Consider the following 120,256-nt stretch of genomic DNA (forward strand, 5'->3'; position numbering starts at 1 on the left):
ATATCGGCATCATAGAAATATGTCTGTTCTATATCTCACCCAGAATGTATTTCAGCAGGGAAAGTACAGTCGCACCATTAGTCTGAACAGTAATTATATGGTGCTCTTTAAGAACCCTAGAGATAAATTACAAATAGACATACTAGCGCGTCAAATCTTCCCATCAGCAAAGGCAAGTTTCCTGGAGAGTTTTGAAGATGCGACCAAAGAAGCTCACGGATATTTATTAGTCGATCTTACTCCTAGCTGCCCAGAACATTATAGATTAAGGACAGGGGTACTACCTCACGAGTGGCCGGTGGTATATGTACCTAAAACAAAGTAAGTCAGAATGTCTGCACGCTTAAAAGGAACGCCTTTGCTCAGGGCTCTTTACCAGGCCACTCCTCAGAAGCGTAAAGATATTTTAGCTCATTGCTCACCGGATTTCCTTAAAACTTTATGTGAGATTGCTCTGAACATTCTAAAAGGAAATATTAAACTAACACCTTCTCAACACCAGAAATTGAAAAAGCAGCGGAAAATCATCAGACTGTTGGCCGATAAACGAACCGGATTAAAACGTAAACAGCTGGTTCTTAAAAGTCAAGGAGGAGGGTTTATTCTTCCCATCCTCGCTGCTCTTACTCCTCTGATTGGGAACTTGGTGGGCGGAATCCTCAACAGATAAAAGAAAAAGCAATGGCTCTTAAAACATCTCAAAAGATGTTTCTCATCTCACCTCATCAGTTTAAACGAATGAACCCCTCAGAGACTTCAATCAGAGAAACTGCGGAGGAGGATCTGGATTCTCAAATGAGAGCGATTTTGAATGAATCAGGGCTCACTCCATATGAGAAAATTAAGAAATATGATTCTTTGTTACAAAGATATCTATCTTTAATTAAGCAAGGACAATTAGAAGAGCCTCAGTTATCTGTGACTGTGCAGCGTGCCAAGGATGATCTTGTGCCTGAACCTACAAACCGTGAAGATTCTATTGATTCTATTTCTAAACAACCTGAATTGGATGAAACTGCGAATGAAGTTGTAAAAGCCCTTCCTGAAAGAGATCGTAAAAATGCTGAATTCATTTTGAAAAAGCTGGCCAAGAGTAACAGCGGATGGACATCCAGAGCAGAGTTTGTTTATAACGGAAATGTTGCCAAAGGCTCTCATTTAGTTGATTTACTGAAAAACCTTCTGCTCCCATTTAAAAGAAAATCCCAAAGCACCCCGCCTGCAGGATGGACCGATTTCCTTTCCACACTAGATGAACTAAATTTTCCGGTGTCGTCTGTAAATAACCCGCAAGCTCGTGAACAATATCTGCGTGTCAAGACAGACGGTGTGAAAATCCCTTCAAGAAAAGAAAAAAAGATTATCCTATCCCCTAAATTTGATTTTGGGGATGAGATCACGGATGTCAAAAGTACACGCAAAAAGAAATTTATCTTATCCCCTAAATTTCAGCTAGAAAATGAGATCAGAAACAGACAAAGTACGCGCAAAAGAACAAAACCATCACGATGGATTGCTTTTACTCCATAAACTCTCTGACAACAATTTTTTCAATAAAATATTTTATTGAAAAGTTTTTCAGGTGTACAGTCTCTTGTTTTTTTTTTTTTTTTTTAATACAATATTAGAAAATCATGTTAACAATCGTGACAATCTTTAAACATTTGCAAAGAACATGTTCCGTGGTTAAAAGAACAAAACTTTAGTTTTTTTACAGAACGCTGATATATTTTCACAAAATCTGAAACCATCATATCATTTTTTATCACATCACCGGGGTATGAGTCTAGTACTTGTTGGATTGATAATCCGCGTGCTCTATTACATAAGTAATAAGCACAATGATGACCACAAACAGCAGAAAGAGTGTCTTGAAGTTGATTATTATGATATATTATTTCTGAAGATCTATCTTTCAAAAATTTTACAATACTTTTAGGGTAGAAGTTAAATTCAGGGCTAAAGCCATAGGAGTCGAAAAACGTGGCGATTCCATTCCCTTCCAAAGTCAGAGCCAGCCAGTGTTCTCCCGGCATATGAGCAGGATGCGTGTTCACAATAAAATATGAGGGCCCTGTGTACTCGTGTGAGAGCAAAGGCAGTTGATCGCATGCCCAGACTCCGCAAAATCGTTTCCCCAACAGAGGATGTAGCAGACTCTCAAGTTGATGATTATTCATGATTAATAATAATCCACCAAGACCTGTCTTTTCGAATTGATCTCCAGAATGCTATCATAACAGGTATACACTACGAGCGTCGTTGTATGCGGTAATGGGACTCTGAACCGAATCTCTAACCTTAAGTTACCGTTAGAAACGGGTGAAAGAGCGTCAGCATCTTCAGTGGCATTTAAATTGAAGACAAATAAAGAATATCCGTTATTATAATCGTGCGATGCTCAATGGGAGGTCTTTAAGATGACGGCCTGTTGCGGAGAATATGTTGTAAAATTCTCTGACCGATATTCCGTGGTTGAATTGGGGCTGGAAAGCTTTGCCCGGGATCTGTCTACCCTCCTGACACAGAGCCAAGTACTCAACGTCCATGTGTTTAAAATGAAAAGGGGACAGGTCTCTTCTTCCTGTGAACGCCTCGTGATGAACCATTCCCAAAACTATGTACTTTGGTATTGCTCCCAAAAATAGATTCTCCTGAGTGCATATTCTTGAGTTTTCAGGGATAGAATATGTTTTAACATTAACTCTGGAAAGCGGGTACAACGCATTTCCTCGCATTAAAGCAGACTCGTGTCCTAAACGGACCGCGGGAGAAACAGACACTTTTTTCACAAAAAGTGAAGCGCCCAAAATTTTCAATCGAAAAGTTGAGTCACGGGCTCCCATCAAACAAAATGCATCGCTGGCTCTCGTTAATTTAATCCTTAAATCCACGGAATTAAGCAGCAGCCTCTCACAGAAAAATATATCAGCATGGAGTGCTCCCAACAAGTGTACTTCTCTGGATTCAGCGGTGAAGGAGGCCCGTTTGTTCAAACCATGATTAGGCCCTTTTGTAGTAACTATAGAATCTATGGCTCCAGCTGTATCTTTGTAAAAAAGACCTGCGCTAAATTGACTTTTTAGAGTGTCTTCGGAGAAGTTAAGTAAAGTTTCGATCACTGCTCTATAAGGATGGGTGGAGCTTGACTGAGATATAAGCCGGTCTCCCAGTGTGATGTCGCATTGGGAAAATATTGTGTTAAGAGGATAATTAATTAATCCCACAGCCGCGTCACTAGCCAGGTCACTGTTATCAGCATTAACGATCTTAAGGCGTACATGGAGGAGGGTATCGTTTAAATCCAGATATTTCTCGCCTCCCGGAATCATAAACTCAATAGGTCCGCTGTCTGTAAGAGCTGACAATGGTAAGATTTCAGTGTAGACCTTGTCCTCTATAGATAGCTGGGTCATAGGGGCAGAAAATAAATCCAACTCAGCTAGAGTACATTCCGGTGATTTGTGATGCAAAAGAGCCATGTTTTATTGAAATATATCTTTGCTACGAGCAGAGTTCCTCGCTTTAGCCCTCCTTTTTCCGTTTGACTTCTTTCGCTTTAGTGCTCTACGTATTTGTAAGTTTCGCACACGCTCTCCCGGTGGGCGCGTCCTTGGTCGTCTTGACAGAACCATAATTCCTGAACCTTCTTGACCCTCTTTAGAACCAGTTATTTTATTCATTGCTTTGCCTATGACATCCGAAGCAATGTTGGTGGCTGCTCGTTTTAAGTGGGGTTTTGCCAGGGCAAAACCTGATTTAACCAGAGGCGATACAAAACGGAATAATTTTGAAAATATTGACCCTATGCCTCTTCCATACTGTACAGCGGCTCCCTGGAAGCGATCCCCCCCACCGACCTGATTATGGTAATAATGTACGAACCGGTGAGGATCATCTCTCAGATTTATCCGAGTCATGTTACTGCAGGTTTATACAATCCTTCTGCTGAGGTAAATACTCTCTTTCAGACTGCAGAGGTGAGCTGGTATGAATGATAACCTTGTCATCATCCGTTTTTTATACAATTGTTTCTGATCAGAGTTCATAGAATTATTATCTCAGGCTTCCTCGTGACCTCACAGGTCGAAAATGCAATTTCGCGATTGCCTTTCCGTAGGTAAAATTTATCGGAACGTTCTGGTCTGATTTCAGTTCTATTTTAATCGATTCGAGATGTTTTCGAGCGACAGGAAGATAGTCGGGTGGATTAAAAGTTTGAGTGATTATATCACCAAATTTTCCCTCCACTCGAAGTATGCGTAGCAGAGGTGCGTAACTATCCCCCACCATTTGGTGTTCAACCACGTCGCTGTAGCAATAAATCATGTAAAACCCTGCCTGCATGTCAATTGGATGAGAAACAAATTTATCAAAAGTTAACCATCTTCCAGGTTGTACTCCGAGCATGTAAGCAATTGGAGAATGAAAACGTAATTGATATTGCCCTCCTGCTTTAAAGGATATTTTATTTACAATTGTGTAAATCGGTTCAAAGGAAACATCAGCTTTTATTTCTCTAAGAATAGGTTCGATTTCTCCAATCAGGTGAAGGACGTTTTTGTAGTATCCGGGTGTAATATTTTGCCGAAACGACTTTTTCACTTTTTTGTCTCTCCATTCAAAGTAAGCAGAATCTTCTGGGACATTATGCCAGGTGTGAGGATAAGAAATCTCTGTCAAGGCAACTTGCCAGGAACCTTCTAAATTAATATGCTGAGCTAAATTCACACGAAAACTTGAAATGGTATTATCCTTAAAAACGCTTAGACCAGCGTTTGAGGGTAAAGTAACGTAGAACCCTTCATCCTCCATCGAGCGCTCCATGGCAGGTTGTGTCAGGTTGTGTCAGGCTAAGTTTAACTGCAGGTGCCTTTTATACATTTTGAAGGTCAGCCAGTCTGATCCAACTGTTAAATTTCTGAGGCCAATTTTTCCACTGCACAAAAACCTGTTTAACCCCTCTAACGGTGCGTCGGTTTAATATCTTTTCCACTTGGTACATCTTGTCTTTACACAGTTTCACTTTCTGAAGCTCCTCCTCATAAAAAGAACCTTGAATAGGTTCGTTATCTAGATCTTTGAGTTTGTACACAGGAGGAGATCGAAGTATGGTATCAGTCACTGTAAATACTTCATCCGTAAAACTCTGTTCATATTTTTTATCAAAAACGCCGCGTAGTTTTGATAATCGGACCAGATCCCCGGGTTTAAGCTTAGGTTTGGAATTCTTGCGACGTTTGCTTGAGGATGTACCATACAGGTTCTGAAATATTTGAAAGGCATTTTCTGAATTAACTTCCATAGGGGTTGTTTTAATACTTGTATGGTAGCTGTGGTTGTAGCTTTTCACCAAGTCTTGCAAAACATCGACATAACGACGGGTATTATTAGCGGTAAAATATCTCCACATTCTTGTTTTTAATGTGCGGTTAAACCTCTCAATCACAGAGGCTTTCGTTTCGCTCGCGGTGGCAAAATGCTCAATACCGTGCTTCTTCATTAAAGCTTTAAATTTTTTGTTAAAAAATTCTTTACCCGCATCTGTTTGCAATTTTTTAGGAATCTGACTGTCTTTGAAAATGGATTCAAAGGCTTTTACCACTTCGTCAGCGGTCTTCCTTTTTAAAACTCGTACGTATGCTCTTTTAGAAAATATGTCGATGACTGTTAATAAATAATTATAACCATCATTTTCCTCAGCCAAAGCTTGCATGTCACAAAGGTCTGCTTGAAACTGTTTTAAAGGCCTCGTGACAAAAACTCTATTTCTTGGGAAATTTATGCGTGCAGGTTTATGCAAAGTATAAGTGTCTTGTTCCGATAAAAAATCTTGTACTTTTTCCACTTTAACCTTCTTTCCCGTTTCATCTTGCAGAGCTCGTTTCAGTCTATCTATTCCTCCTAAACTACCGGGATGTGAAGGAGTGTAATATACTTTTTTCATTAACCTTTTCTCAGCCATCCTTCTGTCACCTGCTTTGGTGAGGTTGTTAAATAATGAGGAAACAAGATCATGGTATAAAGGATTTATTTATTCTTCCTTCAACAGTAAGAAACCATAAGCAATACATTTATTTAATAGAAATTAAATGCTAACCTATAATACGAGTATAAAAATAAATTTAATACTAGTCAATCAGTAATAAAACACAAGTAAACGATCATGCATAAAATACTTAAACTAAATCTATAAAACTAGAAAAAAACCACAAGTAAAGGATAATGAATAACATACTTAAACATGCTAAATAAGATTTAAAAAAGGATAATACATGTACAGATTAAATACTTAAACTAAATCTATAGAACTAGAAAAATACAAGTCAGCACAAAAAGAGATTACTTTTCACTCTGAGTGTAACACTCTGAAACAGAACGAAGCTGGCCGAGGTTTTCATCACTGGTCATGTTTTGATACATGTCAGTGATTGCAGCCTGGATTCCGTATCCCGATTTCAGTTCGTGTAAAACTGTCTCTGCAATCATCTTCACTTTTGTATCCTCGACTTGTATGTTACGCTGCTTCAGGAGTTTCTGGACAGCCGGTATGAATCGTGGAGTCAGGAGTCGCTGTGTGATGCGATGAAAATGTAATTGGTAATAATCTTCCTCCGGTATTTCCAGGCACTGATGCTGCCTTTGACTTGGATGATCGATTTTACAGCCGTAGCAGGTTTCCTTGACATACTTCACACAAATTAAACTGAGTAGATGCAGTAAGGCTGTTTTCACACCAGCAATCAGTGAGCTCGGTAACCATCCGTCAATTTCATCCCCCACCTGCATTGGAGAAGGATCGGAGTAATCGGCAGCGGGTTTTCCAGAATCCTCTGCCATAGGTGCAGGATCTCCAGAGTCCTCTGCTGCTGCTGCTGCTGCTGCTGCTGCTGGAAGGGCACCCTCTTCAGGTATGGTACACGGTATCAGAAAACGTGAAGGAGAGGGTGCAGCGGATGATGCCGATGAGGAAGAGTACAAAACAGGAGAAGGCGGATAATATGGGTCCATGTTGTAGCTTCCAGGAGACGGAGGACTGAAGAGGGTCTCTGTCGAATAACTGGGCTCGCCCCAGCTGGATCCCCATAGTCCATAGCTCCTTACTTCTTCCATTCTAAAGGTTTGGTGTCAAATGTCCCTGCAGCCCTCTCATTATATAGGGTGGTGGGGTGGGTCCTCAGAAGAGGGTTGGGCCAAAAGAGGACGGTTGGGGAGAAAATGTCAGAGTTTTCTTTACTGACAAAATATCGAGCCAGCAGCGAGATTTTCGGAACAGTTCAGAAATCCGATCCCCGACTTCCGTCATTTTCTCAGACCAGGCATCAAATGGGAGAGCCAGCATGGTTCTGAATACACCACACTCCACGTTGAAAGCCTCCAACACAAACAGGTCTGGGGAATTCAAACTCTCCCCCCTCCGTCTACCTGCCCATAAGAACCGGCGGCCAAATTCAGTAGTTTTCGATTCCCACACTGCGCTGAAGAGAATTTCTCCCTTTCCAATTTCAGTATCGGTAGGGAAACATTGTAGTCTGGTTTTCTTTACAGGTTGAGGGTCACACTCATCTTGTCTTGTATTTTGCTCCAAGGCCAATTCCATATCTTCATTGGCGCGAGGAATTGCGAGCCTTAGCACTGCCCAGTCATTATAGGTAAGCCTGCATGTATTGGTGAAAGCTCCTCATCCTTATCCAGCTGGTACAGGTGAAGCTCTCCGGTCTCATAATGGAAAACATAACCCCATGACCCCCATAGACCATGAGGTTTTAAAGACCAGTCTGCCTTGAGTGATCCAAGTTCTGGGCTCTGCACACGACACAAATAAAATGTCGATTTCTTAGGGGCATCCGGTCCAGCCCTTGAGTTGTAGATGGATATTGGGGTCTCGCATAGAAGAGATGTTCCTCCTGTCGGTATTTCTCTTTTATCCACAGTGTTTGAGGTAAATGCTTCAGGCGATGAAGGTGGGCTCAGAGGTTTATCCATCACAGGGCGCAAATGTGGTATCACTGCTATTGGGATCTTGTATACAACAACAGCAGGACCTTGTTCAGCAAGCAAGTATTTATTCGTCAACGGCGTTAACCTCATCATTTTAGCGAATGTCTCCGGGCTAGGTAACTTCGAATCCGTATCAGATGTTGCAGAGGAGGTAGGTCCATTTTTCTCAACAGCAGTATGAACTCGTTTAGTTCCATTCATTGTAAAGTTCTTGAACAACTGTTACAAGTAGAGTGCTGGATTTTTCTGACATTACTTATAGTAGAAACACTAAAGGCCGAACCCCCTGTCTCTACTTCTATTGGTTCATTCAAACTCATAGAGGTTGGGAAGAGTTCACCAAAAAAAAAAAAAAAAAAAAAAAAAAAAAAAAAAAAAGGGGGGGGGATGGGCGGGAATTTGACACCATAATTGGGGGAGGGGCGTTCATACACCGGAAGGGGGGAGGGGGGGTAATACACCGGAAGTGGGGGAGGGGCGGTAATACACCGGAAATTAAAATGATTAGGGTCATTAATCACTCTCGATTAAATTTTGGCATAAGGCTGCCTATATTACTCTCTACCAGACTTTTAGTACGAGGGAGAATCCTTAATGGTCACAATCTCAATAATGAAATTTCCACAACTTTCAAAATAATTTTCACCCACTCTTTAATTGCAAAGCCAACAAGTACAAAACACAGTGGAACTTTAGCAAATCAGAAAAAGGAAATAAAGAGCAAAAACAGATGAACTCTGTTTAATTATTTAAATAATAAGTAAACTTTTTGGATGTAATAAATTTACAAGGAGAAAGAAAGAAAGAAAGAAAGAGGCTTATACTACATGGAAAGCCCCAAGTTGATCCATTTGTTTTTTTGTGTGGAAAACAAGGTATAATCTAATTTTCTCCAATGTGTGTAGATGTGGCTCCAATAATCCAAAGAGAGTTCTTACACGCCCTCTAAGCCTAACATGATTCTATGTGTACATGACATCTGGAATCTTAACTCATTCTTTGTCCTTATCAGGACTTGAATACCTTTATATTCCACTGCTGTGTGGAATATAAAGGTATTCATATTCCTGGGGAGACAGCTCAACTTTATCCCTGCCCTGTGTCCAAAATACACAGGGTTTGCTGAGCCAAGAGATAACTGTTATTGAAGATGCTATTTTATGAAAAAAAGCTATGTTCATATTCATTCTGATTGCTTAAAAAGAAGCACAACCTCCCAAAATACATGCAAATTTTGGCAATTAAACAAAGATTGCCTTTTTGTAGTGATTCTAAAAAATGTTAAATAACTCATCTTACCACAGTCTCCCCTACAGCCCATGCAGCTTAGATCAATTTACCAAAATTACAAGCTTTCCATGATTACATGATTAGACACAGAAAGAAAAATGTTCAATCGAAGTCTGTAGGATGAAAAACCTCATTGCTGAAGTCATATCCATTTAGTTTTAAATGTTTCTTTGCATTGTCAATTTTAGAGTTTGACTTCTAAAACCTTCTCATGGACTGGTTTTGAAAACTACTAAAGGGCATGGAGTTAAGACAGCTGTTCCTTTTCAGTTCAATGGAGTCCTATGTTTCATCACTGCAAATAAATTGGGAAAACTAAAAATATGCTGGTTTTTACTTCTTTTAACTTCCCCCCTTCCTTGTAAAGCTTGAGTCTTCAGCATAGAATAAATCAGAAGTTTATAGATTATTTACTTCATACTAACAAAAATCATAAAACCCCAAAGTCATAGAAAAAGCATCTAATTGTCAAATCTGGCCTTATTCGTCACACGTGTCCCTGATCTGGAGTAACATCATCCTAATGAATGAAGAATGAACTGTTCTGATTATCCAGTAGGAATAGCACTTAGTTTTAAAACATGATAGGAAAGTTTTTTCTTAAAACACACACACACACACCCATATATATATATATTCTCAAATAAGCTGACTTCTGCCTTTAAACCCCAACTTTCTCAATGCCTCATTGCTGTGGAGACTCACAGATCTGAGGCACCTGAAGTTTCCCTTTTGTGATCCCCTGTTAATTTTCAATCAAGGTTTATATACAACATAACAGATGAGTACCTCCTCAGTTGCACTGAAATATTATCCCACTGTTAATTATTTTAATGAAGGGGGGAATCTGACAGATCCCAGTGAATTCGACACTCTTTGAACTCAAACTGCTGCAGCTTCATCATCAGGAAACAGTTCAGCTTCTCTCCCTTAACAAAGATGGTTCCCACCTGCAGAGAAAAGGAGCAACAGAGGAAATCAGTGAGCGTTTCCAGCCTCTCTCCATCAGCCGTCGGTTAGTGATGAACCACAACCAGTAGAAAGAGCAGCAAGGACTTCTTTCCTGCTCAGAGAGCAGCTTCCTTTTTACTCAGATCTTGACATGCCCCAGTGAACACACCGAGCTTCAAGCTCATATGGCTGCACACACTTTTTGTCGTAAGTGTGTTTCCTCTGCAGCTTTCACCCAGGTTGATAAATATGGAGGCAGTCTCTGAACACATCTGGATGGAACTAAGATCTGGTGAGACGAGATCTGATGATCTATGGTTTGATGAATGAGCACCACTGTCACTATATATGTTGGAAGGTTGATTATTTCCAAGAAAGATGAACACAAAAACAGTTAATTTCACATCAACATAAACAGAGGCACACAACAAGCTACAAACATCAGGCTGGCTGATTGTTGTATATTGTTATTCCACTCAGGAAGTCTTTCACTATTCTCCTCTCACTGAGAAGCAGCAGCTCTGCTGGAAACACTGGATGTTTGACCTGATACTAGCAGGGTTTAGTTCATTACTGCTGAGAGCTGAACTCACTCCAGCCATCTACTGACCTCAGAACCTTTACAAGACCCTTCAGCTGCTGAACATCTGACTCCTTCAGGTTGTTGTAGCTCAGGTCCAGTTCTGTCAGATGGGAGGGGTTGGACTTAAGAGCCGAGACCAGAGAAGCACAGCTGATCTCTGACAAACTGCAGCCGTTCAGTCTGAATGAAGGATAAAAAGCGAGATGAAGCCATCGGGATACCGGTTAAAAAAAGTCCAACAGAACCAGTTCACTGATCATAACGACATGCTGCTCCTTCAGCATGGACCAGCCTACTTCAGCTCTTAAACTCTGTCAGCTCCACCAGCCACTCCATCATCAGCAGACGCTTTGCTTCTGCAGCCAAATTATTCAAGTTTTACTTCAAACAATCAAGTCAAAAGCAATTTTGGAGGAAATATAAAAAAAATGTAGATTAATATGGACAAATTCAACTATTTCCACAGCCATAAAAGCATGACATTTTGGAGAACATTTCAAGTAAAACTGACTTTAAGAGCTGAAACACACAGAACTAGAACCTAGTGGAAAATACATTGGAGGATTTTAGTCATTAAAATCATTCAGATTCTTATAAATGTTGACGCGTCAATCAGGGATGTCATAACAGATTACAGGAACTGAAATTCACTTTTCTGAATTTGATCAAATTACCTTTGACCTGCTTCACATGGGGGGGATTTATACACACTGTCCTGTTCTGACCTCAACTCAGTTACACAAAGGGACTAAATGAAACACTAAGTCTAAGTCCAAAAACTAATCTGCAAAATATATATATTTATTAGAATAGAAGATATGAGCTTTGTTTTTCAGCTGAATTACATAAAAGTATTCATAGAAATATGAACTGAACTACTCTTGTACCTCAACATCTGTATTTTGCAGAGAGGAGTCTGTAGAAAACCACTGAGTTCCTTCACTCCAGCATCTTTCAGGTCTTTGTTCTCACTCAGGTCCAGTTCTGTCAGGTAGGAGGGGTTGGACTTCAGAGCTGAGACCAGAGAGGCACAGCCGATTTCTGACAGCCTGCACTCCTTCAATCTGAATCAAGAAAAAAAAAAAACAACAAAAAAACATGAGCTGTTTGTCCGAACAAATAATTTCAGATTTCAGGGAACGTAAAAGTCACAGAAACATGATGAGTTGCATGGAGGCAGGTTGTTTCCACAATGACAGTAACCTACTCAGTGGAAACGAGTGATTTGTTTGCATGATCAACAGCAATAATGATGACTCACTCATTGCTTCACATATAAATATATGAGTGAGAACAGAACTAATTCTGTCTGTTATATTGTCAACATGTCACAAGCCAATAAGAAATATTCTTTTTCCAACTTTTATTCTGCAACCTGAGGCTAAATTTGATTCTTTGTCAAGTAATGCTGTTAAAACCTATAAAGAATCTGTTTCATGTTCAATTTCCTCTCAATCTCAGAAACGCAGATGGAGGGAGCAATTTAATCTGTAGCCCTTCTTAAATTTATGTGCTTTTTCATATTGGGTGTGACACACAATTTAGTCCCCTTAGAAATTAAGTTATCCATAGGATGTGTTCCCTGGTTTAACTTAGAGCTGCATATGTTAAAGCAGGATAATAAAAATGGTGCTCTACATATCTGGAAGAGTCCTGCTTAAAATAGTCTGCTAGTGTATAAGAAGACTCTCGTCAGGCTAGAACATTATATTTTTGAGGAGATTTCCATTCACTTCCTCCCCAGAGATGTTAGTCATCATTGCTCTAAAGCAACAATATTGCTCTAAAGGGTTGCAGTCCTTCAGTTGAACCAGACTCTTCTTCTTTACCACTCAATCTAGCTTCTTCCTCAAAAACTCCGCAGCCCAAATCTTCCCTGAAATTTCTCACATTTTTTTCTGCTTCTGTGTTCTCAGCCTCAATTGTTTATATTTTGACTTGCTTCAGAAATATCAACTCTATTTTGAACATTTTTTCCTTACGTCAGTTTTTGTATTTTGCAGACAGGAGTCTGTAGAAAACCACACAGCTCCTTCACTCCAGCATCTTTCAGGTCGTAGTTCTTGCTCAGCTCCAGTTCTGTCGGAGGGGAGGGTTTGGACTTCAGAGCTGAGGCCAGAGAAGCACAGCTGATCTCTGACAACCGGCACCACTTCAATCTGAGTAAAGAAAACATTTTGTGAGCGGAGGCCAACAAGATCAAGGTTAAAACTTAAATATGGACACTTCAAAAAATACAGGAAATTAGTTTCACCTAATGTAAAAGTGACAAAAGTGTGATGAACTGATGTGCATCCCATATATATACATATATATTTCTGATGCCTTTGTTTTCTTAATCAGTATTTCATTACATTATGCTCTTTATGAATTCATCATATAATAATAATTTCTACCCTAACAAAAGTGTGAATAAGTAAAATATAAAGTTCAATATTTTAAAGACTGAATTAATATATGAAGAGATATGATTAAAATAAGAATCACGGTTTCAGTGAATGAGTTTATTGAATAAATAGATGAAACGAACCTTAGACTCGTCACTTTAGTGAATTTACTCTCCAGGATCTCACACAGATGCTTCATTCCAGAGTCTTTCAGTTCAGAGAACCTACTTATTTCCAGATCAATCAGGTGGGAGGGGGTGGACTTCAGAGCTGAGGCCACAACTTCACATTCAGTCTCTGAGAGATCAGAGCTACCAAGTCTGTGATTAGAGAAGAAAGTCAGTTCTGATTAAATCAGACAATCTAGATTATAAACAGACCAAAATGTGATCTCAATCACATCGTCTGAATATCATTTTATTATGATTGCCACAACAGAATCTCTGCTGTTCGTGATTAAACTCTTGGAAGACAGCATTCAGAGAACCCTAGCCTCAACACCGCTCTCCAGCTCACAGCTGATCTGCTGTCTGGATATACGTTCCCCCCTCAGGATCACCCCATCTTCGCCCACTGTAAGATCTGCCTCCTTTCCACCTGCATATTGCTCTCACATCCAGGATACTTATCAGTTACTCAACGTTTCCCCACCAGTGCAAATCTCTGACCGGTCCTCACCTCCTGCCATCAGTTCTCCTGTCATTCCTGCTGCTACAAAATAAACTTCATACTTATCCTTAACTGTGTCTGTACTTCTAATTGACATCTGCACCAGACTCAGGCATAACAAACAAGACACTCAAGCATTTTTCTCAAAACGTTTCACTCCACCTTAACGCAACTATAACATTGGAGTCCGGGAGCATCAAGCCAATGAATTAGCACTGGCTCGAAGGCACAGAACAAACCATCCTTGTTTGGACAGACCACAAAAACCTAGTTTATCTACAGTCTGCTAAACACCTAAACCCTAGACAGGCCCCCTGGACATTGTTCTTTTCTCACTTCAACCTCACTGTCACCATCACCCTGGCCAATATGTGTTAGCAGAATGAAAACTCACCGAGCCTTTTTGCAGTTCTTCACAGCTGGAACCAGTCTCAGTTTTCCCCCCTCTGATGTGTTGTACTTCTCCAGGTCCAACTCATCAACAACATTCTCTGACATCTGCATCTTGTACGCCAGAGCTGAGCACTGGCTCTCTGAAAGCTTCTTCCCTGACTCCAAGAGCTGTTGGATCTCCTCAAAAAGTGACAGGTCATTCATCTCTGTCAGACACCGGAAGATGTTGATGCTTCTCTCTGGAGAGATATCATCAGTGTTCATCTGCTTCAGATTTTTGACGATTCTCTGAATGATTTCAGGGTTGTTTTCTATCTTCCTCAGCAGCTCTCCAAGGAGTCTCTGGTTTGATTCCACAGAAAGGCCATGAAGAAAGCGAACAAACGCGTCTAGTTGGCCGTTTTTACTCCTGAGGGATTTCTCCATGACCTTCTTCAGGAACTCATCCAAAGATGAGTAATTATGGTTTTCTCTTAGGAAGCTCTCCATCACCTCTGTATTCCTAATGGCGAAACAGTGAACCATGTAGACTGCAGCCAGAAACTCCTGGATGCTTGAATGAACAAAGGAGTAGACTGAAGTTTTGCCCAAACCTCTCACCTCTTGAATTTTCTCAGTGAACACTCCTGAGAACGACAAGGCATCTTTGATGTTAATGTCACACTCTTTGAGGTCTGATTTATTGAAGATAAATTTCTCTTTCAGCAGCTGCTCCAAAGCCAGTCTTCCCAGAGACCCAACCATCTTCTGCCTGATGTACGCACTTTCAGCTCCATCGCCGTATTTTTGCTTCTGGGCGTCTTTCTGCATGACCAGAAACTTAATGTACAGCTCACTTAAAGTTTTTGGCAGCTCTGCTCCCTCTCTGAACTTTAGCTCATTCTCCAGAACATCTGCCGTGATCCAGCAGACCACTGGGATGTGACACATGCTGTTGAGATTTCGCGATGTCTTCATGTGGGAGATGATTCTGCTTGCCTTCTGCACATCTTTGAATCTCTTCCTGAAGTACTGCTCCTTCTGTGTGTCAGTGAACCCTCTAACCTCTGTCACCATGTCAATAAACTCATCTGGGATCTGATTGGCTGCTGCAGGTTGTGTGGTTATCCAGATGAGAGCAGAGGGAAGCAGATTCCCCCTGATGAGGTTTGTCAGCAGAACATCCACCGAAGTGGACTCTGTAACATTGGTCAGGATTTGTGTGTACTGGAAGTCCAGAGGAAGGCGATTCTCATCCAGACCATCAAAGATGAACAAAACTTTTAAGTGTTCAAAGTTGGACACTTCTTTGCTTTTAGAAAAGAAGAGATTGATAAGTTCCACCAAGCTTAACGTTTTCTCTTTCAAGGCATTCAGCTCTCCGAAAGTGAATGGGAATACGAAGTGAATATCCTGGTTGGTTTTGTCTTCAGCCCAATCCAGAATAAACTTCTGTGTTAAGACCGTTTTCCCAATTCCAGACACACCCGTTGTCATCACTGTTCTGATTGGTTCCTCTCTTCCAGGAGGGAGTTTGAAAATGTCTTCTTGTCTTATTGTTGATCCATGTTTCCTGGATAATTTTTGAATCTGTCTGACTCCATTTTCATCGTTGACCTCTCCAATCAATCCCTCTGTGATGTACAGTTCTGTGGAGATCTGATTCTGAAAGGTTTGATTTCGAGCTTCAACAATGTCTTCACGAAGATATAGCAGCGTCTTCTTTAGAGACTCTTTAAGGTCACTTTGACACCGACCAACAATATCTGAATGAAGAGACAAACAGAAAACAGGATACACTGTATTTATTTATATATGCATATATAAATAAGGAATACAAACTATTACTGATCCTGTCAGAGGGGTGTCTATATGCAAGGTCATATGGACAGATTCAAATGCAAAATATATTCACAGTAAATGAGTTATTATGGTTGTAAGCCTGTGGAAGTGAGCAGATGGCCTAGTCAAGGGATGGCCGTTCTGCTCCTGTGGAGCAATTTGTTGTTCTTTTTATTCTGCTAACACATATTGGCCAGAAAAAGCAGAAGATGCTGGAGTAAAGCTAGTGAGGTTCTGGTTGAAAAATCTTACTGCTGCTTAGAGAAAAATCTTTATATTTTCCAATCCTCAGTGGACACTATGGGCAATATTATAACTCCTAAACCTCAAGTCCTACACTGAAAATCTTAATGGGACCTTAAACTTTAGAGGATTCTGCAACAGTTTTGCTTTGACTAGGCCCACTTCTGCCTAGATTTTTTTTTTGCTATAACATAGTTTTGATTATGTCATCAGGAACAAATTGATCCCCCATTATAAGGTGGATCAACTTGAAACGTGGTACATAATATCTATGGACCAAGCTGCTGAAGCAATATGGAAAGAATTTAAAGACTTTTGAAAATTGTCCAAGCTACGCAATACCAAACATTTCAGTAATCAATCAATCAAATGTTATTTGAATAGTATATCACAGCAACAAGGCATTTTAAAGTGCTTTACATCATAACAAATGCATTAACACAAAGTCATGCAACACTGAATCAGCAATCAAAACATTACAGTAAGTCAAGTGCCATTGTTAAATTTGTAGTTGATTACATTTCAAATACAACTCTAAACAGGTGGGTTTAGAGTTGAGATTCAAAGGAAGTCACTGTTTCAGATGTTTGTAATAAGTGTAAAATTGTAATAAGAGTAAAATTAATTTCAAAAGCTTCTAACAAGCTCCACTGTAAAAAGCTCCACCGTTCTGGAGCTCCAGAAAATATTAGGAAAATATAATAATCATGTTATGAGTGAATGATGTGATAAACATTGAATTACTTTCTCTGTCTGCTTTCTGAGTCCAGGTATTGGTGACAGAATAAAGACAGATGTATCAGACAGTTACACCTCTGTTTGTCATATCATTTCATCATAACTTTGTTTTTGTGCAGAGTTCTGGACTCCATCTGAGTTCATTTTTTATAAAGCCTTTTATATTCAGGTTTTGCAAAGATTCCAAGTGTTTCCCACAATGCTTCACTGAGCGGAAAGAGATTAAAAAAAACATAGATATAGACTGAGAGGCTATGGTTCATCACACAAGCTGTAGTTTGTCAGTTTAGATTTTCACCATTTTATGGTTGATACAGAAATAACCTTCTAAGAACTGCAAAAAAAAGTTTCCTGATTATATTAAGATATTAATATATAAAGACGACCAAATATGTTTGTCTTCTCTCTTTGACAGTTTCCATCAGTTACCAGCAGTTTCAGTTTAAAATATCCTCATCACTTACCCGAGTCCTGTTGGCCTTCCTGCTGCTCTTCTACTTGGGGTTTCTCAGTCTTATCCCTGAAAATACATTATTCATTTATGTTTCAGGTTTTATTTACAAAATCTATTGTCTTTCACTTGTGATCATTCAGAAAGGAGTTCAATGTTTGCCTCATCAGACCAGGATCCAGTTTCTCCTGGTCTCCAGCTGCCTTTTTTGCAAACTCCAGAGGGACAGCCTGAGCCTTTGATTAAGGAGTGGCTTTTGTCTGGCCACTGGACCATACAGGCCTGATTGATGGTTTGCTGCATAGATGGTTTTCCTTATGGAAGGTTCTCTTCGTTCCACCAAGGAATGGTGGAGCTGTAACAGAGTGACCATTTGGTCCTTATTCACCTCCCTGACTAACCCCCTTCTCCACCAATAACTCTAATTAGATGCTGGACACTTTTAGAAAGAGTGGTGGTGGTGAGTGAGCCATCATGTTTTGGTGAAATGTTTTAGGATTTTTCCCTAGATTTTTACTACAAGATGATCTTGGACGTCTACAGGCCATTGGTTCACTTGCTTGCTAGGAAGTGGAGCAAATTAATTCCTGCACTGATTCTGTTTTTCAAACTAAACAGAAGTCCTGTTTTAAGAACAGGACTGAAAGTCTCCGTGTTGGTCTTGGGCCTAAACATGTTTCAGAGTTGCTGGTCAGATAGGGACCATGTACACCAGGCATCTTCGAATAAAGGCCTCAGTGGCCAGTGTTTGGGAGGCCAATTTAATGCCATATTTATCAAGTGACAGACTACGCAGTTTTTGCTTCAGAGATTCTGGTCCAGTAGGACCAGAATCCTACTGGACCAGTAGGATTCCCTTCCACAGACATCCTAGTGGGAATTTATCACACATGGAAGCATGTATATTTTCTGTTTCAAAGAAAATAGACTCAAGCAGAGAAACTTGTGGTACTTCATCTATAATCTTGGAGCTAAAAGTACTGGAACTTGCAAAACAAGTATGATCTAAAGCAGGCTGGTGCTGTTTCTTTGATGTCCCCTACTCCTCATACTTTAAATTCAATTCAATTATTCATTGAACTCCAAACCAATTAGGCTTTAATTTATATGAGGGATTGGGTACCAATGTTGATGAGGCAGCATGGATAAACTTGATCTGAATCTGGACTTTAGAAGAACGTGTAGAACTTACGTTTTATTGTCGAAGAGATGTTCACCAGACTCTTGACCTAGAAAATGGGAAGACAACAGTAGAAAGTGTCCAGCTTTTACTATAGAATTAAAAAAAAACAGTGGCCAATAGAAACCTTGTGAACTCACCCGCAATAGAAGATGACTGTAGTTCAGACCACAGTTGTGGATCGATGGTTTGAAGATAATGAATCATCTCTTTGTAGGCATTGGTTTCCTTTTCCATTACAATGTCAACTAAGCAGGTGGCCATGTTTACTCTGGTGTGGTTTTGAAAGATTGCCTCCTCATCAGATGACTTCAAGATGTTTGCCCTCTTGAGATTCTCTATGAGTTGTGTCAAGGTTTCTATAGATACCTTCCTCACAAAGTTACTAAGCATCCTGTTGAGCTCTTTCTCTGTAGGCAGAAATACAAATCACTGCAGTTCCTTGATGGAAACTTTGTGATGCAGTAAAGGTCGGATTTTGGAATCTAGCTGTACCTTCATTTGTAGATGATGGAGTAATCTGGTCCTCTACTTCAGGTGTAACTTTGTCTGTTGATAAGAAGAATAAATGTTTAGCAGGTACTTGTTCTGACATTTCAGAACAAATTCTTGAAAGAGTTCTTTTGCTCCATCAAACAGACCTTTATTATTTTCAATCTTCTTCAGGATCTTCTTCGTGACCTCCCTGGTGTTTGGGTGGTACGTCTTAACCATGACATCTACTGTGTCCATTATGTCTGCACCATCAAGCTCAGATCTTTTGATGGGTTTGAAGCCATCCTTGGACTCATCTGCTATGCAAAGGTACCACTGGAATAACTTCAACTCCTTCTTGTTCAGGTCTTCCAAAATATCCAGAAGCCAAATTTTAAACACCTGCCATTTTAGGAAAAGATTCCCTGTTAGGATATCAGTGAATAAAATCTTCGAGCTCATTCATTATGACAGAAGTTAATGACATTCCTATTTGTAGGCAATGAAGGAAAAAGTATAATTACATGTCCTTCATATGGAATGATCTTCTTGAAAATCTTTTCTGCCACCTCCTTGGTGTTTGTGCTGTACATCTGAAACATCCGATTTACTGTGTCCAATCTGTCTGCATGTTCCAGACTGCTCTTCACGATAGGTTTGAAGTCAACATCAGACTCGTGTAAAGTGTAAAGGTACCAGTGGAAGTACTTCAACTCTCTGCTATCCAGATCTTCCAGACGTTCCTTCAACCATAGCTTCATATCATTTAAAAATAAATGAGGTTAGTTAGATAAATTTCATCAACAAAACAGCCAAAAGCAATTAGGACTCCAGAATTGGTGGGTCCAGGGTCACAGCTTCAGGTTCTTTGCATGACTATGTCTGATGTTTTTTTTAAAGCAATGTATAAAACACATTGTAAAGAACAAGTGAAGAAAATCTATTCTCAAATAACCTGAGCATAGCTACTAAACTTATAGGAGTCAGTCAAAACTTAGGCTACCTAGTGGCATTAAGTTCATAGACAAAGATGTGGACTTACAGCATCAGCATCATCGTTGTCTCCAGGAGATTTCTGCTGCCAGATATTCTTCATGTCCTTCAAGGGTCTATGAGTCATAAGATAATATTAAATTTGCTGAAGGTAAATTTTTTATGGAAATATCTATTACAGAAGATAGCGAACATCCAGGCCTGGTGGCATGAGTGGGCATTGGGGGGCATTGGGGGACATTGTCCACCCACAGAGTCAGATGTGCTCCCCTGGACTGGAAGGTATTTCTTTCATCTTTACCTCGGAGTGGCCAACTTTCTATCATTCCTATCTTGATTTAATTTAGACATTTGATGTAGAAAAACTTGTAGAACTTACATTTTATTGTCAAAGAGATGTTCACCAGATTCCTGACCTAGAAAATGGGAAAACAACAGCAGAAAGTGTTCAACTTTAACTATAGGATTAATTTTTTTTTTTAAAAACAGTGGCCAATAGAAACCTTGTGAACTGACCCGCAATAGAAGATGACTGTAGTTCAGACCACAGTTGTGGATCGATGGTTTGAAGATGATGAATCATATCCTTGTAGGCATTGGTTTCCTTTTCCATTACAATGTTAACTAAACAGGTGGCCATGTTTACTCTGGTGTGGTTTTGAAAGATTGCCTCCTCATCAGATGACTTCAAGATGTTTGCCCTCTTGAGATTCTCTATGAGTTGTTTCAAGGTTTCTTTTGCTACCTTCCTCACAAAATCCAGAAGCATCATGTTGAGCTCGTTCTCTGTAGGCAGGAACACAAAAAAATCACTGCAGTTCCTTGATGGAAACTTTGTGATGCAGTAAAGGTCGGATTTTGGAATCTAGCTGTACCTTCATTTGTAGATGATGGAGTAATCTGGTCCTCTACTTCAGGTGTAACTTTGTCTGTTGATAAGAAGAATAAATGTTTAGCAGGTACTTGTTCTGACGTTTCAGAACAAATTCTTGAAAGAGTTCTTTTGCTCCATCAAACAGACCTTTATTATTTTCAATCTTCTTCAGGATCTTCTTCGTGACCTCCCTGGTGTTTGGGTGGTACGTCTCAATCATCAGATCTACTGTGTCCATTATGTCTGCAGATCTTTTGATGGGTTTGAAGCCATCCTTGGACTCATCTGCAGTGTGAAGGTACCACTGGAATAACTTCAACTCCTTCTTGTTCAGGTCTTCCAAAATATCCAGAAGCCAAATTTTAATCACCTGCCATTTTAGGAAAAGATTCCCTGTTAGGATATCAGTGAATAAAATCTTCGAGCTCATTCATTATGACAGAAGTTAATGACATTCCTATTTGTAGGCAATGAAGGAAAAAGTATAATTACATGTCCTTCATATGGAATGATCTTCTTGAAAATCTTTTCTGCCACCTCCTTGGTGTTTGTGCTGTACATCTGAAACATCCGATTTACTGTGTCCAATCTGTCTGCATGTTCCAGACTGCTCTTCACGATAGGTTTGAAGTCAACATCAGACTCGTGTAAAGTGTAAAGGTACCAGTGGAAGTACTTCAACTCTCTGCTATCCAGATCTTCCAGACGTTCCTTCAACCATAGCTTCATATCATTTAAAAATAAATGAGGTTAGTTAGATAAATTTCATCAACAAAACAGCCAAAAGCAATTAGGACTCCAGAATTGGTGGGTCCAGGGTCACAGCTTCAGGTTCTTTGCATGACTATGTCTGATGTTTTTTTTAAAGCAATGTATAAAACACATTGTAAAGAACAAGTGAAGAAAATCTATTCTCAAATAACCTGAGCATAGCTACTAAACTTATAGGAGTCAGTCAAAACTTAGGCTACCTAGTGGCATTAAGTTCATAGACAAAGATGTGGACTTACAGCATCAGCATCATCGCTGTCTCCAGGAGATTTCTGCTGCCAGATATTCTTCATGTCCTTCAAGGGTCTATGAGTCATAAGATAATATTAAATTTGCTGAAGGTAAATTTTTTATGGAAATATCTATTACAGAAGATAGCGAACATCCAGGCCTGGTGGCATGAGTGGGCATTGGGGGGCATTGGGGGACATTGTCCACCCACAGAGTCAGATGTGCTCCCCTGGACTGGAAGGTATTTCTTTCATCTTTACCTCGGAGTGGCCAACTTTCTATCATTCCTATCTTGATTTAATTTAGACATTTGATGTAGAAAAACTTGTAGAACTTACATTTTATTGTCAAAGAGATGTTCACCAGATTCTTGACCTAGAAAATGGGAAAACAACAGCAGAAAGTGTTCAACTTTAACTATAGGATTAATTTTTTTTTAAAAACAGTGGCCAATAGAAACCTTGTGAACTGACCCGCAATAGAAGATGACTGTAGTTCAGACCACAGTTGTGGATCGATGGTTTGAAGATGATGAATCATATCCTTGTAGGCATTGGTTTCCTTTTCCATTACAATGTTAACTAAACAGGTGGCCATGTTTACTCTGGTGTGGTTTTGAAAGATTGCCTCCTCATCAGATGACTTCAAGATGTTTGCCCTCTTGAGATTCTCTATGAGTTGTTTCAAGGTTTCTTTTGCTACCTTCCTCACAAAATCCAGAAGCATCATGTTGAGCTCGTTCTCTGTAGGCAGGAACACAAAAAAATCACTGCAGTTCCTTGATGGAAACTTTGTGATGCAGTAAAGGTCGGATTTTGGAATCTAGCTGTACCTTCATTTGTAGATGATGGAGTAATCTGCTACACACTAAAAAGTGTTTGTGTCTGTAATTCATTTACATTAATCTCACTTAATTCATTTGGTTCATTGATAACAACTTACTTTTTTTGTTCAATTAATTTAAGAGAAGCAAATCTAACTAACTTAAATAAATTCACTTAATTAAATTATTTAAATAAGTTAATTTAATTAAATAAATTAACTTATTTATTAACTTTTAACTTACACAGTAAAAAGTTATTTAAAATAACTTTTTACTGTGACTTTACTTGAAACAATAGACTTCAATGCCAGTTTCATATCCTATGTCTGACCAACTCTATTCATTAAGTTTATCCAACTCAACTTACTAAATTTTTATAACTTAATTCATTAAGTGTGTTTAACATGACAAGATTAGTCACTCTTACTCAAATTATTTATTTTTCTCTAATAAATTCAAATCTCTATGACAGAAAGTCAACTCAAACTCACAATACAATTACAATAAAACTTCAATTTAAATAATTAAATGTATGTTTTAACATGTTATTTTAGTTTTTTAAAGATCCTGTACACTTAATAAAGAAAATAGCTCATCCAACTTAATTTATTATATCAGTTTATCTTAGTAAATAAGACGGGGAGAATATGTAGTACAGGTCATTAGCCTGGAATTCAACTTGCAATGGTTGCACCATCATAGCACCACAGTCACTAAACGATCTGTGGTGAAGCTTGTGTTATGACATCGGGCGTAGGATACAAATGTGCTGTTGAACTGAATTGTTTAAGTTATTTTTAGAGTTCACTTCTTTGAGTGCACTCTCAAAAGTGTATTTGAAAGTGTCATGACGCAAACTTGATCCTGAACAGATCCTGTACCAATCGTGGTTTTGTGGTGGCGCAGAGATAAAGCACACCGCACATAAGGAGACCTTGGTCCTCGACGAGGTCGTCATAAGTTCTGATGATCTTGATCTTCTCTTTCTGTCATCACCCAATTTCCTCTCTAACTACTCTCAAATAAAGGCTGTCTGAGTCAACAAACCCTTGTAAAAAGACATTGGTTATTAGTTTCCTTCTTTATTTGAAGTAAACTAAATGATTTGATTAAGACTGACTTAAATTTGCCATTTTAAACTCACTAAATGAATTCAATTAAAAACAACTGAGTAGGATGAACTGGACGAATAATGAGTTGGTGATCATAATATATTGAGTTGGATAAACCTGGTAAATTGAGTTGGATAGACATAATTTGAGTTGGTTAAACTTAAAAATAAACTTAAGTAGACATGCTTTGCAGAAACTTCTTCTGATGTTTCAAATTTTTTCTAACAAACCTTTATTGACCGCCCAGGTGTTTGTTGGGTATGGTTCAGTCATCGGGTGTGCTGTGTCCCGTCCGTCTGCTCCCTGCAGCGTGTCGTTTTTGGTGAGTATGGAGCTACCTTCTGCAGTGTGAAGGTAGCCCTTCTGTCCCGGGTCCAGTTCTTCCGGATGCTTCTGCCGTTGCTTGTTCTTTAAAAACAGAGAACTGGAATTAGACAAATGTCATCAACAAGCCAGTTAGTGGTTTTTGTGACTCCAGAGTTGGTGGATTAAGGATCACAGCGTCAGGATTCCAACCAGAACTAAGTCTGATGTTATTTTAAAGAAGAGTACATAATGTACCCTTAAACACGAGTGAGGAATTGTTTTTTCAAAGAACCTGCCCATAACCAAGGGGTGCTGTTTATAAAGTTACACGTAAAAAATGTAAAAAAGTCAAAAATGTAGATTAATATGTATGTTTATTTAGCCCAAAAAATGATTGTGCATTTTTCAGTCATATTTTTACTGTGTTATTCATACATTTATTAATGACCTTGTTACAGGGGCATTAATAAATATTTAGCTTGTAACTCACAAGCTAAATGTAGTTTAAACATTTAAACACCAAACATTTATTTTTCTACGCATTTCTTTTACAAATTAAGCATTTCATTTCCTAAAAAAAATATTTGTTTCCCAAACTAAATATTTAGCTTGGACAGATGGGGTTTATTCGATCCCTCGAGCTTTTTACCCTGTGCAGTCTGTCAGGGTTGCGTCAAACTCAAGTATTACAAGGTCTTTTTTGTGTGATTTCAGAAATTGTCTGTCGGAACACACTCCCTCCCCAGCTGTCTGATCGTGACATATGTTGCGCTCTGCCTGAGCATTGCTCTAAGGGGAGGGTTAAATATTTACCGGTAGATTGGTAGATAAATATTTAGTTTATATGCAAATCCATTTGTTCCTCCCACAGTCCAAAAACATGACTGTCAGGTAAATTGGTCTCTCCAAATTCTCCCTAGGTGTGAGTGTGTGTGTGAATGGTTGTGTATCCTGTATGTCTCTGTGTTGCCCTGCGACAGACTGGTGACCTGTCCAGGGTGACCCCACCTCTCACCCAGAACGTTAGCTGAGGATAGACACCAGCAACCCTCCCGACCCCATTAGGGACAAGGGTGAACAGAAAATGGATGGATGGATGGATGCAAATCCATTTGCAGGAAAGCGGAAATGGGATATGAAAAAAAAGAAGCTTGATCTTGTGGACCTCTTTAAACTCCTTTAACTGGTCAGACTAAATTGCTTCAGTCTTTGCTGAAGGAATTATTTTATCATTGATTCTTTTTCTTTTTTTTCCCACTCGACATTTACAACTCATAGGCACAGCCAATGTTGGAAACATACGCAATTAATTAATTTGAAAAATGAACAATGTGAAAAAATGCACATTAATTTTTGCAAAATAAAAAATATAGTTGAACTAAATATTGTATTTTGAGCTGTGCATTTCCTTTGTACACTTATTTGGCTTTCAAATTAAATATTCAGGAGCTTGGAGTTATGACAATCATAAATGTATGACTAACATGGTGTAAAAAATTAACACCCTTTTTTTCTCTTATGACAGCTAAATAACCAAATTATTGCTGTAAATGTTTTACTGTGTAACTTTTGAAACTGAACCCTGTAGCAACAAGATGATGAATGGTGACTTACATTATCACTGTCTGCAGTCTGGGACCTGAATTCCCTCCTTTCCTCGATGGCTCTTCTGTGAAAAGATAATACTAACTTTGGTGAAGGATCATTTTAAAGGAAATGTTATCTGCTACCAAAGATGAGCTGATATCATATATGCTGAAATCATGTTCCAGCCTTTAGGTAGACCAGTTTAAAACATTTTTATTGAATCATTCAGAAAAGATTTAATGTCTGGTTAGATTTTACCACAGCTTCCATGAACCCATCTGAATACTTCATTACAAACATCAAAGGTCTGACTGGAAGAACCAGAATATTTAGAGTTAACTCCAGGAGTACATTAAAACTCCTGAAATCATGAAATGTCGCTTTAGTCATGCTGAATTCAGAGTGCAGAAGAATCATTCTCTGTCCTCTTAATAAACTGACCAACCACACAGTTGTAACATCAGCTTCAGCTGAGTCATTACACCTTTATAAGTTGTGAGAATAGACATAAAAACAAAACAGTAAAAGTTTCTGCCAGACAGAGGAGCCTGCAGACTCTGAACGGACACAGATGGATTCGTTTTTCCATGGTGACAGGAGATGTTGTGTATAAAATAATCCCATCTTACTCTTCAAAAGATGACCCCCTAGTGTCATTTTCTCTCTGAGGTCCAGGTTCTGGTCTATGTTGATGTGTCATAACGTCTTCAGGTCGATGAGTAAATTATGAGACAACCAAACAGGAAATGCTTTCAGATGAATATTTACATTCTCACATCCATTAGTTGTCTTATGCTTGGCAGGTAATGGGTTGTTGGGGGCAACATGTCCAGGAGGCAACCCCAAACTCCCCCCTCCCTAGCGACATTCATCATCTCATTCAGGAGGATACTAAGGTGTTTCCAGGTCAGAAAGGTTCTACAGACCTTCCAGCAAGGTCTGGTTTTTATTATTATTTCCTTTATTTAACCAAGTAAAACCCCACTGAGATCCAGATTTCACTTTCTAGAAGGACCTGGGCAGAAATCATGAACACAATAACCTGGTTACACAAAAAGAGCCAACAGATCAGAAGAACCAGAAAACCAGGAGATTTTTCAATTCCTCTCTGAATATCGATGTCTGAGTTCATTCCTATGAAGGAAGTTCATTTCGGACGTTTGCATATACAGCATCTCAGTGTTTTGATCCTGATTCATGTTTCTTGACCAAAGGCAAGGGTTGGAATGTACACTGACCACTAAGAGTTTTGTTTTTTGGCTCAGCGTTTTCTGTACCAAAACAACAACAGTACTGGCAACACTGCCTTGTGGGATCAACCTGCTCTTCCGGATCTGTTTCATCCAAAATGATGATTTTCCACTGCAAGTTGTAGCACCGGACCCCTCACGCCAACCTCGGATTCTGGGCCTAACAGAACAGTGTCCATGTGTTTTAAAAGGACTGAACCCCGAAAGGACAGGTGGGACAAAATTGGGTCTAAAAAACAAAAGTTATTCAAAATCAATGTTGCACATTTGCTCACGGCTTGGCGCACCATAGAACAGGTGGGTCGAAGGAGCACTAATTGAAATAAACAAACTGCCTATGTTCAATTCAGTTGAGAAAATAGAAAAAATAATGACACTCTGTTACAAACAAAACCGCTGCCATGATTAAGACTGGTTTGGAGAGAACTTACAGAAAATCCAAACAGTTTTTAAAGCATGGTGAGCAGTCCATACAAGGCATCTCTCCAGGTTCTGCTGGTTTTTTTGTTCTGAAAAAAATCCCAAAACAAACAAACAAAACATGACAAAAACATATGAAAAAGATTATGTAGTTTAAAACTGACATGTTTTGAAGGAACTAAATGATGGTCATCCCAACAAGGAGGAGAAGGTGACCAGTTTAGAAGATTGTGAGTCAGTATGATCTGGTTGGATTTCACTGCAGATTCCTAAATTCTTTCTGGAAACATCTGTTTCTAAAACTTTCTGCACATTTATGCTTTGCAGTATTTACATATTTATTTATTTGTTTATTTGAAACAGACTAAATTCATGTTGGAGGTTCAATCTCCAACATTATGGGAGATGCAATTAGTGCCTGTTTATATTTAAATCATAAATTGTACTCTGAAAGTGGCTTGGACAACTGCGTTATTCATCCAATGATATTTGTTTATGGTGGAGGGCCACACAACAAAGAGCTATATGGGACCAGATTCCTTGAGTGTTGTTCCAGGTCCTAATCTGGAGATTCACTATCTGATGATGCGTAAAAGAGAAAAACAACTCATGGGTGTTGTTCAGTAGATTCTGTAGTGTTTTGGCCACAGCAGCTCCTGTATACACTGTTGCCTGGTTACTCGAGGCTCAGCTCTTCTCTTCATACAGACAGAATGAACCAGTTCAGCCATAGAAAAAAAAAAACTTTCTGAAACATAGTCATGTTCTCCCAAAGATAAAAGAAAACAACTCAAAGCTTAGCACAAGTTTCGTGGCCGGTGAGTTTTATGAATAGGGAAAAATGTTCTGTATGTTTTGTCAGCACACAAGCATACAACAAATACTCAGAAAATATAGAGAAACTAGCTAGTTAGCTTCTGTCAGTCACGTCTGCTAATTCTTAAAGATTTAATCAGTAAGGTGACTATTGCTCTGTGTCCCGAATCAGACATTCCTTTAGGACAAAAAAAGAAAACAAACTGCTGAGTTTTGATAAAGCAATGGAAATGGACAGAACTATTTCCAGATAAAAAATTAACAAAGGTCACGGAAGCATGCATGAGCTTTTAGTTCTTTTCTTTTCTCTCTCGTGTGAAAAGTATTTTTGTGTTGAGTTCAGTTAAAGCATTTTTGAAAAGTTAAATTAAAAATTAGTTAAGAAAGTGTGTCAGAGGTGATGACGCTCCCCAAAAATCCTGTGGTTCTCCATAAAGATCACAGAGCAGGGGAACCACCAATATTGAAAGGCACCACATAACCAGTGGTTACAGGAGCACTAGTTGAAAAAAAACCAAGCTGCTTACATTAAATTCATTTGGGAAATTGAGAGATTTACTCAGTAATAAAAGAAGTCACCATGATACAGACTGGCTTGCGGGTTTGGAGAAAACTTACGAAAAATCCCAACACCAATCAGGACAGAAGTTCTTAGAGGAGCGTTTGCTTGCTTCAGGGACTGCAGAGTGTTTCTCTCTGGAAAGAATATGATAAGAACACATGAAAAAAATGGTGTAGTTCTAAAAGGAAATAAGTGAGGGCCATCGCAACATTGAGGAGAGGGTAACAAGTTTAACATCTTGTAAATGAGTCAGCATGAAAAGATGTATTGGTTGAATTTTTCCACAGATTCCAAAACTACTCTTGATCCAAGCATGTCTGACAAGCCTGGATACACTTGTTGGTATCCAGGCAGAAATTGTGATTGCTCCACAGTCACCACATGACCCTCCAACACAGACTAACTAAAACACGTCATCAGAGGGTGATGTGTAGCTAAACTGGGACCAGAGACAAACCAGTGCCAACATTTTCTTCACACCAGTTTATTCTGCTTCCATACAGTTGTTCTGTTTGTCTGTGCTATCCGGAAATCCGTCCTACCTTGTGGTAATGTGCATGCACACATCAATGCTACGTCACATACTGCTTACTCAGCAGATTTCTTGTAAATACGTCCTACCTGTGGAAGTATGGTTTCATGTGTTTTATTTAATCGAAGATTATAGTAAGCTTTATTTAATTTATTTTATACCTGACTTTCATTAAGCTCCTGTATCACTTCATGGTTTTGGTTTACATGACAGGCAGCTTGTAAATATATTTATAAATGGCTTTAGTTTGCTGTCTGCAAAGTTGCTACTACCGTAAACAAGTCATTGTTTGGGGATTAATTTTGACCCTAAATATTTTAGTTCAGTTACACTCTTTTTTTATTATTAAACTTTGCTAAATAGATGTTAGTAGCAATACTATGAAGGATTGAAGCTGTGATAGTGGTGTAATATTAGTAAACATGAATCATATCTTATCATTTCAGGAACACAGTGACCTGCGCAGTTCGGTGGACACATTGTGGCTGCTGCTGGTAACAGACAAACAACGTATTAATGCACAAAAAAGAATTGCAGTAATCTGTTGTCTGTGGTGAATTTAATTCCAATAAAGACGTGTTTCCCCTTGTCTAATACTGTTTAATTCTTACAAACAACGTTGTATTTTTAAAAGGTAGGATATTCTAATGAAAGGATTAGTGCATACATCTACAGCTTTTCATTTTAAACAGGTAGAATATTCAGATAAATGAAGTGATATTCTTGTGGCTTCGTCATAGATATAAATTGTTCCAAAGCTAAGCTAACCATAACTCCTAAGCTTCCACTTCAGTCCCGTCACTCAAATAATGTTGTCCAATATATTTAACATTAACACAACCTGCTATAGTTTTCTGTTTGTAAACATGACGGTAGCAGTTTTGGACCAGTAGCACTAACTGATAGACTTAACTATCTATCCATGCTACAGTAGGAAAATCTGACAAGGTAGCACTGATACTCAGAACACCTCGTCTGGCATAAAATCATCTGGTTTAATCCTGGCCCTGTTAGCAGGGCTAGAGAAAAGATCAAGCTTGTTCTGGAGAATGGTTCAAACTTGAATGTTCAGTTCCATTTTGGAGAAACATTTTCACCTTTGCTCTGCCTGGTTAAGGTCTAACACAAAACACATTGAGTTTTGACAATGAGAAAGCACTGCTTTCTAGAACATGGATCGTATGAACTCCTGCACAGGTTCTGTTTCAGAGTTGCTGGTCAGAAAGGAACCAAGGTCTCCTCAAGGTCTCCAAATACTGACCTTGAGTGCCAGTTTCCTGCAACTTTGAAATGTGTTTCAGAGGCTGATTTAACGCCATCCAGATCAAGTGACTGAAAAAGCAGTTTCTATTTCAAAGGTCCTCCTCAAGTAGTAATGGATATCGACCTAACTGGTTGAATTGATCAGGATTTTTGGATTTAAAAAAAGGATTGGTATCATAGGCACAACAGTGAAAATTTATCTCACATGGAAACGAATGTATAATCAAGAAAAAAATTGCTCAAGCACAGACCACTGTGGTTCTCTACAAGTAATCCTGGTGCTTGGAACTCCTGGAATCTGGCAGGGAAATACAATCTAAACCAGCCTGGTGCTGTTCCTTTGATTCATCTCTGCTCCTTATACTTGAAATAGAATTCCTTAAACTCCAAACCAATTGGGCTTTAGTTCATACACTATATTGCCAAAGTATTTGCTCGCCCAAATTATCGGCGTGAGATGTTCCAATCACTTTCATGGCCACAGGTGTATAAAATTAAGCACATAAGCATGCAGACTGTTTTTACAAACATTTGTGAAAGGATGACTAGCTCTGAGCGCCTGCACGGTGGCACAGTCGGTAGAGCTGTTGCCTTGCAGCAAGGAGGTCCTGGGTTCGATTCCCGGCCCGGGGTCTTTCTGCATGGAGTTTGCATGTTCTCCCTGTGCATGGTGGGTTCTCTCCGGGTTCTCCGGCTTCCTCCCACAGTCCAAAAACATAACTGTCAGGTTAATTGGTCTCTAAATTCTCCCTAGGTGTGTGTGTGTGTGTGTGTGAATGGTTGTTTGTCTTGTATGTCTCTGTGTTGCCCTGCAACAGACTGGTGACCTGTCCAGGGTGACCCCGCCTCTTGCCCGGAACGCTAGCTGAGGATAGGCACCAGCAACCCTCCCGACCCCATTAGGGACTAAGGGTGTATAGAAAATGGATGGATGGCTAGCTCTGAGGAGCTCAGTGAATTCCAGCATGGAACTGTGATAGTATTATGGTGTGAGGTTGTTTTTCAGACGCTGGGCTTGGCCACTTAGTTCCAGTGAAAGAAAATCTGAATGTTTCCGCATACCAAGACATTTTGGACAATTCCATGTTCCCAACTTGTAGCAGGCCCCTTCCTCTTCCATCATGACAGAGGACCATAGAACAAAGGAAGGTCCATAAAGACAAAGATGGCAGAGTCTGGTGTGGATGAACTTGACTGGCCTGCATTTAACCCGTCAGAACACAATTGAGATGAATTAGAGAGAGACTCCCTGCGACAGACTGGCGACCTGTCCAGGGTGAACCCCGCCTCTCGCCCGGGACGCAGCTGGAGATAGGCACCAGCAACCCTCTCGACCTCATTAGGGACGAAGGGTGTTCAGAAAATGGATGGATGGATAGAGAGAGACTGAGAGCCAGGTCTTCTCGTCCAATGTCAGAATTTGACCTCACAAATGTGCTTCTGGAAGAATGGTCAGAAAACCCCATCAACACTCCTACACCTGGTGAACAGCCTTCCCAGAAGAGTTGAAGCTGTTCTAGCTGCAAAGGACAGACTAACATCATATTGAACCCTATGGATTAGGAATGGGATGTCACTTAAACTCAAATGTGAGTCAAGTCACGTGAGCAAATACTTTTGGTAACATAGTATATGAATGACTGGGTAATAATATTAGATGGTCAGCTGAGAACAGGTAATCTAAATCTTGATTTAAGAAGAACTTGTTGAACTTACATTTTACTAGAGGAGCAATGTTCATCAGACTCTTGACCTGGAGAAAGTTAAAACATCATGAAATGGTGTTTAGCTTTAGCCATAGTAGTAAAGAAAAGAGAAACAGCTGTCATTAGAAAGTTGTGGACTGACCTGGGTTAGAAGGTGACTCTACATCAGACAACAGTTGTGGATGTTTGGTTTGAAGATGATCAATCAGCTTTTGGGAGTTTCCATTTTCCTTCACTATGTCAACTAAGCAGGTGACCATGTTCAATCTGGTGCGGTTTTTAAAGATTTCATCCTTATCCGATGACGTCAAGATCTTTTCCCTCATGAGATCCTTTATGAGTTGTGTCAAGGTTTCTATAGATACCTTACTCTCAAAGTTACTAAGCATCGTGTTGAGCTCTTTCTCTGTAGGCAGAAATACAAATCACTGCAGTTCCTTGATGGAAACTTTGTGAAGCCATAAAGGTCAGATTATGGAAGCCATTAAAACATGTACATGCTAGTCGTACCTTCACTTGGAGTAGATGAATTAATCTGCTCCTCAATTTCAGGTGGAACTTCATCTGTTGGGAATCAAAATAAATGTTTAGCAGGAAATTATTCTTCAAATGTTTCAGGTTTTTCTCTCCATCAGACAGACCTATATTGATTTCAATCTTCTTCAGGATCTTCTTCGTGACCTCCCTGGTTTTTGGGTGGTACGTCTTAACCATAACATCTACTGTGTCTAGTCTGTCTGCACCAACCAGCTTGAATCTTTTGATGGGTTTGAACCCATCCTTGGACTCATGTAAATTGCGAAGGTACCACTGGAATGACGTCAGCTGCTTATTGTTCAGGTCTTCCAAAATATCCAGAAGCCAAGTTTTAAATTCCTGCCATGCAAAAAAAAAGATTAATTATTAGTATCATACCAGTCAAGAAAATCTTCTCTGAACTCATTCTCCCTCTGATGAGAGAAGTTAAGGAGCTTCCTGTGTGTAGGGAATAAAGGTAAATGTAATTACATGTCCTTCATATGGAATGATCTTCTTGAAAATCTTGTCTGCCACCTCCTTGGTGATTGTGGTGTACATCTGAAACATCAGATCTACTGTATCCAGTCTCTTTGCATCTTCCAGACGGCTCTTCTTGATAGGTTTGAAACCATCCTTAGACTCATCTGAAGTGCAAAGATACCATTTGAAGTACTTAAACTCTTTGCTGTCCAGATCATCCAGACGGTCCTTCAACAATTCCTTTATAAAACAGATAAGGGAAGATAGACAAATGTCATCAACAAGGCAGCTCACAGATGTTAGGACTCTAGTATTGATGGGTCACAGATTCAGGTTTTTTGTCTGACTATGTCTGATGTTATCTTACGGCAGTGTACAAAATATCTTCTTACAGACAAAAAACCTAATCGGCGCATCCCTGCTACCTACTTCTATATTTTATAAAGGTGGAATATCCAAATGAAGGGATTTGGTGCAACAAAAAGTCTTACCCACATATTTACCAGGTAGGATATTCTGATGAAAGGGTTTTAGTAAATTCAACCTCTTTATTTTATCAGGGTAGAATACTGGAATATAATAATTTGGTGCATCTATATGTACTAGATGTACATATTAAACATGTACACTACTGTCATTAAGGATTTTAGAGCAGTTACACACATAGCTCTTTTAGATGGGTACAATGTTCTGGTGGTTTTAGAAAAGTTTTTATTATTCATCTAATTTTCTTTCAGATGCTAAACCTGCAACTTCAGTCCTGTCACATAAAGATTAACTTCTGTTTATTATATTTAACATTAACACTAACTGCTATGGTCTTCAGGGTGTAAACATTGCAGTAGCGGTTTTTGGAAGGTAACAGAGACAAAGATATTCTAATCGCACTATGGTAGGAAAATCTGACAAGGTATCACTGCAGAGAGAGGTATCATAGAGCCAAAACGTTCATAACCGACCCATCACTATTATGAATAGATTAAGTTAGCAAGCTAAATATTTACGTCCAATTTAAATATTTAGTTTGAAAATGAAATTATTAGTTTGGAAATTTACTGTTAATTTTAAAAATAAGTATTTAGCTCTGAAATAAAATTTTCAGTTTGTAAAATAAACTTGTTTTGCAAAATAAACGTTTACTTTTTTAAAAGGTTTTTTGTTGGCTCCAGTGGCCTTTATTTGAAAGTAGTTTTGACAGGAAAGAGGGTTATGAGAGAGGGGGAAAACATATGGCAAATGTCGCCAGGCCGGGACTCGAACCTGTGACCACTGGCACGAGGACTAAGGCCTCGATACATGGGTTGTGCTTTGCCCCTGCACCATCACTGCACCCCATAAATGTTTACTTTGAAACTAAATATTTAATTTTAAACTAAATATGCACTCTGTTAACTAAATATTGCTTGTAAAATAAATATTTCATTTGGAACAAAAATATGGTGAAAATACAACTTTGAAAAATTAACATCCTTTTTATTCTTTTATGACAAGTTAAATAGACCAAAATATTGCTATTAAATGTTTTTATTGTGTTATTTTACAAACTGCACTCAATAACATACAGCTTGAAGATGATGGATGGTGACTTACAGCATCGTTTCCATCAGGCCAGATCTTCCGTAAGATTTCCTTTTCCTTGTCCTTGGAGCAGCTTTGGGTCAAAAGATGATCCTAACTTTAGTGAAGGTTCATTTTTGTAGAAATATCAATTACAGAAGATTAGCTTATATCACTTTCTAGAGTTGAAATCATGTTTCAACTCTAGAAAGACCAGCTGAGAACATGTCTTTGTTCAATTCATTTCAAGCTGAGACGATTTATCATCTGGTTGGATTTTAATACAGATTCCTAAACTGTATCTTCAGTCTGTTTCTAAAGCTTTAACATTTTATACTTGGAAATATGCAATCAGAAATGGTGATGGCTCCGGATGACTGATCCTCCAACACAGACTAATTAAAACACTTCATCAGAGGACGATGTTGAGCTAAACTGGGTCCAGTGATCAACCAGTACCAACACTTTTTTCACACTAGTTTGTTCTGTTTCCACACAGAGTCTGGATAAAATCACAAGGCTTTGTCCTGACTTGTTCTGACTTGCTATCAGTGCAAGAGAACAGATCAGCCTCGCTCTGGAGCATAGTTCAAACCTGAAGATTTAATGCGATTTTTAATACAATATTTCACCATTGCTTTTCCTGGTTCACGACTAACAAAAAACACACTGAATTTTGACAATGGAAAACACTTATCGAGTTAAATTAGTCTCAGGAGAGCAGCTTTTTGCCCTCCAGCAAGAAGCTGGGGTTGGGATCTTGTGAGTATGATGTCATGCCATGAATTTAATTAAATAGATAATTAAATATATTAAATTCTCTCAGCTGTCTTTGTGTCTCTTAAATATTTTGTAAGTGCTTTAATTACACATTGTGATTGAGGCTTTTCTAATATATTAACCATTGTTATTGAAATGCCTCCATGCTGGAGGACAAAAAGCTGTCGCCAACGATAACAACCATCAGTTTTACCTGTGAAGTTGTGGACAATTTGAAATGTGTAAATTTGACAATTTCTTTATACATTTGTGAGTGTTGAGGTTCATATTTATGCATTGTTTTGAGTACATTTGTTAATTATGAGGTACACTTGCAAATCTTGTATTCTTGTGGGCTTTATTGTATACAAGCCTCATTTATGAATCTTTCTGAGACTAACTTAGCTCTATAAACACTTGCTTGCTGGAAAAATGAACCACGTTAAATCCTGCAACACATCTCCAATGAGGGAATAACATTACAACATGATGTAAAGCTCATAAAAGTTGATTTCACATAATACTGCGCCTTTAAAATGAAAAGTATTAGTATCATCAGCATAAAAGTGGAGTGTTATCCCATGTGAAAGCAAATATATAGTTGCGAAAAATTACCCAGCAGCCCTGTGGTACTTCATTGAGATCCTGGGATCTGCTGGATAAATATGATATAAACAAAGTTTTGTGCTGAATCATTGATCAGCAAGCTTTGTGGAGTTTAGAGAATTTAATTCACTAAACTCCAAAACAAGCTGACATTAGTTCATATTAATAATTGGATAAGAATGTTGGGAGGCCAGCTGAAGAAATTTGATCTGAATATGGATTTTAGAAGAACTTGTTGAACTTACTTTTCACTAGAGGAGCGATGTTCATCAGACTTTTGACCTGGAGAAAGTTAAAACATCATGAAATAGTGTTTAGCTTTAGCCACAGTAGTAAAGAAAAGAGAAACAGCTGTCATTAGAAAGTTGTGGACTGACCTGGGTTAGAAGTTGACTCTACATCAGACAACAGTTGTGGATATTTGGTTTGAAGATGATCAATCAGCTTTTGGGAGTTTCCATTTTCCTTCACTATGTCAACTAAGCAGGTGGCCATGTTTACTCTGGTGTGGTTTTTAAAGATTTCATCCTTATCCGATGACGTCAAGATGTTTTCACTCATGAGATCCTCTATAAGTTGTGTCAAGGTTTCTATAGATACCTTACTCTCAAAGTTACTAAGCATCGTGTTGAGCTCGTTCTCTGTTGGCAGAAATACAAATCACTGCAGTTCCTTGATGGAAACTTTATGAAGCCATAAAGGTCAGATTATGGAAGCCATTAAAACATGTACATGCTAGTCGTACCTTCACTTGGAGTAGATGAATTAATCTGCTCCTCAATTTCAGGTGGAACTTTGTCTGTTGGGAATCAGAATAAATGTTTAGCAGGAAATTATTCTTCAAATATTTCAGGTTTTTCTCTCCATCAAACAGACCTTTATTGTTTTCAATCTTCTCCAGGATCTCCTTCGTGACCTTCCTGATGTTTTGGTGGTACGTCTTAACCATGACATCTACTGTGCCCATTATGTCTGCACCATCAAGCTCAGATCTTTTGATGGGTTTGAAGCCATCCTTGGACTCATCTTCTTTGCAAAGGTACCACTGGAATAACTTCAGCTCCTTATTGTCCAGGTTTTCCAAAATATTCAGAATCCAAAATTTAAATGCCTGCCATGTAAAAAAACGATTCATTATTATTATCATACCAGTCAAGAAAATCTTCTCTGAACTCATTCTCCCTCTGATGAGAGAAATTAAGGAGCTTCCTGTGTGTAGGGATTAAAGATAAATGTAATTACATGTCCTTCATATGGAATGATCTTCTTGAAAATCGTCTCTGCCACCTCCTTGGTGATTGTGGTGTACATCTGAAACATCAGATCTACTGTGTCCAATCTGTCTGCAAGTTCCAGACGGCTCTTCTTGATAGGTTTGAAACCATCCTTAGACTCATCTGGAGTGTGAAGATACCATTTAAAGCACTTAAACTCTTTGCTGTCCAGATCATCCAGATGGTCCTTCAACCATAGCTTTATTTCCTTTAAAACACAGATAAAGGGAAATATATATATGTATATATATATATATATTCATTCCTCTCCAGCTAACTTTCCGGGCGAGAGGTGTGGTCATCCTGGACAGGTCACCAGTCTGTCGCAGGGCAACACAAAGACATACAGGACACACAACCATTCACACACAGGGAGAATTTAGAGAGACCAATTAACCTGACAGTCATGTTTTTGGACTGTGGGAGGAAGCCAGAGAACCCGGAGAGAACCCACCATGCACAGGGAGAACATGCAAACTCCATGCAGAAAGAACCTGGGCCGGGAATCAAACCCAGGACCTTCTTGCTGCAAGGTAGCAGCTCTACCAACTGCACCACTGTGCAGCCCAGCTTACGAAGTCAATTGACTAAAATGTGAAGTGAATTCATTTTGTTGATTAACTCTTGTATAATTTTTTTTTTTTTTTTTTTTTTCAAAATCTGTTTATTGTCTTTTACAATTCAAAGAGACATACAGACAAATAATTCACAAGTGTACAAAACACTTAACAAAACTAAAAGAAAAGAAAACACATTAACAATTTAAACATTCAAGGTGACCAGCATTAGTTGATTACAGTGAGACAAAATATTTTAAGATTGATATCTCAGGGGAGTATGTAGAGACTTAGTCCAAGAGATTTAATCACAGTCCACAGGCTAGGAATGAGGTGAAGGCAACGTCCTCCCTGGTTCTAGGCATCCCGACGTCAGTGTTTAAGTTTCATACTTTTGGAATTAACATGAAGATAACAGATTTACAGTCATTATAAGAATAATAAACATAATCAAAATTAGCCAGAGTACATTCAGTCAATCCTCATTATGAGTATTTAAATTTTCCAAGAATAGCAAAAACTTTTCCCATATCTTTTGGAACACATAGTATTTACCCTTAATCATAAAGGTGAGTTTCTCCAAGGCAAGAGAGCTTGATAATGTAGACATCCAAGTTTTTAGCTGGGGTCTGGTTACAGATTTCCAGGACCTGGCTATACTATATTTAGCCTGCACCAAACAATAAATTATGGACTTTTGATCGACCTTGCTTATTTGAGTTTGAGCAGGAAAAATTCCTAAGACACACAACCTAGGACAGAGATTGAGATCAATACCAATGATAAGTGAAATTTTATCCAAAACCTCCTTCCAAAATTTCTGAATCTCAGGACATTCCCAAAGGCAGTGAATCAAACTGCCTTTATCTCCACATTTAGCACATGTATCCAGGATGTTGGAATTAAATTTATTTAGTAATATTGGAGTAACATATGTTCTCATCAACCACTTGTATTGGATTAATTTAAATTGAGTATTAATAGATTGTGTCTGTGCTTTCAGACAGGCCCTCTGCCATTCTTCTACTGATATGTTACATTTCAAGTCTTCACACCAAGCCAGTCGTTTGTGCTCTGAGGATGTCTGGGAGCTGTCTTTGATGATGTTATAAAAGCGGGATATTAGGCCCTTCTTCAAATGGTCATTTGTCGCCAATTCTTCTATAGAAGTAAGAGTAGGCAATGTTAGAGATTTTTGAGTACCCATGACAAAACTTCTGATTTGCAAAAACTTAAAAAAATGTTTAGTTGGAATGTCAAATTTTTGTTTCAAATCTTCAAACCTCATCATAATCCCTTTATCAAATAAATCTGAGATTTTGCATAAACCTTTAGCAAACCATGTTTTAAAGCCCATGTCTTTCCTACCTGGTTCAAATGACATATTGCCCCAGATCGGGGAGAATTGGGATAATGTTGGTATTTCATTTTTGAATTTATGTACGTCAAACCATACTCGGATAGTATTTTTAACAAATGGGTTGGAAGTATTTTTTAATAACTCTTTGCATTTCCTTGAGTATAGATATGAATTTAGGGATAAAGGAGTGGCATTTATATTTTCTATTTTTACCCACGACAGATCAGTTGCTGAAAACCAGCAGGATGCACTAAAGAGCTGAGCAGCCCAATAATACCACTTAAAATTTGGCACACCCAGCCCACCTCTGTCATATGGAAGATATAGTAAGGATAACCGTAATCGGGCTCGTCTGTTGTTCCAAATGAAGTTATTTAGGATTGTTTGAATTTTTGTAAAAAAACCATCAGGAGGATTAAGGGGGATAGCCTGGAAAAGATATAAGAATTTAGGGAGAACGTTCATTTTGAGAATATTTATACGGCCAATCATAGATATAGGCAAGGTAGACCATCTATCAAGCGATTCCATTATTGAATTAACCACCGGCGAGTAATTTGCCCGAACCAGATCATCTATGTTTGGAGTAATCTTTATGCCTAAGTAAGTAAGGCTCTCTTTTGCCACCTGAAATGTTGTATGAATTGGAGGATTATTTCTTTCAGCCTGTTTTAAAAATAGGATGGCGGATTTAGATTCGTTAAGTTTATAACCGGAAATATAACTAAACTCGTTGATAGTTTCGAGAAGTTGGGGGATTGAGCAATTTAGATTGGACAACATTAAAATAATATCATCGGCAAATAATCCAATTTTAGATTCAATATTTTTTATCCGGATGCCATGTATGTTTTGATTATTCCTTATGGCAATAGCCAATGGCTCAATTCCCAGCACAAAGAGGAGGGGCGAGAGGGGACAACCTTGACGTGTGCCTCTACCGAGATTAAATGATTTAGATACAATGTTATTAGTTATAACTGAGGCAGAGGGTTTATTATAAAGTATTTTAATCCAGTTTATGAAATAACTACCAAAACCAAATTGAGAGAGAACTTTGTAGAGATAATTATGTTCCACTCTATCGAATGCTTTTTCTGCATCAAGTGAAAGCAAAGCTGTATCAGGGTGTTCATATTTAGCATGAATTATATTCAGCACACGACGGATGCCGTTAGTGCGCTTGCCGCCCTTTTATAAATCCGTTCTGATCAGGGTCAGAAAGGGATGGTAAAAATTTCTCAAGCCTGATTGCTAGAACTTTAGATATTATTTTGGCATCAGAATTTATAAGTGAGATTGGTCGGAAGGATTCGCATCTAGTGGGAGATTTCCCCGGTTTAGGTAGGACTGTTATGATTGCATTACGTAGGGAAGGAGGTAATTCTTTAATGGTATAACTTTCCAACAGCATATTATAGAGGGGTTGCAGTAATTTGTTTTTAAATATTTTATATAGGTCCAAAGGAATCCCATCTGGACCAGGTGATTTTCCTGATTTTAGTTTGTCTATTGCATTTGAGAGTTCACCTATAGATATTGGCATATCCAGATCCGATTTAGCTGTTTCACTAAGTGTGGGGATGTTTACAGAATTAAGAAAGGAGTCAAGTGATGCTTGTGGTATGTGCCCTTTAGACGTATATAATTTTGAGTAATAATCTTTAAAGAGATCATTAATTTTTTGAGGATCAGTAGTATTTTCATTTTCAGATATAATTTCATTTATTGCCCTCTCATTCTGCAAAGCCTTAATGCGCCACGCTAGAAGTTTTCCTGCCTTCTCTCCCTGATCATAGTAGGATTGTTTCAATCTGAATATCTCTGATGAAGCTTTGTTAGTGGATAGTTTGTCATATTTTGCTCTCAGTATTAGCAGTTCTTGTTGCTTTTCTTTAGAGCCCTTTAGATTTAACTCAAGCTCAGTCTCTTTTATTTGTTCTTCAAGTTTTAGCATTTCCATGACAGTTTTATTAGTTTTATTTTTTGTGTAGCTTATCATCTGACCCCGTATAAAAGCCTTAAAGGCTTCCCATCTAATAGATGCTGTAGTCTCAGATTTATTAAGGCTGAAGTAATCATCAATATTTATCTCAATAAATTTCAGAAATTTGGGCATTTGCAACCAGTGGGGTTTTAATCGCCAAATAGGATTACGATTAAACGCAGTTATGGGTGAAAATTTAAGCATGCATAGTGAGTGGTCGGAGATCAATATGCTTTTGTAGACACAACTCTTGGTTCTGGTAACCAAGGAGTTTGAAATTAGGAAGTAATCTATACGGCTATAGCTATTATGGGTGGTTGAGTGGCAAGAAAATTCTTTCTTTTTTGGATTCTGTACTCTCCAGATATCTCTTAAGTTTAGTTCAGACATAAAATGTTGAATAACCCGTCTACTTTTAGGGTGGGATAAATCTAAACCTGATGATCGGTCGAGATTCGGATCTAAAGTACAATTAAAATCACCACCAAAGATCACATCACCGTGAAAAGCTGTAATAGAGAGAAACAAATTATTGTAGAAATCAGGGTCATCTATATTAGGACCATACAGGTTAACCAAAATCAAGTTTTGGTTCATCAGTGAGGCTTGGATTATTATGAATCTCCCAGCAGGGTCTATGATAGTCTTTTTTATACAAACAGGTAAAGATTTATGAATAAGAATTGCCACGCCCCTAGAGTGAGGAGAAAATGAGCTAGAAAATATTTGACCAGGCCATCTTCTTCTTAGTCGTGCAACTTCGTTTGTAAGCAAGTGTGTTTCTTGGATAAAAACCACTTTTGGATGGTATTGTTTAAGTCTATTCATTACTTTTTTGAGTTTAATCAATTTCCTAAGGCCTCTTACATTCCAGGAGATCACATCAACAACGGACTCAGTACTCATTTGTTTAATGTCAATATATCATCTCTTTCTGTTTTTTGTCTCAACTGTAGGAACTTGCACTTTACAACCTGTTGAACATTGCACCTTGAAAACATTGAACATTTATAAACACAAAAGACTTTCCTGAGATTTCCCACCAGTGGGAATCTCCCTCTCCTGTGACTTGGCTATGCTACTGATCCTATAAAAACAGGAGCAGAAAAAACGTCTGCTTAAACAACTCGCACCACAACATTAAACTGCGAACCCCGACCATAGTATCCAAGAATTATTCCCCACCGCTATGAGGGGGTGATTTAGTCGAAATGTGTATTGTCCAGGATCACCGATCAAATGAAATATTGATCCTTATTAAACCTTGCTGACGCCATCTATCGTGTAAGCGTGGTTACCCGTCAGTTTGTTGTCTTGCTTTCTGTATAAATTCCTCCACCTCCGTTGGCGTGTGGAAGAGGAAGCGATTACCGCGGTGAAAAATCCTCATCTTTGCTGGGAATATCAGCCCAAAGTTTATATTCAGATTACGGAGTTGTTGTTTCACCTGGTCGTATTGTTTCCGTTGTTTCACCACATCCGCGGATAGGTCAGGGAAGAACATCACATGGCGGCCGTTGTACATCACCTTTCCTTTCAGACGGGCTGCAGTCATCACCCTCATCTTGTCTTGATAGTTTAAGAATTTCATGATGATCACGCGTGGCGGGCCGCCTGGAGCACTCTGGCCCTGCAGCCTGTGGGCCTGCTCGATAATGGGGGGGGATGGAAACGCGTCCTGTCCCAGGACCTCTATCAGCCAGGTTTGCAGAAAAGCAGCGATGTCCCCTTGTTCTGTCTTCTCGGGTAAACCCACGAGTCTCAGGTTGGATCTCCGGCTTCTGTTTTCAAGCTCGTCCACCTTCAAAGCGAGATCCTGGATTTTCTTTTGTATGGATGTTTCTTTGCCTGTTAACGAGGCGACGCCGTCCTCCAGGTTGCTAATGCGGGATTCTGCAGAGGTAAGCCTCTCGAGGAATACTCCAATTGTGTCTTTAATTTCTTGATTCGAAGTTATAATTTCCCGTAGTTGCGTGGTAAAGTGAGTTTTCAAGGCTTGAATTGCTTCCAGGAGGTTAGCTTCAGAAGTCTGGGAGCTAGCGTTAGCTTCCTCCATGTGCTCGGTTTCCACTTCGCTGCTAGCCTCGCCTTCGGATCCCTCTTTGCTGGTAGTTTTCGTTTTTAATTTGTGTTTACTCGGCATCTTGGCAGGTTGAATTGAATCCCAGAGAGTTTGCTCGAACAAAAAATATATTAGCAGTGGTCTAGATATCTAAATGTAGAGTATATTGGTCGGAGCTCAGAGCCCTGCAGCTGCTCAGTCAGACGCCATAACCGGAAGTCCCCACTCTTGTATAATTTAGATAAAATAAATCCTTGGCGCAAATTCAAACTGGAAGACTCTTCAGCCTCACCTGCATCATCCAATCGCCGCGTCACACTCACCACCACCAACCTCGGCACCGGACCATGGCCCGTCACGTCCAATCACCATTCAAGTTCCCACTTATAAAGACCCTCATCCATGACATCATTCACTTTCCAGCTGTGCTCAACCCACCTCCACCCCTTCTTCACCTGCATTCGCCCAGACTGCTGTCCTTTCTCTGACCTCCATCACCAGTGTACAGGCCACGGGGGAAGACGTCCCTAATCACATCTTGAGAGGGTTGAAGCCTAGCTTGAGATAGTTTTGATGATGTAATCTCAATTTAGATTTAATTTCAACATGTTTGCGCAATTTTAGTTCGACATTATGTCTCACTACTGGCTTTCTTCCACAGTTCAATATTTAGCGGTACAACTTTGTACAACTTCGTCACAGCCCCTGTTCAGCTAAAAAAAACACAGCACCTCCTTCCTCCCCACCTCTGTTCCCCCACCTGCGTGATATAAAGTCAGAATTTATAGTAGCAAGGGTTGCCATGGCGACTGGCGAGCATTGATTGATAGCGTTACTCAGCTTTACAAATGATTTATTTGCAATGTGGACACAGAGAGTGAACTGAGTCTGCTCTGACTCTTTGGTGAAGGTTTGGTGACTGTATCAGAACGGCTGCAGTGGTGAGGAAGCTAATAGTGGCTAATGCTGCAGGACAGACAGGCTGCAGCTGAGCTGCAGAGCGCTGTTACCATAAAAGTCTCCAACAACACAGAATAAGAGTTAATTATTGTTTTGGAGAAGAAGAAGTCACTATAGGAGTCTGAAAAATGTGTAAACATAAATTAAGTGAATAAGTTGACCACAGTGCCTCTTTCGTACAGATCACACTCCCATCCATCTCCATGCTCATCCCCTCACTCGGCCGTGTCTCTTGGCTCCGCCACGGAGCAGGAATTTTTCCCAAGTTTTCCGTGGGCGGGGTTTAGCTTCCAGAGGTTAGTTACACTTTAAAGGGTTATGGCATACTTTCAAAAGAATGGCTGTTGATTTTTATCAGTTTAAGGCGCTCTCGGGGATGCGGATAAAGTGCAAGTTACAACATATGCTTCAGTTCCCTCCGTCTTTAATTCATTCTCTCAGGTCAGTTTTACACGCTGTAATGTCGTCCTCAATTGTCCTGAGTCTTTGTTCAAGCTAGTTGGCGTGCTGTCCAAATATACAAAGTTACTAAGTGTCTCATTTTCTTCAGACTAGTTTCATTTGCTGCATGAAATCCTAGAGGCAATTTACATGGAATAATTTGCACATTACCCATTATGAGGCCAGCAAACTTTTTCAGTCAGTGTACAATGAATAAATTGTTTATTTAACACTTGAGGCTGTTTTTTTGTTTGTTTGTTTGTTTTTTACTTTTAGGCTCATCGCCCATTTTGTGATGATACATGAAGAAGTAAGTTTTAGTTGTGTATAGTTTAGAAAATTAACATTTATTTTTCAACATATGTAGTTGAACTAAATATTTTAAGTACCTATTGAATTTGCTTCTGTATATATAGTTTGTAACTAAGAATTTATTTACAAATTATACATTGACATTTGCAAATTTATGAATAACAGTGAAAATCTGACTTTGTGACAGCGTTAAACCAGAATACACAAACAAGAACAAACAAACAGCACTCTATAGCAACAAGCTTAAAGAAGATGGACGGTCACTTACAGCATACTTGTCCCCTTTGGGACAAATCTTCTTCCAGACTTTCTTCATGTCTTCAGGAGTTCTTTGGATCAAAAGATGATGCAAATTTTAGTGATGGTTCATTTTATACAAATTTATCAGCTACAGAGGATAAAATTATCACGCATGTTGTAATCATGTTCCAGCTTCTATATAAGGCCATATTAGAACATGAGTCACTCTGAGGAGATTTATGATCCCCCATGCATACGTCCTTACAAACATCAAACAGCTGAAAAAGACCAGAATCTTTAGCTTTGACTAAGAGAGTACATTAAAAATCTTTTTATAATGGTAAGTTGGATAATCGTGTTGAATTCAGTGTGCAGAGAAATTCTTCTTTCTTCTGTCCTAACCTGATCCAAAATGGAGAGTATAGGCATTACAATGCAATAGATTTCAGTCAGACAGACTTGGATTGATTCCTGTCTCCATGGAGATATGAGAGGGTGTGTAGAAAATAGCCTAAACTTACCTCTGATGTAAAGGACCTGTAACAGGTTTAGCATAAGTTTCACTCTTGGGGTCACGTATTGGTCCAGGTTGACGTGTCTGAGGCTGTTCGGGTTCATGATGTTCCTGTCGTCTGAAAATGATCAGACAACCAAAAAGGAAATGCTTTCAGGTAAGTGTTTAGAGTCTCATATTCAGGTTATTTATTCATTGTCTCATACTTCTCAGGAAATATTTTGTTAGGGGCAGCAATTCTAGGAGAGAACCTCAGACTTCACTCTTCCTAACAACATCCTGTGTTTCATTCTGAGGGATCCCAAAGGCCTTTCCAGGCCAGAAAGGATTTATAGTGCCTCCAGTGAGCTCTGATTTTCCCTGGAATTTCCTCCATCTGGGACTTACATGGAAAACCTCAAAAGCAGGAAGCTTATTTCAGCCCCTTGTACATCCAGGATCTCCTCAGTTGGTTTCTTGACTATAGGTGAGGGTAGGAATGTAGATGCTTGCTCTTTGGCTCAGCTCTTCCTTCTCCACATGTTGTAAAGCAGTGCTGGCGACACCTACTGGTGGGATCACTCTGCTGTTACTTACCTGTTTTATCCAAAGTGAATAATCTGCACTCCACTATGTATCCAGATGATTCAAGCATGTATGTACATCAGCATTGACTAATAAAAAAAACTAGACACTATTATAAACAAGAAATTAAAAACAACGGCAGAACGCAAATAATATGGTCCTGAATACATCTAAAACTAACTGTATGATTTTGCTGTGAAATTACAATTTAATAGTGGTAATAATTCAATATTTAATATTAAAATGAACAACATCCCTATGTACCTGTTAACTGAGAAAAAAAACTTCTGAAATTAAGGGTTGATGACAAATTATGATGGAAAAAACACATCAAAAACATGATTGCATAGATGGTAGATGCACGTCAATTATAAGAAGACATGCAAGTTTTATTCATTTAGATATTTTGAAAACAGCAATTAAATCTTTGATATTATCACATCTAGCCTATCAACCAGAAGAGGGATCATAAAATATACAAAACAGCAGTCACAACACATCAGATATGATTATAGTACTAATAATATCCTCATCAGTGAACAACATTGTGAACCAGTTATTGGCTAAAGACAGACTAATGCACTCACTGATACACATATCTGTCTTAAAGTCACCTCTTATTACATTTAAAAATCTCACCTTTAATGAAGAGAAACATTAAAGGTGAGAAGTGAAGTGGTTTCAGGTGCACTAAGTTTTCATTCATGATGTTTCAAAAGCAACTCTAAACAGGTGTTCTTTTCAGTCTGGACTGTATAAAGAATAAATGCATTAGATCATGTAAAGATTTATGGGGATCTTAAATGTAACACACAAACCTCTGATTTTATTAAAACCATCATGTTTATCATTGTGATGCTTCTAAAGGTCCATCATTGTTGCAGAAACTGAGCCAAACAGAACAGTGTGCATGTGAGTCAAAAACAATATTGTAAAATAACTCACCATAATGAATGAGCACTAGTTAAAAAAGCAAACTGCTTATGTTAAAGTCAATTTTTAAAAAAACGATATGATGTGGAAAAATTACGATAAGGTCACAACTACTAGTGGTCTTGCTATATGTTTATTCTAAGTCCCTATATATTCCCACCAAGGTTTCACTATTTGGGTTACATATACAAGGTTAGACGTTGTTTTTCACAGCTGCATGGGAACCAGTCTGTGGTTGATGCCGTGATGAAGACTGGTTTCACAAGAACTTACCGAAAACAACAACACCATGAAGGACATGATGAGCAGTTCTTAGAGGACTGTTTGCTGGTTTTAGGTCCTGCTGCCTTTTTCCCTCTGGAGCACATTAGAAGAACGCATGGAACAGATGATGTAGTTTATTCTGGCGACATTGTAAAGAAACAAAGTGAGGGTTATCCCACCTTTGAGTTTTGCTCAGACTCTTGTTCTCCTTGTCCATCCTCTGGTCCACGAGGTCAGACCACTTGGTCTCACCTTCTCCTGTAGAAGAAACTTCATGATCATCCCTGTTCTTTTCCAAAGTGTCCTGAATGCATGTATATCTGCTCTGTGCCCACTAGGGGCAGTCCTGGCCCTGAAGGTCAGGGCCTAAAACAGTGTTTCTCACTTCTGGTTCTGAGGGACCACTGTTTTCCTTCTATCACACCTGATTTGAATAAGTGGGTGAATAACAGGCTTCTGTGGTAGTTGACATGCAAGTCATGTATAATGTAATATAACTATACACAGGGGTGCCAAAAAAGTTATGACAGTTCTAAGAACCCCTGATCAACAGGGGGCGCTCCACAATTATTTTTTATTCATAGACATAACAATAAAAAATGGGGACCCTGTCAAATACAAAATGAATCACATTGTATTTTCGAAGATTGTTTTTAGCAGTAAACATTTAATGTTGCCACTCTCAGACCCAAAAGCTCACATTTGTCCTGAACCCCCTGAATCTGCATGAAATGGTTCGTTCCTGCTTGGCTTGACGGTGACGATGTTCAGCAGCAGACAGTAGAAGACACAAACAACTGTGGAGGTTACTATGCTGCTAAGAACAATGATAAAATCAAGTTTTCAAGAAAGAAAAGAAATTGAGAGATAAGAGATAGAAAAAGACAAGAGTGTCAATTTGTAACTCAGTTTTTCTCCAAGAGAGGTGGGTAGACTGTGTGAGATCATCAACCATTTAGCATAGTTAGCTTAGCTACAGGCTGTTTGCCTCCATTTCTCTAACATTTAATGAATTAAGGAAAAAAAACTGCCAAGATATTCATATATTGATGTTTGTTTATATTTTTCAACCATCTCTGGTTTGAAGAATTTTGTTTAATATTTAAACCCATTCCCTGCACTAAATCAATTCTCTCTTCTATTAAACTGTATTTGTTGCTATTCCACCATATAATAGAATCACCGTGGACCGGTTTCTGCTGATCTCATCATACACACTTACAAACTTTAAGCTCCGCCCCTTCTTACAGGAAAAGTAGGTACTTCAGGTCTGGGTTGGAATTTTTAAGACCTCATCAAAACTATAGTGTGGAACACAGTTCTAGCAAACATTTTCATATGTTTATAAAAAAAACAGTAGAGGGAGGTGTGACCTTTCGAAATAATCTAAGTTTCTCTCTGTTGTCATTTCACCACGACCACAGTCATTTTACATGGATGAATGTTTGAGACTTGATTAAAATGCAATCAGCTGTCTGCTTTCACCGCCTAGGTATTGACCATTGAGATATTCACTAACCTGCAATCAGCTTGAAATAGGATTTTCTTTACTCATAAAAGCCACTGAAGCCAAGCGACTTCCTTGATTTAATTTAAATAGGAATGACTTGATATTAATTACATGAAGTACTTTAGAATAACAGATGATTCTGTAGCACAACGTCTTACAATACTTGTTAATCTTTCAATAAAACTAAAAACCCATTAATCTGAAAATCAGCTTTTGTTATTCTTTCAATGAAAGGATGCGACACTTTAACTCACTACGGGCCAATACCAAGTATGTAGAGTAAGAAGTTTATTTTTCGGGTTTTTTTGTTGCTATTTACATGAAACATATTGCAAAATGACTAGAAATGACCTGAACTTATTTCATTGATGAATTACATGTCCAGACTGACAGCACTGCAGACGACTTCCTTAAGTTGCGTTTGTTTCAGTGATTACTTGAATGGCATTTTAATTCCATAGCTAATTATAATTGTGTAACTTCTGCTGCCTCTTAGCCAGGACTCCCTCAAAAAGACATATTTTAACCTCAATGGAACTTTCCTGGTTAAATGGACCAAAAAATATATACAAAAAAAAATTTTTTCATCCCATGATTACCAGGAACCCAGATATTTTACCTCTGCCACAAATAGTGAGAACCTACAGGCAACTAAGTTGACTCAGCACTTAAACTGGAGTTTAAATTTTGTAAAATGGCCTGTACTTATACAGCATTTTATCTAACTCAGGGGATCCTTCTTAACCAATTCGCATGCTGATGGTGTTACTACATTGTAGCCCTCTGACAGAGACCAGTCTGCCTGCACAGACATTCACCAGACCACCGGCAGGAGGGACGGCAAGTGATGGTGACGACAAATTATTGTGGGCAAATTTAGTTTGTTGTTTGGGTTACAGATGATTTCCAGCTCTCCTCCATCAAGATGAACCAGGGGCTAAATTCTGCCTCTGGTTCTGTCCAAGAGTTAAAAAAAGAAAACCCACTCAGGACTCTGAGAGCGACGGAAGAAGAATATGAAGTTAAAACTTACCCTGGTCCAAATCTTTAATTTTCCTTCTGCTTTGTTCACAAACTGAAGTGTTTGAACAAACTGAACTTGTTTCTCCTGAACTTATTGCACCTGGCCCACCGGAGGCTCCGCCCCTCCCTCTTGAAGAGGTGTGTACACCCCCTCCCTCATCCCTTCAAGACAATACACAGGACAAACCTCACCACCTCTATCTGTCAGACAATGAGAAGGGCAAAATTAACCCATGAGCATGCACTACCGAGAGCAGCAGAGAGAAACAGGGTCTTTTCAGAGAACTGTTTATAAATCACATTGTGACTCATCACACACAAGTTAGCTACATTTTGAGGGAACATTTCTGAGTGTTTGGTTGACCACTACCGGACCTGATCTGACAACCAAAGGGGGGCAGCGGACACTCATGTCGGCCCCCACAAAATCCTGCCCTGGGGAGTTGCCCATGACGCCCATATCAGAAACTGCCACTATGGGAAAACATCGCCAGTGAAATGCTATTTAAATCCATAACAAATTTTAAAAAGCAACAAATCAAAAAAAAAAAATACAATTAAAATGAATTTCAATTATTTGCACTTTTGTTTAATCCAAATGAAGTCATCAGCTCCATAAGGCCCCCAGGGCTTCAGGGGCCCCATAAATGCTAATATTTAACACGAACCACAGATATATAAATGTAATATTTGTTTACTGAGATGATTAGTGCTGCTAAATTTGATTTAATGGTTTCAGCATACATAAATTAAAAGATTTTAACATTTAAATGTAAGATTTTAAGGAGCTGACAAGTTTACTATGTAAAAGTTCAAAGAACAATATTCATAGGTAGTTTTGTTACCGTAATTACAGTCTGATGCTGTGAGTTTAATCTTTGAGTTTTAGCTCTGTTTGTTCACAAATTATTCTACAGTTATCACTGATTGCTTTTTAAACTACTCCCCCTGCCCCACATTTCACTAAAATTACTTAGAAATGCTGCTAGAAGTGCTGATTTTTTTATTTTTTTTACCAGCAATTTCTGCTCAAGGCAGAAATGCACATCAAACAGGAGATTTAACTTAATGCTGCTAATGTGGCTTTAGTAGCTCTTCCATTTTGTATCTGTTAAATTTTGTATCTGTTAAATTTTTAACAACTGTCACAAAAACTGTTTTGGTTGCCCAGGTTTTATGTGACAGGTTTTTCAGATCTCTGTACGCATTAACTCTGGCTGACTGAGTGGACAAAGCATCTGATACGGTTTGATGCATCATGTAACCACAAAAAAATACTAAAAATAATAATAATAAGATAAAATAAAACCAGTGTGATAGATGACTAGCGCACCAGCCAACCGGGAACACCTATATGATTTTTATCAGTATAGAACCATATAACACACGCTTCATGACACAAAGCCCCACAGATTCTGATCACATTCTGTTTATGTTGCTTTCCATCTGGGATGTCACAAATGAAAATAATGAGAAACAAGAATGTGGAGAAATTATCTTTTATGATGTTACAAAGGGCAGTGGAGAAATATCTGTATCAGATCACTTTCTGTTTATTGAAAGTTACAAGAAATAAGAGTGTGGAGAAATATGTAGGGTGCGGTTTTATGATGCTACAGAGAAGTGCCTGTTTCTGTAGAACTCACCTAGGACCTGTCAGTCAACATTGTCACATCCTCATCGAGGCGTCTTATCATTAAACACCAAACCACATCTATCAGGGCTTTCCGACTGATCCTAGTGACAAAGAAAATCTAATACCAGAGAGAACTAGTTCCCAATCGTAGTCATCCAGTACCTCTGTCTTCATGTTTTTGTTGCTTCTACAAGCAGAATATTCGTGACTTGAATAAATGGCTTATCAACAGGCTGCAGCAGAACGTGATGGCTGCAGAGGAGGTCATGTAGTTATTTCAATCATGTGTGCTTCAACTGAGACACATTTAAAACATGAAGTGGTTTCAGGGTTTTTCTGCAACTTCAAAGAGGAAAGAAATGGATATGTGTTCAAAAGAACTAACAGCTGTAGGATTAATTATTAAATCTCAATGATAAATGATTAGTACTTCTCCACCTCATCCTCTACTTCCAGCAATGTCACAATTTAAACAATTAGAAAGTGTGCACTTGGTGCACCAACATAATCTTGTTGTTGCAGCCAAGTTTCTGACTCAAAATTATTTCAGTTGACAAACCACAGTTGCAAGGTCTTTGTAGAGACAAATCTTATGTTCAGTAAAACATTTAATTGTTTTAATTTTCTGTTCAGTCATACTTATCTTCATTACATTTTCATGATTTGCCTCTAAACTGGCTGCTACTTCTCCGTCTTGTTCTGTACTTTGAGGTACATGACAATGTAGATTATTAAATGTCCAAACATTATCTTCTTGCTGCAGCCAAGTTACTGCCAAAAACAACCCATTGATCACAAATTGTTGGAGAATTGAAAGGTGGCTAAACTCTTAAATATATATGTAAGGAAGTTATGCACATAGACAGTTCTTGCTGCTGGCCACGACAGGTTGGGAGATTTATTACACTCTTTCATGGATTCATCTTACAGATTCATCTGTACAAAAACCAAAAATCTCCCCAGATTCTTAACATCACCCATTTTTATACAATCTCATCTTTAGTGATGTGAGTTGGAAAGTTTCAACCAATAGCATTACAATCCTTGATTTATGTAAGGATGCTGGCACCACCTAGTCTGAATGTGTGTTTGGACTTCCTTGAAAATATTTGGGACCTCTTTAACCTCAACATCTGCTCCATTTCAGAATTGCTGAATAAGCCAATTCATCACAGGTTGTTATTGTCCAAACAGCATCCTTCCTAAGTCCAACTTTGCACTTCACATGCAAGGGAAGGGAGAGTGTCAGGTCAGTTTGACCCAAAGAGGTGCCAAGAAGCCTTTTGCACAAACAACTCCATAAATAGTATTTCCTCTCTTACAAAATCAAGTCATTAACAACTAAAGTCTTTGAAGAGAGGGAGATTGTGTTCAGCACTGTGGCTAGGTCTTAAAGGGGTAACAGTATAAAAACTGCAGAGAGGTGTATTAAGCCATGAATCTGTTTCCTGGTTTGGGCCATCCATCCTATCACCATCCATGGTTACAGGGAGGAGGGTCTCTGCAGTTGTTAATATTGAACATATTAACAAATGAAATGCATCTATAGGGTAATTTCATTCTCACTAAAATTGGACCAGCAGATTAACCCAAACCTGCTGATTAAAAATAATCAACAGGTTTGATTCTTTTTAAGGTGATCAAGGTGTGTTTGCAATCACACGTATGGAAGTGAGCTGTGTAAATGTGGAGCTTCGGCTCTGATGGAGAAGATCGTCAATGGACAGATTCAGAGGGAGCGTTTGATCAGAGATCATATTGATCTGCTGGGAAATGTTGAAGATGGTTTATGAGCGTTTCGATTGCTCAGACTGATCATCCTGGAGCTCTGAGCAGAACTTAAAGAGCCGTTTGGTACCGGTACCGGTCCAGCTGCAGTCATCCTTCAGTCGCTTGGTGAAGGCGCCTCATGGACAGAAAGCATCTAGTATTTAGAATAAACGTCCACATTCCCACTCAAAGACTCTCTGACTGTGTCTGTCTTTAAATCCCGGCTGAAGAAGCTGCTGTTCAAACAGGCATTAACAGGATCTCTTTAATTTAATTTGGATTTTATTTTTCTTTAAAATGTATTTTTATTTTTGTGGTGACATTATGTCTCCTTAAAGCACCTTTCAAATAAAATATATAATTATTATTATAAATACTTATACTGCTTCGAACAAGGACGTTGCCATGGTTATTGCTTCAGGTGGTGGCAGACTTCCGGGTATTTATACTAATTTATATTTGTATTTATGGAGGCGACAGGGTGGACCAGCAGCTGCCCTCTATTTCCTGCAAATTAGGATTTATAAAGGAAAGGTGTGCGACCACATGCGTGCACACAACTTTAGGCATCCATTTTTTTTTTGTGCGCCGCACTTTTCAAACTTTTTCTGTATGCCAGGTTTTAGTGTGAAAACTGCACAATCTTTTATGACCAAGGGCCCTGGTGAATAAGGTCAGGAAACTGAATCCTCTGGCTCACAGGTCTCAAAGTCCAGTCCTCCAGTCGCTGTCCTGCAGTTTTTAGATGTGCCACAGGTACAAAACACAGGAATGAAATGACTTAATTCCCTCCTCCTTGTGTAGATCAGTTCTCCAGAGCCTTAATGACCTAATTATTCTATTCAGATGTGGTGCAACAGAGGCACATCTAAAAGTTGCAGGGCACCGGCCCTTGAGGACTGGAGTCTGACACACCTGCTCTGGCTGCAGATGAAGGTCAGTCACAGACAGAAGAACCTCATGTCAGATTAAAGCATGGGGGCCACGGGGATAAAGTCTGGGAAGTGGTCGACATGGTCCGGAGAAAGGGCCCCAAAGCCAGATGGCCTTTCATCACCGTTCTGTGTGAGCTGGATCAAAGTTTTATTCTACTGATCAAGTAGAACACAGAGGAAAACCAGTCCTAGAGACCAAGAACCTCTGATCTAATACTCTTAGAGTTAACACAAAAGAATGTTTCATCAGCTCCAATATGTTACAGAAATATGCTTGATCATATTTGATCATCTGGTTATGAGAACCAAGCTGGAAGTTCAATCAGGACCACATATTGTCTTAAAAACACTCAAAGCTTTCTGAGTAAAAGATAAAGTTCTGACATAAAAGCACTGGAACCTTGTTTCTAAGTGATACCAGCTGTAGACGGGCCAAACAAACTCATGATGTTGTGTTTTTGTCCACTGTACGTAAAAATTAGGGATTGGAATTGCTGGTGGAAAGTTCAGATCACCGTGGTGAGTCCGGTCAGGACGCTAAAGAAACGCAGAGTCGCACTCCAGGAGGTTTAACTTGTTTATTTTTTTAACTTTGTTATAGGCTCAATTAGCCAAAGCGCAATAATCAACAACCAGAATTAAGTTAATTATTGATATTTATTGTTGCATAGATAAAACGGATTCCCGCTAACTTTATCCGTCGTTGTCAACCCCGGTAATGGGGATCACGCCAAACGAGATATAACAATTCAGGGAAGTGCCAAAAAACAAACAATTAAACAAAACCAACAAAATAAATGAAAGGTTGTTAGCCCGCCCTCACAAATACTACAAAAAGAAAACAATCATAACTGGGTGGACTAACAACAAAGAAAAACCAAACGCTAAAAGGACAGCAGGAGGCAGTGCAAAAACTGTAAAACAAAAACACAAAAATTGTTAAATTCTTATTAAATCATTTTAATCAAATCAACCTAAAACACATTAAAACACTGCCTACCTGTGTTGCATAAATCAACACTCCCAGCTCAAACCGTGGAGTAGCCGATCTGGTGTAACCCTGACAAAAATATAAAACAATATATAAACATACAATTAGTTTTTTATTTAAAAAAGACCAAGTATAAAACCTACCTGCGGCGTCGAACAACCACGCCCAGGTAATGATACCATCCAAACACCCTCGGCAATCAACTCCACAGCCAGCAAACACCCAACACACAGCTGGTCTGACACACAGGAAATTGATACTTTGCCACCATCCTTACAGCTTCCCTTTTATGGAGGCTCAAACAATAGAAAGAGCGACACCTAATGGTGCCACCTGTTACATTCCTCCCCACCATTATGCATCGGCGACCCGACGATGTACCTAACAAAAAAACTGTTAACCAAAAACAGAATCATTTCTTCTGTACAGAACAGGGCAGCCTGTAAGGGTTGGAATGCTGCCCTGCAGTTTTCCGTGCTGACCTCCTAAGCTCTGGAATGATGGCTGTATCAACCTCCTGTGTGGTTTCTTGGTCAGAAAGAGGCTGAACATCAGAAGTTGCATCTGCAGAAATGCCAACCTCACCATTCTCAGCATCTGACTGAACCTCAGATTCAGGCAAATCCACCATCTCATCTCCCACACTAACATTTGTCTGTGCATCCTCCAAACCATTTTCTTGACAGTCGTCCACATCACCGTTTTCAGGGATACTTCTAAGCTCATTCCTGTGAACCTGACGAAGAGGTCCTTCCTGACCCACAGGCGCTATGGAGTACACCACCCCTTGATCAGGAGGTGGGCGAACTACTCTATAGGGAGTTGAGTTATAAAAATCCTGAATCTTACTACGACCCCTGACTGAGTGGTTCCTTGTATATACCAAGTCTCCCTCCTGGAAACCTGGAGCAACATCCACATTCTGATTTTTTTGGGCTACTCGACACTCTACTCTCTGATGTACCATTTCATAGGCAGAATTTAGTGACTTTTGATGTTCCTCGACCCACTCTTCCAAGGGCAGGTCAAGACCCTCATCATCCCCACCCAATCCCACAAAAAAATCCACAGGCAACTGTGGGTTTCTACCGAACATCAGAAAGTAGGGAGTCATGCCAGTAGTTTGGTGGACCGTTGTATTATAGGCAAAAGTGAGTTGGGAAATATGCCGGGGCCACTTGCGTTTCTGCTCAGGTGGGAGAGTCCGAAGCAAATCATGCAGGGTGCGATTAAAACGCTCGCACTGCCCATTCCCCTCAGGATGATAAGGGGTAGTGCGACTTTTCTTGATTTTATAAAGTTTACAGAGCTGTTGAACCAAATTACTCTCAAAATTTCGTCCTTGATCAGAATGAATCCGGCTCGGAGGTCCAAAAAGTTGAAACCAGTGTTTTACCAATGCCTCTGCAACTGTGCTAGCACGCTGATCTTTCGTAGGGACAGTCTGTGTAAACATCAGTCATTACAAGGACATTTTCCCTACCGTCTGTAGCAGGTTCTAAAACTGTGAAATCTATTGCCAGGATCTCATTAGGTCTAGATGCTTTAATTGTGCCCATATAAGTTTTAACTTTTGGCAACAAAGCTTTTGACACCACACATCTTTCGCAGTTTTTACACCACTTTTCAACATCTGAGTACATATTGGGCCAATAGTACCGGGAGCGAACTAACTGCAAAGTCCGCTCCACCCCCTGATGGCCATGGTCATCATGAAGTGACCGGATGACACCTTCCTGCAAACACTGAGGTAACACAAACTGTTCAACCTCAGTCTGCCCATCAGGAGCGTGAACGCAGCGATACAGGATGGATTCTCGCTCCCTAAGCCGATTCCACTGACGAACCAATTCCCGGGTGACCTTATTAAGTTCACTCCTCTCTTTAGCATCAGGCACCCTACCCCTGGTCCAAAATTGCATAAAAGAACTGATGGTCGGGTCCTCATGCTGCAATGTACAGAGATCAGCTCTTGAGAGACCAGGTAACGCACAGATCTCTTCTTGTGCTCCAATAAACCCTCCATCCACACCAGAGCCAGCCTCCAATTCTCTGTGTGTAACATGTTTGACGGACAATGCATCTGCATTAGCATTTTGAGAACCAGGACGGTATTTCAAAGTCAAATCAAAAGCTGCTAGTTCAGAAACCCACCTCTGCTCTGTTGCTCCAAGCTTTGCCGTTGCCAGATGACTTAATGGATTATTATCTGTGAAGACTGTGCATTTATTACCCAACAGATACTCTCTAAATTTTTCTGTAACAGCCCACTTAAGAGCAACAAGTTCTAATTTCATAGAGCTATAATTGTTCATGTTCCTCTCAGTGGGCTTCAAACTGCGACTTGCAAACGCTATAGGACGCAATTTACCCCCATGATCTTGAGAGAGTACTGCTCCTAACCCTGCATGACTGGCATCTACTTCCAAAACAAATGGCTTCTGGAAATCTGCATAAGCAAGAACAGGAGTTGTTATTAATGCAGATTTGAGCTTATGAAAACTCTGCTCACACTCCTCATCCCAGAAGCCACCCAAAGGCTTCTTCGGAGTTTTGCCTCTTTTCCCAGGAGGAAGCAGCCTAGCAACAAGACGGTTCAAGGGGGAAGCCATGCTTGAAAAACCACCAATAAACCTCCGATAATAACTGGCAAACCCCAAAAATGAACGCAGTTCTGCCAGAGTATTAGGTTGCCTCCAATCACGTACTGCTGCTACCTTGTCTGGATCAGTAGAAACCCCCTCCTCTGACACTACATGACCCAAATATTTAACTCTCTTCTGAAAAAAATGACATTTTGACAACTTGACCTTTAGCCCCTGGGTTTCCAATCTGGAAAATACCTGATTTAATCTTTCCAAATGTTGTTCAACGGATGATGAAAAAACAATTACATCATCCAAATACAACAACAATGACTGATAACGGCAATCTCCAAACAAGCGCTCCATAAGTCGCTGAAAAGTACTGGGTGCGTTGCACAATCCAAATGGCATGCGATTAAACTCGAACAGCCCAAATGGAGTGCAAAAAGCCGTTTTTTCCTTGTCCTTCTCAGCCATCTCAACCTGACTATACCCACTTGCCAAATCTAATGTTGTGAACCATTGTGCCCCCGCTAAAGCATCCAGGGATTCGTCAATTCTGGGTAAAGGGAATGCATCCTTCCTGGTTTTAGAGTTTAATTTTCTATAATCCACACACATACGCAATGTTCCATCCTTTTTCTGAACTAAAACTATTGGTGAAGCATATGGACTACTGCTTTCCCTAATAACATGACTTTGTAATAGCTGTTTAATATGATTGCGAACTAAATCATACTGAGAAGGGATAATGCGTCGATAAGGTTGTCGCACTGGTGTTTCGTCCAGCAGGGGGATCTCGTGGGTTACTAAATTTGTACTACCCACATCCAGATCACTTCTGGCAAACACTTTGTTATATTTTAACAACAATTCCTTTGCCTGTTGTTTTTCTTTGCCCTGCAGATTTTCAAACTGAGGCAAGTCCAAGTCTATGTTAGTTTCAGTGGTTTCATGACTAGCAATAAATGCCATACAACTATGCGAGTCAACGGAAACTTGAATCTTAGAATCCTCTGTCACCAGAGTAGCAGTTTGAACAGTGGCCACAACTCTTCGAGGTGTTAACCACACATCGGTTTTTCCTACATTAGTAATGGGAATGAAAGCACCACCCTTCTCTGCCTTCACTAAAGAGGGTGAAACCAACAGACCCTCTGGGAGACTGCCCCCCTCAGGACCAAGAGGTTCAACAAATAAATCCATTGGTTGGGGTAAAGGCATCTGTGGGCATGTCACTGGCACATAACAGAGACTACCAGCTGGGACACACAAAGGTTTCTTACCCTGCACTCTGACCTGATGAGGGTTGGGAGAGTTGGCCATCGCTTCCATCATTTGACAGTATCTCAGCATTCTTCTCCATCCGCGTGGTGCTGACTTGAGTATAGGGGCTTCCCAAAGGTCAGATCCCCATTGTCTATACAGTTCATGATAAAGAGGGTCAAACACATTCATCCCCAAAACACCAGGTACATCCAGTTTCTTCTGTCTCATGTAACTGTCTGTTGGGTCCTCAACTATCAATATACCTCGACGAGGAAGCAACACCCCCAACACAACAACATCAAGCTCCACGTAGCCAAGGTAAGGAATTTTTAACCCATTTGCGGCCTTTAAACCCAACCAACCACAGTCCTTTAGTTCTTTTTCCGACAAATGAGAAAAATTGTTTTTGAAAAAATTCTCTGTTACAGTGGTTACCATAGAGCCACTGTCCAACAAACAATTTGTCCTCACTCCAGCAAAATCCACCTCCCCCTGCAGACATTCACCAACTAGATTACATGCACTTGATTTATTGTCAATAGAGCCATGAAAACTGCCCACCAATGTTTGGCTCTGCACACTGGCGGGTTCTAGTTTTCCGTTTGCTTAGGCTCAGTGTTAACAGTAGCAGTACAATTTCTGGCAATATGCCCACTTTGTTCACATCTGAAACAAATTGGTTTACCATCGGCAGTTCGTCTAGGACGAAAATTGCGAATTCTAGGGGGAGGTAAAGTTTGAGGGGTCAAAGCCTTCATGACCAGTTCTAATTGGGCCTGTTGCGCTTTTAACAAAGAGACCAATTCCCCATATTCAGAAGAGCGAGAGAACTTTCACAGGAGGCCGACATTTCATTGAGGACTGGATTGTTAGATTTATATTTAGATGACTGATTTTCGTATTGTGCCATCCACCTAGTGGCCTCCCCTCTAACATCACGAATAGTCCACTCCGGATTGACATGAATCAAATCTCTTAGTCTCATTCTAAGAGCCTGCTCTCTCACCATCACAGAACTGGTCACGCAGGTCTTTAGAGGAGTGTGAAGCTGCTTGTGCATCGTTTTTTATTATCTGATCCATCAAGTCCATAAGAGCATGAGAGTAATCAATCAATGACTCCCCTTCAAATTGCTTACGATTAAAAAATCTGCGCTGTAGAGAAATTCTTGAATGCATACAACCATAAACATCTTTAAGAACATCAAAAATACATTTCACATTCTCCTTTTGAGCTGCAGGTAAAAATTTAATTTCAGTCCGAGCAGCGCCCTCTAGATGTTCATAGATAATCTGCCCGTTCTTTTCTGTGTTCCCTCTTGTTTGCACATAATCTCTCATCAATTCGATCCATTCATCCAAAGTCAACGATTCTGCACTGTCCAGTTTCCCAGAAAATAGTGGCAGTTTCTTGTCCTGCTGCACATAAATAACAGGATTGTGTCTTACAGTTTCTGTAGCCCCTGAAGACGTTGATGGTCTTTCCAAGTCCGAACTCGCTGCTGTTGCATCAGCCAACTGGCGTTCCAGGTCCTTTATTCGCTGCGCCAAGGCCTGCTTATCGAGCTCATCCCTGGCTCCAACGCCACTGGATACATCCATATTGATGCCTCGTCCCCAGCGGAAATTCTTACGCCGCTGCCCCTGCTGTCCTTTATAACTTAAACCGTACAATAATAAATTTCAAGTGGAGGGGGAAAAAGAAAAAAAAAAAAAGGCCACTTCCTGAACTTATTTGCTCACAGCGCCAAATGTTATAGGCTCAATTAGCCAAAGCGCAATAATCAACAACCAGAATTAAGTTAATTATTGATATTTATTGTTGCATAGATAAAACGGATTCCCGCTAACTTTATCCGTCGTTGTCAACCCCGGTAATGGGGATCACGCCAAACGAGATATAACAATTCAGGGAAGTGCCAAATAAACAAACAATTAAACAAAACCAACAAAATAAATGAAAGGTTGTTAGCCCGCCCTCACAAATACTACAAAAAGAAAACAATCATAACTGGGTGGACTAACAACAAAGAAAAACCAAACGCTAAAAGGACAGCAGGAGGCAGTGCAAAAACTGTAAAACAAAAACACAAAAATTGTTAAATTCTTATTAAATCATTTTAATCAAATCAACCTAAAACACATTAAAACACTGCCTACCTGTGTTGCATAAATCAACACTCCCAGCTCAAACCGTGGAGTAGCCGATCTGGTGTAACCCTGACAAAAATATAAAACAATATATAAACATACAATTAGTTTTTTATTAAAAAAAGACCAAGTATAAAACCTACCTGCGGCGTCGAACAACCACGCCCAGGTAATGATACCGTCCAAACACCATCGGCAATCAACTCCACAGCCAGCAAACACCCAACACACAGCTGGTCTGACACACAGGAAATTGATACTTTGCCACCATCCTTACAGCTTCCCTTTTATGGAGGCTCAAACAATAGAAAGAGCGACACCTAATGGTGCCACCTGTTACAACTTGTAACTGTGTGTATGGTTTTCTAGAAAGACAAACAACAATACAACATCAATATCCGAATAATTCCCAACAAATGACTGAACTAGTATCACCCGTGCTAAACAACTGCAATAGCCTATTAATAATTACAAACATCGCGTTTCTAGATAAATACACTGCACGAGAAAAGTAAACCACGTCGTGTAGATCTTAAGTGCGCACGTGTACGAAGCATGCCATCAGTTGAGGCCAAACTGAAATACTCTGTGGAACAAACAATGTCACCAACCCCCGGCATTACTTACTTGCATTTCACGCACACACATGGAAAGAAGGCGACAACAAACCTATACATAATCCGAACGGTAAAACTCTGCAGCACCGTTTTTCCTTTCTCTCCCCTTCTTCGTCTGCACCTGTGCTGCTCACCTGTGCTCTAAGCTCCGCCCCTTTAAGGGCTCAGCATGGCAGTTTGTTAGGCAGCGTTTTTCACAGTACGTCCCATCAGCTGTCCCTTCATTTGTCTCATCAGCTATTCCATCTCTGTCCAAAAGACACAAATTTCAGTTTGGATATTTTCAAAATAACATTAAAGTACCACACAAATAATGACCCAAATTTGTTGTTCACTCTGCCGCCCCATCCAGGGTCCAATATTTAGGACCTAAAATTAGCTTCAAAAAGCATGGAAACGGAAAATGATTCTTTCCTCCAGATGTTCCCTGCAGAACCTCACAGTAGGTGAGGTTTATTCACTTAGAATATTTCCAATAAAGACCAACCTAAATCCAATTAAAGTATAAATAAACAAAGCACTAAGGTTGATTTTTAGGTCCACATGTCTCCAGAAACCTCTCAGAACCGACCCTGGTTCTCCTGAACAGACACAGACTCAGGTTTGATTGATAGACAACACACAGCTTATCTAGTTTATCACAAAGTCAGTGATGGCATTGGTCTCTTAAAGTGATTACTGTAACCAACGAGCTGATCCTTTATCTTCCTGGGAATAGAGGAAAATACGCTCTAATTGGATGGTAGAAGTAAACTGCAAATTCCAGCTCTTTCTGATTGGTGTGTTTCACTAACATCATTTCATTCGAAACCAAAAAAAAAAAAAAATGTTTTTTTTAATTAAAACCAATCACATGGAGAAGTTCCTCAGAGGACCCTGAGCATCAATCAGTCTGAAGATGATGAAACTCACCAGGGTTCTGTTGATCCAAAACGTCCTGTCAGACTTGTGTGTGAGCGTATGTGTGTGTGCGCACTGTTTCATTGCCTCTGTATAACTGCAGCTGCTCACTGATGTTAATAAAACAAGCATGTTGACTCTTAGATTGTACTGGTTCTTCTCCAACATGACCATCACAAATATGATTTTCAAAAAAAACACCCCTTTACAAATGTGACCTTTATAAACACAAAGGATGCAAACAATTAATTACTTACGATTAATTGTCAATGAATTGGCTTTTTAGATAAAATTTACTTGTAACACACCTGGATCGTCCACTGAATATCATCCTCTTACTAAGAGGACGATCCTTTTTGTCATTTTGTTGTCGACTCCTTTAAATGGAATAACAGCAGAAGCACCAGCTCAAGAAAATATGGATTTTCCACATAACTGATAAAATCCATATAAAGTCCAGCTGTACTGCTCCTGTCTCTACACAGAATAAAGTATAGAAATACAAATACCTTTTCAACATCCTATGTTCTTTTTCTGCATGTTTACAGTTCAGGAACTTTCTGAAACTGAATCCTGTAAAAGCCCTCTTACTTAAAGTCCTTCATGCAACACTGCCCTCATGTGGTCAAGATCAGGTAACTGCATATTCCAAAAAAAACACCAGAGAATCAAAAGAAATAATAGAAACAGAAACAAGAAGCATTCATAAATCATTGTTTTTTATTTTCTAATCAGATCGATCAGATATTCAGTGTTTGCAGATGACACAGCTTACAGGCTCTGTATCAAAAAAAGAAAAAGGATCCGTACCTTTAATGCTCAGAAATGACGTCAGAGGAACACTATACAGTGAAAACATGTCAGCATTTCCAGTCAGTAGTTTACAATATAAAGTTTATTAAATCTACATTATTGTTCCATACAGCTGCATTCCGCTATGGAGCAGCATATATAAAGTACCATAAAACAGGCAGGAAGAGAAAAATATGTACATTTTCCTGCTTTCAAAAATCTCAAATATAAACACAGAATTAAAGGCTGTTAAGTTTTTATTCAACCCCGTTAGGAAGCATAAGGTGCTCTTATCAAAAATCATCTAGTGATATGGGATTGTGATTAACAAAAACAGTCAATCAGAGACTGGTTCTGAACCAGTCTCATGTTTGGCCTCAGCCTGGTACCAGTGTTCAGGAGCGTTAAGGCAGAACCGGCTCATGGTGAAGGACCCCCTCTGGTTCAGTCACTGAGCCGTTGCAACGCCCACCGGACCCACCGGGCCCACCAGGCCCACCGTCTCCTGCTGACTCCACCACAGTCCAACAACATCCTGAGACTCTTCAGGTAGCGTTGGCGCCATCTTCAGGTTAACAGGAGGAAATGGGACAAGCTGCTGCTGCTTCTTCCTAAGTGCTTTACATGATGATGTGAGCAGTTAGGGCCGGTGGAATCTGCAGGATGGCACACATGGAAACAGCTGTAAACATGAGGCTTCTTCAAAACCTTCCACAGATTCAGTGAATTTTATGTCACACAAAGCAGATCATCACTGTGACATGGAAGGAAAATGACTCGTAATGTAGATCGGAGGTGTACAATTATTTTGTCATGGGCCCAAAAAGATGAGGGGGAGAAATAAAGAAACAAAATACTAACTTTTCATTTTACCTATACAATAATAAACCAAGTTACATAACTTTGATTAAGTGTGTAAAACAGTATTTATTTTGTTAGAAAGGGATGTGTAAATTATTGTAGAGCCAGAACATTAAGTGTTTTGCAGGTATGCCTCATTAAAAAACAGGGGTTTTTTTTCTTAAAATTGATAAAAATGTTTTAGAAATTTCAGTTGAGACCTTTAATAATTATTAAAGGTCTCAACTGAAATTTCTAAAACATTTTTATCAATTTTAAGCTTTAAAAACAAGATCTAGGCCACTCTTGTATGTAGCCAAATTTGATTAATTCATTAAAATCAGATCTGGATGCAGCAAAGTTTTTTTAAAGTTTTATTAATGTAATACATAAAACCGCCTTATCAGGTACTTTTGCTGTAGTCAATATTTCTACTAGATTAGAATTTGTCTGTAACTAAATAAAGTCTCTATTAGCATCAACCACTTGTCCTGAAGGGACACCCCTGATTTAGAGCATTTAAGTTAAATCTCTTGACCTAGAATCATGTATTGTGTTCCCTCCACTTCACAATGATGAACTACTTTGTGCTACTCTGTCACATCTAATCCTAATAAAACACTAGGCTGTGTAAAAAGGTGAAAACGTTCACATAGGTATGAATACTTTAGCCAGGCCAACAGTCCTGATACTCAGTGTGTGCGGCGGCCTCACCGGGTGTAGATCTTGCTTTCTTCATGGACCTCCATCTCTGTGCTCTTGAACTCGTTGAGCTCCTTGCGGATGGCGGCCTGGCGGGAACACACAGGATCACAACCTTCTGGACACGATTCTGAACACTTGTTTTTCACAATGCAGGTTTCAGCAAGTCACATTTAAGACTTTTTAAGAACTTTTAGATGTCACATGGAATAAACTTTAAGACTAAAACACTTCATATATAAGGGATCGAAGGATGATCCTGCAATCAAGCATCACACAAACCCTCGTAGTGCCAAACTTAAAAAGTTGTTTGTTGTTTTTTGTGTACAGAATGCAAAAAGCCTCATTGGAGTTGTCAACAGAGGTGAGACAGTGGTGAAAATAAACAAACTGGGAATAGGTTTGCACTTATCCATTATGGACACAAGAAAAGCTAGGTAGCAAGGGTTTTTAGCAGCTAGCGGTAGCCTCAACCGTGTCAAGTCACAAAATGCAGATGTCTGCACATGGCCCCCTGAAAAAACACAAACAATAGTCCTGCTGTGACAAAGTTTAAGACCTGTGATTACTATATTTAAGGCCAATTTGCATTTCTTACAAGGCCTTCATTTTAGATACATGAAGTTCTAAATCTTTTTAAGGATGCATGGAGTCTGATATGTGGACCAGAAACTGTTCCAAAATCAGGAAGCAAACTACAGCGCAGGGCATTCTGGGTAAATACAATCAAAACAAACCCACTAGTCTAGCGCTAGCAGGAGAAATGGATCATGGTCTTCTACCAAAGAGAAATCCTCCAACCACTACAATCTGACACTTCTCCATTTTTGTTTCCATTTTGTGAAGAAGGCAGTTTTGCTCAGTTTCTACTTCAGAGGTTTAGCAGAGAGAGAGAACCACAGCAGCTGGAAATGGAATAAATGTAGTTTTGGTCCCAATGGAACCGAGACTACTGGACTATGAGGTGGCTGCTTCCTGAACACCTGACCGTCACACGAGGCTTCTCTCAGCAGCGACCGGCTGTGAACTGCAAGAGTCTCACCTTGTCAGCAGGAGTGAGTTTGGTCCAGGGCTTGTCGGCTCTCCGGTCGTAGTCCTCAGCATGGGTGGACTCCACATACTCGTGGAAACGCAGGATCTTCCTGGCCTGCAGCTCAGCCACCGTGGGCCTCTGAGACAGCTGAACGTAGAAGAACAAGGAGTTTTTAGGGCTCGAGTTCAGGAGAACACCCGCTAAACGTACGCTCGCCGAACGTCCCCCACCTTTCTGGTGAGCCTCCGTTTGATCTCGGATCGCTCCAACCGTCGATCCATTTCGTTCTTGGCTGTGGGAAGGAAAGACGTTTCATGAGAGGGGAAAACAGAGCAGCCAGTCAGGTAAGCTTCACCTGAGCTGCCGTCCGGCCGCTGCCATAATGGAGCTCTTTAAGCACTGCCAAGCTCTGCACAAGGAGCCATGTTGTTCTGATCCCAGCTAAATGGACACCGAGACTGAGCTCAGCCTGATTCGGAGCAGGACTCTGATGACTAAACAAACTGTATCTGAAACAGTTTGATTTTACAGAAGCACTTTCCAACAGCTTTAAACGTTCTCCTAAACATGATGAGAGATGCGTGTTATTTCAACACCAACCTCCCTGTGGGAAGAACAGCACTTTCCTTTCAGCTGCGTTTCTCCACAGCCTGTCTGTGCCTGTCCTGACTAGAGCTCTACCTGATGCTACCTGACATCACACAGCTCAAGTCTTTAAACAACTTGTTTCCCGCCCAGCATCAGCTCAGGGCAGGAGATGCAATTCTTAAGCAGTAGAATGATGCTGGAGTTCAGCGTAACGATGCTAAAAAACCCCACAATAGTGTCAAGTAGGATTGCTCCAAGTTATTTCACCAATATTAAATCTATAATAATCTATATAACCTGTACACTTCATGGTCTCTTTCACTACAACTCAAACTGATTTAAGCATTTCTTTAGTATTAAAAGTCAATGCAGTTTTATTACAAACTTCTAAAAACAACACTGACGTTTCAAATATTATTGATTTATACACATTTTACCTAAAAAAATCAAACCATCAAATTATTGACAGTAAATTGGAACCTTCTTTGTCGGCTGTTTAATTAAATAAAAAAAAATTATTACTTTTTTTTATCTTGACTAAAATTGTGAAAACAGTGACTTGTGATATTAGAAACTGATTTATGTATGTACAGATACTGATTTATGTATGTACAGATACTGATTTATGTATGTACAGATACTGATTTATGTATGTACAGATACTGATTTATGTATGTACAGATACTGATTTATGTATGTACAGATACTGATTTATGTATGTACAGATACTGATTTATGTATGTACAGATACTGATTTATGTATGTACAGATACTGGAGTATCTGCAGGTTTCAGCAAGTCATATTTAAGAGTTTTTAAAATATTTTTAATGCCGCCTTGAAGGATGTTTAAGATAAAAACAAATTAAAAATATGGGGATTCTGCTGTATTCCAATCAAGCATAACAAAACTGTGACCCTAGCTTTGTGCTCATGCTACAGGAAAAGCTAGCTGGATAACTAGCTAGCTGGGGTACATTAGCAGCTCGTCTCAAGAAACCTCAGATGCAGAATGCAATTAAAATGTAGACATGCAATTCACACTTCTGCCAGACAGAAATGTTCAGTGAAAAATAAAACTCTATTGCATAGTCCTAATTTTTCAAGCCAATGTATATTATATTAATAAATTTAAGACATCTTAAAGCTTTAATTTCAGAAACATTAATTTCAGACTTTTTAAGTGTTCGTGGACTCCCTGGTTACATCCTGACATCCAGAACATAGCTCATTTTGTGTCGCCTTCACTTAGTAACAGCCTTCACATCGAAGAGTGTTATCAGTCACTATGTAGCAGAACTAATAAATTCACTGATTGAAAGAACTCAGATTTTTTTTCGTACTTAAAATGACCAAAAGAATGGTAATGAAGGGTAAACTGAAACTATGAAGCTTAAGAAGTCATTGAGGAACTCATCTGTTCCTGCAGATGACATATTTAACTGTTATGTGAAGGACAGACAAAGTGAGTCTCACCTTGAAGAATGTTTCTCTGCTCCAGCTCTTCCGCTGTGGGTCTCTGACTCAGCCGCCTGAAGATTAGCAACATATTTATCAATCAGTCATACAGGAAGTTAGTTCATCTGTCAAGTCAGTGAAGAATGCAACATTAGTGCAGTGCATCTCTGAGGTGGAGGAAGGACAGTAGAAAAAGAGATGGAATCCTGTCTTGTGGTGGAGGTAGGTGTGTGTGTGTGTGTGTGTGTGTGTGTGTGTGTGTGTTTTACCGTGTGAGAGCGGTGCCGATCTTGTTCCTCACAGCCACCCACTGCTCCCTGTTGCTCCAGCTCATCCCCTCCTGGTTCTCCTGGTCTTCCCTCTGTTCTCGCTCATGCTTCTCTTGTCTCTCTAGCTTCAGAGCCAGCGTGTCTTTTCTCTTCACGCGGTTTGCCAGCCCACCTGTCAGACACCAGACCCCCGTGTTAATACAGACAGAGGTGGAGACCGGGCGTGGCTATTACAGGCTTTTCTTTAAAGGGACAGTATTATGCAATATCCAGGCACATAGTGTCAGTTTATAGCACAAACAAGTAACTATGTTACCTGCAGTTGTTACAAAAAAGAACGAAATTAAATTTTACTTGAAATTGGGCCCCTGTCTCTTTAAAAATGCTTCTCTTTTTTCAACACATTGAGATTTGAAATCTCTTTTGCAAGAGAATCCTGGCCAAGACTGGAGGAAGCACACGGAGATGATCAGAAAAACTAACATCTTCATAAATAAATTAATTTAAAGATTCCCCAGTCAAAACATTTCCAGACAGATGATTCCTTCTGAAACTCAGTAAGAACATCCTTAAAAACATTCAGTGCCACCAGCTCCTCTATGTTCATGTATTTCTGCAACAGAAAATTAACTCTTGCTGGCAAAGTTTCACCAAGTGTTTGCGAATTGTTGCTGGATAGTCTGAAGGAGCTGAGTGGGGCCATCGCCAGAGAGGGCTGCTCTGTGAGGAAGAAGCTTGGAAGCTTGGAAACTGCAGGTTTAAGGAGGAGCTGCGCCTCGAAGGCGGGGCTAGGTCCACCCAGTCATTTTACACAGCTGAATAGTTGCCATGGAGTTTAAAGGACTTTTTTGTCAAACATGGATGAAAGAATCAAGGCAACACTCCAGGTATGTTTTTGATAATATTATAACATGATGTAAAGCTCACATGATGATGCCCCTTTAAATGCAACAGTGCAGCTTACTTGTAGGGCCTTCTTCGTCATCCTCCTCCTCCTCCTCGTCCTCTTTGTAGAGGATGGGCCCATCAGAGTCCGAGTCATCCTCGTCCTCGTGGCCGCCCTGTTCGGGTATAACTGTGACCCTGGGGTCTCCAATCAGGCCCCTCCTGCTCCGGGGTTCCAGCTCCGGCTGCTGGGGGATCCGCTGAGCTTTCGCCTTCTGCAGCTCTTCCTCCATGTCAAAGTCATCATCGTATGGCCTGGAAAGACAACAGCATCACATGCTGAAGATTGTTTCCATTCCCTTTCTACTCTGACAGATTTCACATACTAGAACTGAAACTTATGATTATTTTAGTAATCAATTATTCTGACAACTAATCAATCAGATTAAAACAAAAGATTCTGCAGATTTTTCATTTAACCATCTAAGCCTTTTTATTCACCAGAACTCCATAACCCCTACCTGTCTTGACCGGTTTACATGCTAACAACTTCAGCAAATAAAGTGACAAGCCATTAATATGAGACCAAACAATGTTTGGACACTTTAATTAGAACGAAACAACTGAAGTTCAAAAACATTATTTTTACGTTATGTGTATCTTTTATGTTTACCTTTTTCTGGTGTTTAGGCATTGCTAAAAACATCCTTCAATAACACATAATTACTTAATAATATTTTCAAATTTCCTGTGAACTTTAAACATTTTTAACTCAAAGACACAGTAGGTTGCTAGATGGCAGTTTTAATGCTCCTACCACCAGGCTTAGCTGGTTTTCTAGGTGAAAACCCTGATTTATTCATATTTATTATTGAGAAAGTTATTGAAATAAAAAAAAAAATTATGAAATGGAAAATTACCATTTTAATTTGACTCACAGAAAAATGTCCAGTTTCAGCAATAAATTTCTTTGCTGTTTAAAAATCCATTTAAATAAAAACCCAGAACCGTTTCAAACCCCGATCTTCATCTGGGTACCAGTGAGATTGACAGTTACTTACAGCCTGAGAGGTTCGATGAAGACAGGCAAGGAGTGACGCGAGTTCAGCAGCGCCTCTTCAGGGTCGTCAGGGACCTCTGGGGGAAGCTCAAAGAGCAGGGAGTAGGCCCTCTGGGTTCCCTCAGGTTTGGGCTGGGTTGCGCCAGGGCTGTTCAGAGCTCTCTTGATGCGGATGTGCAGCGGAACGGCCGGAGGCTGGCCGGGTAGCTCCGTGGTGGGGGATGGCTGGTCCGTCTGGATGACAGGAACAGCGCCGGCAGACGAGGTGGGAGGTAGAGGGAGTACCTTCACCCTGGGAGGAGAAGGGGGAATGTGCGAGGGCAGCGGGAGCGCGGCCTCCGGCGTCCTCTGGGGGACAGTCATGGGCGTTCTGTCCTCACTTCTTCCACCTTTAGGAATGGCAGGGGACACTGCGGGGTTAACAGAGGGCGGTTCTGGAACCTGAGTGGTGAGGGATGGATCTACAGAGTAGTGCTTGCTGACGGGGGTCCTCCTTTCGGGTGGGGTTGGTGGGGAGCGCTTAGCGGGAGCAATGACTGTGTTCAAGCCGCTGCTGGCCTGAGAGAACTCAGCTGTGGAGGAAATGAAGCAAAGAAAAAAAAAAAACGAATTAAAGTGTGAAGAAGTGAAGGGAACCATTCAGGATGTGAAGATGCAGAAGCAACTGGTGAGGTTAGTACAACGACGATAAGCAACAAAACTACTGAACAAAAAGCTGAGTCAGTAGGAGATGATCGTTCAAGAGCTACACAGTTCACAAGTCGTCATGGTTGCAGCTCAATTAATGAGGACATTCACTTCATTCTAGCGTTTTCCATGCAAGGTCATTCTTTATGTAGAAAACATTAGTTCATCCAGAGGGGGGAAAAAGGCTGAATTATCAGCGGGTGCATGTATGGAGTTAACACTCAGATGACGGGATGGGGTCGACGGGCTCCGGCGAGCCGCTCGGGCGTCCGGCCCCGGTACCTGAGCAGGTCCGGTCAGCCCTGGGGCGTAGGTACACGGGCAGAGAGAGGTAGAGGCCGGGCCGGCTCTGCTCGAGTCCTGAGCCCCTCCAGGGGCACGGCTGCCTGACCTGAGGCGCCCTGTTCAGGGAGGAAGCTGGCAGAAATGAGTGGAGACGTCAGGGATGGGGCTGGCTTACATTCCATGCTGGGAAATAAACATGAAACCAGCAGCAGAGGAGGGGAAACACCCTGTGTGTCAGAGCAACACACTTATCTCATGCTATCACCAAGTGAAACCTGCTGAATCTCAAATTTTGAGATTTTTTAAGACTTAACAATTTAAGACCTGCATTGTAACAGGAATGTACAATAGAATATCACATATTTTATTTGATATATATTTGCAAGTAAGCCTGAATGATATGAACATAAAGTTGTATCCCAATATTTTGCAGTAAATATTTAATAACTATTTATTACTTCTTTGGAGGTAACTTGTATGATGGTGACTTGAGAGATTAACTATAGATCTTGTTAGACTAATTAATTATTACATTTCCTCTTAGTATTTTTCTCATTTGTCACCATAGAGTCTTCTGTGTCTCTATACTTGTGTGGTTCCATGCTCTGCTCATTTCTCTTTCAGCTGTATTTGCCTCCATAGTAATAGCTTTGATGACATAAAATTCTTCACTAGGTCAGACTCTGACCATCATGTTTAATCCACCAAACGTCCGACTTCAGAGTTTGTGTCACACCAAATGCTGCTCTTAGATCAGTCCCAGCAGTAGCAGTACTGTCTGTGTTTTGAGGAGCTTTAGTCATGTCAGGAGAGGAAAGCTTGGCAGCTTTGTGCTTCTCTACAATTTTTACCTCTACTGAGTAGAGGTAATAACACTGAGTAGAATGTTATTAGCCTTCAGGCACAGAAGCCTAATATCATAACAGAACTGAGCCGGTGCTGAAGATGAACACCATCCAGCCAACCGGCAATAAATTTGCAATTAACCCACGACAGATGCAAAAAACAAAACAAACAAACAAACAACAAAAAAAAAAACATAGCTCGCTAGTAAGGGTGAATTAACAGCTAATTCAATGATAACTTAGCTAGTTAGTGACAACTTTAACCGCAAGTCCCAAATCGCAACGAAGATGTCTGCAGGTGACTCAAACTTTTGCCTGATGGAAAAGTTTTGCGAGAAAAATCTAATTAAAATATACAAAATTATGGTCATATGAGGGGAAAATATAAGACCTGAGATTAACATATTCAGAGCCAACTTTCCTTTTTTTTATGTTATTTGTTTTGTAAACTGTAAGACTTTTGAGTAAGACAATGTTATTTTGTATTATTTGTATACCATCATTCCTGATTAATATTTGGTTTAATTTATTATAGTCTGATATTACTTATGTTGAAGACATTTCTTTGTAGTATTTGTTTATGATAAAGTCATGTTTTGAAAAGGTGAAAAAAAACAAAACAATTTCATTTTTTAAAGACATTTTAAGGCCTTAATTTTAGATAAAATAACTCAGGACAGCTAAAGCTGAGCCCATGGCCAGCTGACAGTAATACTCCAACAGGCTGTTGTTGTCACCCTGTGGGTCTCAACCCACTATGCTTCGTCTCACACTGCTTTATTACAGACCATCCCCTGATCCTTCCAACCCCGGTTCAGATTTGAACAGGGACTTTGGATGAGGTGGAGCACCTTCCTGATGCAACAAAACACATCCAGCTGTCTTTTATTGAAACCCTCACAGAGAAAGTAATGCTACAATCTCAACCAGAACCGCCTACTTGCTATTTGTAAATGTGTGAAATTGCAACCGCTGCTAGCAAATGGCAAAGGAATGTGTCACTGCGACAGAGGCTGCGTGAGTTTCAAGCCAACAACAATGGGCTGGGCTGCAAGAACGAGCAGCTGTGGCAAGCTGTGGCAAACAATATTAAAAACAACACACCAGTCAGTTTCCATCTGCCCTCCAGAACAACTCTACTGGTGTAAAACAAGCTGGAGCACGTAGCCTCAGACAGATGGATGAGAGCAGCAACAGCTCAGTCATGTGAAGAGGTAACAAAACACGTTTTTGTTGTCTCTGCGTTAAAAGACGTCATCATAATTTGTTTTTAAAATGATAGTGACCTATTCAATTGCATTTGACTTTTATTGGTTTCTACAGGGTGGGTCATAAGTTTCCATACATAGGAGAATGTAAAATGTATATATTTTTTTTATATTTCAGATACCGAAGGAAATGCGCTTGACAAAAGAGCATAGAATTGAAATTATACCTATGGCTGGATCGGGAAAAAACTTTAACAAAACCTTAACAGAAATCATGGAACGAGCATCTCTCACACACACACACACACACACACACACACGCACACACACACGACACTGTGGCAAAACTTATTTGCAAGTTTCAGAAAACTGGAAATTTTGCAGCTCGACCAGGAAGTGGTCCAAGACGTGCAGCGATTACAGAGTCCCACAAAAATAAAAACGGTTGTCCAATCCAAAATGTTTATTTTTTCCATGTATGGAAACTTACGGCCCCCCCTCAAACATTCAAATATTCATGGACCTGACTTGATCACCTGCTTGTGCGCAATCAAATATCTGATGTTGATCTGGAGGATGAATTTTCCCTCCGCTGTCAGAATTACAAACTTTGGGTGAAGCACCTCTTCACCCAAAGTTTTGGAGTCGGGGAACATTTCTCCAAATAAATCAATCAGAAGTCGGTAAAACACTGACTGATGGGCAGCAGGAAGAAATTCCGCTGAATGGGCTCTCCTCTGCTCCAAAACCTTCATAACTCTTCCATATTCTGGCAGCTCCCAGACAGCGGGATGTAGTTAGTTCATTGTCTAGGTCAGAGGTCATACTTTTTTACTGATAGATTTAGTTCCCTCTGAGATGTGCTACTCTTTGTGTAAAGTTGAAAATGTCTGCATGTCTGCACCAGCCATCTGACAAAGAGACAAATGGCTGTAAGATTTTTCTTTCACCATTTTCTGCACCCCCTGATCAGGTGAGACTCCCACTAACAGCTCACTGACGCCTGAGGAAACGTATGAACACTGGCTAAAACTCTCCAGCAGTAACACTGATGGAGGCAGAAAAAACACAGCAGGATCAGTGAACTGGAAACCCCCTTTCTTCTACCTATGAGTTGTTGACAAAAGCTAAGTGTTAGCAGCATAATGTCTAATTTTCAAGTTTGGTCTTTTTATTGATTGATGATAATGTCCAAGGTTTTAGCATTTTTTTCGGGAAATCAATAAGCCTCTGCAAACTGACTAGGGAGATGCCTGGAGCATAGAAGCATTTCTCCTGCCGGAGCAACTGCGGCAGGAGTTGAGAGTGAATGACGGGGAAGAATGTGGCAGGTGTATTTATGCAAGCGGAGTGGATAAACAAAACACAGAAAAAATAAATTTACCTCCATACTGGTCGCAACAAATGGGTGGTAGAGTGCAGCGTGGTGGCAAATAGCTATGTTTCTGTGTGCAACAGAGTAACCAAATCCAGTCGTTCCCATGGACACAAAAGCTACACATGGCTGGACAAAGTGAGAGTTCGTCTATTAAATTGACTGAAGATAAATACATAAACTAAAAACTGGAGTATTGACATTTTTGTTTACAAATGTCTTTGTTATCATGGCTCTTTATTATTGAATTAAATATAATTTCAGATTTTTGTATCATTTTTGTCCAGGTAAACATAAAAGGTAAGCTATTGTTGTTACAGGTGGATTTTCTAAACTACAGAAAAGTAATTGCTAGGGATGCTCAAAAATGAAAAATTGGGCCAATTTTGATATCTGATAGTTACTGATAGATAATACTGCTGTACTTACCAATATTTCATCAATTTTTTTTATTCAATTACTTGATTAATTGTCAGAATAATTGATAGAATATTTGATAACTAAAACAAATGTATACAACCTAATGTGAAGTTTTGGTTCATCAGGATATTTGTCCCTCTGTCCAACTTTCTCCAAGTTACTCAATCATTTTTTTTTTTTTTTTCTACTTATTTTATTGAATTCTAATTTTTTTGTTTGTTTTCCCCTACAGCGGGTCTTTTTGTGGGCTCTAGTGTCCCTTATAAGACAGTAGGCTGACAGGAAAGGGGGAAGGAGAGAGGGGAAGACATGCGGCAAATGTCAGTCGGGTCCGAGAATCGAACCCGTGACGGCCGCGTCGAGGACTCAAGGCCTCCAAATGTGGGTTGCACTATCCACCACAGCACGCCCGTTGAATTCTAATTTTTTAAGCCTTTCTCTGAACCAATCAGTCTAAAGCTACATCTATGACCTGTATTGAGGCACTTACTCTGTTGTGCTCCATCTTAACTATCCACCTCTACCTATATCTGAACAACCTCTCAAGCAGGAGAAGAGTTAATGATCAAAATCAAAATCCAGCTTAAGATGCGCTGTTAAGTTGACTTTGCTGTTTAGGTGAGAATTTTCTGAAACATCTGATTTGCAGCAGAGTAGCATTCCAAAAAGGCAAATAAAGGTGAAAAAAATCAATTAGAACTAATTTTGTTATTGGGTTTTCTATAATTGATTATTTTACAGAATTTTTCCGTGTATACTTGTTTCTACATCTAAATCTATTTTTACATATTTACTCGTTTAAAGAATTTCTGAAATTCCATGCTGAAAGAGCTCAAGAAATAAACAGGAAGCATCTGAAGAATGTGGTGGAGCCAACACAGCTCTGTGAGGAAGAACACTTCAAGGTTCCCCCTGAGTATTTATCTCAGTCTGCAGATAACAGAAACCACAGTTTATGCTGACTGCCACCAAAGGAGGGCTGAGTAATTACTAAAAGAGTTATCCTGTTTCTCCCACAAACATTAGCTCTGTTTCACTGAGCAGGTTAAGGAGCAACAGGATTTTCTCATGAACACATTCCACCACAGGATGCTGAATATTTACATTACACTTAAATTAGTCGATTCCTTGAAAGTAAACTGTGTTTACTTTCAAGGAATATTTCCTCCACCACCAACAGTTTCATCAGTCATACCAAAACTAACCTTCAGTAACATTTTGTACAAATAGAAATACAAGTTTTGAAAAGATATAGTTGAAACCAGAAGTTTACATACACCACTTCTTTCTCACTATTTGAAGTTAAATAGAACCAGGTAGACATGTCTTTTTATTTGGTGTATGTAAACCTCTGGTTCCAACTATAAATGCATTTGAGACTCTTCTCTTCTGTCATCTTTAATATTGTTAACTGTGAATTATGGTATGTCTGTTTTTAAAATAGGAAAGAGATAAAGACTCTCAGGCATTGTGACTGTTCTAAAACCCTCAAAATGACTTCAGACAAGTTTGGGAATGCTGAGAATGAAAACAAGCATGATGGGGTTTTGCTTCATCACATTGGTACTTTCAGTTTCTAGATTTCATCAAAGCACAAAGTGCAGAGAATCAAAAATATTGCAGTAGACAGATTGGCTAGCATTGGGTTCCTCAGAGTCCAATCTCTGATGAATTCAAGAAAACGTCACTATACAAGATTTTAACAGGTGGCTAAATCAAGAAAACAGATATTTAGTTCAGTATCCAGTCGGACTTCCCTTACCAAGATTATTTTTCTACATGGTAAGTTTGGTAGTACAGAAAATGCTCTCTTACAATTTTGACAGATGTTCTTTCACCTACAAAGTCATAATATCTTAAGTTTGCACACAGGTTGCAGTGTGGTTAAAGAGAAGCCAGGCAGTCCATGGCTTATGATGAAGGTATAATCACATTTGGACTGTTTGATCAACTTCAAAAGAGGACACATATAGACAGAGAACAAAGCAACTCATTATAGAGAGGACAGGAAAGAAACTCACCAAGCGCTGGAGGATTGCTGTTGCGGTTGGTGGGTTTAGGTGGAGGAACAGGAGGTTGCTTGGGGTGTGAAACAGGGGGTGGCTGAGCATGAGGAGAGACAGGGGGCTGCTGGACATGAGGAGGGGCAGGGGGCTGCTGGACATGAGGAGGGACAGGGGGCTGCTGGACATGAGGAGGGACAGGGGGCTCCTGGACATGGGGAGGGACAGGGGGCTGCTTTGTGTGGGGTGGAACAGGGGGAGGTGTGTCAGAGTCTGCTGAGAGAGCACCAGCAAGAGTCGGCTGAAGTTGGTCATTTACTAGAAAGAGAGAGACAGTCCTTGGGGGCTTGGCAATTGGAGCTTCAACAGAAGAGCTGGAAGAGGTAGAAGACAAGGAAGAGGAAGAGAAGGACAGGGGCGAACTGGTGGAGTTGGAAAGATGACCAGTGGGGAATTTAGGGGGAACCAAAGCTCGCTTGGGTAGGGGTAGTTGTTTTTGGGAATCTTGCTCCGGGGAATGGTCAGGGATCAATCGGACACCGACAGACTCTGCAGAGGCATGGACAGACAGAAACACACACAGACAGTCATTAAAGGAGAGGTTGACAAAGCTTCAAACACTGAGCTTTGGGAAACTATGTAAACAGGAAGCACAAAAAGCGTTGACACACAAATAAAGAGTGAGGCAAAAGCTGAAATGAGGGGCTGGCTTGTAGGATATTCATTAGAGGGGAGGTAACCTAAAGTACACCCATGATGACAGACCAAAGCAAGATCTTCTTGATTTCTTTTGACTCAACAGTGTATTGTAAAAAGTATTAAGACCTTTTGAGCAACTTCTGACATTGACAAAACCTTGACATTACAACTACATAGTTGTGAAATTGAGAACTTCACTTCACTATCCACTACTAGTTGTGAAGTCACATGGTTTTCAAAATCTCATGTACCATGCCTTTGTAATTACCAACTTTTTAAAATATTTTTATGCTTCTACATCCAACCAAGAAATAAACATCCCCACTTGGCTTCTTGAAAGCTAAATTCAAGACTTTTGCAAAGGTTTCAAGAGCCTTAATAATTTCCTTACCTGAGCGGTCACGGAATTCGACTCCTGGTTTATATCTGGGTAGCGTGGAACTTCGTTCAACGTTCAACATAGCTTTCTTGTCATCATCTGAGGAGCTTCGCTGCATTGGAGGTCGCAAGTCCATGTCAGGGACTAAACGTGGAACATCAGGCAAGATTCTGTCCGTTTTCTCACGTTCATCTCCCTGCTCCTTAATCCAGTCTTCCCGTTTGTCCCTGATATCACCTCTCTCCGCCTGAGGATATTTCCTGGCAGTATCTTCTCTTATTTTATCATCTTTTCTATCGTCTCTATTCTCCTTCCTTTCACGCTCAAGCCATCGCTCTTTGTTGTCTTTTCTTTCTCTGTCATCAAGCTCTCTCTTTTCCTTTTCATACTGCTCCCGATCCCTCCATTCTTTTTCATCACGATTTCTCTTTTCCTTGTCCTCCCTATTCCGATCTCTCTTCTCCCTCTCGTCCCGATCTCTCTTCTCCCTCTTGTCCCGATCTCTCTTCTCCCTCTCGTCCCGATCTCTCTTCTCCCTCTCGTCCCGATCTCTCTTCTCCCTCTCGTCCCGATCTCTCCTCTCCTTCTTGTCCCGATCTCTCTTCTCCCTCTCGTCCCGATCCTTCCTCTCCCTCTCGTCCCGATCCTTCCTCTCCCTCTCGTCCCGATCCTTCCTCTCCCTCTCGTCCCGATCCTTCCTCTCCCTTTCATCCCGATCTCTGCCCTCCGTCTCCTCCCGATCAAAAATCCTCCTCTCTCTCTCATCCTGATCCCTCCTCTCATCCCGATCGCGGTCCCTCCTCCCCCTCTCGTCTCGATCACGATCTCTCTTGTCCCTCTCTTCCCTATCATGATCTCTCGGGTCCTTCTCGTCTCGATCCCTCCTCTCCCTCTCGTCAGGATTACGATCCCGCCTCTCCCTCTCGTCCAGATCACGATCCCTCCTGTCCCTGTCGTCCCGATCCCTCCTCTCCCGAATGGCTTGGCCATCTTGGCCATCCCTCTTCTTGTCTTTAATGGGTCTATCATCTTGTGGAGGGTTAGACCCTCTTTCATCATAGTCCACGGGACGGCTTCGTCTGTCTACATCGATGGGTAACTTTGCATATCTGTCCACATCCAGAGGCGCCCGGTTCAGCGAAGAGTCCGATGGTGTTCTGAAGCGACGGTCTTCTCCTTGAGAATACCTAATAGGATTTGCCTTGATGTCAGTCTTTTGGTTTCCTTTTTCTGACACCCTATCAGCATCTGTTTGTACAGGGTGCCCATTTTTGACTGGTGGGTCTTTGAGGTGGATTTCATTGCTGCTACCTAACCACATGCAGACAGGGAAAAAGTATATGAGCAAATAAAATTTTTTTGCAATTAACTTGGAATCACTTTGGAGACTGAAGCACTTGCAAGTAAACTTACCATTTTCAGGGATCTCTTTTAAAACTCCTCTAGCAATCAGCTCATTGCGAGATTTTCTAACAGAAATCTTTCTTTCCAATTCTGAAAAAGAAATACCACACAAATAAATTGTTTAATCTACCACACACACAATGCAAATAACTACTGTAGTAAGCATACCTTTAGATGTTTCAGTGAACTTATCATTTGCCTTCTTCTTCTTAAATCTAAAGGGCCTGAAGAACTTTCCCATGGAAAATTTGCCTTTCCGCTTTGCTGGGGGTGCTCCTCCTCCAGAGTTTCCTTCTTCAGACCCTGGTGTGCTCTGTTGCAAGTCGACCTTATCATCTATCAAGACAAAAACAAAAAAGCATGTTTTTTTTATTGTAGTGGCAGACAAAATAAATGTGAAGAGGCACAGCAAAACTGTGAAAAGACTTAAGACTCACAAGCTCTCTCCTCTCCTCTCATCTCGACCACTGCCCTAACACTCTCTGACTCTGGTAGCTATGGTAATGTTTACGCATCCCTTCAAAATAAGATGCGCCACAAAAATGAACATTTTACTTTCGTGAAAATTTTAACTCACAATAACGATTAATGGGAGCCCTGAGCTTGTTTCTCTGCAACAAGACGGACCCATCTGGGAGTGATGAGAGACAATGACACCCGAGGTGTTGCTAGAGCACAGGATGCTTGGTCTCTATGTGGCGAAGCAGTTTGAAGGCTTCATTGCCTCATTAAGGAGCTGGTCACCATATCATGCAAAAGAATGTGGGAATCACCTACCGGGATAAATCCATTCTCTTATGTCTTCTCTGGGCCTTTTCCCTTCGCAAATAAACTTTCCAAGGACATCTGATCTGTTTCTTATTCATTTTGCTGCTTGTGGGTTCAATGTTGGCGTGCAAAACGGAACCGAAAGAATCCAGTTAAAGGATTTTCAAAATAAAAGATCCTTCAGACTCAGATAATACATTAAACAAAAATATTTAATTCTTCCTTGTGCGGCCCAGTACCATTTGGTCCGCGGCCCAGGGGTTAGGGACCACTGCTCTAACGTACACACAAAACAGACCACAAAACAAAACATTGTCTAACACATTGTATTTGTTCATGGCCTAATTAAACTATCGGTCAGGTTTCACATAAGATTCCATGACAAAATTTCACACGACAGAAGCTCAGCATAATTGGAAAATGTAGCAAAAGCTACCAAGACAAATTGCTCATTTTTGTCTTCAGAGGTTTTGTTGCTATTGGTGTGCAAAGTAAATGATGAGCTTTTGTGAAAATACCCGGGAAGTTCATCATGTAAGTGGACAATTTTCTTGAAATATCTTCTTTTTTTTTTCATTTCTGTGTGTTTAAGATTATTAGAAAGTGTAGAATCAACTCTTTCAGAATCTGTACAAAAGCTCAAAACAACCTCAGGAGAATTGTTCCTGGTTTTGTCATGGCCAGTCACAAATGTTTACAGCTCCTTCCCCTTACTGGAATGTAATAGACAAGTACACTAAATGAAAAACCTTTATTTTTGTTGTGATCATGACAAGGTAAAATCTGAGAAGAATTATATCTACATAGAGTTCAGCTATGGTAGTTCAAGAATTCAATCTGGAGTCCATAGTTAAAGAAGAGGCCTTGAATAAAACCAGTGTGGAGAAAAAGGAAACCTCTCCAACGGCTGTCCAAAAGAAAACAATGTAGCATAGGTTTGTGTAGCAACAAGAAAACAAAATTTCACATTTAGCCAAGACTCAAGCTGCTAACTTACCTTTAATACTATGTTTTCAATTGCCATTATTATTTCTTTAAAATAAGCTTAAGAAAAATAATTCAACAAAAAAGAACCAGATTAAATGGCTTGTTAAAGCAAGAAGGAACATGAATGTACGGCAAGTATGACAAAAAAAAATTTCTAAAGACTGTCTGGTTTAATTAGAACCCTAATCAAGCATGTGGGTGTGAAACCACTGCTTAATACCTCTGTGGAACACAGAACAAGGCAGTGCGTACTGAGTCACAGCTCCAGAGTGAAAATCCCTAACTTGTTACTGAACGGTTGGGTAAAGTCCCACAACAAAATGACCTTGAACTGTTGAGCAGCTACAATCAAATCTGTATTTGTTACTTTTAAAGTAACAAACACAATTTCTTAACCAGGGATTCATCCAGTGTGTTACAAGTAAGCAGATTGCATTTATTTATTTTATTTGCCTATAAACCTAACAAAAATACAAATGAGTATAAAGAGCATCTATCCTACTACAAATTTGAGTGAGAGATAACATTCTCCATCTGGTGTCAGGATTGTTACCCATACTTCTTTTTTATTCACTTTGAGAAAACAAATCATTTCAGTTTTCATCAGTAGAGAAGTTCATCCACTTCTATATCTAATAATTATATATGTATGAAAAAGAACTCGGCATCCATAATAATCATTTTTACTTTAATGTGACTTTTTTGATGTCATGAAACTAAGGCTAGTGAAGGACTGCAGATCCGTGATAGACTAAAATGTTTAAGTGAATCTGTTCCACCCTCTTATGGCAGCTTGAGCAGTTCTTGGCCTACCCTGTACAAACTGAGGACTGAGTTAATATTTGGCCCTAAACTTCAACAAGAAGCATACAGATACATAAATCTCAGGTAGATCAAGAAATGGCGACTGTTTAATCAGTAGTAGATTATTTGTAAACTGTGATCATGTGGACTCAGAAATCAGATCAACTATAACTTTTGCCAATTGATCAAGTCATAATTTTTATTTCTCATTATACTTTTAGAACATAAAATTGTGCTGGTACCCTTAGTGATAAATGATAAATAAACAATAAAGCATATATCTGTTGCTAAAGTCTCAATTGGTTTTTAGGGTTTAGCAAATGGATACAAGTGTGTCTGCAGGGAGGCAGAGAGGATGGAAGGTGGACAGATGTTTCACAGCTCTTGGGAAAAAGCTTTTCCTTAGTTTGTAGTCTTTATACACCTGTACTGTTTCCCAGATGGCAGCGGTACAAACAGTTTGTGTCCTGGCTGGTTGGAGACCAGGTGTCCTACCAGCAATATGGCTGACCTTCCTTTGCAGTTTGCCAGCTTATATTAGGTAAAAATTCAGTAACTGACTCCCAACAATCCACTGGGCAGTTTTCACCACCTGGGCCAAATCAGGCTAACATAACATCCACTAGACAATATTAACAACAAGAATCATGGTCGTTTGTCTGCCCTACTATCACAAATGTAAAAGTGTGGAGTTTGATTAACTCTCTTGGGATTTTAGCTAGATCTATGTACTTTAATTAGACAAGACAACACTACGGTCAGAAACAAGTATCACTAGTGCAATAAAGGATGTAGGAAAACTGCCATGATTGCTATTGGTGGAGGTTCTATGATTTCTCTTCCACACACAACAAGAGAGCATAACATCCTAAGCTCTTTAAAATACCACAATCCAGTGGAGTCTAAGAGAAAACTAAAAATGGGTGGTCCTTGATTACATCAATGGGATAATGATTAAAAACATAAGTCTATACAAAAACACAGTCACTCCAGTCCCTAGATCTCAATCCTTTAGAAAACTTGAGGGCTGAACTGAAGAGAAAAAGAACATAAGAGAGAACCCAGGACTCTAAACCAGTGGTGTCCAAAGTCTGTCCATAATCATGACACAAGCTGTGTTTCCATTACAAGTGTGCGCAAACCTTTGCCTATGTTCTGATAATGTCACATCAAGCTACAAATGCCGTTTTTCCTCCAAAAACCGACCCCACACTGTGAAAAACAAAGAAAGCTGCCATGTTTCCCTACATGGCAGCTTTCTAACAGATGAGTTAGTTCTAATAATCTGCCTGCATAAACTCTCTCTGCTCCCAATAGAACTTGCCCCTTCTCCTGTCAACACTGAGCCATTTAAACGCAACGTGTGATAAAACGTCAACAGTGCACAGACCAGCTGGCACTCATCTAACTCCCTGCTGGCCTACGGTCAGGCTCCGACTGACTCATGCCAATCACATGACATGCTGAAACCAAATATGCAGAATAGCAAACCAAAGTCAAAAATACACCAGCAGCTGGTGAGCAAATATGTAACCAGGACAATGTTGTCGAGTAACAGTGAAGTTTCACAATCCTTTTTAACTTCCACACCGTCTGGAAATAGACAAGTGGAATATTACTAATAGACAATGATCACAGAATCTGCTTTATTTAGAGCTGAAGTGTAGACGTATAAAATCAGGTGAAGTAGACGTATGAGGACGGTGGAACGGTGCAGGTCCCTCAATTGCTGCTCTAACATCTGCTGCTAAAAGGGCAGAGAGTAGTGTGCAAACAGAGAGAGGTTTGTGTGGTTTGTGGATTTCACAATCACCACATTCCATCTGCATGCATTCTTCTACACCTGCCTGTACCTGCCACCCTCATGCTCCCCCTGCGTTACAAACACCTGCTCGTATTTAACTTCTCGACAGCTCTCAGAACTGCAAAGGTGAATTAAAAAAAATACCTGACCGCTTGTTTCCCGGTCTGCTGTATTTACGTCCCGTCACTTTCTCAGACTTACCAGCTTGGCATGTGGCCGGTGGCTGGGCCACAGTCTCGCTGCTAGCATTTTGTCCCATGCTGGGGCCTGTGCCCCCACCGGCCGGCCAGTCGCTGCCTCACCTGAGGCCCCGCGGCAGGAGAGAAGAACCTTACTCCAACTCGCTCTTCTCAAAAGCACACCAAACTACTGTAACTACTGTCTTGTCTGCTCACTCAAGGCGTTTAGTGTCTCTTGGCTGTAGAGTCCAGCACCTCCCCCTTTCTTCAGCTTGAGTCACTTGTTCTCTCCCTCCCTCCCAGCTTCCTTCGTCTCCTTGCTTTGAAACACAAACACGCTCCCTCTCAGCACTTAAGTCCCTCCCTTCATGGAGATCTGGCTTCATAAATAAGGTCCACAGGAAAGGTAGACCAACAGAGATGGAAGTCATTTCTAAAAGTGGATTTCTCAGGGGCAAAGTTCAAAGCATGCAGGCCTTGAGGTTTGACTGCTCTGACCACCAGACCTTGTGGGATTTGCAACATATTGACCTCTTCCCTCCCATTACCATGCTACATGTTTTCTGCTGTTAGCACCGTCTCACTGAGGGACAATAAAGGATGGGGTCGGACCTTGCAGGCTGATGTAATCTGAGAAGCACAAGGTGAGCCAGACTGAGGTGGAGCGCAGTGACAGAGAACAGGAAGTGACACAATGTAGGTGTACTGTGACCCTGAGGATTGTCCTTTTAAACCATGTGTAAAATAATGACTGGAGGTCTTATGTTAGCGACCCGAGTATGAGAGATGAAACTCCTACTATGTGATAACTAGATATTACCTATATCAGTCCTGATACTGGAAAAAAAAAAATCTAGATCAGGTATCGGTGACATTGTGCCTGATTCATAAGGGCAGATCTATGCAGTCTAATTGTATGCTTTGTGCTATGATGATGTCATGTTTTATCATTTATTTTATATTATATTTAGAATCCCTAATTTTTAAATTAGGAATTAATTTAGAAATTAGGTTTCTGAACCATTTAAAAGGTTGGTGGCAGTTTAATTTATAAAAGATATTCAACCTATTGTTTTATTCCTTTCAGTTTCTTTATTATTTATTCAGCCACAGTCGGTGGCAACCTTCTTGCGACCAGAAGGTTGTAGGTTCGATTCCAGCTTCCTCCTGCCACATGTTGATGTGCCTCTGGGCAAGGCACTTAAACCCAAATTGCCTACCGATCTGCGTATCGGTGTATAAATGCATGTGTGTTTGTGAGTGCAAAGGGTGAATGTGACTCTAGTGTAAAGCGCTTTGAGTGGTCAAAATGACTGGAAAAGCACTATATAAGTTCAGTCCATTTACCATTTTACATAAGCTGTTATGCTTTTAATTGCACAGACTGAACAAATTAAAGTTGTTTTGTTTTTACATGTTTGACCAAGCTTTTGTAGCCATGGGTGGATTTAAGTGTGCTGAACTGGTGTAGAGTAAGCAAATTCATTTTTAATTTAGTACAAAGATGTCTATGATTTTTTTTCTAATAAATCTTTTAAGTCAATTCAGATGTTTTTATGTATCGGATCGCTTTCAGCAGATACTAGACTTCAGATATGCGTGGTTGTATTTAAAAACACAGAAACAATTATCACAATTTGAATAAAAGAAGAATTTTAAACAAGACAGATTATTTTACCTTTTGCAGTTTTGCACATAATTTTTTAGTTCTTTCAAAAACATGAGTGTGAAACACGTTGTAACACCTTGTAAAACTAACGTTTTGGTAAATCACAGCAGTTAGTTTCATTTGTGAAACATGATAACAATAATTGTTGACCTCTGGCTACTGATTAGTTCAATTTCTTTCATTCAAACCATAGATACATACTTTTTGGGTTAACAAATATGGTTAAAATGGAATTCAGAAAAAATTTTGTTTTATTTTTCTAAATTCCCAAGTGGAATTTGGGAAAAAAATACAATGGAATTTGGGAAATAAAAAATTTAATAGAACCCACACTGATCTCAATAAGCTGCTGTTTTGAAGGGCAGATTTATTTTTTCTTTCTTTCAGAGACTTCAATATCCATTTTATGTGTTGTTTTGGTTTTGTTTAAAGTAATTTTGCATTACAGATGAAAAGAACCGTTTGTCCTGAAACTTCTGAACTGGCAGTTTTAGCTTCACCTGTTTCAAATTCTATTAAAAAGAATCTCCTATTAAGTACAGTTGGCTATCCAATTATGAATCCATAAAAACAATCACCACATCAGTCTGGTTCTGTACTGATGCTAAGTAAAGGAGAGAGGTCTGAGATTTTCACATGTTAATGTTAGAAGTATTTTTTAGCTACAGATGTATCTTTTGCTACAAAAGATCAAGTGTTCACTAAAGGAATGCCATTATTGCATTTTAAGTGATAGAATGCTCATTTTAAAAAAATAAACTATTTTATTTTTTTTTCATCTTTTAATGCATGTATTGTATAAAAATGTTTAAATATTAAAATCAAAAATATGTTGGATGTGCCAATTATATTCATCCAATTAATTAAGAATTAATTAATAACCACAACTAATAATTGTTGGTGCCATAGTGTCAAAATGTCAATTACCCAATCACTGAACCAGGACCATGTCTATCAGGGAGAATGGATTATATCAACACGTTGCAGAAGAAAAATAATTACTTTGTGAAATGCAGCTTTTATTAATAAAAGATCAATGAAACTGTAAGTTCCCCTGATTGTTTCTTATAGAAACTAATAAACTAAGTTAGATCAACAGAGAAAACAGTGCTTATGCTTCTATTTGTCATCTGAATCAAGTTATACTCTTGCTCCCTCTACAGGTCACTTGAGGTACTACAATACAGCAGCCTGTGACTCATGTAGGATCGATCACAAGACAGAAATCAAGACAATAGTCCAATAACACCTAGGTAAATAAAGAGAAATGATGGGCTTTTATTGTGTAAGTTATATTTCCACGGCCTGTACATTCTATTTAAAGAAGAGCAGCAGGCAGACATTTCAACAGGCTCCTCTCAACAAAGCCTGGACCTGGACCTGTGAGCTGCTTAACACAACTGTGTTTAGATCAGAAAGGTCCCATTTCAGACTGAGCTGAAGAGGAAGTCCAGTTTATTTTTACTGCTTGGCCACACGTCCAGGCAGAGATGAGTTCCCTAAGCTGTCCTCAGTGAGGCCCTCTTAGTACTAAAGCGCTCTTGGCACCCTGCCCTGTCTCCTCATGGTGCTTCTAGAGAAAACACAACAAACAACCAACCTGCAAGACTGACTCATAACTTATACTCTTCAACTGCAACAGGCACAGGCAAAGAACATTCCACATGTGATATTCAGGAAACAGGTTTACTTACAAATATGTTGAGACTGCACAGCCATGTCAAACGTTGCACCACTGCTGCCTTTCCTGCACTGTGGCACTGAGCGTCAGGTAATGTGAGTGCGCACAGATACTTAGAGCTTGTTAAATGATTGAGGTCAACAGTGAAATAGATTCAAGGCTATCTGTGACTGTAAGGGAAACCAGCAGTGTTGCTACAGGTAGGTGTGTGTACTCAGGGTGAGGACCGATCAGAAGGTTTCAGTGATAAAAAGCATGATGCGTCAAACAGTCAACCCTTAAACCCTCACTCCGCCACTCATCCTGTATTCTGCTCAGATAACTTGAAAATAGCAAGGAATCTCACAGCAGCAACAATGAACAGCTTCCAATGCATGAAGATGCAGATGTGGCTTATTGTCAATTGATTAATAAACATCAAAACTCCATTATGTCTGCACTATATGCTGTGGAAAACCTTAATGACATTTTAAAACTAAAACATGATGAGTCAGATTACTCTGGACCACCTGAGGGTGGTGGTAGAGCAACTAATCTTAACACCGAACACCATCGAACAGGCAGAGATAAAGCTTCCCTAGCAACATAAAAAAAGTTCAACATTGGAACTGCTTTGGTGGAAAAGGACCCTACTATCGCCCCCTACCTTTTCTCTGCTTTGGAATCTCCATAGACAACAACTTTTACATTTTACATCTAGAATCACACAGAGTTACACCCTTAACTCTCTGGCTTCATTGCTAAACAACTCAACTCAAGATGTTCCTCCTGATATACTATAATGTTCTAAACATCTCTTTTTTCATTACTCCCATTAATAATCCTAACATCTCCAGCTCAGCACCTTGTCTTTGTTACTACTATTGTGCCAAAACCTTAAATTCCTCCTTTCACTCTAGAATGTTTCAGTAACAAATAAGACACAGCTGTCACTGTCTTCTTAACTTCTGATGTGCAACGGTCCTGACCTGGCGTTCTTCAATTTATCCAATCTCAGTACTTCTGCTCTTTGCATTATAACATTGGATCTGTAGATAGTTTTTGGCAGGACATCCCAATTGTCCACGCTTATGATCTGTTTCCACTGAGCGGTTTGGTACGCTGTTTTATGGTGCAGCGTTTAGGAAATAATTTTGACCACTAGTTGAACTCTCAATGCGTAGACAAAATTAAACTCAAACGTGCACCAATGACATCAAGTCATACAAGTGCAACAACAAACATGATGAATGTGTCCTGCTTGTCGCAAGCAGTGTCCTTTTGTCTCCCAATCATTGGGCAGTGTAGCGTGATGTCAGTAGCTCCACCCTGACTGTACATTGTCTTAGACCTGCAACTGAAGAGGGCCCACAAATGACGCAGTACGGGTCAGCTGTATAGACCGCTAACATGATGAAAAAAGACAACATAGAGTTCTGAATCGCAGATGTTAATTGTGAAAATCAATTCTCTGCTTCAACACACTAGAGTAGAGGGTGCATTTATAGCAGTTTTCTGGCAGATCACCAATATTTTAAAGGCCTGACTTGCTGAGGAGGTAATTTAGTCGTTTTATTCAGGTGTGCTAGACCAATGACACATCTGAAAAGGTTGCAGAGCAAAGACCCCCAAGGACTCAAATAGCTTTTAAAGAATCCGAAGCCCAATGTCAAGGCGCAAAATTATGAAGTAAATCTTTTTAAAGTCATATCTGATATATAGAGCATTTTTATAACTGAAGGTAACGTAATTGCTTGCTTGTGCTCTAAAATGCCACCATATGCCAGGAAAACACGTAATCCTACCCCTTTAAGGCTCTCCAATATGCCGTTGACAGAATGTTGTATTTGGAATTTGTTGTTAAAAGTCTGGAACAAGCCAAGCATTTAGTAGTTTTAAAAAAGTACAATATGTCGGAAGTGCATGCATTACTTATAGCAATTGTGTTCCCAGCAGAGAGAGAAACAAACAGCTGGCCTGACTCAACTCAACTCAACCCGAGCACTTTTCTAAAGGTTTCTCATCTACAAACAATGTCACAGAAAATTTAAAACAGATCTCAACTTTTACAATGCAGTAATAGTTCAAAGGTTTTCTTACCAGGTTTTTCCATTACAGTGTCCAAAACTCAGCCGTTAGTACCTGAAACAGATAAACAGGATCAGTTTCAAACTTAATTCAGCTGTTCACATGAAAACCTGACAGATTATCTACTGCTATAAATTATGTCATTGTCTATTATTTTGCGAAAGCGTTGTCAGGTGTTTTTGGTTATATCTGCACAAAATATACAATGACAAATATTCACTATTATAAATTAAAATTAAATAGCAAGAAGCAGCATACAAGGCAGCATTTATCTTTTTTTTATATATATAAAAAAAGATCTTCTTTTTTCCTTCAGTGGTTCTTGTTGCAGCATGTTAGAGGTTGAACAGCCCCTATATGTAGCTCAGTACACGTCAACAACTTGTTTCTGATTCTAGTTTTTATGTCACAAAATGCTCTGGAGTATATCAGACAGATGATTTCCCATGTGAGCTGTTGAATGGTGTGTCCTGCAGCTTTAAGAACCAGCACTAGCTTGGGGTTGTTTGTGGAGTCAAAGAAATCACAGGGACAAGGACAAACCAAACAGCTGACAGCAGCAAAATTCTGGGTTTTTTTGTCCCAGTGAAGACAACATGATAAGAGTTTTTAGGTTGCTCTCGTTTCTATTGGTCAAAATTAGTGGGCGGGGCTACCATGTGATGACATCCAAGGTTGGTGGTTTCAGTGGTATCGACCTGCCCTTTGGCAGAGAACCAACTTTTAAACCCAGCCTGGGTGACTCACACACGGCATGAATCTCTTACTACAAATCAAAAATCACAGGCTCACTGATCATTAAAACCTCATCATCTCGTCGTCTTGGCAGCCAGGGATGCAAATGTACAACAACCAAATCCATGACACTCACAGTCGACACCCTTGTTCGCGTTGAGCTTTTGCAGAGTAAGCAAGTTATGAGCAACTGGATTTTGTTGTGCCATTTCCTCAAAATGGGGAGTGAAGACTTCCAGGAAGTAGTCCACTCCAGTAACAGTCAACAACATCAAACCAGGCGGATTCATAATTTCTGCTTCAGTCAGTGCTCCGTTGGAGCCGCCAACGCCTCTGGCTGGCAGAGTGGCTTCAGTCAAACCAGATTGACAGGTTAAAATGTGCATAGCCTGTCCTTCATGCTTCCACTGTACATCACTGCTCAACTAAGGCATACAACGACATGTAAACAATCCTAATTCATCCAATAATATTCTATTTTAAAACCGTCCTGCTAAGTCTGAAGGTGTAATAATAGATTTTTATAACACTGACCAAAATGTGCTCATGCATTAGATATTCTTTTCAATCAGCTGTAGAGAGAAGAGAAGTTGAGATGGAGTCAAACTCACTAATAATTCACCAGATAGAGTTCAGCCGGCCTGCACAGCCCAGTTCGTTCTCAGGTGTCTTCCTCTGCGATGTTTCCAGCTTGCGGCTCAACAAACACCAAGCCAAGTTAATGTGCACCAGCCTGTTTTCGTATGCTTAGTCCAAACAGGAAAACTCGTCCACACGGTGTGAAAGAGGAAAAGCGCACACGCTCACGCCCCGTCAGCCCAACGTTTATGTTGAGGGCCTGAGCGGGACGTTGACTGCAACAGCTTCAAACCAGAGCTTCTATGTTGCCGGAGAAAAGTCAAGAACAAAATGTTTGTCACAGCACAAAAAAAAAAGCTTGGGAGCTGAGAATAGCAGCCAGATTTTCAGGTTTGGTAACAGGAGCCATCAGCAATATTCCTGGCCTTTTCACAAGAGAAAGGGACACTGCGAACTGAGAAAACAGCTGACCGAATGACAGAGAAAGAGGACTGGAACCATGTCACAACAATCAGTAGTTCTGCATTTCTGCTTAAGGTTATTATAACTTCATAATCAATGAGTTAGCAACTATGTACAGTATACCATGATTTCCCCCAGTTCTCTCAGTATTAACTGTAGAAATACATTACTCAGTCAGAAACAACCAACCAGGGTCAGGAGGAGGGGTTTAGCGCTGTCAATCACTCTCATGCTCACCTGCTCCTGCTTGCTCTATGCTATCCTACACTTGGTTCACAACATAGCTTGCCATGAATGCTAAGGCAAGTTAGCATAGCCACTTATGATGGTGAATAAATGGTAAGTCGTTTCTCCGCCATTAGCACATTGAGCAGTAGTTGACTGACAGCACTAAGACCCTCGTCAAAAGCTACCAACAGCTTTATATATTTTTGCGCCATAAAAGGGAAACCTATAATCAAGGCACTGAGTCTGAAAGCAGTCATTTTGGTTAACCATTCATACCTAAACACAGCTCAAGTCCATCCGACTGACCAAGTATCTTATTAATATAAACAGCATAAATGAAAACCTTAAAACATTGGTAGGTTCTGATAGTCAGAACCTACCAAATTCTGGCTTCAAACAGTCTTTTGCAAATAAAATATTGATAATGAGCTGACCATTGCAATTTGACATATTGTGAGATTTTTAACCTGAAGTGAGGTGAGGGCCTGAGGCAGTAAACTCTCAACATCACCAGGTGCTGTTTAAATCTTATGGAAAGATCGAGAAAGCAAGAAAACAGCAGAGGTCAATTCTCCCATGTCACTCCATCGTTTGATCACTGAGGATCCAAATGACTCACTTTACCCAACAGGCACTGGGCCAACCAACTGGATCAGAACATTACAGTTCTGAAAGTTGAAAACAGAGTGGCAGTTGTGAACTCTTCTTTATTAATTGTACTTTTTAGTTGTGTTTTCCACAGATTTAGAAAAAAATCTCCTCCTCTGACTGAGATGGAGAACAGGCACAAAGGGAAGAGCACAGCATTATCACGTCATCTGAAGTGCCCAGGTTGGGACAGTGGAACATGTTCCAGTAATGTTATCCTTGCCAGAAAACAATCTAATCTCAAACAAGGCGAACAAAAATGAATATAGAATGTAGCCGGCGTCCTAAAAAGGAACAGATTCCACAAGAACTAGTTCCTTTGAGGAACCTTCAATCCCATCTCTGTTGAGGTGTTACAGAATGAAGTCAACAGGAGTACCAACATGTTCAAACATGTTTGGAGCTCACTGAGGCAGAAGAGCAAGACTTTAAAGTAGATAACCGGAAGGACAACTGTGTTCCTCAGAGCTGCTTGATTTCCTCTTCTGGACTTTAAACCAGGAGCAAGGAGGATGTGGAAAAGTCAGCAGCGTTTTGGAAATCTCTGTGCAATGGGATGGAGTCTAGACTATCTATGGAAAACACACAGACTTCACTGTTTCAACAGAGATACCAACTATAGGTATGAATGGGCCTACATCAATAAATCAGCCTCAGTTTCCTTCATTTTGGGAGATCGGTGATCGGCTGATACCTGCATGTGAAACTAATCTTATCTACCTCAGTAAAGGTCTACATCGACCTCTGTCCTCTTTAGCTCTGCTGTGAGAGAAGGTTGGCTGACAGATGTTTGCAGCTAAAAATAGTTCCCCCACTGTTGCCAACTCAGCAATTTTCCTGCTATATGTAGCAACATTTCAGACAAAATAAAAGTAAAAATCAGCAGCAAAAATTGGAATCGGCAAGTTAGGCTCCGTAACTGGCGATCAGACAGAAAAGTGCCATTAGTGCGCTCCTATATGCTATGAATCACGTGTCAAACTCAAGGGCCACGGGCCAAATCCGGCCCACTGTAGCTATTTTGTGGACTCTAGAGGACCACATAACAGTTGTGTGCTTATTATTTTATTTTAGCAGTCAAATCAAATCAGTTTTTATTTGTACAGTCCCAACTTACACTAATGTGAAAAGACGTTCAAGATTATGTAATTTTATTAAGTATTCATTGAAAAAGAGAATATTGTAACATTCTAACAGGTAGTTTTATCAGTACGTTCTGACAGAGTGGCCCTTGAAGAACATTCACGATGTTGATATGAAATGAAAATGAGTTTTACACCCCCGATAAAGATCCTTTAGCATCTTGGACTCCATAGTCATATTATTTTACACCCACACAGGGACTCCTTTTTTTTTTTCTTAGATTTTCAGATAAAATACTTCATTAAATTATGCTTTACTATTTAGAACTCTGTGTTCCAACGAGATGATTATTTGTGTTGCGCAATACTCTCTTTTAAACCAATAAGCTGTTGACGAATGTTAAGTGTTATTAGCCGCTATAGAGGGAGACAGCGAGGGACAGAAGAAAGCACCGCCAAGAAAGAGACCTAAAATGTCAAAGTGTGGTATCAATTTAGACTAAAAAGATGTTTTTGCTCCCTTTGCTAAAGACTCAAACATTTGTCTGTGATTATCAGTACAGAATCTGACATGTTTTACATGTACAGGAAATGCATTTTAGCTAACATTACATGTACTCAATGACCAAAGAACTGATGGCACAGAAAAAAATAGCTTGGAAATACCTACTTTATGAAAAAGCTTTTTCATATTTCAAATTTGCAACTGAAAATGAAGTGTAATATAAAAGGCAGCATTTACTAATGCCCCAGTTTTGGTTTGGTTTTTCATATCTAAAAGTTAATATAAAACATTTTATTTCTCATCTGTTCTTGTGCTTTAAATTGCTTTTTCACATTTCAAACTTGAGACAAAAAGTAATTTTTGAATCACTTTGCATTTTAAGAAATAAAATGTTTTCTTATTCCCGTAACAAAGAACTGAATTGATTGTTACTACCATCTTCTCTTTCATCTTTTTTTCCTAGCTTAAGTAGCTAGAATATTTTTTTTCATTTGATTACACAGAATAATCAATAGATTACTAAAATACTTGTTTACGACAAACCTGGACACATAGTGAGACTTCACTACTAACATTACAATTAAATGGTGACCAACAAGAAGGCGAGAACAGGGATTCTGAAAATTAGAAATTTGTTTAAAAAAATAAAAACACTAGCTTCAGTGAAAATTAATCCCACAGATCAGACCACAGTGTTGAACTGTGTAGAGAAATATATGTAATATATACAATATTGCTAAATATTGATTATCAACTAGAACAGCAACATTCACATTGACCCAATAATTCCATATCGGTGCATCCCTACCTGTTGGTCGGGATTATTCTTATTGGCTGGAATGTCCAAGTTCACTGTGTTTCTCTATCCAGATTTTATTCACACAATCCCGTGAGTTCCTAGTCAGATCATTAGAACCCTTCCACCCACCCCCCTTTCAAGCCCCTGGGAGCACTTCATGATTGAAAGAAACACAATCATCCATTGTGCTGAGGTCATTCTGCAGAGTTGGCATCACTAAATGAGTCGCTGAGCTGCAATTTGCATGATAGAGAGAGAGACAGACAGAGAGAGAGAGAACAAGCTGTGTGGATTTGCAGCGAGCCGCTGTCAAAAATTGTTGATGATGGCACACAGATTTGATTATATAACTCTCATGGTTCCACAACACTTACAAACTTCACTAAAAGGTTAACTAATTTCATCTCAACGCGTCCGTTAACCCCCATTCAATTCAATGTGAGTTTTCTACCAACTATAAACATCTTGTTTTAGCAAATCTAGTTAACTTGTTTATACGTAGCATCAAAATTCACAAGCAAGCAAAAAAAAAACAAATAGGCGTTTTAACAAAGAAATATCTCAAACTGTTTTGATGAAAACAAAAGTATCTTGGAGGGTGGCGGGGGGAACACGGACATGGCTTCTTTCACTGAAGCTCCCATCTCTTCCCTACCCGTCAGCACGAACCCTCAGCCTGGACAACGAAGTTCAATTTTAAAAACAATAAATGTACAAAGCACCCGAAACACGACTGACCTGAACATGGCGCTGTCTATTTACAACAAGCAGCTCCTTTTGGTCCTCCAGCTGTATGGTCGTCCCTACCGGGTGTGCTGCTGTTTTCAGGCACACAGTGCTTGTCAGAACAAGAATAAGGGGTTGACAAAGGAATGTCCTGGAATGCTTGGTAAAAAGGGCAGACTTGTTCCTTCTACTTCATGCCTTAACCATCCCAGTCATAAAAAGCCTCAGCTGGTTTTCAAACATTGAGTACATGTCTGGAATCCAGAAGGATGAATTCAGGCGTTCATATTTAGGTGAACACTGACAGCACACACTATAGCATCTGATTCAACCTCTAATCTGGAACCAAACTACAATGCCATTTCCCTGTTTTTGAGGAACATGAACTACATTTGATCAGCTTTAGCACAAAATATAAAACATAAACCTGAAGTGTATTGTTCTATATTGATGAATTCATAATTTACACACCTGTTTCCTGTAGAGTAGATACTTGATCCAATTTAATGTTGTCTATGAGTCAAGAAAGTCTAGAAATCCCCACAATTAGTGCTTAAAATAAGCAGATTAATTGGCACCTTAATCTCAGATTGTGTATTAATGAGACTGTAAACAAAGCAGAATATTGCAGTGAAGGTTGGGTGAGACTCGCCCAGATTTTCGCAAAAAGGGTGGAATAACCCTTTACCCTGCTCCAATCAGATACGAACTTCAGCTAACAAGTTAGATAACTTCTACAGCTTATTTAGCTTCGTCCCAACAAACTCCAGTCAAATACTGAACGACACAGTTTGGAATATAGCCTTACTCTACGAGTAATGTTTCTGTTCCGACCTAACAAATCTTGGATATTTAGTACAGAGTGACTTATTACATTAACAAAGGTATAAATGCTAATCCCTGACCGCTGGCGACTAAAGCTGAGTAAGCCAGCAACAGGTGGCTACATCATGTCTCACTACTGCTGCTGCTATGCGAGCTTAATAAAAAGAGATCCCACTTCTCATCCTTGTTCACCGTGGAGTGTCGCGCGCAGCAGATACTCACCTTTTCTAGTACGTACTTTAACTGTGTAGAGATGGACCCTCAAGACCCGGAGACGAGTTTCCCACCGGCGTCCTGGTTACTCCTGACACTCCTCGCTGCTGTCCATGACCCACAGGGAGGACAAGGCGGAACTAGCTCCCACGAATTAGGTTTCAGTCTAATTAAGTCACAAAAATTAACTTTGAGAACAGGAGGAGGAAACGTACAGCGTAAGCACATCCGTTGAATATTCCGCAAACGTCTTCCGCGTACTTTAAAATAAAGTATTCACACTTTTTCTGTCGAGAATTTGTTGTCCATGGATACTCGGACGTTAACCTCCGAAGATAGATTACATACTGACGCGCATGCGTACATCTGCTGGGGAAGTTGCTCCTGCACCTGACCTCCGAGCACGCGCCGCGGGCACGGGGGTAAACCTCAGCCACGTGACCGGACATCTTACAGGAAATGACCTTTTTCTCGGGTTAAGTTTAGTTTGTGTTGGAAGTGGTTAAAATGGTCAAAGGGGGGTTGATGTTTAGCTGCCGAAACGTTTAGCATTTTTTCTGGAAAATACATCAAGTTAAAATAAATAACCTAAGCATAATACATATAATCCAGTGATTACCAGGACCTTATATTGTTTGAATTTAAACTTAAGCAAAATATCAAATATTATGTTTTGTTATTACACAAAATAAAATAAATCTTGCCTGAAAATCTGGAGTATGTTGCAAAAGAATTCAAAGCCTTCATACTTTTTGCACATATTAAGTTACAACCACAAACTTCAGCATACTTTATTTGGGTTCTATAAAATAGACCATATATATATATATATATATACATATATAAATTTAGGTCTGGACATTGACTTTCGTGCAATGTAATGAAATGTTGTTCTGTTTGTTTGTTTACTACGTTGCTTTATTATCATGTAAAACACTTTGAAAATCCTTATTAATGAAATGTTGCCACATAAATAAACTTGATTTGACCGGGCCATTCCTGCTAAAAGGTCAACCTGTGCACCAGTTTCACCAGTTTCATTTCCCACATCTTGGTGGTTCCAAGATTGTCATCTATTTAGCATAATCTACTTTTGCACAAACAGGTCTTCAAGATGCACAATGACCCTCAGCTAAGTGTTTCCGAAGTGGCTTAACTTGTGATGGTCACAAGTCATGTTGTGATGGTCACAAGTCATGTTGTGACCATCACAAAGCCTTGATCTCAAGTGGGAGCACATCTGTGAGGAATGGGCGGTACAGGAAAAATATTTTAAGAAGCTTGAGGATGAAAACTGAAAAGATTTGACCCAAATAATGCAGTTCAAATGCAATTTCAAACACTGGAGAAATGAATATAAATTCCTGATATTGAAATGATCAAACATTAAACTCAGACATATTCTTTTTCTGTTTGGTCTGATTTAATTTCAGACAGTGAGAAAAAAAAGGTAGCTGTGTCTATTTATTTGGTGTATGAAAACTTCTGGTTTCAACTATAGAGGTTAGAAAACCTAATTGTGATTTCCTGTGAGATCAGCACCTTTCAACTCATATAAACTAGCGTCAAAATAACACAATACGGACTGAGCGATAATGCAAAAAACAATGGGCTAAAATTTGTAATTTAATTTAAGGAAACAACATTAAAGACTTGCATATTGCAGTGAGAGCGGTCCAGACAAAGTACTGAAAAGGTAATGTGGACACAAACACTAAATAGGGACATGGGGAGATGAAAGAGTTTTGATACTTTGTAGACTTATTTCCCCAACCCCTCCCTGTTCATGCAAATTTTAATATCAGATAAAAATTGTTTAAGAAAGTACAACATGCAGTTTTGAAATTCTGACTATTATGTGGTGGCATTTAATAATGCAGGCAAAGTTAAACTTTTTAAGCAGAAATAAGCCTTTTCAGATAGATCCGTAATACTGCACTTGTGGCAGTAAATCTGTTGGGTTTCTCTTTAGCAATACAGGACGCATAAAGAGGGGGAAAAAAGATCCACTTTTGACAAAATGCACCACTTCAGTGAACTACATGTGAAAGAAAAAGGAGTGACTGCATGTTTTGAAAAATATGCCGATTTTAAAATGAGATCTAAACCGCTGGATAAGATTTCTGGTCATTAGATAAGAGCTACTACTGCTTATAATCTTTTTAACCAATAACCATTGCTGCTGTTAAATATTTTGGATTGGAGTTCAGATTTCTTAAAGTTCTCCATCCAGGTCAGTTTGCGCTTCAACTACATAAAACTTGATGCTACGTATTTAGAAATATAACTCTTTTTGTTTTGGACTGAAACAAACACAAAAGTTGAACAACTCTGACCTCTTCTGGCCATTCCTCTCACTACAACATCATAGCAGGACCGCCGTACATCCCTTTGTACTCTATATACCTCATTTCACTGAGATAGTCTGCCACCTAGCGGTCATACTGAGGTCATGCTGCTGATGTTCAGGGTAGGGGTCATTATTGGAGATCCAGGGCACAGCATTCAGCATTTTTGTAACTCTTAAAATAATCATACTAAAATAAGATCATCTAAAATAAGAGCAGAGGCGTCTTACTCAATTATCCTGTCTTTGAATTCAAACAACATGGAGAAAAATTATCTTGATTAAATTATTTCCCTCCGTTCTTCTTCAGTAACCAAAGAACAAGGTATGAAGGTTAGAACTGATAAAAAAAAAAGGTGTGTGCCTTTTGTTTTTCATGTGTAAATACAAACAGTACTACTGCTGAGTGCGGTGATTCCCAGTCATTCCCAGTTCGCAGTTGTTTTGTTTTTGTTGTGTTCTGTGTTTTTCTGTGTATTTATTTCTAGTTTTCTTGTGTGTCTGAGTCTCTGTGTTGTCCTGTCTCCCCGTGATTAGTTCCCAGGTGTGTCTCGTTCCCTGATTACCTCTTGTGTATTTAGTGTCACCTGTGTGTGTCTGTCTTGGTCGGGTCCTACGTCAGTGTCAGTCAGTGTACGTCTTGCTTCGTCCGTTTATGTCAAGGTACGTCTAGTCCTCGTAAAACCTGTTGCTACCTGTTGTGAGCTTTAGCCTTCCGCTCGTCAGTGCTGCCAGGTCTGTGGACTGTATTTTCTGTTGATTTTTCATCATTAAACTCCTCACCTCACCTCATCTGGGTTCTACTGCGTTTGCCTCACCACCACCACAACACCACCTCATGACAGTTTTTTAGTCTGCAAACTCTTGTGAACAGCTGTCTGTGGGAATCACTGCTGCTGCTTATGAAGGAACAGTCAGAAGAAAGCATGCCCGCCTGTGACCTTTCCACTGACCCAGACGTTCAGAGGTCCAGACAGTGTTTCCCACCCTGTTACTGGAGCTATTTATAGGATGTCTTTTTTATATATATAAATATAGCTGACCTTACCGGTTTTGGGCAAAAGTGTGGAAATAAGTTTTATTGTTAAAGGAGGGAGATATTATGATTCAAGGAAAATGGGAAACTTTTTATAGCTACATTGTTCGATTCTGTCAACAGTCAGTTGTTTTTCTTTTTTATTTCCATCAGTGGCCTACCATAAGCCAAAGACCTCATGAAATTTTTGAAATTATATATTTACATATATTATATATATAGATTTATATTTATATTTATATAGACATATATTATGTAAATAGATTTTTGGTGGTTGGATTCATGATCATATTTATGTTTATTAGATCACCCATTAGCATTAGCACCTACAATGTTGAGATTTCTTCTTGTAACATTTATAGAAAATCACATTGACTTTCTGTGATACAGATGAAGTATTAAAATACAGATGACGTATTAAAATAGCGTTTCATTTTCCATCACTTTTAGAGATAGTTTAAGAGGGAAATATATATTTTCAGTTATTCGCCACACTGTGGCTCTTTTTCAAGGGAACCGAATGATCCGTTCAATTCAAAGAGCCATTCAAGTCAATCATTTTTGAGAATGAATATAATTTTAATCAAGAACACAAGAACAAGACATTTTATTCCTAATCTATAATAATGTATGGTCTAGGGTCTTTGGCAAGAGGCAGACAACTCATCAGTGCACAGAAAAACAAATCCCAAATCACAGACATACCCCAGCCCAGTTGTGCAGTCCATAGAGGGGCCCACTGGGAGTAACAGAGTTCCTTTTTATATACGTCACACTTTGGGTACATAACGTCGAAAGAGAATTTGCCAGTCTGCATTGTGATCTGACAATAACCTCCTCTATCTTAAATTTGGAACCAGTGAACAATAAAAGGAAACTGGACCCGCTGCACCCTGAAAGTACTGACTGCAAACATGCTGGATGGCACCAGACTGGCAAATTTAAGACCAGCACAATGCAGGAGCTGTTTGATCCATCCCACCCACGTCTTTAAGGTTATTTTTAGTTAGCTCAATTATTTTTGACTGCTTTGTTCGATGTTGAGTTCCTCTAAAATCCTCCGTAAAATCTCAAGCTGCTGATCAGCTGTGACTGTTTCAATCATCAATCAAGAATCAGGCAGAACAATTCTGGATTCAGTCTTACTTTACTAAACTTTAGTTAACTTTATGAGTCTTTCCATTACTGGATTATCAAGAGGTAATGTCTCTTTACTTGACAGAAACCTTTAAATAGGACACTGATCTGTTCAGTTTGTTGTTAGTTCAGCGTATTACGCAGGCAGGTGTTCGTTTAAAATTAAAAAAAATACCTAAGAACTTCTATTTGACACTTTGACAATAATGAGGGTGTTCCTGGTGAACTTTGAATACAGAGGTTAATATATTACTACCACATTAGTTAATATGTACATAGATTGTTTGCATCAAAGAACCTGTTTTGTTATGTCATGTCTATCCCTGATTTTTCCACCATTAATCTGGTTAGTTTCAGAGATGAATTGTATCCATCAATCATTTTATTTTTATTTTTATAAAAAACACATTTTCAACCAATTTCGTGAGAAAAAACCCCCACATCCATTCTACTGTTAAAATGTTTACTTTTGGGACTGAACCAAGAAAATAATATTATTTTTAACCAAGATAATAATCGCATTTTAATTGAAAACTGTAGATCGACAAAAGGAACATTTTTGTTGATAGTTTTAATTCAAAACCCTTTTTTGACACATATGAGCTCAAGAAGAAATATATTTATTGTTTTTAATCTGCTATGAGACTCTTCAGCTATCAGATTAGTGCAAAGTGTTATTCGATCCATTCGGCTTGCCAGTGTTTGTGGAAATTCTCTAGAAATGTGGATTGTGGACGCTGACATTAGCGTTAGCGTCTGTGCCGCTGTAACATGTTTAGCATTGAGATGCTATTTTATGCTTGAATAGCTAGGCTAACTCCTTTTAGTACAACTTGACCACCACAATAATCTTTTCCATCGGGTCGTTTAGAAGCAGGAATTTACACCCAGTGGGCCAAGAAAAGTGGTCAATTGGGGTTTTTTTTAACTTCATTTGTTGTCCATTGCTGTTAGCAGATGCCACGTGTGCATCACATTTACAGGCGTACCAGAAACACAATACAAGGGATCCTACTCAGGACTTCTGTAATTCAGCAAAATTTGTCATAAAACCTTTAAAAAATGAAAAACTTATTATAGGTAAGTAGAGGCAGTTGGATTACAAAGTTATAACGTACATTGTCTTAAGTACAGTGTTTGAGAATTTGTACTTAACTTGAGTATAGCAGCCTCTCAGTTTTGGACCCGTTGCAAAACGTGCAGACTGTACTGTACTGGGTTCGAAGGATTCGAATGTTCCCCAACAGGAAGGACAGACCTTGGTGGCTGTGAAAGCCCATCACTTTCACAGCAGAACAATTCAAGTGGCATTATTTGTTTAAAAAAACCAAGTTGTTTCACAGTAAGAAAAAGACCTTAAAAATGTCAACTAATTACTCAGTGACCTAATCTTGTACTGGAAACAGTGAAACAGCATCAGATATGGTGGTAATTTTAGGTTGCTGGGGTGAAACCACAAGCGTGATAATAGACCTGCCTCCACTTTCATTGTGCCACCCTGCAGGAAGCAGACAGGAAAACAATAAGCTCATCACTGAGGCTGATTACGCACTGCGCTATCACAGTATCTCCCAAACACTAGATAAGACAATGCCAAGCAATTATATGAAGGAAACTATGAATGACTCAGAACAATAGCTGACCTTGATAATGGCATTACGAAACCTGCAACCATGAAAGATGACAGAGACTCTTCATTTGACCAAAGACTCCAAGTCCAGGTCTGACTTAAGCCTGCTGTGCGGTAAAGCAACTGAGAAAACGTGAATCTGAAAAGTGTGGCATGCATTTTTATTCAGCCCACTGACTTACTGTCTAATTGTGATGGGATACTAGGGCCACACTAAGGAAATGTAAAAAAAAAAATAAAACAACGAGAATAAAGTCATAATGTTACAATTTTACTCTCAAAATGTGGCTTTATTCTCATAAGATTTGTTTTTTAAAATATTATCACTTCATTCTTGTAATTTTATAACTTTATTCACATCATTTTACTTATTATGACCACAATAATCCCTTGTACTCTTACTGACCCTTTGCGCATGATGTCATGCTCTTCAGGAAGCGACTCACACCGCCATTCTGACTTCAACAATCTTTTTGATGTAATAGTTTCTATGGATTACTGTATGTTTTTCCTTAGTGCTACAGTGTACCTGATTCAAGATTTTTTAGTCCAAAACAAAAATGTTTTTTTGTTTTTTTTTGCTAAGTGAGTGTGTGAGAAAGGGAAATCCCCAGACAACACGGTTTCACTTCAAACTGTTTGAAATTAAAGCAACGTTTTGACTTTTATTGCCTGACTTCTCAAACGGTAGAAGTTTGAGAAGGTAAACACGGCAAAAACAGCCCAGAATGTCAAAAAAAGAGTAAAGGAAAAGTACAACCAGTTACTGTTTACTTTTTGTGACGCCTCAGGTTGGAGTGAGTGAGCAGGTAGAATTTATTGGCAGTGCTTTGATGACTGTCGACGGTGACACGTTGTCTAGTCTTGGAATGAGACTCACAGGGTCACAGCGGGAAAAAACGTTTATATGATGGTCAGTCAGAAAAAATGGAGGCATTCATTCTGAACCGTAGTTACTGACAACATGAAAGCAACACAGTCCAGATGTTACACTCTGGTAAGTTTGCTTTAAACCTGACATGACTCAGCTAACAATGGAGCCAGAGTTTTGGAGAATTTTGGTTTAATTAGGACACATTCTGGTTTATGATGGCAGGATCACCGTTATATTATCAACTGAAGTGAAGGAAACGAAAAGCCTCTGAAGCAGACACTGAACGCAACTTCCTCCCTCACAAAAAATCTTCACGATCTTCATTTGGCCCAAAATGAAAATGAGTTTGACACCCCTGGCCCAAAGGATAAACCATCAAAAACATTGGTTAGTTTATTTATAGCTGAGCCTAAAAAACGATGTTCACAAAGAGAATCAGATAAGAAATGGAGTCGAGTTGCATTCTCTACAAAAGCTCATTGTTTGTTGTTGCAACTGTTGGGTTCACAGGGTCACTGCTTCAAAACACAAAGATTAAAAGATTTATTAAGACAGACAGTCCCTTTTCTCCAGACGGGAGCCTAGCGCTCTGTATTGTGTGGCACAATGTTAGAAACTCAAAACCTGATCCACCCTTCCTACCGTGACCTTCTCCTGTGTCATCATGAATAAAGGTCATCACGCTGGGCGTCCCAGGTTGCTAAACGTGAGCATCAGAGCGTGGGCATCATGGAAATAAAACGACTGTTTGTGGCACTTGTCTATAATTAGCAGCCCAAAGATCTGCAGAGGGTCCGACAGGCATCACTGAAACAAAAGCATCTGAACTTCTGGAACTTGTGACAGTGCAGACTGATAGGACAGAGGTTCTGGCCCAGTTGTTGTTTAGAAGATGATAAACGTTCCCAGAAGGGAATTAGATCACCCCGAGCTGTGTTATGATATGTTAGGCATGGAATTTACCTGCTTAAATTTACATTCCACAGTGAATGCGGTGCTTGTGATTTGTGAAGTTTCATCGTCCATAGTTTAGGTCAGTGTTCTGTTAGTGGATAAACCCAATGAAGAAACAAAGAAAAAAAAGAAAAGAAGAGGAGCTTTTATTTTATTTTATTTTTTGACCAGATTTCTTTTAACCAGATCAGACCAGTTGAGTCTCACTGAAATGTGACATTTTGAACCTTCAGCAGATGTTTCTGCTCTCTTTCTCTTGCTATATATCTATATGTATATGTGTATATATATATATATATATATATATATATATATATATATATATATATATATATATATATATATATATATATATATATATATATATATATATATATATATATATATATATATATATATATATAATCTTTGTGAGAACTTATATGCCTTGACTTCCTGTCATCTTGCTCCTATTACACCTAAAGGGTATTTCTATTCTATTCTATTCTATACACTTTTGTTTGCAGCAGCTTTTTGCGTCTTGTTTTGCTAACTGTTTTGAATCCTGCCTGGACAAGTTTAAGAGAAAGTAAAACTTAGGAGGAAAAGACAATGCCTTCTTCTTTTTGTTTTGGCTTGTGGAGATTTCCCAGATAAGACTTTCAAAATGTTCCCCAGAAGCTCATAACAAATGTGAATATTGATACAAGCAGATGCATGTGGTTCAGATTTCAGCGATAGAATTCTAAATTGTTGTTGTTTTGTTTCCTCTTATACACAGCTAGAAACAAGATAAAAAGTAATGATAAAAAATACATACGTAACAACAGTGTACCAGTTTTTCAAAGACAATTTGCAATAAACTAGCTGGTAAATGTGCTGGCCATCAAAATCTAATAATGTCAAGATGATGAAATATGTAAATTTTAAACAAAAGTTTGAAAAAGAAAAAAACAGTTTTGGAATTTGAAATAGTCATTTTGTAGCAACATGTCGGAGGGTGAAAGGAACAGGTGGACTGAATAACACTAACGATGGCTGCATTCCTTTCCGTAGAGCCAGCTCCACGGGGCCACCTCAGCCCCAGTGATTTAATACGGGACGCCTCATGGAACGAAACTATTTTTCATCCCAACGTTTCGGAACATTCAAACAGAGAAAAGGCCTCACAACACGTAAGAGAAAAACCCAGTCCAGTAAATACAACTGAAGAAAGTTAAAAGTTTATGGATTAAAATCTTACGTAGAGATCCACATTTTCCTGAATCTGTACACCGCAGAGGCCGGGCAGTAGGTATCGATGTAAAACACTAACGTGAGCAGATGATTCATCCTGGCTCAGGTGTTTCTGTGTGCTGCTGTTCAACATGCTGATTCTCATGCTAACATTCTAAAAACTACACAGTTCTGACTCCTGAGCTCTAGAGACACATTAGTCATGTTTCAAAATAATATTATGAATATTTAGAAAGTTGATGTGAATAAAGTCATTTACATGTAATACAAAATGTGTGACCCAATTTACCAGTATTTGTAGGTAGGCCTGCTGGTACATCATTTATCCATTACATGATCTGGTAATCATATTGCATGTCACACCACGTGATTCATTTCCCGTCCTGCAGGTGAAACAATCCCCAGTAAACACACCTTCCAGAACCAGATGTCTTTACAGCGCAATCGATTTCTCTAAAATGTAAAAGCTGATCTCCATTCCACTCATATTTCCTTCTAGCACCAACTGGCTGGACCTCTGTTGAAGTAGGTCAGTCACTAAAATATTTTATGTTAAATATTATTATTAGTCATTAATTTGTATGAATTTGTTTTCACTTTGACAGATTTTTTCTTTTGATTATTTTTGTCAACAAGCCAAATCTTGTTTATCATGATTGATTTGTAAAAACAGCATTAGAGGAAAAAAATAAATAAAATAAAATAAAAAAAATCCAAGGCGGTGAAGACTTTTTCTGTTCTGTACACAAAAAGCTGTTTGGACTTGTCAGAATCTCTCACACTTCCATTTCTGGAGTGACGGCCGTCATTGTTTCTTCCCATTTAAATCATTTTAGATTATCTTAGATCAACAGTTCCTATATGTGACAGTTTCTTAAACTATCTAACATCTTCATCAGAACTTCTGTACAATCACCTGTTGGGAATGACTTCACGATTTTTATCCCATTTCAGGAGGTCCCTAGATAAGGGTGATGCACCTGGATTTATCCATGGGAAATTCTTCTGGGTTTTTTGTTTTGTTAGAGCTCCACCGCCGCTGCAGGAGAAATGAATCGGTCTAAGAGCTTAAATGAAACAAAAGGAATTCCTGCCAAACCTTCTCTGACTGGCGTTATTGTTTTCACCCGTTACGTTCGGAGGACAAGGTGGTTTTTTTTGGATTTACTGTAAGTGTCAGATGCCACGCATCACAGGGCCTGGGGAGAAAAGGAAGAGAAACTATTTGGACAAACAACAGTTCAGTGTAATGGGGTGTGAAGCTTTGGAGTTAGACATCAGTGTGTAACTCAAGTGTAAAGTTCTATCTAGAGTATATCTCAGTCAGATGCGGTGCTGTGGGAGTGTATTCAAACCCATTGATTTTTTTCTTGTTTTGCAGCAATACAAGTCTACAGGCCAACACAAAGAACCAATAGAAAATACATATGTTTCAACATTTCTTACAAATACAACAAAACAAATGATCATTTCAGAGGCTAAAAATGTTCCCCAGTCTTTTCTGCAAACAGTCTAAAGCTCTGTCACATTGGAGGAGGTCTGAGCTTTAGTCTTCAATTCTTGAAACAGATTTATACAGTGGATTAAGCCTGTTAATTATGATAATTACATCCTCACTGACAGAGTGGAAAAAATGTGTGGTGCTTGGTGAAGCCGTTTGTCATTTGTCATTGACGTTGGAGTTCCTCAAGGATGTATTTTTGGGTCACTTTTGTTCAATGCCTTTGTTTCCCACTGGCTCAGAACATTATCATCTCTTTCCATGCACATCTGGACAAAATCAGTTGGTACCCGTCTGTTAACGACCGGAAAACCTACAATGGCCACCAAAATAAACTGACAAAAGTAATAATGAATAAACATTCACTGAAACTCAACCAGTGAAGATCATACGTTGCTTTTAAATTGTGGTTACAATTGAAATCAAAATCTTTTTAAAGAACTAAGCTAGTAAAACCGGCTTGGACAAAAATGGTACTGACTATTTATAGAGTGAAAAGTACTCACTGGTCGGTGATGGGGTGTGTGCATTACTCTGCTTAATATGAATGAAAAATCTAACAATTAACATTAGAATTTTATACTAAACAAATAAAAAGAAAATTTTAGTTACGAAATTATGGCTTAAAGAAATGTTTGTGTAATATCTACTTTAAACTTTCCATAATTTCAGTCCTGATTGCCTCGCTGTGTTAACTGATCTTTATGATGCCACTCGTCCGCCATTGTTCTTGTTTTCATAGAGTAGCCATAATCATCTAATTAAAATGTTCTGTTCACTAATTTGCTGACTTCCCAGTGCAGTAGTTTGCTCTGGATTTGATTTAGGGTGAACATATTTCCAAGTACCGTTTTCCATCTATTTCTTTAAGCCATTTTCTTTAAAATGGCTTAAAGGTTGTGATGCTAATATGTGACTCAATGGGCATGACCACTTTTGCAAGGCACTTGCACAACATTTTTCTTGGATTGGTAAGATTTTCCATCAAACATCCACATTTGGAGCAACATCAGAGAGGCGAGGAAGCTCCTCACATGTCAGTAAATCACAGCTGTGGGAGGAATGGATGCAGGAATTCTCCACGCCTGACTTCCTGGCGTTCACCCGGAGAAGCAGGTGCTCACTTCCATTTTTGGAGAGTCTTTGTCAGGGACAGCAATGCCAACATAACCAAGACATGAATCAAGCATTGCTCCTTAGTTATGCACGCCGAAGCGTGATGTCATTTGTGTGGACTATCAAACATTAAGCCACAGTACAAACATTAAAGCCGGCCTCACCTGCCTGCTGCGTCTTGAGGTTTTGTCTGAGATTTAAGGAGAATTGAATAATAAATACTGAGTTACAATCTGCAGGCAGGAAGATTATTTATCAGTTCAGATTTAGGCTTTGTGACCATGTTTGAGCTGTGGTGACGCTTTTTGTTTCCTCTGATGTCAGCAGGGGAAACTGGACATCAGGGGGTCTGTGGCAGCATCCAATCACACATCGAATGTGTTTGTAGATCATTGTTAGTCATTCAGTTGGTCTGCTGAAGGAATGTTCAACCTTCAGTCCAGAGACACAAAATTATGGCAAGAGGGAAAGACTTTTCTATACATGGTGTGAAATGCCTGAGACCAGAAATGATGACATGTTTTTTGGTTCAGGTTACCGTCCGCTCCTCCTTTCTGCAGTTTGCTGTTACAGGAAGTTAAACATGGGCAGGAAGAAGAAACGGGAGAGCGAGAGGAATTAACAGAAGCTTTTCTAAATGGTAGAAAGACAGCAAGTAAGTTATGTCAGTGCATCAAAACGATGCTTGTAAATATTTAGGTTGTTACTAAAATGACAGATCACAGGCTGAATTACCATTGAACACATAGTTGCACAATTTGAGATTTCAAAAATAAATTTCATTTTCAGCAATTTCAAGAAGACAAATGTTTTGATGAAAAGTTTTGAGATGAGGTGTTTTATTAGTTTGTTTTTTATGGCCATATTAAATTGGGTTTATTTCACAAACTGCAATGCAAACAATTTTTCAGCATGAGTCACACGATCAACTGGATGTTGTTACTTGTGAAAACCAAGAAGAAGAAGATGACAGGAAGTTGTTGGAGGATGTTGGCGCAGTTTGTTTTTTGATGACTTCTTGTGTTAAAGTTGCTCACCTGTAATTTTGATTGGGTTTCTTATTTAATGGTAACACAGCAACTGCAAAATTCTGTCTTTTCCACATTAGTGGAATAATAAGTTAATAATAAGTTTTTATGTTAAGTTAATAATAAGTTTTGCACACATTTATGTTAAAAAAGCAGCTACTGTTTTCCTGTGACTGTGAGCTGCTTTTTTTTCTTCTTTTTTTTTTTTTTTTTTTACAATAGAACAGATCATGAAAAGAAAAAAGAAAAAGAATGTCTTTGTGGCTATTTTATTGTTTAGACAGTAATTATTTGTTTAATTAGATGGTAAATCATAAAACAGATGAATGATAGAACTTGGAAAGGTAGCAGGTCAGTCTAATATTAGATGGAGAAACAGGCACTTGTTAAAATATTTATTTTTAAAAAGTGGTGGCTGCAAGTGTCTGGATACTAAATGTGTAGTTGCGCCGCCAGGGGGTTTACCTGCTTTAGTTATGCATAGCAACACATAATCTGTTGCCTCTTACTATTTATCATAGTGAAAGTATGAACTACCTTCTGTTTATCACAGCCATTTGTAATGTAAGCATCAGATGGAATCATGCTTTGTGTAGCCTGGTTGGTTGAATCTAGACCAGTAGATGGAAACATGGCTAATTCACATTTTCTCTCTGTTTTTTTTGTGGGGTTTTTTTTGCAACATTTTAAAAGTTTGCACGATATTTGTTTGGAAACATTGCTATTGTGGCACTGAAGCACCTTATATAAAATTACATATATATATATATATATATATATATATATATAAAGTATATAGAAAATCTTGATTTAAAAACAAATATAAGATAGATGTATTTTTTAGGAACATCTTGAATGACGCAGCTCATTACCAATGTCTGTGACACTAGTGGAGTAAAGCTCTGATACGAGGCGTCTCTGAAACGCAGTTTAAATGCGACGTGTTGCCTAAAACACGTCCATGTGGAACCAGTGGACATGCATGTCAGGACCGTGTCCCTGGCCCTGTTCACACCGTCCTGCCTCTGTCCCTCACGTCTTCACATGCCTCGTGTTTTTTTTCCGAAGTCAGAAGATGGACATCACCAGGTGCCACAAAAGGGAAATCAGAGATTTCCATCAGCAGTGTTGCACCGAGGACAGTGAGTGTTTACAGAGCAGTAAAGATTGTTTACACTGTTACAATGTGAGAAGACGATTCCCGTTTAAGTGGCTATCGCCTCATCTAGCCTACGTGTGCTCACACACAGCAGAAGAAAGGGAAATCTCTGTCATCAAGTGAAAAATGTCGTCCAGTGCAGGCCTGCTGACAAGCTTACATTAAGAGAATAAAGACAGATCTTCTCCTTAAGCAGACAGGAATGTCTGGGACTATTAATGGAAGAAACAATGCTGACAGTTCCTTCAGGAAACATTGACTATATTCATTTCGCTCTGCTAAACATCTCTGTCTTTGAGTGATTACGTTGCTTAATGGATCTCCCCTCTGAACTTAATGAGGAAACATCCAGGAATGCCTGCTATTCCAAACAGCTCAGCGACTGTTTATTCTTGACGCTTAAAGGAAGTTCTCTGAAGTCATGACTCCTGTCCTGGAGCGACTGGAAAGTTCCTCTTCCATGCAGCGAGACGACCGCTTCCCCTCGCTGCCACTATCCGAGGCTGCTTTCCTTTCTGCCGGTCGGAGGTCAGACTTCATGTTTTGGTATCGGTGGTGTTTGGGCCACTAGTGGAGATGGGTCAGTCTGGTCCGCGAGCTAACCGGGTTGACTCAGAAACAAACCCAGGAAGAGAAAGAATGTACCGACTGGCACTCAGTGTGATCACAGTCGGACTCAGACTGGAACTGAGCTGGAAACATGAAAACAGACGAGGTGTCATGATGACCTGGCAGACAGACCCACAGAACATTTTCAGACTTCTAACTTGTACAGAGGATTTAACGGTGCCACAGTTTCTTGGACAGTAATGTGCGAACAGAAGGGTTTTCAAAGACTTTAGCTGTATGAGTCTTGATCTAAAGAAACTACTGCTGGATTTCAATCAACTTGAAAACTGAAATGCATTTATCTTTCTTGTTGCTAATGCCTTCAAGTCCCAGTAAGAAAGACAATTATTTTCTACCACTTTTATTTTAAAAGTCCAACTCTTGTCATTTCTTACTTAATCCCACTTGGCCTCAGAATCCTTGAATCTTAGCTTCACGTTATAAAGTGCAGCACAGAACAATATTTTCTGTTCTGTTTTACCTGGAGTGAGAGAGACAAAGCATATCTACAACGTACCTTGACAGACCACATGGAGATGAAGCCATTTTTACTTCCAAAGAAGATACAAAGATAATGCTGCACGTGTCAATTTTTATGCTGCATACAGCATATAAAGAACCACTTATATAGTTTGTACCAACAAAGGGAGGTCATTTGTGAAAAGTGACCTTTTTTGTCCTCTCTTTTTTTCAGCTCTTCTGTGCTCTACAAGGTAGATGTAAAGCTTCAGTGTGGATATGGTTCTGGTTAGGGTTAGGGTTAGGGTTAGGAACAGACAAGGCATTCTTGGGTTAGGCATAAATACTGTCACTAAAATGAATGGAAGTCAATACAATGCAACACGTTTGCATGAATGTACAAGGATGTGTGTGTTTCTCTGGTAGACTAGTGACCAGCCCTAGGTCCAGTTGGATGACCCCAAAGTTGGGGGGCCCCAACTGTGATCCTACAAGGACAAGCTGATGGACAGACGGATGGATGGACGTGGGTTTTAGTTCAATATCTCCTCATATGTTAGGACTTTCACAAAAATGTAACATGCTTTTGTAAAACTGAATTTGCACTGACAAAACGAAACAAAGACTAGATTGCACATATTGTTCAGTAGAAGCACAGTAATTAATTCTGCGCGGTGCCGATGAACTGATTACATTTATTGACATTAATCGAGCGATCTTCTCCCCCATCCAGCCCCTATCAGATCTGTGCGTCGGCTATAATCACGCTCTTGTTTTCCCGTTGTTTGTCCTCATCCACCAGCTCTGTCCTGGAATTCAGCAGGAATGCAGAAACAGCATCCTGTTTTCATTCAGTGCTCTGACTCAGCCATTCAGACTCCGTCGCACACGTCGGCCTGTTAATCCTAGAGGATGTCAGGTTGGATCAGGAGTGGGCAACCCCAGGCCTGGAGGGCCGGTGTCCTGCAACCTTTAGATGTGTTTCTGCTTCAACACACCAGAGTCAAGTAATGAGGTTGTTAGCAGAACTATGGAGAACTTGACTGCAGTTAGTAGGTCATTCAGCTATGTGATTGACGTGTGTTGGACCTGTAAGAGTTGCAGGACGCTGGTCTGGTTGCTCACCACTGGTTCAGTCCTGGTTACTCCTGTTGCACTGTAACCTCTGGGGAAGACGTTTCTCCAAAGGTATCATCTGTGAGTCTGTAGCTCCGTTTTCCATTAACCATGGCGTTGTGCAAATTGAAATTGCAACAATAAATTTGCGCAATGGAAACATGGCAATTTCAAATAAAATCCCGATTTTCTATCAAAGGTTTTTTTGTGCTTGGTGGCCATATCAAAATAGATACATTTCACAAAACTGCAATGGAAACACCATTTCACACATCACAGGAGTCACATGATCAACAGGCAGATGTTACTACAGGTGGAAACAATGAAGAACACGACAGGAAGTGGTAGGAGGATGATGGCTTGTTTTTGTTTTTTGCATCTGGTTCCACCAAAACTCTCACAGCATCACAGATCATAAAACGTTGTGTGTCAGTCCAACGTGTTGAATCCGCAACTCTTCTGTAAAATCACCAACTACAATTTCCCCAAAACGCCACATACACAGCCTTTCACAAGTAGGCGGGGCTTGTTGGTCCAACGCCTGAACAAGACGCCAATGATGAATTATGAATATATCCCATGCAACTGTTTGTTTTTATAACTTATTGAGTGAACGAGTTTATTCATGTGGGATTTTAATTTCATGTCTTAGTTAATGGAAATACCACAGTTGCAAAATTGTGGTTGTTCAACATCAGCAGAAGATCGACATTCGTAATGAAAACGCAGATTGGAAGCGTAAAGCGACTCTCCCGTAAAGTGGTTCTCGTGACTGTAGAGAAGCCCTCCATGAATCCAGACCATAATATTACTTTGTGGTCAGGTTGTGTCTTGCCCCCCTATTGATGCGGTTTAAACCCCCCAGAGCTGAACGAAACGATCCTGTGTCACTTTAAATCCAGCCAGTCAATTATCTGTAAGTCTCACAGACTTGACTCATGAGTCCAGGATGTCCTGCAGATAATTTTGGAGAAAAAAAAAATGTCACTCAACATCCTCTGTAATAAACAACTCCTGAGATCACGTTTGCCCTCCAAGAACAGCCTATCTTAAGCAAACATCGCCTCACAGGCAGACTTTTCTTTCTTTTTTTCTTTCTTTCTTCCTTTCTTTCTTTTTTTTTTTTTACCACAGATCAACAAGTGACTGTAACACACAGTCACTTGTTGTGCGGTAATAACACGCTGGGTTTTACTCTGTTCCCTTCGGCTCTCAGCAGGTTGAAAGTGCGCCCCCTAACTAGTTAAATGTTAAGCAGACACACCTGCAGAGAGGACTTTAAAGATACCAGAATTTCTTGGACAGTAATTTGGTTTTCAAAGACTCTACATTCTTACTTGATCCCACTTGACTTCAGAATCCCTGCACCTTAACGTCACTTTATTTCTTTCTAAGGAACGAGGAAGTGAAACCTTTGGCTGCACCCTTACGTGTTGTTGACACACCTCAGCTGCTGGGTTAATTTGTCCATTTAGTTCCTTTGGTCCAAAGTTCTGGTGTGATTCTTATGCACACGTTCTTTTCACAAGCAACCAGGAGATGGAGCAGAACGCTGCATGCAGTGCAGGTAAAACAGATTTTATAGACCAAAACAGTCAGATTGATCTAGAGTCCAGACCAGAGATGTTGAAAATGTTTTTCTCTGATCAAGAACAGTTCAAGCATTTTTAATGTTTTGGGGTTTTTTTACCTCTTTTATCTGCTTTTTTTTAACTTTCATTTTCATATCATCACATATTCCATCTTCCTGGCATGTGTGATGCAAAGCCGTTAAATTTGTATTTATTTATTTATTTATATAAATGTTTAGAAACAGTTCATGTTAACACGAATGACCAATATGTGATTCTTCTTTTGCACTTTGACCTCTCCTCAAGACAGGATTTGTTTTGTTTGAAGATGCCACTTCAAGAAGGTATTGAAAATGTTATTTGCACTTTAAATATGAACGATATTTGAATGCTTTCTAGGAAGGTTGTGTGAAGCAATTTCAATTCTCAAATCTTTAAAAAATTGCAAGTTTTACAAAAAGGTTGAGCAAAATCTCCAATTTTAGGCTGCAACAATAACAAAAAAAAAAACAGTGCAACATCCTGGTGGTTCTAGTTGGTAGACCAGTACATCACAAAACCAATAGGACATTTATAAACCACTAAAGTCATTTTAAAAACTATCCTGAGACTTCTGGTCTCTGTTAGCACACGGCAGCCGGATGATGGACAGATTTTTCTTAGGAAAACCAGAAAGCAGGACAGTAGAAATAAAAGCCTGCACCAAAATCTCAGTGTTAGCCAGACAGAAAACAGAGTGAGCTCTGAATATCCTTTTAGATTCTAAAAACCTGTTTTGACTTCATGTAATAAAAGTAAAAATAAAACAGCAACATGTATGTCTGCTAAATGCGTTCCCTCATATCCATCAAAAATGACAAATAAATAAAAAATATACAAGATATACAAGATGAAAAGTTTCAAGATTTTCTTTTATTCTCATACAAAATTCTTGACATCAGTTATAGAAACATAAATACATTTCTCAATAAGTTAGGCAATAAATAAATTCTTCTATTTACAATTACTGTGTTCGTATTAAAAAAAGCTTGTAAACTGAACTTGATATTCAGTGCTGAGATGTTTTCTGCTTTGCAGTGATTGAAACGGAGCGAATCCACATTCAGTCACAGACTGCTGGCTTCAGTCAGCCTGCAGCGCCAACTACTGTTCCTCTGATGAATTACAGAGGGATAAATGGAGGCTTAGTGGGACTGATGCGTTCTTTTGTTTGTTTGGGGGGTTTTCAGACAAACCTTCTGGCTTATCCTCTGATAAAAACAAACACTTGAGCCATCACATTAGATCTACAGCATCACTGCTGCTCAGCAAACAGGAAGGAGCTGGAAAACCTTGAAAGATCTTATTGTTATCACGTAAAACCCAGAGAGATGACGATGGCTTCACCAGGCCTGGCCTGGCCTGAGCTAGCTGCCGGTTTCAACATTTCATCATTTCAAAAGACATTTGCAGGTTTGTCCTAAAGGTCAAGCAGGACAGCAGATTCCAGCTCTGATACAGAGGAGTTTGGAAGCAAAGGTCTGCAGGGACGTGTGAAATAATGCAGATGAAATATACATAGATATATATAGAGAGAAAATCTAGGTGACCTTAGGATATAAAATGACACAGTTCTCAATTTCAAGGTCTATCCAGAGAACCAATGTTGGTGTTTCATCCACGGAGCCCAAATTCCCAGTCCCTGTTGGTACTTTTAACATATGCTTGTTCCTCCATTTAGGGTTCCTCATTTAGAACTATGGAGTCTCCCAAAGTTTGAAACATGTCTTCATTTTCCCCTTTTCGCTTTCATGTCTCCACTCCTGCTTCCACATGATGGGGAATCCCTTTGAGCTCCGGAGTCAGTAAGAGTTTGGAGGAGTCTGACAGGGTCTCTGGTCCCCCACTGGGAGGTAGGATCCATTAAATCAGAGAGTTGTTCGGATCTTCACTCCTTTACCTTCTTGTTTTGGTCTTCTTGGCTCCTGAAGAGTTCGATGACTGAATATCTTTGGCGATTGCCGTGTTGAGCTTGACCACAGATCTGAGAGATGGAACAAGAATCCTGGTTAGAAACTCCTTATTGTTCATCAGAAATAACCACAAAAACCCAACAAAAATGTGAGTTTTGCCATTTACCTTAAAGCTGTAAGAAGTCTCCGGTTGTTTGTGCCAGAAACGTTTTGCAAGACCTCCGTCCTGCCGTCCTCAGGACTGTGGAGAGAAACAGGCCTTCGTTAAAATCAGGACTGAAGCTAAACCACAAATAATGACATTTTACAACTTGATCTCACATTTTGGCACCTTAGAAAACGAGATCTAAAAGCTGATTCTACTGTGGCTGCAACTGTTCAGGACCAAGTTGGCAATTCCTAGGGATTCCTAATGTAAATATTTTTTATGGCTGAAAAGCAGGATGTGCCTTACAAAACACCTTCAAGGACAACATCAAGACATAATGAGTAATCCATTGTGGTGCTTTTGTGACCACAACATGCCGAAGACGCAACAAGGACTCCGTTGAGTCACAACAGAAATGTAAACTTTCCTAAAAATAGCTGCGTTTTTAATAAACCATAGTGACTCCAGGGAAATGCAGGTTTTGCTGATAACCTGATAACCTGACATCACACTTCCAATCATTGAGCCTTTCCTCTGGCTCTGTGTCGACATGCTTTCTGGATGTATCACTTAAGACCAAGGAAGTCATAGAAGCTGCTCTGATATGATCTTGCAAACCCAGATTAAGTCATGAGGGGGAAAAGACTGAGTTTCTTGCAGGGTAGGAATAAAGAAAAAAAAAGAGGCATCGCTCACCTTTTATGGCAGAAGCCACGGCAGGTTTTATCTGCCGGATCGCGGCATTCACATCGGCTGGCTGACCGGCGACGGCGAGACGTGGAACTTCCCAAGCCATAAGGAAGGAGTTTGCTGTCAGAGACAAATGAAACAGTTTTAGATGGAGATAGCTTATCAAAGCACCTCTGGGCTGGGATTAGACATTCGGCTTTTCACACACAAAACCAACCAGCAGCATCTCTGTCTGGAGCTGTGTGGAACCTCACCTCGGTGTGTTGACCCAGATGATGTCCAGGTGGCAGAAGTAGATGCATTCTCTGTCTTCCCAGTTGCTACAGGAGCAGCGTTTGGTCCTGATGTGGCGCGGAGGCGGCTCTGAGACCAGAGCTTCCTGCTGGTCTGATAAAGGGAGTCCACAGCCTGGTAGGTACCAGAGATTAGACAGCGTTATTCTGTACATTCAGAACTAATCGCACATGCACATAAAGACACATATAATGTGTGTAACGTGGACCCATTGCTGCACAAATATTATTTAACTTATTCCAATTTAGACGATGCACTATCTTGACCAGAAGTTCCCTGATCATCATTGCTACGCTGATTTTGTGTTTAATCTCTAATAAAAGGTGTGTTTTTTATTGAGGTCAAGTGTTCCATGGAAGTCTGGACTCGTTCTATTTATGCTCTCTGTTAACTGGTCAAAGTCCGGTCAAATAAAACAGCAGCATCCTTTACTTTTAATCCCTCGTTAAAAACATAAATAAATAAAAAAAACTTCCAGGTTTTCGAAGTTCACTCAGTAAAGAAATCTTTAACAAGTGTCCAACTTCCAAGAGTTTCAATGCTACAAACAAAATAGTAATAAAAAAATAATAATAATAAAAAAACAACTTACCATCTTGTAGAGACATGCAGATAATGAATAAACCCAGCATCTTGCTCCTGAAGCGATCCATTGTGGTTCTTTGTGGAGTTGGATGATCAGTAGACACGTTCAAGTCGGTGGAAAAGGTTTTGCGTCTGAACTGTGTGCAGCAGCAGCAGCAACAGGTGCTTAGTGTTCAGCTGCAGCCAGGAGCGTCTGGTTATATATCCCACAGGCTCCTCCCACAGCTGAGAACTTGGCTGTTGTTGTACAACTTGGCCGAGACTCCACCTGAAACCCCCACGGCCCGCTCCATCACGGTGACACACAGCATTCCAGTCACCGAAGTGAAGCCGCCGTCTCCTCATGGAATGTTATTCAGACTGGAAACTCAAAATGACAAAATGACAAAATGACAAACGCAGGATGAGAATATTTCTAAACAGACCACATCTCTACAAGATAACATGTTTATCATCTTCTGTCATTCTCTTTTATCTCTTTAATCTCTTTAATCTGTGGTTATGTTTATATTAGTCATATATGCAGAGTTGGTTACTAACCACCTGACAACTAGTTACATTTACTTGAGTAACTATTTTGAAAAAGAAATACCTTTGAGATCGATTTTACTAAACTGTACTTTTTACTTTTACTTGAGTAATTTCATCATGAAGTATTTCTGCTCTTACTTGAGTAAAATTTCTGGATTTTTTTTACCCACTGAATGAAAAACATGTTTTAACTAGAAATTCACCAGACACAGACACACACCTGCAGCTTTATGTTAAAGTTCATAAGTTTTGTTTTTGTTTTTTTTTTTTTTATTGAAAGAAACTGATTTGGAAAAGTGATATTTTGCTTGATTTTTACTTTTTGTCACTTACATGAATCGTGAATCATTGGATTTTCGTCCTTAAAGTATTAAAATTTCCACTTTCCTTTTCCATTTTTATCCGTCTGATGACGTAATTTTTGAATATTAAATGATTGATCATTTGATCAGTTTCTCAGTACTTGAGTAGACTTTTTACCAAATACTTTTTTACTCTTAAATTAGTCATTTAACTTCAGTAAAAATATGTTGAAGTAGTGATACTCTTACGTGAGTACAATGTTTGGTACTCTGTACTGAATTACGGTTTGGATTGTGGTCAAACAAGAGTTTAAAAGGTGGTTACCTTTTATCTTTTGGCAAATAAAATAATTTCTTTGGAAAATCAGGAGCATGCAGCGGCCGAGATGGGCTGGGTCAGTCTGCGGGGAGCCTTGTTTGTTTTTCCTCATTCCACAGATGACAGACGTGGAACGAGATGGAACCGGAGCGCCAGAGGAAGAGGTGAGAGGCAGCAGAAGTTTTGCATGCGCCCCTCCACTGATAGGGGGATGAAAAGAAGGGCTGTCAGCACCTCCTGCAGGAAGGTGAGGTCATAGCAGCGTCTCCACGGTGAGCAACACGGTTTGACCTTCGATAGAGATACGCAGCAGACTGCTGGATCAGCTCTCTGCAGCCCACATACACACACACACACACACACACACACACACACACCACCAACCACATTCTACAATAAAACTCCACTGACACACACACTCTTCCATTCCCACATACACAGATATTATTGAAATGTGTAAGGAGTTCGAGTCGTTCAAAGCTCCCAGGTTTTCCCTCCCGTTGTCGGCTGTAGAAGGTGTTGTGATCTTCAGAGCCACAGGCTGAGAACTTGATACAAAGAGCGTCTGACACCGGAACAAGTGGGAGAAATGAAGGAATTCAAATCAACGTGTTAGAAGAGACGGCTCCGACACAACAAGGCTGTTTTTGCTTCTGTACTTTTTTTGTACTGATTTGGTCCAACGTTCCTCTTCACAGGACAAGCTGGACGTCTGCTGAGTTTAACTGACCAGCACTCAGAGTGAAGGTGCTCACACTGAATTTTTGCATGCTCCACTTTTCAGGTTTTC

The 120,256-nt window shown here is 39.6% G+C and overlaps 4 protein-coding genes across 10 annotated transcripts; all 4 read right to left on the reverse strand.

Moving 5' to 3' along the window:
* Window positions 1–10,023: 10,023 nt before the first annotated feature.
* LOC122843767 (NLR family CARD domain-containing protein 3-like) lies at window positions 10,024–21,298 on the reverse strand. Its single transcript, XM_044138800.1, has 11 exons — window positions 21,196–21,298; window positions 21,050–21,103; window positions 18,848–19,117; window positions 18,720–18,756; window positions 17,541–17,596; window positions 14,276–16,019; window positions 13,356–13,532; window positions 12,808–12,984; window positions 11,713–11,889; window positions 10,853–11,005; window positions 10,024–10,241 (listed from the first exon to the last, which is right to left on the reverse strand). The coding sequence occupies exons 1-11, from the start codon at window positions 21,284–21,286 to the stop codon at window positions 10,208–10,210; spliced, it is 2,970 nt and encodes a 989-aa protein (XP_043994735.1). The 5' UTR covers window positions 21,287–21,298; the 3' UTR covers window positions 10,024–10,207.
* On the reverse strand, window positions 21,286–43,917 carry LOC122844096. Its single transcript, XM_044139289.1, has 22 exons — window positions 43,881–43,917; window positions 37,591–37,830; window positions 37,225–37,459; window positions 37,094–37,147; window positions 36,726–36,989; window positions 36,594–36,630; window positions 35,017–35,077; window positions 33,436–33,666; window positions 33,069–33,303; window positions 32,938–32,991; window positions 32,570–32,833; window positions 32,438–32,474; window positions 28,983–29,060; window positions 27,560–27,637; window positions 25,906–25,960; window positions 24,216–24,393; window positions 22,524–22,793; window positions 22,389–22,425; window positions 22,059–22,125; window positions 21,541–21,771; window positions 21,338–21,418; window positions 21,286–21,291 (listed from the first exon to the last, which is right to left on the reverse strand). The coding sequence occupies exons 1-22, from the start codon at window positions 43,887–43,889 to the stop codon at window positions 21,286–21,288; spliced, it is 2,802 nt and encodes a 933-aa protein (XP_043995224.1). The 5' UTR covers window positions 43,890–43,917.
* A 19,987-nt stretch (window positions 43,918–63,904) lies between these two features.
* Window positions 63,905–97,246, reverse strand: phactr4a (phosphatase and actin regulator 4a). Of its 7 annotated transcripts, none has more exons than XM_044138023.1 (15): window positions 96,919–97,246; window positions 90,104–90,145; window positions 80,301–80,468; window positions 80,142–80,222; window positions 78,741–80,039; window positions 77,669–78,199; window positions 71,797–71,931; window positions 70,829–71,399; window positions 69,847–70,082; window positions 68,883–69,054; window positions 68,632–68,687; window positions 66,800–66,861; window positions 66,579–66,716; window positions 65,549–65,625; window positions 63,905–64,650 (listed from the first exon to the last, which is right to left on the reverse strand). In XM_044138023.1, exons 2-15 carry the CDS (start codon window positions 90,114–90,116, stop codon window positions 64,635–64,637), a joined length of 3,555 nt encoding a protein of 1,184 aa, XP_043993958.1. In that variant the 5' UTR covers window positions 90,117–90,145; window positions 96,919–97,246; the 3' UTR covers window positions 63,905–64,634. The 7 variants fall into 7 exon arrangements, with proteins under 7 accessions (XP_043993958.1, XP_043993957.1, XP_043993959.1 ...); XM_044138022.1 differs by having other exon boundaries at window positions 96,903–97,246; XM_044138024.1 differs by lacking the exon at window positions 96,919–97,246 and adding an exon at window positions 95,868–95,951.
* Window positions 97,247–115,537: 18,291 nt separating this feature from the next.
* Window positions 115,538–118,868, reverse strand: LOC122843302 (endothelin-2-like). The gene is given in 6 exon segments (XM_044137955.1): window positions 115,538–116,668; window positions 116,764–116,838; window positions 117,442–117,555; window positions 117,690–117,843; window positions 118,322–118,433; window positions 118,435–118,868. Coding segments are annotated over 6 exon segments (768 nt in total). The 5' UTR covers window positions 118,660–118,868; the 3' UTR covers window positions 115,538–116,580.
* Window positions 118,869–120,256: the final 1,388 nt, after the last annotated feature.

Source organism: Gambusia affinis, linkage group LG14, assembly GCF_019740435.1.
Source record: "Gambusia affinis linkage group LG14, SWU_Gaff_1.0, whole genome shotgun sequence".
Lineage (NCBI taxonomy): Eukaryota > Metazoa > Chordata > Actinopteri > Cyprinodontiformes > Poeciliidae > Gambusia > Gambusia affinis.

Excerpts from the sequence above, each read along its gene's own strand:
- LOC122843767 (XM_044138800.1), bottom strand. The coding sequence starts at position 21,286 with ATGGACACAGTAGATCTGATGATTGAGACGTACCACCCAAACACCAGG. Across the intron at positions 13,533-14,275 it reads AAGAACTGCAAAAAGGCTCG|ACTTGGTAGCTCTGATCTCT; the intron begins GTGAGTTTTCAT and ends CTCTAATCACAG. Across the intron at positions 10,242-10,852 it reads GGTCTTGTAAAGGTTCTGAG|GTGGGAACCATCTTTGTTAA; the intron begins GTCAGTAGATGG and ends TTTTCTCTGCAG.
- LOC122844096 (XM_044139289.1), bottom strand. Across the intron at positions 33,667-35,016 it reads GGCCTGATGGAAACGATGCT|GAATTGTTGAAGGACCGTCT; the intron begins GTAAGTCACCAT and ends TGTTTTATAAAG. Across the intron at positions 25,961-27,559 it reads AAAAACTGTTTGGATTTTCT|AAGAGCCATCGAGGAAAGGA; the intron begins GTAAGTTCTCTC and ends ATCTTTTCACAG.
- phactr4a (XM_044138023.1), bottom strand. Across the intron at positions 66,862-68,631 it reads GCAGAGAAACATTCTTCAAG|CCAAGAACGAAATGGATCGA; the intron begins GTGAGACTCACT and ends TCCTTCCCACAG. Across the intron at positions 65,626-66,578 it reads AACTCACTCCTGCTGACAAG|GCCGCCATCCGCAAGGAGCT; the intron begins GTGAGACTCTTG and ends TGTTCCCGCCAG.